General features: G+C 44.2%; 4 protein-coding genes across 6 annotated transcripts in view; 2 read left to right on the top strand and 2 right to left on the bottom strand.

The window, feature by feature from the left end:
- The window catches only part of syde2 (synapse defective 1, Rho GTPase, homolog 2 (C. elegans)), a 136,177-nt gene extending 123,002 nt beyond the window's left edge, over window positions 1-13,175 (bottom strand). Inside the window, 2 exon segments of the mRNA XM_084310992.1 lie at window positions 10,557-12,975; window positions 12,977-13,175. Of these exon segments, the coding sequence (XP_084167118.1) occupies window positions 10,557-12,975; window positions 12,977-13,000 (2,443 nt within the window). The 5' untranslated portion in view covers window positions 13,001-13,175.
- A 64,925-nt stretch (window positions 13,176-78,100) lies between these two features.
- On the top strand, window positions 78,101-85,573 carry cUnh1orf52 (chromosome Un C1orf52 homolog). Its single transcript, XM_084311650.1, has 3 exons — window positions 78,101-78,522; window positions 81,169-81,379; window positions 82,891-85,573. The coding sequence occupies exons 1-3, from the start codon at window positions 78,211-78,213 to the stop codon at window positions 83,040-83,042; spliced, it is 675 nt and encodes a 224-aa protein (XP_084167776.1). The 5' UTR covers window positions 78,101-78,210; the 3' UTR covers window positions 83,043-85,573.
- Window positions 85,574-89,686: 4,113 nt separating this feature from the next.
- Window positions 89,687-123,697, top strand: akr1a1b (aldo-keto reductase family 1, member A1b (aldehyde reductase)). Its single transcript, XM_084309915.1, has 9 exons — window positions 89,687-89,857; window positions 104,547-104,642; window positions 112,237-112,356; window positions 116,701-116,852; window positions 118,606-118,801; window positions 119,653-119,852; window positions 120,592-120,664; window positions 122,484-122,570; window positions 123,383-123,697. The coding sequence occupies exons 2-9, from the start codon at window positions 104,562-104,564 to the stop codon at window positions 123,446-123,448; spliced, it is 975 nt and encodes a 324-aa protein (XP_084166041.1). The 5' UTR covers window positions 89,687-89,857; window positions 104,547-104,561; the 3' UTR covers window positions 123,449-123,697.
- Window positions 123,698-127,084: 3,387 nt separating this feature from the next.
- On the bottom strand, window positions 127,085-143,942 carry cUnh19orf44 (chromosome Un C19orf44 homolog). Of its 3 annotated transcripts, none has more exons than XM_084309558.1 (9): window positions 143,559-143,942; window positions 139,724-139,995; window positions 137,198-137,687; window positions 136,608-136,965; window positions 134,353-134,435; window positions 132,085-132,568; window positions 130,553-130,642; window positions 130,093-130,259; window positions 127,085-127,222 (listed from the first exon to the last, which is right to left on the bottom strand). In XM_084309558.1, exons 1-9 carry the CDS (start codon window positions 143,697-143,699, stop codon window positions 127,127-127,129), a joined length of 2,181 nt encoding a protein of 726 aa, XP_084165684.1. In that variant the 5' UTR covers window positions 143,700-143,942; the 3' UTR covers window positions 127,085-127,126. The 3 variants fall into 3 exon arrangements, with proteins under 3 accessions (XP_084165684.1, XP_084165685.1, XP_084165686.1); XM_084309559.1 differs by having other exon boundaries at window positions 132,085-132,565; XM_084309560.1 differs by having other exon boundaries at window positions 137,198-137,663.
- Between the last annotated feature and the right edge of the window lie 237 nt (window positions 143,943-144,179).

Genomic DNA, 144,179 nt, shown 5'->3' with positions numbered 1-144,179 from the left:
CTAATGGATACACAAACGTCATGTAGAATGTGTACTTTTACTTTAGATACTTAAGTACATTCAATAGCAAATACTTCTCTAATTTTAGAAGAATTTGAATGGAGGGCTTTTACTTTTACCAGAGTACTCGTTTATCTGAGTATTTCTACTTTTACTTAAGTAAAGTAAGGCTTATCAAAATAAATGGTTTGGTTCCGGTTGCCGACCGACCCTGCCGATTTAGGTGCGACCCAATTTATTTTATGAGTTAAATATATATATATATATATATTTTTTTTTTACAATAAAGTTTCATAAAAATCTTAGTCAAACCTTTAGTATTATGGATATTAAACATGCTGGCAGAGTACATGCATCCATGTTGTCGTGAACATTTTTATTAAATAAATAAATTCCCTATCCATAGTCGCTGTGGGAAAAAATAAAATAAAAAATAAAATAAATTCCCTACCTACCCATGGCCTTAACTGACAACCAACAGGAACCAAACAATTTATTTTGTTAGGCCTAAGGAGGCTACAAACCTTTGTACGTAAAGAATGTGACCCCCCAAATACATAAATGTTTGCCTATAACTGTTTACTTTACATTTAGTCATTTAACTGACACTTTTATCCTAAGCGACTTACTGTACAAGCGAAGTTCTGTACAATAAGTCAGCAGGAGGGGTACAACTCTGGCAGCTAAGGGTAAGTGACATTGTTCCTTCCAAAACAGTCACTATACCTGAAGTGTCCCCACTGCCTCAGTGGGCGAAGTACAGTACATCCCATTTGTGATGTCCCTCTCCACCAGATGTTGGTATATTGACTACTAATAGCCTACATATAAATCTTAACAGCCATCTTGGCCAGTACATTTTTCTTTATCACATCGACTGGTGAATTGTCAATGTCAGTGCAGAGACTACTACTGCCCTCCTGCAACACACACTAATGGCGAAACAGATATTCTTTAAAACAAGGAAACTATGAAAGGAAGGGTCATCGCGTCAGAATACCAGCGTTCTATGCTCTGCTTGGCGCCAGACTTTGGTGCCAGTTCTATTGAAGCCTGTATTAAAATTCAAAATATACCACCTATCTGAGGAAATATACATCAACCAATATATCAAACGTTAGCTAGTTAAGAATGTCCAGCAGCTTTTAGAGGTCATCACATCTGAAATGAAGAAATTGAAGGAATGGTTTGATATGAATGAATGAATGAATGAATGAAAACTTTATTTAACAGATTGCAGAATGGGTACAATACAGTACGGCTCAATACATACAATTGTTAAGGGGATGCAGACCTGAGAAAGACGTTTGTCTTGTTTCCATCAGGGTCCCCCCAAATTATCATTGAACTTGAGCAAAACTAAAATTATGTTTAGAAACTGTAGATTGGATACTCAGGTACAAGTTAAAATAAATGATGTGATTATTGAAAGAGTTTATGAAAATAAATTCCTAGGTGTAATAATAGATAATCTGTTGGAAACCTCACATAAAACATGTCAAATCTAAACTCTCACGAAGCATTTCAGTCATGAGTAAAGTAAAGCACATTCTGGATAGAAAATCACTCTACATTCTCTACTGTTCACTAGTTTTACCATATTTAAATTACTGTGCTGAAGTCTGGGGAAACAATTATAAGTCTACACTACAACCACTTTTTATACTCCAAAAAAGGGCCATAAGGATAGTTCACATTGCAGGTTATCGTGATCACACTAACATATTGTTTTTGGAGTCAAAGACATTGAAGTTAAATGATCTTGTGGAATTTAAAACGGCACAATTAATGTATAAAGCAAAAAGTCATGCACTTCCAAGAAACATTCAAGAATTGTTCTTTGATAGGGAGGGGGGTTATAATCTGAGGGGAGAACACAATTTAAAAGTGCTAAACGTACGCACTACCATGAGAAGACACTGCATCTCGATATGTGGAGTGAAACTGTGGAACAGTCTAAATGTGGTGCTAAAGCAATGTCCAAACATGAGACAATTCAAACTGATGTATAAGGAAAGGTTCACAAGGTACAGGGATGAGGAAGGGACTTGATATTCACGGGTGTTTACATTTTTATTTTGTTTTCTATTTTATTTCTTTCATGTTTTACATATATAGTTTTTGTTTTTTGTTTTGTATATATATATATATATATTTATGTTTTAAAATAGTACACTCATTTGAGTAGTGGAAAAGGGGTAGGATTAAATAAGTGTATACTTCTTCCTACTCCTTTTCGAACATGTAGATTGAGTTGTTTTGCTTTTGTTATTGTTTGTTTGTATTCATTGCATGTTCGAAATAAAGATTTCAAATCAAAATCAAATCAAATCAACACATTGCAGATGATTCTGACATCCAAGTAGGGCTGGGCGATATGACGATATTATATAAATATCGGGTACAGTTCATTAACGATACACTTTTTAAACGTATCGTGGATATCGTGATGTTTTGCCCAAGAGGCTTGTGTCGCGTCAATCTGGTCCACACGTTGACACTTTTGAACAGCGCCGCCCCACACACACACTAGTCAAAAGTTACTACTTATGATTAACAAAGGCATTCGTTTTGTGGCATTAACGTTATATAGTTACACTTTCAATAACATCAGCGTATTTACATAGCAACGTCCGAGGTCGACCTAGATATAGCAAGCATTAGTCGTTCATATCTCAGCCCGTGCTGACTCAGTTGTGCCCATTCTGCGGTCTGTTAATAAAGTTTTCAATCAGACAGATGTATGGAAAGGCTTTTATTATAACATCCGTTGCAGTAAAATCATTATGCCTCCAGTCGTTTAGTCATTCTGCGGAGCTAAAAGCTAAACGTCGGCCGCGGCGAGCTACCACTGCCATTGTTGTTGTCATTGAGCTCTCCAATGGCGGAAATAAAAAATTAATACGCGCTTGCCGATTGGTGCTAAGAACAGCAGGGCGGGTGCAAGCGATGTGACGTAATTGGCAGACGCGACTGTCAATCAAAATGATTCTGTTTGCCGTCTGATGAATGAAAACGTTATTAACAGATTGCAGCATGTGTACAATACAGTACAGCTCAATACAACAACAGTCAACAGTGGACTGGAGGATGCAGACCAGAGAAAGACTTTCGTCTTGTTTACATCAGGGTCCCCCATTTTCAATTCATCATATTTCATATCTAAATCATATAATATATCATTGCTAAATATATGCAATATATAATCTAATAATCCAATAATCTAAATCTAATATATAATATAAAAATGCTAAATGCATGGGTATTTTATTTTGTCTTTAATGTTAGCTTGCAAACTCAAATACTGTCTTGGTAAGCCTCATAATGAATTGTTTGGGGAAAAAAAGAAAAACATCGTGATGCGTATCGTGTATCGCCGAAAGGTCAGAAAATATCGTGATATCATATTTAGGCCATATCGCCCAGCCCTACATCCAAGGTAAAGATTACGGGTCAAAAAAAGGAGATGGCTGATCTCATTTAACTCAACGTTGTTTGAGTTTCCACACTTGGCACCAATGTGTGTTCACACGCTACACAGTGACGTGATGACCCTTCCTTCTTTTATAGTTTCATTGCTTTAAAGGAGGAACAAGAGGAACATGCAGAATATGTTGTGGCAGGAAAAAACCGAGAACACACCAATCTCTCAGGCTGGAAATATACACACACACGGCTGAGACACGGCACGGTCTTCAAGAATGTTAACGACAATGTTCATTCACACATTCAAAGCTGTTAAGAGAGCGGTACATTCAGCACATAATTGGCATTCTGAAGGACAGATTCCTTGAAAACAACATGTCCATCTTCAACTGCTTTGACGTTAAATCCTACCAGATACCTGAGAAGCAAGGGTGAGTTTAAGTAGCCTAAAAAACAATCCTGACATTGTTTTTAAAGATGTATTTTTGCACATGCACATATCTGCATTACACACATGAAATTAGAAATTAGAATCTTTCCTGGCCCAAATAATTGCTAGCGGAAACTCTGGCAGTAAGATAATATCACTAGATGGAATAATCACTAGAGGGCAGCAAGGAGCAAGTAAACAACAAAGAAATTTGATGAGAAGATTAATGGTTTTTGTGCATGGTTTACAACACAGGCCTGCCACGATAACACATTTTGCTGGGCGATTAATTGCCCCCGAAAATATCGCGATAAGCGATATTATTGCGACCGGTTAGAGAATTTTTTTTTTTAGAGACATTTATTTCCCAAAAGTTCTCAATTTCCTTTAAAAAATTCACTAATATAATGATAATAGCTAGTGATGCACGATATATCGGCCGCCGATATAATATCGGCCAATATGGCCGTTTTTTTACACATCGGTATCGGTCCGATATCAAGATAGGGCCGATATATATATATATATAAAAAAAAGTTATTATTTTTTTAATCTTTATTTTTTATTTTTACATGTTTTGTTCTTAAATAGTTTAAAAATATCAGTAATTTCTGAAAATAAGTTACAAAAGTTTTTAAAAAAAATGCGTTTTGGAAAATAGCTCTTTATTTGATTATCATAAAAAAGTGTTTTCTATACAGAGATATCGACATCGGTAAATATCGGTATCGGCCAGAACAGCAATATTAATATCGGTTATCGGTATCGGCCACAATTTTCACATCTGTGCATCACTTGATCTGATATTTATTTTGAATAGTTGAATAGTTTCAAAATATCAGTAATTTCTGAAAATAAGTTACAAAAGTAAAAAAAATTAAAATGCGTTTTGGAAAATAGCTTGTTATTTGATTATCATAAAAAAGTGTTTTCTATACAGAGATATCGACATCGGTAAATATCGGTATCGGCCAGAACAGCAATATTAATATCGGTTATCGGTATCGGCCACAATTTTCACATCGGTGCATCACTAATAATAATAGCATAATAATGCAAGGACACCGTTTCAAAGTGCAATAAACTTTTATTTAACATTTTAAATATCCTAAATAAAAAAAATTCACAGTTTGATTGTTTATTATAAAACAAACTGAAACTGGAAACAAGCCCTCTGTCTGGATTTTTGTGTCATCCTTTTAACATGTACATGTATTATTAATGTACCTTGCGCCGCGGTACCATGTACAAAATGTTAATAAAGTGTGAGGAAAAAACTGGAAACGTAATAAATAAAAAGGCAGTGAAACAATAATCAAATAAACACCAAAATATATACTATCTCTATTGGAATGGAGACTTCAGCACAAGATAAACTAGGGATGGGCAAATATAATCCAGATCGATTGATCACATGATGTACTCGACTAACTCGAGTACTCGTGGAGGAAAACTTTGTACAAAATAAACGTATTTTCCGGTGTTTTAGACTTTTATTTTGAAGCCCACTGCTCCGTCTTTTCCGGTGTTTTAGACTTTTATTTTGAAGCCCACCGACCGGAGCGGAAGTATTGTTGTTATTATCCTAGCAGCCAACTTGTCTCGTCCGGTTCTGTGTTTTTGAGCTAATGATAAAACAAATGTTTTGTCAGATTGTTGGTGAACAACTAACTTTAGGTTAGTTTTAACGTTAGCTACTAACGTTAGATGCAGCTACTACAGGCAATCAACGATGAGGAGGAAGCGTCAAAGCCGTATATAATAGAATAGCCGTGGTGCATAGGCACGAGAGCGCAACTCGATTACCTGTTATAATAAATTAATTCATGTTTAACTTGTCCCCTTGTCCAGTCCTTTGACCACCCGTTCATTGTAAACAATGATGCATGTAATTGTATTAACGTTATTCTGTGTTGTAGCTATGCTATACGTTGTATTTCGTTTGTTGGGTATTTAGCTAATGTTGTTAGCATTGAATGAGCATCAACAAACGCTAGATCTTTAATCTTTATTTAGCAGTCCAGTTTCTCCGGGCAGTAGCGAGTAACTACTTGGGTCTAAAAATAGCTAACGTTACACTACAAATAACGCTACTTGGTTAAAAGGAGCAACACTATTGAGAAATGTAGTTAAGCTATGTGGCGTTGCCCTACGGAGCTCCCGTGCTGTGCTCTGTAGTAAGGCCAGCGCCCCCCCACACGGAGAGTGACTGACGAGGGGTACTGGTTCCGCGTCATTAAAACAAACGCGCAAATAGCAATTAATCGCGCCCGTCAAAATCATTGCATTAATTTTAATTATCGTGCCGATTAATCGATTTATTGCTTATCGCGGCAGGCCTTGTACGTTTTCCAATGTTTGGAAACGTATGGGCATACATGCCATACAGTCACAGGCTCTCTCTCCCTTTCTCTCTCTTTCTCCCCCTCTCCTCTCTCTCCAAGACTTCTGATAATGTATAACCTCACTATTCCAGCCTGCATTCCAGACTGTGCTCACAACTCAGGGTCGTTATCGACGCGGCTTTCAACGCGTAATTAAAAACAAGTCAGCGCAGAGTAGACTGAAATAATTGATCTTCGCTCTAATTGAGCCCAAACTCCTGGTGTGAAATATAAACGATATTAGTTACTTCAAAGTTAACTTTTAATTCCCAAGACGGAGCCTGGAGGGGGCGTTCACATTTACTGAGCCAGAAACGTATAAATATCTGCATGAAATTAAGTAAGTAGCCATAAAAGGGTTTTTTTCTTTCTTTCCAGCTGAGTTAGTCATTCGTTTGACCCGCTTTTGAGAGCTTTTTTAAATGACCCTTTGTCCAGTGACCAGGCCTGTGGGCCAAGATAAGCCTGGGTCTGACCTTAATAAATAGTTAAATGCCCTCCATTTTGTTCATTCACAGTGCGGAATTAAGTAACAGGGAGCAAAACATGTTAAACAACAGGAATGGCATTCTAAATATTCACTCCTGGCTCCAAATGCTGGTTACCATGGCGCTAGCCTCAGAGCAAACTACTGGTTAGTAGGAAGGCAAAATGACAACCCAACCCCGCCCCCACCCTCCTAAACATAGAGGGTCTCTCTCTCTCATGTTTGGTTTTAAGCAGACAGGGCCCTCTCTCCCTCTCCGCCTGTCTCACTATCTTCATGTTGGTGCAAAGCAGCACTCCCCTTCTCTCCCTCTCCCCTTCTACCTCTCGGTCTCTTTTTGTCTCCCTGGTGTTGGCACAGAGCAGACAGGCTCTTCTCTCGCGTCCCTCCTCATTCACTCTTTTTAACACTGGCTCAGAGTATACAGCTCTCTCTCTCTCTGTGTAAACAACACCACCTCATTTGATGGGCACCAATACTCTGTATTTCAATCAAATCCCAAGCTTAAAATTGCCAGAGTTTGAGCAAAAAAACTACGCTACTACCCATTGGACGTAACGGTCCCCACAGCATTGCCCGGGACACAAACAAGGAAGGAACATAGATATTTATTAGGGATAAAACCGTGGAGCTATTTGCTGAGGTTATGGCCCTTCTGTAGTTCTGGCAGTACAATACTCGACTGTGCCTAGCAACAATAGCGTTGTACACATAACCGCAGTAAAGAATGCACTCCTGGGTATTAGTGAGATGCACAACATTCTAAAAGTTAGCTGGTAAAATCTGCTAAATGTCTAAGACATCAAATGTCTATAGGAGGCAGGAGGGCAAACCATAGGAGGCTAGTCAGACGGAGCAGACAGCTACCAGACCCTCCAGGATTTCACGAGAATTAACGCAAATTCAACCAAACCCGCCAATATTTGCGACAGCTTGCAGATTTGACGCATCCCTGCAATATTTCTGCATTAAAAAGATTAGGCTGCTCACAATTTCCAGGGTCCTCGCAATGTTTCCACAGAAAATGGTCAAGCTGCTTGCGATTTTCTGGTCCTGGTTCTTATGACCAGTTTGGCCACATGAATGTAATGATGTAGTGGCGTGCCACACTCTTCATTTGACCGTCAGGAGGACTGGGGTCACTAAGCTAGGGTCCAACAGAATAAATCACAGAAAGGAGGGAACTGCTTTGAAGTTGGTGGCAAGAGCTTGACTTAGATTTGTGATGAAATGGTGAATGTGAGAGGGACAGGGGAACGGAGAGACAGAGGGCCAGACGAGTGTGATGTATGAGGGAAGAGATAGATGCAGGGGTGCGAGTATAATGTGTGTCTGTGTCTGTTGTTGGTGATTGAGAGAGGTACTGTAGGTAGAGAGGGGGTTACATGTGTGTGTGTGTGTGTGTGTGTGTGTGTGTGTGTGTGTGTGTGTGTGTGTGTGTGTGTGTGTGTGTGTGTGTGTGTGTGTGTGTGTGTGTGTGTGTGTGTGTAGCCTATATATATATTATGATATATGAAAAATATATAGCCGAAAAATATAAAAAATGTTATGGACTTCCCAATTTCCCACAATAAAAACAAAGAAAGTATTGCTAATTGCATTGCGATTTTTGAGAAAAGCAACGGCAAAATCTAACATTCTGGGTTGTTATAATCACACACAAAAAACTCTGTGACATCCTGGTGGGACTGAGCTAAGGAGGGCAAACATGGAGGCTTTCCGCTGGACTGGGAAATCACACTCTATTTCAGGCAGCACATGACACACAGTCAACAAGGGCATGTTTGCAAGCTAACACACACACACACAAACACACACACATGGGCGCGCAAACACAAGCAAAGTCACACACCCAAGCACAGGGGTGAAATACGCTAACTTGAGGAAATGTCTCTTGAAACTAGCACGTAACCATTCAGCCCCACGCCGGCGCACCTACATAGTACTGTAGCTACATGTATTACATGTTTCATTAGTCAGATCCTGCCGTTAAGGAAATGTTGATATCGTCTCTGAATAGATACACTCGTTGTTAAACAAATGTTACTATCCGATCATGAACGGTTTGCAAACCGCATGCAACGTTTTGGACAGTAATGCTTGGCAGCATGATGTTAATTTGCTGGCTCATAGGCTATAGCTGACCAGACTAGAAACCTCTCCATTTCCAGTAGCCATTTAGTTAATCTGCTGGAGCAGTAAACAAAGAACAAACAAAGAGTTTCCATTGCATCAAAAAGTATGGGAGGGATTGTGTTCCAGGTATTACTCAAATCCTTTCACTATGTGAAACGGAACTACTATGGCTTGTCAAGAACTTATTTTTAAATTGCACCTACATGACCTGTGCCTGCGAACTGAGTAATGGTCAGCTGGTGACCAGTGAACAACTGAATGACCTTAAATTAAAGGGATAGTTGTGATTTAAAGGGATAGCTGTGATTTTCTGAACCTTAGCCCTATTTCTTACATACCAATGCTGATGTTGATCGGCAGAGCCCTTTCTCAGCACAATCCATGCCGTTCCTCATACTAGCTTGAGATATTTAGCCACAAACCAAAGCAAAGTCAATGGGGTCGAGCTCCTGTCCTGTACAAGCCGACTGAAACTCACCGAAAACTACATTGTGTGCACTGGGTGAAATTAATTTCAGTAAGCCTCAGCTGCTCATACCAGACGGGAGCTCGGCTCCATTGACTTTGCGTTGTGGCTAACTATCCGCAGCTAGTATGAGAAACGGCTTGGCTTGTGCTGAGAAAGGACTCTTTAAGAACTATCCCTTTAATTAGCAACTGATAGCCCACAATGGGAGTCTGTAGGACTGTGGAAAGAGAGAAAAGAGAAAGAAAAGAGGAATCCCTCACCACATCCCGTGTAGCCAACGTAGAGCTTGGGATGGTATTATATCATTATTATATTATATTATTAAAGTATTATTTTATTTCCACGCCGAAGGTTTCCTACCCTTCGTATGTTTGAACCGGCCTAACGCCTCAAGCTCCATCCTGTTTGATCCTAAAGCATCTAAGTAAATGGACTGCATTTATCCAATGACTTATGCAAAGCGCTTTACAATTTATGCCTCACATTCACCCATTCACTCACACACCGACGGCAGAGGCAACCATGCAAGGTGCCGACTTGCTCACCGGGAGCAGTTAGGGGGTTAAGTGTCTTGCTCAAGGACACCTCGACATGCTACCGAGGGGAGCGGGAATCGAACTGGGAACCTTCCGATTACCAGATGACCACTAAACCTCCTGAGCCACTGTCGTAAACATGTGCACTGAACGTATGACGGTTGATGACGCAGACAGGAAAGGTTTCATGATACAGATGTTTTCACCTCTTAATTCTTGGAAAAAAATGTATAATAGAAAAGGGGACATCAATGCATGCACACATATTCATTAGGCATTGATATACACACCACCACCACCACCAATTCTAGCGAGTGAGTTAGTTGTTATTGCATCTGCAGTGGTTACTGTAACCTCCTACGACGAGCCACTACAGCAAGGTGCTACTACTCCTAAATTAGTTGTGAAGGAGAGGTTACCCGTCACCATCGGTTAGAAGAATCATATTAAAAAGAAAAGCAAAGAGAGGCGAGCTCAGGCTGTTTTCCATCCTCCCCCTTTTCACTTTGCATCCAGAGGAGGAGGAGAGATGAAGGGGGGTTGGGGGGAGTGAGAGTGGGGTACCGCCACCAGATTGAGTGTACTACGGGTTAAAGGAGGATGAGAGAATAATCAGGTGAAGGGGGTTGGGGGGTAGATTTCACCCAGTTGGAGCAGATCCAGAGGCGGTTCGGGGCTTCCTTCCTACCTGACTGCTGGGGCGACAGAGAGGAACTCCTCTGTGACTTGGCGGCCGCTGTCCCCCCGCGACTCAAACTCGCCGACTTGGACTTGGAGGACTTCCCTCCATGGGCCCGCGAACTCACCCGGGCCCCTTCCGCCTTAGAGGCCCCGGCGTTGGCCCAGTGGTCCGGTTTCTCCAGCCCTCTGCCGGACGGTGACGAGGAGGAGGAGTTAGGGGAGCCCTCGATGCGCTGCTTCATCTCAGACGACAGCAGGCGTCCCTTGTGCATCCACGCCTGCATCTTGTTGACGGTGACGCCGTGGCCTTTGTTGGCGGAAGCAGCGGCCCTCTCCCGGGCCCCGCTCGGCTCCTGGGTTTTATCCCCCTGGTGGCCCCGAGTTGCTACGCTCGTCGCGCCGTCCGCGTTGTCCGAAGAACCGGCGAGGCTGTTGACAGAGCCTCGGTCCTCCTCACCGCCGGCATCCTGGAGCTGCTCGTCACTGCCAGCGGGATCGTGACAGGCCCAGGTGTCCGACAACTCAGAGACTCCGGTGACCTCTGCGGCCGTCTCTTTAACCCCTTCATTCTGACAGGTATCCAGGCTCTGAGCCCCAGGATGCTCGACCTCAACACACACTGAGGGCCCATGAGGGCAGGCGACAGCCCTGTCTTTAGCTACGTCTCCATTCTTTCCACAGATACAAATCTGGGGCCAATCCAGATACCTAATGGCTCCGTCGCTAGCAGAGCGCAGTAAAGTGGGCCTTATCTCTGTAGCAAACAAATTCTGTAGGCTCTTACTATTCAGCCTGCCTTTGAGGTACGCTTCGAGGTTCCCACTGGGACGGAGCAGGAGAGAGTCGGTATCTGACACGTTCTGCGGACTGTGGTCTCCTATAGATGACCAGGAGTCACTGTCTAGGTGTTTGGATGACAGCCTCGAACACAGGCTGTCCCTGGAGTGGCTTGTGCTAGAACTCTCGTGGTCAATGAAGGAGAGTTGCTGGCCATCGAGGCTGATATCATGCATGGCGTTAATAAGGAGGTAATAAGCCTCTTTCAGCTGACTCCTAAGTCTGTCCGTCTCCTTTGCACTACTGTCACTGTTCTGTCCTTTCCTTAAGCTGTCTACCCCGGTATGGACTACCTCTGTCACCTCCACTTTATCGCCTTCACTTTCATTTGTGTTGTTTCCATAAAATGGGAGAATTTCGTTGTCATAGTAGTCGTCGTCTTCACTATCCAGAGAATGGTGTCTGAGCGAAGACCCCTCTCTGGTGCACAGGGATGCCACATTAATTTCGCAAATGTCCAAATCTTTTGGGAAAAATGTCGGACTTTGCAAAGTGGACATCCTGGTGTTCCCCGAACACACGGGTGAGCTGCCGTAGCTCTCAATGTTTCTTATCAACACGTTTTCTTCCGTGCTACTGCCAGCCGCCAGATGATAGCCTGGTAGACTATTGGGATCATGTTGCGTCCCACAAGTTGTGGAACGTGTTCCCTGCAGTGTAGACTGAGAGTTGTCGATGATATGCGCACGGTGGTTTATTACAGCCACCACACTGCTGCTCTCTGCCATGTGCTGGTCTCGAAAGCAACACGGCTCTATCCTTTCACTCTGATCTCTGTCAAAGAGGCACCGTTTTGTCCCATTAGTTTTAGGGACACAAACGTGACCACCTGTTGGTTTAATAACGACCCCGCCAATCGGCGCGGCGGCCCGCTGTGGTGAACGGTATAAAATGTGGTTATTAATATTATGATGATCGCCCCCGAACCCAATCGAATCCCCGGCGCTGCACTGTCGCGAAATACAGTGCAGCGCAAAGTGCACAGAGTGTTTGGTCTGTGCATGCTGCTGCGATCCTCCGATCAATGCCACTACCGGCGTTGTTGCGACTTGGCCCGGCGCGCAGTAGTACACACTGTCGGCCTCCCTCATCACGTCCCCCGCCCCGAGCGGCATGTCTCTCCGAAGCGAGACCCCCGACAGTTCCTCGTCGTCAGACCGACGCCCGCCGCCGGACAGCGGCTCCTCTCCCCCCGCCGGGCCGCCGGTGTTGACGCGGTGCGCAGCAGCAGCACAAGTCACCTCGTAGTCGGGTGGAAGGAGCGCACTTCGCACTAGCACCGCGGCGCAACTCCGAACTAGACGACACCCCTCGATCTCCTCCTCCAACGCACCACCGTTAACATAACAATTCTCATAAGCACTCATTCTGTTTGCCACCAGCGTACAATCCAACCCTGCGAGCAGGACTGCAGCGGGACGCGCCTCCTCGCAGCAGCTCTCTTGCTGCTGCTTCTGCAAAACGTTCTCTTTACCTTCTTCTCGGCCCCCGTCCGCCGCGGTGGCAGCAGCAGCAGCAGAGCCGTATCCTCCACCGGCAGCCGACGGTCCTCCTTTCTTGGATTTCTTCCCCCTAAGTTTCGCCAGTAAAAGTCCTCCGCAGAGGATCAGCCATTCCTTTTCGACCCGGTATTATGTCTCCTCCTCCGGGGGGGTTTCTCTCTCAGCGCACTCTCTTCAAAAGGTAGAAGAGAACGACTGTGTTTTCGCGAGTCGCTGCGGTCAAAACTCGCCGGGCGTGCGAGCGTCTCTCCATTCTCCGCTGTCCTGTCACTCTACTCCAGTCTGTCTGTCCCACTAGCACCACCTCTCCCCCTCTCTCTCTCTCTCTCTCTCTCTCTCTCTCTCTCTCTCTCTCGTCTCTCTCTCTCTCTCTCTCTCTCTCTCTCTCTCTCTCTCTCTCTCTCTCTCTCTCTCTCTCTCTCTCTCTCTCTCTCTCTCTCTCTCTCTCTCTCTCTCTCTCTCTCTCTCTCTCTCTCTCTCTCTCTCTCTCTCTCTCTCTCTCTCTCCCCTCTCTCTCCCCTCTCTCTCTTTCTCTCTCTCCCCCTCGCTCTACTCTCCCTCTAGCGAGCTCTCTCGCCTCCACCTCCCCGTGCTGGCAGTTCAAATATTTGGAATATTTTCTAGAGGTGAGAGAGAGGGGCCTTGTTTTGAGCAAGGGTTCTCCAGAAGGCTTTCCAAGACTGCCCCTACACAGCTGTAAACTACAACAGCCTATAATTTATGATGTCAAGTCAGGATGTTTATAACTTGATCCAACTGTAAAATAACACTGGTAAGCTTGCAGGTCTAATTTGTGACAGCAGAGAAGATTATTCGTTTTTTATGTCGTCTAATACTGCCCATATATTTAATGACAAGTGATCACAAAAAGTTACATCCTGCAATGTAAAGTGGACCTATGTTAAGCTGTATAGTATAGTCTACTTTATGTGGGCATCTACAGCATTGGAGAAGCTGCTCTTTGTATTCATATTCAAACAGATCTTTGTCCCAACATGTGAACAGAAGTCCATGAGCACTGAACGAGAATCCCATCAACACCTTCAATGATGGCTGTTAAGACATTTCAGCAAAACCCCCAGGGTACACACTGTGCCACAGGCTAAACATGCACAACTGTCCAGACAGAGAAAAAAACGATTCTTGTGATTTACCGTTTTCTGCAGTCAAAATTCTACAGGAGTAATCACTAATTGAGTGGTGTTAAAGGAATACGCCAACATTAGGGGAAATGCGCTTACCGTCTTCTCCAGAGTCAGACAATAAGATAGATACCAATTTCCTCTATCTGGCTGCAAACTAGCCTAGGCTTAGCACAAAGGAATGCAAGTGGATACGGACCACTAGCCTAGCTTAAAACTCTGGGAGAGGTGTTTTTGGCCAACAGCCAGGCTAGTCCTTTATCTGCCCCCATTCATTTGTGCTAAGCCAGGCTAGCTTGCAGCTGGATAGCGTTCGGTTCTACTGAACACAACGCACAGAGGAAATTGGTATCTATCTTCTTGTCTGACTTTGGAGAAGATGTTGGCGTGTTCTTTTAAAGGTGGAACTACTACTTGAGTATTTAACGTTTGGTTCTTGATACAAAAGTCCAGGGCCCTCATTCATCAACGTGGCGTAGAATATGTTCTATTTCCACACGTAAGCACAGAATTTAGAATCAGTGCACGCACGAAAAAAACGGGATTCATCACACGTGCGTACACAGGTTCTACGCACACCTGTCTTGATAAATATGACTTTGATCCTACGTTTGAGCTCGTGCACTGTTTTAAGTATTTGCATACCAGAACCCGCCCGATTAACCATATACGGTAATGGAATACCCCCATGAAATGTGGAAAAATGGACTAAGCCGAGGGAAGCGTGTTATGAGAATGGTGATGTCGGATATGATATCTATTAACCATTGCTGCCTGGGCAGCGCAAACACTAATAAAGACCGTGCTGGAATATGACTGCCTTTTCCGTGTTGTTTGATTAATACCCAGGGATTAAAGTTCTCCTCAATTTTATTCCAAATCGCGATGGATTTTCCGTCAATTTTCTACCTGCTGCATATGATTTCTAGAGGCATACTACAATCTATTTTGATGTCAGTATTGGGTAGCCTATATAAACAATAATACGAGAGCATATACAAGAACAATGAATCTCACTGCATGTATGATGTAGCCTGCCTTTCAATACATGAACTTGAATTCCATCATGTTTGTGTGCGGGACTCACAAGGCTGTTGTCACAATGGGTGGTACCGGTACAGTAATAACAGTCCACACAATATCACGATGGACCATGCCATAGCCTATGTTCTATTAGGACATGATCTGTGACGACAAATGTTCTAGAATGTTTGATTAAGATATCATACTCTGAGTCTCTGACAGCATGCCTATGATCAACAAAAACGCGAACTTGAATCCCATCATATACATAGTCTGTCCACTATCTGGTGTCATTGCAATGCATTTTTTATTCTTTCTTATACAGTAAAAAAGGGGAAGAACACTATATCGTGGGTGTTCATATGACTTGTATTCTACTTACAGCTTCGAAATTCCACTTGTTTCGTTTAACGTAAAGCCTTTTAAATATAATCAAAACGTTCCCGTGTTTCTGCGGTCTGTGCGCAAAATAATAACGAGTTGAGCTACGCGGAGCGCAGTCAGTCAGTACACCCCGTATATTCCGATAACGCTATATAAACCATGCTGCATTCATTCTGAGAGAAAGATCTATTATTCCAAATGCTATTTATAGGGTTTTGACCATAATTACACTACTGTTGCTATTTTACAATGAACTATAATGAATTACGGTTCATACAGAACATGCCAGTGTTGAAACTAATGCACAGAAGCTCATTTCCTTGTTGTAATAATATATTCTACCACTGGGCGTCAGCTAAGTGTGCTCCGAGCTGTGCGTACACATAAGCACGAAGTGAAGTTCAAGTTGAAATTGATGAATCCCACTCTTTGCTTAGAAATGGTCGTACGCACAGGTTAAGCACATATCTGTGCGTAAGACACGTTGATGAATGAGGGCCCAGGTGCCCTTACTTTTTCGTAATTTATTTATGGACTACCAAGTACATTTTGGGGGGGATGATTTTAGAGCTGTTTATTTCCTTCAAGACCTAACAGCATTGCCTAGTAGTAACTCAATGGATGCCATACCCGAATAAAGTCGGGTTAACTCGCCGACGCTTGAGCGCCAAACCCGAGAAAAGTCAGGTTTTCATCGTTATTCCTTTTATTCGATATTTCCATTCATTATCCATCCAGGGAGCCTGGTGTTATCATAGGGAATGAGTCTGTGATCGCAAAAGTGCAATACCGGCCACATCCTACCAGGCGGCGTATAGAGCACCCTTTGAAACACTGTGTCTTGGGCTGTGCGTCGATCTAGACTTTAGATTCTAAAGTCTCCGGTCTGATTTTTCCATGTCGGGCAAGGGGAGCGGTTGTATCAATCGGCTTGAGGAGCATCAAATGCTCCAGATGGATGATGTGTGGCGGATTATGTTGGCGACATGATCGACACCAATACTGGGACTCGCGATCAGATAATTGGAATATTCTTTTTGGGGCACATCCTAGTCAACACTATGAATTGAAAATGGGGGACCCTGATGTAAACAAGACAAACGTCTTTCTCTGGTCTGCATCCCCTTAACAATTGTGTGTATTGAGCCGTACTGTATTGTACCCATTCTGCAATCTGTTAAATAAAGTTTTCATTAATTCATTAATTCAAGGTAAGGGCTATATGATATCAATCTTGCGTTGATCAAAGCATGCCTTCATTGCGATCCGAGCGTATATGTGTGTAATGCTAGTCCATAGCGTATTCCGTTGGTGACGATCAAAGCATCAAACCCCCCCCCCCCCCCCCCCATCCTTTCATGCGTTCATGATGGAACATAATACCTATCATATGCATTTGATTTTTTTTATTGTAGCATGTGTAGGGACGGAACACCAATGCATTTAGTATAATACACGTTGCGGGCTATTACCAGCCTCCCATGAATTACCCTAGACCGCTCTAAAACCATACTTATATTCATCACGGTATAAAACGGGAATGTATGTGTCATGATTTTTGCTTTATTTTTCCTTTCTGTGAGGGACAGCTGTCTATTTCGTCTCCTGTGAGGGATAGCTGTCAATCACTGGCCTCTGTGGTTGATTGCCTCATGGGTCGGCAGGTGTGTGGGCTTGATTGCACCTGATTCAGTGCAACTGAGTCTATTTAAGTTTGGAACTTGCAGTGTCAACTGCTTTTTCATTTGCTTGTGTTGGCTATCCTTTTGGTCAGGCTTATTATATTAAAGTGTAGTGCTGCCCTATTTAGCATTTAGCCTTCTTTGTACCCATCGTTGTTTTGGGTTACTGGCTTATTTTACACTTTATTTTATAGAGGCTGAGTCCTTTATGGTAGTATTTTCTTGTGTTATTTTGGAACTGTCCTTTGCACATAAACTCCCTTGGTGGAGGTTTATTGTTTTATGTTTTCAATATAAACTCTGTTTTTAGGAGTTGCCTTTGTGGCGTATTTATTTTTCTACAATACCTCTGTATTGAGTGTCGTCCTGTTTTTTGGACTTTACTTATTTTCTTAAATACTCACTTTGAGGCTTCCACCTGAAAAGGTTGTTTTTTGTTGTTTATTTTCCCCCTTCTCCTTGATGTCTGCATAAGCAGTTTAGTGGTTATTCATACACGGATAACTTAAAGAGTCCCTATTATCTGCTTGTGACCCACACCCCACCCTTATATGGATGACATTTTTTTTTATTTTTCACATATTGAACGATAGGTACTCGATGTCAAATGGGCCATAGTATTGTATAATAATATATATAATATATAATATAGTTATAGCCCTACAAACACCGCCACGTATTCCTATACTTTAGAACGCTGGCCTTTTAACCACACATTACACATATCCCTCTGGCGCTGATTGAGTTAAGCTTGAAACTGTATTTTGATGACAAACAATGCCCAGATTCTGTATAATCCACTTCAACTCATACAAATTTGGGCGGACCGCCTGATCTCCAATCTACCAAAATCAGCCCATGTTACCCCACTTCTTAGAGAGCTGCACTGGCTTCCCATTGCTGCACAAATCCACTTCAAGGTCCTTGACCTGGCATACCATGCAGCGAGGGGAATGGCTCCATCCTACCTCCAGTCAATGGTCTTTAACTACACACCCTCAAGACCCCTTCGCTCTACATCTTCTGGCCGCCTCAGACCCACTCCTATCCTAGCTCCTGAGGGGTCATCAAAATGAAGAAGGCTATTCTCAGTCCTCGCTCCACAATGGAGGAACGAACTCCCAACCAGTCAGGACAGCTGGAAGCCGGCCAATTTCCCACTGCCAACTAGAAACACACCTCTTAAAACAAATAAACAAATAAAATTAAAATAAACCTCTTACTTACTGTATTTTTACTATTATGTACCCTACTACTATGTAAGGGATAATGTATAGCTACGAGGTCATTGACACAGTGAAGGTCAATTATTTTGCGACAATGACCGAGTATAGCTATACATTATCCCGCTTATTACATGGCTAACTTATTAACAATATACGTAATTGATTTTACACCATCGACAAGACGAGATCAAATGCAGACGCAGTTATTCTGTTGCTCCTCTGTCATCGGCAGGTGTGGACGTGATTGCACCTGATGTAGTGCAGCTGTGCGAGATAAAGCTGGGAACGAGGTTATAGCTTTCGTGACTGCGATCAAAATGCTTGATTGTGATTGGTCAATAGCGCTCTGTTGTCCCTAACAGCGGTCATTATTGCGCGTTGCCCATAGCAGCTGTGAATTATCGAGAAATTATTTACCGCTGTTGACCAATCACAATCAAGCATTTTGGCGAATGTTAAAACGCCATGTAATAAGCTTCTATAATTATACTGCTACCTATCATGCTAATAGTCTATACTACAATGCACTCAGAGAGTAACACTCAAGCTCGATACTATTTGACAAACAATGCCACTGACCCTTAGATACCCCTCCTGGTGACTTGTTCCACAATCTATAAATCGCTTTGGATAAAAGTGTCAGCTAAATGACTAAATTGTAAATTGTAATCTCTAATCTTTATAGGCCTCACCATTCTTACCACCTCTCACGTGGCATCGCTTTCCCGCCCAAATAAGGGAGGGCGGTTCCCGCCGTCTCCCACGGAATGGAGAAAATGAATGGGTATAGCTTAGTCTGTGGTTCACACAGGCTCTTTACCTTGAATGAGGTCTTCTGATATCGATGTCTCTCTGAATTTCGAAGCAGCAATTAATACATGAAAGAAGCATTAGCCAAAACTAGCTTAGCGTTGCTGCACAGCTGCCCGAGGTCTCCAGCTTCAGTGCATTCTCCTAGTGGGGGGCGTAACAAAATTGCAACTTCCACTCATTTAGTGTCAGGCAGCAATGTGGCTCTTTAAAAATAGGCTAGTTAGCAAAACATATAATCCTCCAGTAACACTTATCACTTATCAGTATCACTTTACCTCTCACCCAAAATGCAGTATAAAGGACAAAATTACTGGTAAACGGTCAAGAAAAACACTGTTCATTTTTAATATAGGCAGAAAAATAGGCTTTGACAATCACATAGATTATTATTTATTTATTTACTTTATTATTGTGGTATGTATTTAAATGTATAAAGAACAGTTTAATAGTGTACATTTGCAGATATATGTATGTATGTGTATATATCCTGTATGTATTGTGACTTGTGAGAAAGTGATATTCACAATCACTCAGTTGTAGAGAAGGGTATAGGATTAAATACGTTTATACTTCTTCCTACTCCTTTTCGGACATGTTAAGTTAATATTGTTTATTTGTTTGAACTATAAACAATATTTTATATATATTATATACACTACATTTTCTATGTATTTACATTTTTCACATGTTCAAAATAAAGATTGAATTCAATAATGTATAAGAGAAATCAAAGGAACCTGCTGGGCTTCATGTGGATCACATGACAACAACACTTAAGAGGTCTAGACTAAATGATGGATCACCAAAGATTTTCTCCTGACACTTTTATCATGACGTGGATCTTGTGAGGTGATTTCTCCTCTGTGACCTCTGACCTGACTCACATATCTGTGGCTGGGAAGGTCACTTTCCAAATGCAATATGATCCAGATTGCCAATGACCTGCCAGAGGTTGTAGTCACTGACATATCGATTGGACTGGGTGGCGGTTTAGCCTAAAGCGGGGGGGGGGTGGGCAACTATTTTCCCTTGGGGGCCACATGAGAAATCCAGATTGCTGTCAAGAGCCAAATTAATTATGTCATGTCTTAGCCTCTAATTCTATTTTTGGATTATTAGAAAACATACAGTATGTTGCACTTCTATCTGTATGTTGAAAATCACTGCAAACAGCATGTTCTTAAAATGGTTTGATTCATTGCGCCATGGAACAGAGCCACACACTATATTTAAATAAACTGTTAAATAAACCGATTTGCCTCTGTGTATTTATAAGTGTTTACAAATGACTTGAGACAAGACATTTGTCTGCCACCTAGTGATTAGAAATGGAGGGCTTGAGTTGAATGGACTTGGATTCCAATAAAATGTATGTTTATTATTATTATTATTTATCAACAGAAGGAATGAACAATTCCTTGTCGTCATGAAGTGCATTAGTCGTTATGATAAAGTTGTTTAGGTTACAGCAAGATATCTGATACAAACTACAGTACATGGGTAGTTTTGCCAACTTACTCAGTGGAAGGAATTGAGTGTCTGATGGGCTTGAACTAGCACTAAAGACAGGTGTAATTCCTGATGTTGCTATACCAGAAATAGGCTTGCTCTTTTTGGTAATTCTGTGAGCTAATACATAACTGTTTTGTACAGTTCCTTCCTTCATTGTATTGTATTTTAGCTAGAAATCCCTCAGCTGTCCTCACCATCTCCTCTTCTTCTTTCTGTATTTTTCTGTATGTTTTGTCTCAAAGTGACGACTCAAATTGTAGTCTTGACAGCCGTCATGTGTTCCTTACAAAACAGCACACAGCTTTACCGCTAACCTCAGTGAAAAAAATACTTCGAAGTCCATGACTTGTTAAACACTCCTAAAGGTCATGGGTTCTTGAAGAGGAATTCCACAGCCAGCCATGTGCATATAGTCAGGCCAGAGATATTAGCCCTAAACTACAGCGCATGCTCCAATTTCTGGCTTTACAAAAGACTACACTGAGGCAGAAAGGGGCAGGCGTCAGACAACGCAAGTCAAAGGCTGCCACTCCTACCAAACACACACCAAGGAGTGGAGGAGGTAAGCTTTTACTCCTGGTATGTGGCAAGAGAGAGTGGGAAGCTGATCCAGAGTAGGGCTGAGCCCAAACGTTCGAAGGTTCGGACCTTCATTCGTTACGTTGGCACTCAAATCTTAATTACTGGGTTCGAACCGAATGGGTTAGGAAAAAAACAAAAACGTGTTCAGCATGTGATATATATCAGAATATCACAGTACTATGTTGTATTTACAATAATTTGAAAGTCACGCACGAACACAGACACAACACAGTCTAGTCGAGATGAGGATGGGTTACAGTTCGTCATACATTATCAGGAAATTAATCAATCGTGCAAAAAAGAGAGAGAGAGACTCACCTGTCTTATTTCATAATACAATGTTTCCGAATGGATGTTTGGATTAAACCAAGTGTATGTAGTGATGCTGAACTTTCCCAGCGGAACACAAGTTACCGTTACACAGGCATGTTATGCACGTTAAGCTATGCAGCTTGCTAACATTAACTCATTCAGCGCTGGGCCTTAATCCGCGAGATGGCGCTAGTACGCCACCGCTAGTGTAAGTCAATGGGGGCACTGCGAGATTTGCGAGTGCTTAAAATTAGTGATGTTGATAGATTAAAAAATGTATTAACTAATTAATCTCACATTTTTCTGTAATTAATCTAGATGAATCTAGATACAAAATTGCATTTTTCTACTTAAGACCGAACAGATATTTACTTGAGTAAAATCATGGAATTAATGTAAAATCAACACAAAGAAAGTATATTTAGATTCAAAGACTATTTTAATAGCTTTCTTTGAATAGTTTCTCTCCTGTGAAATACAAATGTTCAACAAAACCATCAACATTGACTCAGCTAGACCTCTTTCTTATATCCGCGGAGCTAACAGAAATAAAAACAACCCAGGCCTATGTTAAAGTGCAAATATACTGCTGAAAGTTCAGAATGTTGAAAATTGTTCACTCCATAGATTAATCTAGATTAAAGAAAATTAACGCTTTAAATAATTTTAATTAATCTCCAAAGTTAAAGCATTAACTTTGACAGCCCTACTTAAAATATATCTTAAATTATAGCTATGGCTCTAATACACCCGTCGATTATCAGTGAGTTGCTTCCAGTCAACATGTACAAAACGGATTGTTTTTTCATCAGTACATTTCCGTTTTATAGCCTTTTGAATATGAGTATAACTTTGGGTGCTTCTGAGTAATTCCAGAGAAAAACGCGATAATAGCGTTTTAGTGGAATACACTAAACACGTCCACACACAGCCACACACACACACACACACACAGCCGCGATCGTGGTAGAAAGACATATCAGATCAACGATCAAATTTATATATAGTGTTCTTACCTTGTATCTGATGTAATGCAAAAGAAATAATCCAATTATCTGATCGCCATTTGAAGTACTGGGCGCGGAGGTCCGTGCCACCTTCAACAGCATTGCATATTGAGGGGGGGGGGGGGGGCAGCCTCGCAGATGTATAGTTGAAACAGGTTACCTCGCCTGAGTATTTAAACCACGCCTATCATCGGGTCTGGCGCTGAATGGGTTAAGACTTGATCAATTCGAAAGATTTTGGTCCCTATCATTCGATATAGGTATAACTCCAAATGAGATAAATTTGCATTATATGTTATTATAATTTCATATGACAATGCATATATATATATATATATATATATATATATATATATATATATATATATATATATATATATATATATATGTGCAGTAGTTTGAACTACATGGGGCAACAGTGGCTCAGGAGGTAGAGCAGTCGTCTGGTAATCCAGAGGTTCCCGGTTCAATTCCCGCTCCTCCCGGGCAGGGTGTTGAAGTGTCCCTGAGCAAGACACGACTTAACCCCTAATTGCTCCCGATGTGTAGGTCGGCGGCACCTTGCATGGTTGCCTTTGCCATCGGTGTGTGAATGTGTGAGTGAACGGGTAAAATGTGAGGAACAAATTATAAAGCGATTTGGATAAAAGCGCTATATAAATGCAGCCATTTACCATTTACTTGTTCTAGATATCTTCGGTTAACCAAACTGTGTTTCTCCAGAAGGTAGCCTTATAACTCAACTACTTGTTCAACTCCTTCTGGTGTGAAGAAGGGGGAGTTTGTTAAGTGCAAAAACACAACCCATGCATAACAAGCTGTGTTGTATTATTGCTCTGCACCGTGATTTCAGGCTGCAGTGGAAATGAGGAAGTATTTTCTTTATCTCTCTTTTTTTCCACCAGCCACTCACTTGGCCTCTTTGTGACGACGGGGGCAGAACATCTGCTTGGCTGGCCCCCATTCAGAGCAGCCTGTTGGAAAGAGGGGGGGGGGGGGGGGGGGGGGGGGGGGTTCGTGTGAGTGTGCTTGACTCTGTGTGTGTGAGAGTGAGTGAGTGATTGAGAGAGAGAGACAGAGATAGAGAGAGAGAGAGAGAGAGAGAGAGAGAGAGTGAGAAACTGTGTATGTTTGAGTGTGTAGTTAGAAGGCCTTGCAGCTGTTGGGGTTCCCCACCCGATGGTTAACCATTGTTCTCTCTCTCTCTCTCTGGCTGTTTTTATGGGCCCTCTCTTCTCTCAATGCACGCCGCAAACAAAATGTATGTGAACGTCCGCAGCCTTTTCTCAGGGTATAAATTAGAGGATGATTCCTGTCAGCGCAGCATTGCCAGAGGCTTTAATGCTCCAGAAGGATTCCCGTCAACATTCACTTATCGCGCATGTCGGGCAAAAACTTTACAACACTTGTTTGCTGAGATACAGTATATTGATTCAATAGTGCAAAAGCATGGATCCCCAAGAATAGAAAAACCAAGGTACTGCAGGTACTAAAGTTACAAAATCAGATTTATTGTCATTATACAGCAGAACAAAAAGAAGCATCTAACCAGTGAAAATGTAACAGTAAAGTGCAATTTATATAAAATATATAAACAAGTAGGCCTACTACTGAGTAATGGTGCAAATCAGATGTATGCACAGTGTTAGCCTTTATTTATTAGCCTTTAAAGCCAGCTGGCGGAGTGTGGATTTATATGATTACCTGTGTATCCTGAATCTGATTGGATATTAAACTGTGTTAAACGACAAGCCATTGATCAGGTTTCTCTCCATCAGGTGGAATTGCTCTGTGGAACTGACCAGACTTGGCCGGAACCTGGAGAACCTGGTTTTCTCCAGAGATTTTTTAATTCATGCACCATTGTTGTTTTTGCTTTCTGCCTGGTGTGTATTTACTGGGTCAACTGGTACCATGTGGGCAAAGCTATACACTCCAGGGGAACAGAATAATTTTCATTTATTTCCCCCCGTCCCCATCCTTAGGCAGTCTCCCCATGTTTGTGACTTTCCTACCCCCCAAATGTGTTTTAGAGTAGGTAAGTGGTATGTCAGACTCAGGTAGTATATCCCTGTTGTCTGGTTGCACGGCTCCCACCGTAGGATGGAAGGGCGCCTGCGTGGCCGTAGAAGCACAGTACCCAGTACCCTATTAATATGAGTCACAAGCAGCACTTTGTGCATGCCATTGAGTAACCACAGGCATTTTATTGAGTGCATGTTTAGCCCGTTTGCTAGTGCAAAACCTGTGCGTGACCTGTGTGGCTCAACATACTGAGGGTGTAACGTAAAGTATAATAGCAAAGTAGAATCCACTGTGGGTGGTGCTTTGCACCTACATGTTTATATGTAATTTTTGCCAGTTTGCCGTTTGTAGACTGTGAATACGTTCCGCCATTTCGCTGTGGTAACTGTGTGTAATTGACGCCTTTTTGGCGTGTCTCTTATGTCTCGCTCAGTGCTGGTAGGTCAGCGTACCGCAGGGTATCTCCCATAGGGTAAGGCGTCGTGGCCGCTGTTTTCTGCACTAGCGATTGGTTGCTGGTAGGCGGAAGTGTCAAGTAGAAGATTTCCTAACCCCAAACCGTGAGGGTTCTTTCTGCACCGGTATTTAAATACAATTTTCAAATAAAAATTTACCGCAGATATTTTTTTCAGGTGGGAAACCTAAAAAGTCTCGCCTCTTAACACTTGTCATCCTTGTACTCAATGGGTCACCGCTTTAAGAGATAGGGATGTGTGGCGGTGTTTGCAGGGCTATATCTATATTCTATATTATAGCTATGGAGACAATACTATGGCTCATTTGACATCAACTATCCATCGTTCAACATGTGAAAAAGAATAAATGTTTTCATGTATACGTTTGCGTGTTATACCGTGGTGAATATTGTATAGTTTCAGAGTGATCCTGGCTAATTCCTGAAAATTACGCTATGGAGCCATACGTGAATTCTGCTAAAAGCGTTGGCGTTGCTCGCCTGGACAGGCTATTATTTGATGTCATATAGTCCTTACCTTTACTAGGAGGTATCCCAAAAAGAATATTCCAATTGTCTGATCGCAATTTCCAGTATTGGTGTCCATTGGGTCCCCAACATAATCTGGCACAACACATGCATCGAGGGGCATTGGACGCGTTTCAATGTGATCGGGTGAACCGCTAGACTTGCCTGAACCAAAATGCTGTGCCCGGAGGGGTTTAGATGTAACACACGGTGTGCAATAAGGTTTCAAAGGGTGGGCGATACTGCCACCTAGCAGGATGCGGCCGGTATTGCACTCTAGGGATCTCAGAATGATTTCCTATGGTAACACGAGGTCCGTGAACCTGAAATGAATAAAAAAATTCGAATAAACGAAATAACGATGAAAACCCGACTATACTCAGGTATGACGCTCAACCGCTGGCGAGTTAACCCGACTATCCTCGGGTCTGGCGCTGAAAGTGTTAAGCTACCTTTCTACCATTTCCATCATGGGACTTAACCCTTTCACTACCTGTTACGACCCTGGCTCAGGGGCACGCAACCTATGTGCAAACCAACACCAAAACCCTGTGCTCTAACTCCAAGTGCTACTAACTCAAGGAACTATTAATGTAACTATAAACTAATGTACTAAGGTAACCCAACGGACAAGGACTGGAAGAACCTGACAGCTCTTTTTCTAAGCACAGACACTGCATGTGTGTTACTAGGTCTGCCTTTAAAGCTCCCAGCAGGTAACCAATCAGCACTAATTGGCTAATTGGCAGGCCTCACCTGCATGCCCGGTGACACAGGAGTGATCAGGCCTCTAGTACATAACACCTCCCCCACCAAACTGGTTGCCCAAGAGGCAACCACTACACAACAACCCATAAACAAAACAAAAAACAACTGTGACCCCTTAGTTGTCAGGGCCACTACCACAACAGCGATAACGGGTACCACAAACACCGGTACTATGATCGTGAGAGGGCGTTTGCTAGCACGTTGTCCCTCCCACGATGTGGCGAATATCCAAGTTATACGCCTGGAGGAACAAACTCCATTGCATCAAACGATGGTTCGAGTTCACCATGCTGCGAAGAAAAACCAAAGGGTTATGGTCTGTATACACAACAAGGGGTAAACTGGAGGATCCAACGTAAACATCAAAATGGTTCAAGGCAAGAACCGGGTCGGCCCCTGTCGAACACGACCACCGATACCGATCTGTCAAAATTATACTGCAAACCAAAATCAACCTGAGAACTGCGCTTAACAGAACAGAACACAGCACAACAAAACCATAGATCACTGATACCACCACCGCACCCATATCCATTCCACCTGGCACTGGCAGTTCAGGATACTGCACACCGTGAACATCCAGAGTAGGATGTACCGCCTCAGGTACAGCCCCAGCGTACCGGGAACATGGCAGTACGACAGTCACAATAACGTCTGGAACACCATCTAAAATGGTGTCACCCAAAATAACATTGTCCTGATCAAAATCAAAATGGCTGCCACTCAACAGATCAGGTCGCGAAGGCGGCTCCTGCTCCACAGGACACAGGTAACTAGGTTGACCATCACACCTAGTGCATGGCAGAGAAACAGTGTGGACATGTGGATCAATGTCAGAATCATCAACTGACATACTGGGACCATCCCTGCCCACAAGTAAAACAGTAGGGACAATAGAGCTACTGTGGGAAGGCTGGCAGCCTAAGTCAAGCTTAGTAGCCTCTCCAACTAGAACGGTGTCACATGAAACAACAGCACCTCTCATAGCATCCTTCCCACACTCATCCTCCAATTCGTTCGTGGCCTCAGCCACCGTACAGGCTGGGAAGACCTTGAGACACTGCGCTGCCATATCATCTCCTGTCACATGCTTCTCCGGCACGCATGTCAACTCTGGTTTCACCACCGGGCCTAACACAAAACCACAATCAAGAGAATCATTATGCAGAGGTACATCCACAGTGTGCTTTCCAAAATTCTCAACAGGTACACATTTTAATTCAACAAAGAATGTGTCACTAAGTGTAATGTCCCAAGTCGAAGTATCAACAACATCACTTTTGTCCTTTGACATTTCTCGTGCCACAGCACACACAGGAAACACTCCTGGATGTTTCTGTGCCAGCTCATTAGAGACCTCAGAAACCACAGGAATGGGAGTTACAACCGGAGTAGCCAACACTTTGTCACCAGCCAAATCATTCCCTAGAATGAAGGACACCCCCTTTATGGGAATGTGAGAACATACCCCCACAACAACATTGCCTGATACTAAGGGAGAATTGAGCGTGACCTCATGCAAAGGTGCATCCACAAATCCACCCCCAAAGCCCCGAACAACGACACCGGAATGCAAAGAAGAGTTTTCTGAAAACGGCAAAACCCCCTCCAGAATGAGGGACTGAAAAGCACCGGTATCTCTCCAAATTGTTATAGCCTGTTTGGACTCTAGTGCATTAGTCAGGGAAACAAATCCATTCATCATAAACCTTGAGGAACCCTCGAGCTCTTTGTCCACACGTTTGATACTTCCCCCATCCCCATCTAACGTTGGCATAGGCGTTCTGCATATGGTTTCTACCAGAGCCACGGTTCTGACATTTTTCTGCTCAAGCACCGGGCACCCAGCAACGATATGACCAGGTTCTTTACAGTAGAAACAGATAATCCCTTCTGGGAATGCACCAGCAGAACCACCCCGCCTAGGAGGTGAGGTTAACTAACCAGCAGACACAGGTTTTGGGAAATGGCTCCCCTGAACAGGACGCCTATCCCCGGACTCAACACGGTAGTCCTCCAAAAACACGGACTTGTGTGTCAACACAAACTCATCAGCGAAGACAGCGGCGTCGCCTATCTTCGATACCTTACGCTCATTTAGATGTGTGGAAACGGTATCAGGAACACATCTTTTAAATTCCTCTAGGAGAATCAACTGCCTAAGCTGCTCTCTTGACTCTGCCTTCTGAGAAGTGCACCACCTGTCAAACAGGTTCTCCTTCTCCCTTCCAAATTCAACATAAGACTGCCCCTCCGACCCGCGATAGCCTCTAAAACGCTGACGATAGGCCTCGGGGACCAACTCATAAGCCCTCAATATGGAAGCTTTAACCAGCTCATAATCAGCGCTTTGTTCAAGGGACAGAGCAGTGTAGGCTTCTTGTGCCCTACCAACTAAAACACATTGCAGCAGCAGTGTCCAGGCGGTATCAGGCCACTTCAATGTGGTTGCCACCCGTTCAAAAAGGGGAAAATATCTTTCCACGTCTTTCTCAAAAAATGGTGGCACCATCCTAATATTCCTGCCTACATCAAACCCGGAACGTGACTCTGGATGCAGAGCACCCGCCTGCAAGGCAGCATGCTTATATTCAAGCTCCTTCTGTGCACGCTCGTGCTCCAGCAACATTTGTTTCTCCTTAAACACACGCTCCTCATGCTCACGCTCATGCTCACGCTCCTCTTTCCTCTCTCTCTCCTTAAGCTCACGCTCCTCTTTACTCTCTCTCTCCTTAAGCTCACGCTCCTCTCTCCTCTCCTCACGCTCTCGCTCTAGCTGCCTTTCCTTAAACTCCAACTCCCTAATCCTCCACTCACCCTCTACCCCAGGTAATAGCGGAGACGCGCCAGACGAAGGAGGCTCCTCCACCCTCTCCTCAAGCACCTGCTCTCTAATGAGTAACACACTTAAAGCACTCAAGGCAGACGGCTTCAAACGTTTCTCCCCTGCAGAAAGCTCTACCCTGTAGTGTACAGCAAGTTCTAGCAGTTGTTCTTTGGAAAACTTGTCTAACAAGTCATGAGACGGGCGATCAACAAAGTCCCTGATGGAAGCCATTGTCACTGAACCAGCCACCCCAAGCTACACACCCTACCTCACAGACACGAAGAACCACTAACGAACCACGAAGACCCCCCCAATGAACCACTGAAGAACCACGAAGAACCACTGAAGAACCATGAATAATGCTAAATGCCAATAATACCAACCAGAAGGGAACGCGGTGGAAATGTGAGCTCTACGGAGCGCACCTTTCTAGGTTGCACAAAAACAATAAAAAAAATAAAAAATAAAAAAAAACACACCCACCCTAAATAGACGTGTCATACACGCAGGGTGTTAGGTGCTACCAGGTATGCTCACCAAACACTCAAACAAACAAAATAAATCCAACAAACAATTCCAAACAGGTGCGCCTTCTAACCTGATATGACTACATATGCGTCTACGTCTAAACTGCAGAAAAAACCGGCCCACCACATGTCTACCCTAAGAAACACTAAATCAAGCCCTACCACACTACCTGTGTTTTCTGGCCGCCCTAATCTACCTACCCTTAAACTAATGCCCTGTAGACCTAACTTTCTTCAACCACACCTGCTACCAGTCAAAGATCATATACCAATCATTTCATTGACCGCCCCAGGAGTACGTGGTGCACAGGACGCTAACCAACAACCAGAAAATAATGTCCCTATCTACATGTGGTGCCCACTAAACTATATATTTTAACAGCATAAGTAGTCACATCAAATTACAAACAAATACGGCATACTCACCTGTTTGATGAAATGGCTCAGCCCCCACGTTACACCATATGTAACGAACACCACCCAAACCATAATACCATGACACCCCGTGTAACACAAAAAAAAAAACACCAAACAAAGTTCTAGGGGTAAAAGATCCCGGACGAGCGCCCAACTGTTACGACCCTGGCTCAGGGGCACGCAACCTATGTGCAAACCAACACCAAAACCCCGTGCTCTAACTCCAAGTGCTACTAACTCAAGGAACTATTAATGTAACTATAAACTAATGTACTAAGGTAACCCAACGGACAAGGACTGGAAGAACCTGACAGCTCTTTCTCTAAGCACAGACACTGCATGTGTGTTACTAGGTCTGCCTTTAAAGCTCCCAGCAGGTAACCAATCAGCACTAATTGGCTAATTGGCAGGCCTCACCTGCATGCCCGGTGACACAGGAGTGATCAGGCCTCTAGTACATAACACTACCACACTAGAAATTATTAACCCTTTCACTACCACACTAGAAATTATTAACCTTTTCACCACCACACTAGAAAGGGTTAACCCTTTCACTACCACACTACAGACGGTTAACCCTTTCACTACCACACTAGATGGTTAACCCTTTCACTATTTCACTACCACACTACAGACAGTTAACCCTTTCACTACCAACTAGAAAGGGTTAACCCTTTCACTACCCTTTCACACTAAATGCCAACATTTTGGGAAATTAGCTTACCATCTTCTCCAGAGAGAGACAAGAAGATAGATACCAGTTTCCTCTCTGTGCGTTCAGTAGAAAGCTATCTGGCTGCATGTTAGCCCAGCTTAGCACAATGAATGGAAGTAGACATGACCGGTTAGCCTCCGGGAGAGGTGTTAGTTGGACAATGCTTAGGCTAACCCTTTTTTTTTTTTATCCACTTTTTCTCCTTATTTTTCTATTTTTCTCCCATCCCAATTTCGCCTCGCCAATTCTCCCCTTCAATTCTCCCCTCCCCTGTCTTGAACGTTGCTAGACTATGCCTCCCACTGGTCGGCTGTAGTGAGGATAGAAGCCTTGCATCACGTGTCCCCTCCGGTACACGAGGAGGCAGCCTGTCGCATCTTTTCACCAGACAGCGCGGACTCTCAGTGGCGAGGAGTAACGCGTGGGAGGCTCACGCTGCCCCCGATACTTCCTGACTCTGCTGTACAGGCGTCACCAAACCGACCTGTAGGAGTCGCTGTCCACAACGTTCAATCCCCACCCATCGACTTTCCACCCGCTACCTCTGCCAATTGAGATAGTATGACGACTGGCCCAAGCCGCAGGCAATGCTGACTCCGGGAGTTGAGACCGCAGCCTCTTGCATTGGTGACAAGCGCAATCTCCGCTACGCCACACAGTCGCCCCTCCTAGGCTAACCCTTTAAGGTGATGCTGCTACCCTGACATCACAGAGGCACAGGCAAAGTAGCCTACATGTACGTTGTACCGAATTTAGACTGTGAGAAAGGAGGCAATTCTGGGGGGTGTAATGTAAGTAATATATAACGAGTAGTGTAACGGATTACCACTCCCAGGGAGTACTAAGTAAAGTAAATCAATTATTTTTGAAATGAGTGACAAGGAATATATTACTTTATTTATTTTTTGTAACAAGCCCAACACTGTTTTCATTCATGTCTAAGAATCTCTCTTGATTGACAGGCATGAAATGCCCGTTCCTACTTTGAAACATGTTCTGTGAGCAATGGAGCGAATATAATAGTATTTTTAGCCAGAGAAGAAGAAAAGAGTTAAGTTTCCTCAAGTCTTACTTCGCAATGGTTTTGGGATCAGAGGAATTCCTCCCCTATCTGTCATCACTGGTTGACATGAAATAGTAGTGAATATGCTTCTGATAAGATTCCAGCTTCCACACTGAAAAGAATGACTCGTTTAGGCAAGTGACTTTATCTCACATTCATGCCTGGCAAATGTATTTCAAGATAAACCAAATTGTCTCACTGTAGTACTAGCAGATAACTTTGCTGATTTCAGGACATTTAATTTGTGTTGTGAAAATGTGACTTGTTTCATTAGATAATTATGAAATATCTAAACTTGTTTGAAATTATATTGTAATCATTACATAACAATAACATACATGTTATTATTTTGATTAGATTTTTCCTTTATTTTAACCAGGAAGTCCCATTGAGATAAAACATCAACAACAATGGAGAAGTCTGAATGCAAGATAAAATCACATTACTAAGCGTGCCGTTTATTTTGTAGTGTATATTATGCTTTTGATAAAATTCCAGCTTGCATGTATGTGCCTGGCCTTGTCTGCAGTACATACCTGACCCTGCCGGCAGCAGCAGCCTGATGTTATCAGACATATTTAGGAACAAATAACTCTCCTGACTGAATCATGGCCAGCAGGGACACATCTATCAGCATCCAAACTGCCTCATGTTGTTTGTCAATTTGAGAAAATGTTGAAATCTCCCAGGAAAACGTTCGTTGTGCAATATCCTTTTTCTCAGACGGAGGCCACTCATTTGACGGTTTTTTGTTAGTCTGCATTGTTGTTGTTGTTGTTGTTGTTGTTGTTGTTGTTGTTGTTGTTGTTGTTGTTGTTGTTGTTGTTATTGAGGTTTTTAGAAGATTATTTTATAGTCAACGTACACAAGGACATTGAAATTAGTATTTTCTTCTATCCCCCCTAGCTACACATACACACAGTCCCCCACACATATCCATTTCATCAGAGAGGTCGGAGTGCAAGGTCACCCACAGTGCAGCGCCCCATGGAGCTCAGTGCCTTGCTCAAGGGCACGTAGGCAGGATGGTGGGCACTGTAGATGTAAATCCCTTCAGTCACCAGCTCACAGCTGGAATACACCCTCCTGTTGGAGACGGGGATCAAAACCGGCAACCTTTTGGTTACTGGCCAGCCTCTTTACCCCCAGGCCATCCTGCTAGAGGTTGACATTGTTGTTGAGCGCGACTGCTTTCTCGTGATATGATATCCAAAGTATTTCTGGACGGGAGTGTCTTCTTGTCATGGAGATTGGGTTACCAAAAGGGAAAAGGTGTTATTCCTTCCACGGCATGTCACACATGACTGACCGCCCTCTCAGTGTGTTACACCCCAACCCCTCCTGGGCCGTCTAAACACTTCAAATGGATCTTGTTCTCTGTCTCAAGGGTCCAGTTATTTTACAATTAATTTCCCCCGTAAGGGATAATCAATAACCATAAAGTCCTTTATGGCACCTCAGGTTCTACAGTTTCTGGCCTTTTCGGGAGAGAGTTGGCTGTAGTTGGAATAACTCAATGTCAGTTCTTCAACTAGTTGGTCAAAGAGTTTCTAAGAATGACTGGAATGGAAGGTAAAAACTACAAATCATAACGTAGCTTAAAAGTTGGCTCTATTTGGTTTAGGACATTTACTATTGTTTATTAATATATATCTTTGTTTTCATTGAAAGTGTTTGAAATGTATAATTTATTGGACTGATTTATTGGACAAATTTTGAATACCTTTTATTTAGGCTATTTTATCAAGTTAACAATTTACTGACCACAACAATCTGATACCAGTGTCACAAACTCCAATACGAACTAGTTGGAAGTAAATTATACAGTTAATCATTTGTACTGAATAGAGGGATCTATTAGCCTATTAAAGGAGCTGTAAGTGGTATTTTTTTGTTTGTTAGAATAAGTGGTCTACATATAATAGTTATAAACTCCAACCGTCATCACTGATAGATTGTCTGGTCAGTAACATGGGTCTACCAGTCCCTCCGCTCTGCAGTAAACAGAAAATAAATGTTCTGGTATCCCGTTCCCACTTTATCCGATCAGGAGAGAGAACCCCACACTGCAAAAATGGCCTGACTAGTTTTAATGTGTCCTTGAAACAAATAAAATAGTCAGTACAGAAAGCTAATTTGGCTTGGCAAGATTTCTTGATATAAGTAAAAGTATCTAGGGTTCTCTCTCCTGATTGGATAGAGAAGGGGAAGGGATACCAGAAAATGTATTTTCTGTTTACTGCAGAGCAGAGGGACTGGGACCCATGTTACTGACCAAACACTCTGTATCAGTGATGGCTGTCAGAATGTAGAGCTATTTAACACATAGTTTGACAAACAAATACCACTTACAGCACCTTTAATCTACGTATTAATACTAGTATCTGAGAGGCCTAACATGTAAAGGTATCAGTGGGCGTCACGAGGAAGTAAAGGTGTCAGTGGGCGTCATGAGGAATGCTGTGGTGCTAAGAGAGGCATGCAGCCCTGTGTCGCTCCTATGTAGGGGTGGACTGGAGAGTAACCGAATACATTTACTCAAGTACTGTACCGTACTTTAACCTCTAAGTGCATGACCCGGGCGTGCCCATGGGCGGAACTCACAAAGTCACTGCAATTTGCAAACGTCTAGCGGCTCGGGGCTGCATTTTTCACTGAACATATAACATATATAACAGAATTAAAGATCTATTTGTTGCCGTTCGAACACCACCTCACTCGACCAAATCCGTGCCTCGGTTCTCGAGTTACCTGACGATATGTCAGGCGAGCGTCTTTTTACGTGCACACGTCAGATGACCACCCCAGACTCCCGACGCTCCAGAACTGCCAATCATCCACTGATGTTTTCCAGCTTATACCTATTTCTTTTTATATATATATTTGTTTTGATATTGCAACCACTACAGAAAAATTTGAGTACACAAGTTCAACTTCAACTCAAGTTCAGAACTCTATTTCATTAGCACTAAATGTGATTTACCTTTTTTGCATTAGTAACTTCAGAATGGGGGGGGTTGGCAGAGTGCACCGCTCTGAAGGAAAGGGGGCGTTGCATTTACAACACAAGACAAAATGAGAGCAATACGGCATCGTTTTTATCTCGATTATCTTGTTTTCATAATTGTGAGAAGACAAAGTCGTAATTGAAATTGAAACTTGATTAATTTCCCAGCCCTAACACACACACACACACACTCGCACGCACGCACACACACACACACACACACACACACACACACACACACACACACACACACACACACACACACACACACACACACACACACACACACACACACACACACACACACACACACACACATACACACACACATACAGAGAAGCAAACAATTGCTTTTCACACTTGTTAACAGTGTGAAACAGATGTTTGCCCACCGTGTGGAACAGATGTTGCACAGGAATCCCCGTCTCTGTAGCTGGTGACGGACGTGCACTTTTCAAATCAATCAGTCATCTGGGCTTTTGAAGACGAGCAGCATAGTGGTAGTTACTAAATCTGCCCTACTACTACGACTACAATGTAGTAATCATTACTGTACCTATTTATAGCTCAATTATATTTGGAGGGTCAATGTTGGCGAGTCTCTTTTTCTAAACGCCCCTGTCAACGTTTGAATACAGCGGTAGCAGATGCTTGGCTATATACAGCATTAGACGTATTAAAGGTGCTGTAAGTGGTATTTTCTTTGTTAAAATAAGTGGTCTATATGTTCAAATAATAGCTCTACATTCTGACAGCCATTACTGATATGGAGTCTTTGGTCAGTAACATGCGTCTCCCAGTCCCACTTTATCCAATCAGGAGAGAGAACTCTACACTGCAAAACTGGTCTATAGTATAAGAAGTATAAGAAATACAAACTAGTTGGTAACACTTTATAATAACACTCAGTTATAAGACCTTTATGAGGTATTTGTAGATAATGAACTAATCATCATAAACAAATCATTTATATACATTCGTAAATTATTATTAAATCATTTATAACTATATTTGTATAACATTTACAAATTAGTTCTACATTATTTATAACTCATTATCAACATTGTTTGTAGTTGATTTGTTCATCATTAAATAATGTTGTTTAATGTGTAGTAACACATTTGTAGATGCTTTGAAAAATGGATGTGAAAAAACGACTATACTGTACCTCCATTTATTTGTTCATGTTCAACAAATGATTTGTTAAGACATTCAAGAAACATCTATAAATCATTTGCAGATGCTATTGTGTGCCCTAATCTAAAGTGAAGCCTATTCATCATTATCAAATGTCTAATACAGTTAATTATTTGTTTACTTTTTCATCACCTGTTACAAATGTTGTACAGCTTTTGGATACACCCTTATTTGTGACATCAAACAGTGACAGAATTAGGACTATAGATAAATGCAATTTTATTAACATAATAAAATACATGTGCATAACATTATAGTGTAACGGGGTGGTCAGGTATATTGACAGAGTATGTAGAGGAAGTATCACGTGAGTGAGACTTGACTTCGACGTGAGTTGCCGTCTGTTGGATGGAAGCACGATACATTAGCAGAGACAAGTTATTCGTGCTGCGCCTGCCCCACACTTTTAAGGTATGAGCAGACTAAACACCTTTTTTGTTGGTAAATCTATTCCATCATTTCCGACCTACAACTCTTATATGTTGTGTAGACGTACTTGATGTGGTGGGCGCTAACGTTATTATGTGTTTGTTCCTAATGTGTGCTCAGTATATTGCGGTATGTGATGATGACACGACGGTAATAATTATTTGTATTTTCAGGCTGTAACAGCATTTGTAACAGGTGATGAAAAAGTAAACAAATAATTAACTGTATAGACATTTGTTAACACTATGGGTGCCGGCCAGAAATCCGGAAAATGACTGTGGATTGCCAGCGCTATTTGTCTATGGAGAAATTCCCCTTCTTTGCAGGGCTATAACTTTTTAAATTCTATTGCTACATTGCCATTATTAGGGCCCATTCAAAGTCCTATATGTATTGTTCATTGTGTAGCAACGTTAAACTTTTTCATTCACATATTCATAGTAAAGTATGGTCTAATGTATAAGTATGTTTTCATCTCTTTCTGCAGCTTTCTCCAGAACGTGATATATAGCCCCAAATGCATTATATTGATGATTGTAACTGAGGGGTACAATTCCCTGACTGTATTGTTAGATATGGTATTTAATACCACTACCTCTTGTACTTTAACTTCTGGCCATCCAGTACATGATATAAGTATGATGAACACTTTCCCACCTGATGAAACGAATCCACACAAATGTACAAATCGAAGGTTTAATATAGCAAAAGGTATATACAACGTTCACTTGTTTACACTTATGATTTGAAATATGCACTTGTATGGCAAATGAGTATTCGTAGGTAAATCAACATTGAATGTCCAATCTCTGGTTACGCAGGGAGTAAGTATACAACCTGGATATTTAGGAAACTATAGCGATGGTACTTAAATGATTATAGCTGGATACACTAAGGGGGGGGGGGTCCCGCTGGTTGTAAGACAGTAGGAGGGGGGGGTTAGAGAAGCCGCTGGCGGTATCCCATCTGGCCGACGGTTTCTTGGGAGAATTCAAAGTCTTGAACACGGTGCCCACAGAACCTCGGTCCGCAGACGAATACAGCTGGACCCTCTGTGGACGGTAGCTGCCGGTCCACAACGGAGAGACGTGAGGCGACCTCACTGGTGTAGAGCGCCGTCTCACCTGGAGTCCTCTCCGGGGGGTAGTTCCAACACTCCGCAGTGTTGGCCTTTATCCATGGAATAATCAAAGCACCCAAAGCATAATCCAAGCCGTGGAAGGCTCGCCGTCGTCCGGGTAGAGTAATCCAATATACAGGTCCAGTCGCCCTGGCCCGGAGCTCCTCGGATGCAAGCACCACTAGGGGTCTGCCCAGCCTGGTTAAGCGTCCAGATAACGTCAGGAACGATGGGGGTACTGATAACTTTAGAACTCTAACCAAACGATGCACCATACATAGATAGACTATTATTAGCTTAATAGAATACGTCCAACTCGACGGTATAGTGCCAAACTATGACTATTCAACTATTAATCTACACGATATCTCAATGCCTATTCTGAGGCCAAGTAGGCCTTACTACACCACACGTGCGTCGTGGGGAGGCTTCGCGTCTGTCACTCTGTTGGAGGGTAAAGAACTGGACTAAAAGAAAGTTCTACTTTACTTGCGCCATATATATATGCGCTATGAACAAATAGTACCATTCGTATTTCGCCCGACATATTCCTGCGCGGAACCGGGGCTTGCCACGACATGTTGGGCGGCACGATTGAACTTGGACCTAGGGGTATGGCAACCTGGCGCCAGGTTCTCGTCCAATGGTAGAATGAAACTATTATGGGCTGTTTAGTAGACTAAAGGGATATTCAGTGCATATTGTACAAGGAATATACAGGGGATATCAAACGATATACAAATACAATTAAATATATATATATAAACAAATATATATATTCGGTTTAATCTGATCCTTCACAACAGCCGCCCCCTAATTAGTCCCACCTAATTAGCTAAACAGAGACAGATTAACCGCACTGTCTACCACTCAAGGTCCGCTGTAAGGGTCAGTCAACTCACAAAGTCATGGGGTCATGGTCATCATCGATAGTATCTGGGAGTCGGGGCAGTTCTATGAGCCTCGCCACGGGACGTGTGTAAGTGCGCCCTTGGACGAGTACTTCAGCTGCTCGGACCTTGCCATCGGCACCGGTGATCACTTTGCTTACGCGGCCAGCCGGCCACATAGCTCTGGGTAGTGACTGGTCAATAATCATGACGACTGTTCCTTCTGTCAAATTGTCTCTCTCTTTTACCCACTTCTGGCGGGTCTGTAGAGACGGTAGGTAGTGGAGTAGGAAGCTGCTCCAAAACTTGTCAGCTAGTACTTGACTGTACCTCCACATTCTTCGGCCGTTCGCTTCTTCAGGCCTGTACATTGTCTGGGGTAGCGCGGGGTCCAGCCGCCCCATTAGGAGTGTGTTGGGGGTGACTGGGTCGACATCTGCTACATCACTGGAGACGTAACCGAGGGGCTTTGAGTTCAATACTCCCTCGATCTCCGTGAGGACTCTCTCCGCTCCTGCGTGGTGTACATCCTCGTCGTATTTCTTTATGATCAGCTCTGTGACCTTGTGTCGGCTGTTCAAGACGATCGGGTACTTAATATCATCCGGTAGATCGGGGGCTCTCCGCAGGCGACCACCCACTCTGATGAGATTATGGGCGTCACTCTCTGGTGCCAGGTGGAGCAGTCTGCTGTCTGATGGGACGGGGTTTCCTCCCTGTAGACAGTCTAGCTCATCGGGGAACGAGTCTCTCTGGGCTCGTTGTAGTAGAAGAAGTTCTGCTTCTTCGTAGTCAGCTGCTGACATGTCAGTGGTGGACTGAATCTCTGGGTGGTGCCGCAGGAATGTTCTTTGCTGCGCACTCTCTAGGGTAATGCAGTCATCTATGTTGGGGTCTGTGGAGGCGACTGTGCTCAGTCCACAGAACATAGGTTTCTTGTTCTCAGCCTCCTCGTTACTTGCTTCCCGCGGGGTGGGCGTAGGCCACTCTCCTTCCGGGAGCTTGAGGAATTCTGGTCCGTCACTGTAGATGTTGCGACGGGTTAGGTCATCCAGAGACATTCCCCGGGTGATGACGTCAGCTGGGTTGTGTTTGGTGTCCACATACCGCCAGCTCGCTGCTTCTGTTAACTCTTGAATCTCGGTGACTCTGACTCCCACGAAGACTTTGTATCTGCATGAATCAGACTTGATCCATGTGAGTACTGTCGTGGAATCTGACCACAAGATTGTTCTGTGCACCGGAATGGTGAGTTCACGTTGGATTAACGTGGCTAGATGCGCTCCTGCTAGGGCTGCGCAGAGCTCTAGACGTGGGATAGATTGTTGCTTACGTGGGGCTATTCTTGAGCGGGCCAGGATGAAAGCAGTGTGTATCTTTCCTCCCTTCTCTTGGGCACGCAAGTAGGCCACCGATCCGTAGGCTACTTCGGAGGCGTCGCTGAAGACGTGTAGATCAATCTCGCATGTCTCTGGCCTCACTGTGGATGGGAAGTAGCTGCGGCGTATATTGACGCCTGGGAGTGAGCGGAGTTCCGTCTCCCACTCTCTCCATGTTGAGGCAAGGTGTGCGGGTATTGGGTCGTCCCAGCCCTGGTCCTTGTCCCATAGTGCTCGTACAATCATCTTTGCCCTGGTGGTGTAAGGTAGAATACATCCCAACGGGTCATATTGTCTGGCGAGTGTTCTGTACACACTCCGTCTGGTGGTCGGTATCGCCGTCGACCTTCCCTGCTCTGGAGCCAAGGGTTTGTGTCTATAGTGGAGCGAGTCTGTTTTGAAGCGCCAGACTAGTCCTAGTGTCATTTCTTGGGCTTCTCCTGGGATTGTCGCCATCCAGGTCTCGCTGCTGGCAGCCTTGTCCGCGGGGGAGAGGCTGCGCAATACGTGCGGGTCACTGCTGGCCCACTGCCTGAGATCAAAGCCGCCTTTGATCAGGGAGGCGCGTAACTTGATTAGGAGAGCCTCGGCTTCTTCTTGAGTCGAAACGCTTTGTAAACAGTTGTCCACGTAGAAACTGTTCTTCACACTGTGTTGGACCTCTTCATCTGCTGTTGGGTCCTCTGCGACGTGTTTCTGTAGTGCAAATGTAGCACAGCACGGGCTGCATGTGGTTCCGAAGGGGAGTACTTCCCACTGGTAGATGGCTGGGTTCTCATCTCCGATCCTCTCTCTCCATAGGAACCGCAGCAGAGGCTTGTCCTCCTCTACTAGTCTCACCTGCAAGAACATCCCTTTGATATCCCCGCTGATAGCCACCTTGTCCTGGCGGAAGCGCAGTAGCACGCCTAGTAGGGAGGGGCCGAGTGTGGGGCCGGGCAAGAGCTCTTTATTCAGATTTTGGGATCCGATCTGGTAGCTGCAGTTAAACACAATGCGATCCTTGCCGTTGTGATGGACCTTGTGATGCGGCACGTACCATGATTCGGTCGTCTGATCGGCCTCTTTAATGTCAATCTTTGTTACGTGTCCCGCTGTGATTAGCTTCTCAATCTCAGCGCGGTACACACTCTCTTGAGCGGGGTCTTTGGCTAGGCGCCGCTCCGTGTTCAATAGATAGCGCTCCGTGGCGTCTTTCTTTGCGTGAAAGGTGGGCATTCCCTCTCGCCTCAGGAGTGGAGTTGCGTATCTCATCACTCCGCCGACTGTGACTCTCTTTGTCCCCTGCTCGAGTAGGTTGATGGCGTAAATGTCTTCTTTAGAACGAATGTCTTTCTTTTCGTTCTTAAAGGGCATTGTCTCTAGTGTCCATAGCCTCTCGACATGCTGCAGGAGAGTGGTGTCTTCTTCTGTCGTTCTGGAGTGGAGGCAGCTAGTGGCTGCTGTTCGGTTGAGAGATTTAGCGAGGGGGCCTTGTAGGGTCCACCCTAGGCGGGTCTCGACTGCTGCAGGACAGCCTCGGGGTCCTGTATGGACCCGGTCAATCGGGACTATGAGTTCTGCATGGTCGGAGCCTATCAGCAGGGTCGGGGTAGCGCCGTCTATGAGCGGGATAGGTAATTGGCGCAGGTGCACATATTTATCCATCAACTTGGTGACAGGGTAGGTGTACTGCGATAGTCCTATTTCTTGGCTGGTGAAAGCATTTGTAATCTTGTACCGTCGCTCTGGCTGCCCGTTTGCTGCGATAGTGAAGGAGACATTCTCGCCCTTTATCGTCTTTAAATCTCTTCTTATTGTCCGAATCGTCATTTCGTTCTTGCTCCCCCGCAGTCCCAGCTGGGCCGCAGCGGACGCGAGCAGAAGGGTCTTCTCTGACCCGTCGTCAAGGACGGCGTAAGTGTCCATGACTTTATCTTGGTAGCTCAATGTCACACGGACTACCTTTAAGAGCACTTGGGCGCCGCTGCTGCTGGCGGGGTCAATGTACATGACACTTGCCTTGGTGCCGCTCCGTGGTGCAGGTGGAGGCCGTCTTCCGTTACTTTCGTGTAGTATATCTAGATGGGCTCCATCGCACCGGCTGCACCTTTTCTTTAGGCGGCATTCGGCTGCCATGTGGGGCCGCGCACATCGATAACAGCGCCTGTTGGACTTTATCCATTGACTCACTTCTTCTGCATTCATCTTTGTGAATAGGTCACATTGTGACAGCCAGTGTTCTTTCTCACAGTAGGGACACGCTATCTTCCACTTCTCTTTTCTCGAGGGGGTGCTGTGACTCTTACTGCTCGGTACTGACTCTGATTGGTGCATGACAGTCACCGATCTTCTTCCATCATTTATTCTCCTGGGTCCCTCTCTGGAGCTTGGCATGCTCCGCCCGAATGTATCTAGTCGTAAGCTGCTGACTTCTCTCGCCAGGAAGTCGGCTAGATCAAGGAGGGATGGCTCGGGGCCGTTGGGATCCCGGTAGTCTCTCTGCCGCCTAAAGCGCTCCTGTCTTGCGGGTGGCAGCTTCTCCAAAATCCTCTCGACGTTAGAGTTGGCGTATAGCTCATGCATGCCCTTTTCCCGTTGCGCTCCCAGCATCCCTACCAGGGACTGCACTTTGATTGACAGGTCGTCTAATGAGCGATTGTCCGTGGCTGGGGGTAGGCGATCAATATGCCTTATCTCTTGGATTACGTAATCCCATATACGTCCATATCTCTGGTCCAGCGCCGCTAGGGCCGCTGTGTATGGTGTCGAAGAGGTGGCATAGGCTAGCGATATATTGTGCGCTCGCGGTACTTTCAGGTGCTTCAGTAATATTGCATACTTGTGGCGTTCATCAGCGACATCCACCATCATTGTCTCTAAGCACATCCGGAGCTCCGTGTACTGTGCTCGACTCTCATAGGCGAAGTCTGGAAATGACGGCGTGGCAATGTATGACGCCGTGGATGGCTGATACATCGGCGAGCGTTGGGGGAGAGACCTCCTGGGCGAGTCCCCTCTTGCGCCTCGCTGTGGGCTGGTACTGACAGGGTACCATGGCCCGCTGGTCCAGGTGCTATTCCTCGGGGCTGGTCGTGCGTCGTGCTCACCCGTGAATAGAGTCGGGGGTCTGTAGCGCAGCGCCGCGGGGGTATAGCCTGGACTGTATGGGACCTCCTGGTCCGGTGGAGTACTGTGCTGTCGTCGGGCTTGGTTCTCCTCCTCTCCCTCTTCTTCCTCTATCAGATCTTCCAGATCCTGTAATCGTTTATTTAGCTTCTCCGCAGTGTATGCCGCTCCTTCCTTGTAGCTGGGTCTCGCTTGGACCGGTCTGGGAAAGGGGTCTGCGGGGGGTCTAGACTCGGTCTGTTGGTCAAGTTCAGGGTCGCTTGCTCGTTGAGGGGACGCTGCCCTTGACTGTTGTCTCGACGAGTTCCTTGAACCCCTGGCGGAGGGGGAGGGTGTTGCCTTGCGGATCAGCTGCTCCATTAGCTGCGCTTGTAACTTGTCGCGCTCGACTTCGCGCTTGGTGAGATCTGCTTCTCTTTGGGCACCGGCAGCGGCACGCTGGGCGTCGGCCCGGTCTCTTGCCATATTCTCTTCTGTCTGAAGGCGTCTCATCTCCAGGCGTGTGCGCTCTTCTTCGCTCCGTTGTTGCGCTTGGAGTTGTTCGCGCTCGCTAAGCGCCTGTGCTTGGAGACGGTCTCTTTCAATGGTAAAATGTTCGCGCTCGCTAAGCGTCTGCGCTTGGAGTCGATCGCGTTCGGTAGAGGCTGTCAGGCTGACGAGGAACGCCTGTTGTAGCATCCTCTCCGCTTCGCTGGGGGAAGGCGGTTGTGGAGGTGAGCCGCTCCTGCGTGAGCCGCTCCTGGGGGTACTCGTTGGGGAGTCCTGGAGCTCTATTTCCTCGGCGCTCTCCTCCTCTTCTTCCGTGCAGAGTTCTCTCTCTGTAGGGTTGTCTTCCTCCCGGGGGTGGTCGGGGACTACTTCTTGGGTAGTGGCGGGGGGTAAAGGCATGTCCGCTCCCTCCTGGTCCCCACCGTGAGCTTGGTCAGTTACATTAGGACCTACTAGGGCCTCTGTGGTCGGGGAAACCTGGTCGTTAAGGTCAGACATAATTTTACTTTCTACTTTTACCGCGTTTACCGTTTGTCGAAGGCTAGGTAGTTGACTGACAGTGTAAGCCTCTAAGTACTGAGGTGTCTGTCGTCTGCGCCGCGGGCGTTCTAGGTTAGGAGGATCGTTTCGTGGAGTGTTCATCATAGGCCATTTCAATATTAATAACACTATATTAATATTACACTAGTTACCCTCCGGCTCGAAGGACCAATTGTAACTGAGGGGTACAATTCCCTGACTGTATTGTTAGATATGGTATTTAATACCACTACCTCTTGTACTTTAACTTCTGGCCATCCAGTACATGATATAAGTATGATGAACACTTTCCCACCTGATGAAACGAATCCACACAAATGTACAAATCGAAGGTTTAATATAGCAAAAGGTATATACAACGTTCACTTGTTTACACTTATGATTTGAAATATGCACTTGTATGGCAAATGAGTATTCGTAGGTAAATCAACATTGAATGTCCAATCTCTGGTTACGCAGGGAGTAAGTATACAACCTGGATATTTAGGAAACTATAGCGATGGTACTTAAATGATTATAGCTGGATACACTAAGGGGGGGGGGGGGTCCCTCTGGTTGTAAGACAGTAGGAGGGGGGGGTTAGAGAAGCCGCTGGCGGTATCCCATCTGGCCGACGGTTTCTTGGGAGAATTCAAAGTCTTGAACACGGTGCCCACAGAACCTCGGTCCGCAGACGAATACAGCTGGACCCTCTGTGGACGGTAGCTGCCGGTCCACAACGGAGAGACGTGAGGCGACCTCACTGGTGTAGAGCGCCGTCTCACCTGGAGTCCTCTCCGGGGGGTAGTTCCAACACTCCGCAGTGTTGGCCTTTATCCATGGAATAATCAAAGCACCCAAAGCATAATCCAAGCCGTGGAAGGCTCGCCGTCGTCCGGGTAGAGTAATCCAATATACAGGTCCAGTCGCCCTGGCCCGGAGCTCCTCGGATGCAAGCACCACTAGGGGTCTGCCCAGCCTGGTTAAGCGTCCAGATAACGTCAGGAACGATGGGGGTACTGATAACTTTAGAACTCTAACCGAACGATGCACCATACATAGATAGACTATTATTAGCTTAATAGAATACGTCCAACTCGACGGTATAGTGCCAAACTATGACTATTCAACTATTAATCTACACGATATCTCAATGCCTATTCTGAGGCCAAGTAGGCCTTACTACACCACACGTGCGTCGTGGGGAGGCTTCGCGTCTGTCACTCTGTTGGAGGGTAAAGAACTGGACTAAAAGAAAGTTCTACTTTACTTGCGCCATATATATATGCGCTATGAACAAATAGTACCATTCATATTTCGCCCAACATATTCCTGCGCGGAACCGGGGCTTGCCACGACATGTTGGGCGGCACGATTGAACTTGGACCTAGGGGTATGGCAACCTGGCGCCAGGTTCTCGTCCAATGGTAGAATGAAACTATTATGGGCTGTTTAGTAGACTAAAGGGATATTCAGTGCATATTGTACAAGGAATATACAGGGGATATCAAACGATATACAAATACAATTAAATATATATATATAAACAAATATATATATTCGGTTTAATCTGATCCTTCACAACAATGATGAAATACAGTTTGATGGCAATCGGGGCGATATAATTGGACGTACTTCTAGAATGATCTACGTATGATCTGATGATGACCGGATGGGCGGGGGATCGTTTATAATTCCGTGGGCAGCGTTATATCATTCATCTAGTGTGGGTGATATGTTCATCATAACAGTTTATATGGAATACGATCAAAAATAACGCTGAATCTTACCGTATCCTCCTCGCGCCGTTGGGCGATGAGCGTGGAACAGTCATTTACCTATTATGGTATGTAGAAATATCGGGTCCATTTCCAGCTTGTATAATAGTATATATGTCCAAATCATGTTGTTTATCGAGTTATTGGCAATCGATCGCTATGTATTGTGTCGAGATCGAGTCCCGGTAGCCAAACAGAGTGCCCGGAAGTAATACAGCCGACCAGCACAACCTCCATAGCACTTCCTGTTTGGCGATTGTGCCGATCGGCCACCAGATGGCGCTCCTGAACTGCCAGAGAGCTCAGTGGGTCCTCCTGGTGGATCTCAGGCCAGCGGAGGGGAAATATGAATCCGATCGCAGATTTTTGAAATATTGATATAAGGACGCTGTAAAGCGTCCTCCGGCAACTTGAGCATGGCCGGGAATGACGCTTTTAAGCGTTTTCCGGCAGTCAAAGTGTTAATGATGAATAGGCTTCACTTCAGATTAGGGCACACAATATCATCTGCAAATGATTTATAGATGTTTTATGAATGTCTTAACAAATCATTTGTTGAACATGAACAAATAAATGGAGGTACAGTATAGTAGTTTTTTCATATCCATTTTTCAAAGCATCTACAAATGTGTTACTACACATTAAACAACATTATTTAATGATGAACAAATAGTAGTAAACATTGTTGATAATGAGTTATAAATAATGTAGAACTAATTTGTAAATGTTATACAAATATAGTTATAAATGATTTAATAATAATTTACGAATGTATATAAATGATTTGTTCATGATTAGTTCATTATCTACAAATACCTTATAAAGGTTTTATAACTGAGTGTTATTATAAAGTGTTACCAACTAGTTTTAAGCAAATATATGCTTGGAACAAGTACAAATAATCTGCCAGCAAATTTGGCTCTGCAAGATTTCTTGAAATAAAGAAATATCTAGGGTTCTCTCTCCTGATTGGATAAAGTGGGAAGGGGTATTTCCCCAGAAAATGTATTTCCTCTTTACTGCGGAGGGACTGGGAGACCCACATTACTGACCAGACACTCTATATCAGTGATGGCTGTCGGAATGTAGAGCTATTTAACACATATTTTGACAAACAAATACCACTTACACTTTAATCTATGTATTAATACTAGTATCTGAGAGGCCTAACATGTAAAGGTGTCAGTGGGCGTCATGCGGAATGCTGTGGTGCTGAGAGAGGCATGCAGCCCTGTGTCGCTCCTATGTATGGGGTGGAGAGTAACCGAGTACATTTACTCAAGTACTGTACCGTATTTTAAAGGGTACTGCTCTAAAAACACAATTTGATTGGCCTATTTCCTCCACTCCTGCCTTTCTGTACCCCCACACACACACTAGAGCTCCTTGATTATGGCAAAAATCATAAACATGATTATTTTGATTGATATTGTGTTAAAAAAATAAGAAATGGGGGCGGTTAGGTGGCATAGCGGAGATTGCGTTCGTCACCAACCCCGAATCCAGCTCACAGCTCCGGGGTTGTCACCAGCTTGGCTGGCCGTTCACACTAATACAATTGGCAGTATTAGAGGGTGGGAGAAGCTGGCGGGGTGGGTCCGGGTCGTTGTACACAGCGACTCCTACAGTTCGGTCGGGGCGCCTGCTAAGCGCGGATGGGACCTGAGTGGGATAGTGTGATCCTTCCACACGCTACGCCCTCTCGGAGAATATCCGCGCTGCCAGGTGAAAAGAAGCGGTTGATTGGCTGGACGTGTGTCGGAGGAAGCACGTGATAGAGCTCCACTCTCCCAGATGATCTGACTGTGGGGGGTAAGTGCGCAGCGACCAGGAAGGGGATTGGGAATTGGCATAACGACTAACATTGGGATGGGAGAAAATCGGAGGAAAATGGAGGACAAAAAAAAAAAAAAAAAAAAGTAAGAAATGTACTTGAGAGAGAGAAAGGGGGAGGGAGGGACATACAGTATATGCAGTGGTGGAAAGTAACTAAGTATTTTTACTCAAGTACTGTACTTAAGTACAATTTCGAGCTACTTGTACTTTATGTGAGTATTTTCATTTTAGGGAACTTTATACTTTTACTCCACTACATTTCAAAGGAAATATTGTACTTTTTACTCCATTTACACTCCATTTATCTGAACCCATCAGTTACTAGTTACTTTGAAGAAAAAGATTTTGCATAGAAAACATGGTAAAAATGTATGAAGATGATATACCTTCACAGCGGACATGATCAGAGCAGCATAATTGGACGACATACCTTTAACATAACCTATAGAGGTCAATGGATTGAGGTTTGAATGCTCCCAAGCACTGGAATACACAAACGTCATGCAGAATGCATACTTTTACTTTAGATACTTAAGTACATTCAATATAGAATATGTCTCTACTTTTACTTAAGTAGAATTTGAATGGAGGACTTTTACTTTTACCAGATTACTCATTTATCTAGGTATTTCTACTTTTACTTAAGTAAAGGAACTGTGTACTTCTTCCACCACTGAGTATCTGATAGCAGGACACATGCCTTATTTCCTATAGACAGTCTCAAAGTGACAATAACGGACCCAATGGAGGCCTTGCACAGAATGTTTGTGTAGTTCTCTTTCTTCCAGCATGGCTGCCTGTAACATAGCAACCATTGTTTTGTACATAGCTATGTTTGCTATGTGCAAAACAACAGCTGTGTCAATGAGTTGATGTGAGAAATACATCAACATAAAAAAACATCATAATCTGGTGTCTTATTACTGGATCTTGTAAACAAGTTGTTGCCTGGGGGCTTAAGGGGAAGAGGTCCTCCTCCTCACCCATGGGACCAAGACATGTCACACTGGAACATGAGCAGAATCAGTGAAACCAACTCCTGACTCTTGAACTTGTGAACTTGTCTTGTTGTGAACTGTGAACTGTGATTGTCACAGGTCGAGGAAATCGACCTGGACTCGGTTCTTAGATTCCCAACACAGCAGATGAAGGTGTAACAGAGCAGGTAAATCTTTATTTGAAAAGTTTTATTACTTTATTACACAATGGGAATAGGGACGGAAAACTCCTAATTTCGGGCTGCTTGCTGGTGGCCTGAACGCAGCACAGCCTGGTGACAGGGAACCCCCATGTGGTCGCAGCAGCCGTTAAGATGGTCTGGGTGGGACCCTGGCCTACCGCCGCTGAGCAGGGGGGAACTGGTATGCCAAAATGGCGTCACACTAAATAATACAAAATTGTTGCCACAAAACCAACAAAACAATATGAGAAGAATTGCCACAACTTAAATAAATCGGCCGCACACACCGACACCCAATGGCCACACAAGATAGATTTATGAGCCACTCAAGCGGACACGCTGTTTACAAGTAGTCACAGGGCATAACATGCACTCAATCAAATGGCAGTGATTACACAACGGCATGCAACCAGTGGCTGGTATTAAGAGGGGGTGCACAGTACTGCTGCTGCAACCATGAAAGGTCCCCCCCCCCATAGTGGACCACTGTGTGTCGAGCAAGTAGGGGAAAACAAGGGAAAACACTAGGAGTTAAAATAATCTACCTGTGCCAAACGTACCTAACTTAAAACACAATATGTGGGAAACAGGGCAAGGAAGGTGAGGAATGTGGGGAGACGAGTGGGAAGGGCCGGGGTAAAAAAACGTTAGCCTCATACGATAATTGCCTAAGTAATTTTTCAAGATTTTGGGAAAAGAAGAAAAAACTAATTTTCCAGCAAATGTGTACAAGTTTTTAATTTATATTTTGAAAATAAGTTCCACAAGGTGTATCAATAAGTTGGCAAAATACAAAAACACAACAACCATTGCGTAACAAAATAAGATGACTTTTAAACTAAATATGTTGTGACTTAGGCATTTTTTCCTCGTACATACATGCATGTCATACACTAAGGCAGTTGTTATACTTGCCTAAGTCATGCGATCGGCATCTGTGTATGTAACGTTAAAATGCACAAGTCACACGAGTGAGTTAGGCAGATGGGGATTTTTTATTTTATTATTATTATTTTATTTATAGCATTTTCAACTTTTTCTGACCACGCAGGACCGATAGAGGGAGAGAGGGAGAACGGGAGGCGAGGTAGGGAAGACATGCGGCGAATGGTCGCCGGGACTGGGAAAACGAACCCGGGACGACCGCTTCGCGACTCAGCGCCCTATGTGGTGTGCTACTGGAGCGCCCCAGGCAGATGGGGATTTTTGAACATAACAAGCGTTCTGATTGGCTGAGGACATATAGGCACTAAGCCAGGGCGATGCAGCAGTGTGAGGAGATTACAGTTAGGCAGAAATCTCAATTTGGCCCAAAAATTACTTAGGCAATTATCGTATGAGGCTAACGAAAAAGTATAAATAAAGCAAAAGTGTCTGCATGGATAGAAAGCCAACATGGGAACATTGGTCTGATGAAAGATATCCCAGCAGAGGGAAAAGTTGTGGTGCGTTCATGAAAATCTGTGTAGAAAAGGTGACGTTATCCATCTGTGCCGTCTACGTGTGACTGGTTCTGTCGGGTCCAACACCAATGGAGAGGAAACTTCTATCAGTGGCTTCCAGCCACACACACACAGCCAGGTGACAAAAGGGCACTCGCCTGGGGGGAGACGGTGTGTCGAGGAGCCCCCAGAGGAGTAGACCTCTGCGTCCGCAGTGGAGGAGGAGATGGATGGGTGGAGGATGAAGATGGAGGATGAATATCACAATGTACTATAGAGCTAAACTGCTATTGTGTTAGGCTACCTACCAATTTCATTTCAGCACAAACTGGCCTCCTCAAACTACACAACGTTCACCGGACTTCATTGGAACACCAAATTCAACAATGTCAGCTACCTGCTAACCACGTTTCACTTCATGATTTGCTCTGCAAAACACAATGTAAATAATGCACAGTCAAGGCATCGACACCCTAGAAACTTTCCTCCATAGCTTTATTGTTTCAGACAGGCTTCTCAGACCAACAGCCCTGAATTTTCTCTCACAAATCAAACATGCACATTTTCCTTGACCTCTTAACTTCTCTTGTCTTCCCGACACAGCACAGCCAGAGCATTGGCTACTCATGCCTCCTTGGTACCTCCTCACTCATTTCTGGTGGCCATGCCTCCTCAGCACCTCCTTCTAGTTTGGGCTCTGTCTGCTCACACCTCCTTCACGCTCCTCAACTCTGCTCACACCTCCTTCACGCTCCTCAGCTCTGCTCACACCTCCTTCATGCTCCTCAGCTCTGCTCACACCTCCTTCATGCTCCTCAGCTCACCTCACACCTCCTTCATGCTCCTCAGCTCACCTCACACCTCCTTCACGCTCCTCAGCTCACCTCACACCTCCTTCACGCTCCTCAGCTCAGCTCACACCTCCTTCATGCTCCTCAGCTCAGCTCACACCTCCTTCATGCTCCTCAGCTCAGCTCACACCTCCTTCATGCTCCTCAGCTCTGCTCACACCTCCTTCACGCTCCTCAGCTCTGCTCACACCTCCTTCATGCTCCTCAGCTCACCTCACACCTCCTTCACGCTCCTCAGCTCTGCTCACACCTCCTTCACGCTCCTCAGCTCTGCTCACACCTCCTTCACGCTCCTCAGCTCTGCTCACACCTCCTTCATGCTCCTCAGCTCAGCTCACACCTCCTTCATGCTCCTCAGCTCAGCTCACACCTCCTTCACGCTCCTCAGCTCTGCTCACACCTCCTTCACGCTCCTCAGCTCAGCTCACACCTCCTTCACGCTCCTCAGCTCAGCTCACACCTCCTTCATGCTCCTCAGCTCACCTCACACCTTCATGCTCCTCAGCTCAGCTCACACCTCCTTCACGCTCCTCAGCTCACACCTCCTTCACGCTCCTCAGCTCACCTCACACCTTCACGCTCCTCAGCTCAGCTCACACCTCCTTCATGCTCCTCAGCTCACCTCACACCTCCTTCATGCTCCTCAGCTCACCTCACACCTCCTTCACGCTCCTCAGCTCTGCTCACACCTCCTTCACGCTCCTCAGCTCTGCTCACACCTCCTTCACGCTCCTCAGCTCAGCTCACACCTCCTTCATGCTCCTCAGCTCAGCTCACACCTCCTTCACGCTCCTCAGCTCAGCTCACACCTCCTTCACGCTCCTCAGCTCTGGCTGCTCATTTGTCCTTTAAGTGTCGTCTCCTGATCACTGCTGCACAAGCTATTTCCTCAACTGTTTTCAACTGTAGTGGTGGAAGCACAGAGGAAGGTTGAAGGAGAAATAGTTGAGATAATAGTGTCTACAGTTCACTAGAGCTGTAAGATCAACTTTATTGTACTTTATTGTACATTTTCAATTTGTACAAGACATACAGAAAGTTGAAATCACGTTCCACCATTCCCACGGTGTATATAAAAAGATATAGACGATATAAACAACAAAAGTAAAAATATAAGATACAATATACAACACACAATATACAGGACTGCAAGATATGTACAATATAAACAGGGCTTGACATTAACACCCGCCACCTGTTACAGGATCTCACTGCCACCTAGTGGTAGCCTATGTAAATGTATGTGTTACGTGAATGTTATGTGGAGGTTGACCAGTGTACAATGGCGCTGCTTGATGACAACAACGAATAGTCAATTACACCAGACCATCGTCTCATCTCGTTATTGAAACATGGTGTCAGAAGTGGTTTAGCTGTGAATAAAAGCTGCAAGATTGACAGCTAATGGACAGAATCCCAACACAGATGTGACTGTGAGTGCAGAGGCGCTTTAGTTAGTTAGTAGCTCTCGGCTAGCTAGCTTTTAGCATTTAGCTTCGGTGGCTAACTGACGCTACGGAGGATTGGTAGCCATGGCTTTTTACAACACCATTCCCGCTCCCACTCCAATGAAGCTCAGCGGAGACTGGAGCACAAACTGGGACATCTTCAGGGCTGAATTTGAAGATTACAGTTTAGCAGTGGAACTGGGAGATGCATCGGAGGCTGTCCAAGCAGCTACTCTGAGGGGGACAGAATGCCGACATGTATACAAGCACAACCTGGAATTGACGAATGAGCAGCGGACCAATGTGAAAAACATTCTGGATGCGTTAGAGGGCTATTTCAAACCGGCAAAAAACGTAATATATGAGCGATACGTTTTTGGCTCTTGCAAACAAGAGGAGGGTGAGTACATGGACACTTTTATTACCCGTTTGAGGGAAAAGGCTGCAACATGTGACTATGGGGCTCTCAGGGATGAGCTGATAAGGGACAAAATAGTACTTGGCATCGCCAATGAGGGCACGCGTAGACGCCTGTTGAGAGAGAGGGGTCTGACGCTAGCTACAGCCATAGAAACATGCCGTGCTGCAGAGCTGACGGACATGACACTGAGGTCCATGGAACAACAAGAGAGGCCACATACGGACAGCGTTAATGCAACTTTCAGACCGACATCAAAAAAATCCCCTCAGGTCACAGGAAAGTATCAGAAAAGATACACCCCAGCCACAGACAGTGCATCCGCTTGTAAATACTGTGGTATATCACATGGGAGGGGAAGAGAGCAATGCCCTGCTTATGGCAAAGTGTGCAAGGCATGTGGTACAACTAACCATTTTGCACGGGTGTGCATCAAAACCAGGGGAACAGAGGCACATGTTCACGCCATGGAAAATCCAATGCTAGTCCAAGAGATGGATGGTACTGAAGATGATCTTTTCTCAACCGAATGCATCGGGGCCGTAGGAGCAAAAGGAAAAAAGTTGCGAATCGCACCCAGAGTCAAACTCACACCAAGCAGCACCAAGCTCAAGCTCTACTCGGGTCAGTTGATGACCTCGATGGGACTGTTCGTGACAGAGTGTGTTGTGAGTGACCGCAGGCACACTTTAGACTTCGAAATAGTCGAAACCGGTCAGCAGCCTTTGCTTTCGGGATCCACATGTGAGCGCCTCGGACTTATGCAGTTCACCGTCCCGGCAGACCTGAATGCTGTGGACGCTCTCATTCAAAAATACCAGGATGTCTTCACTGCGCCAGTAGAATCCATTCCAGGGGTGGTGCACTTTCAGCTAGATGCAGCAGTTCAGCCAGTCCAGTGTGCTCCCCGCAACGTCCCGGTCGCCATGAGGGCGGCAGTGAAGGCTCAGCTCGATAAATACGAGGCGGAGGGCCACCTCATCCCAGTCACAGAGCCAACTGACTGGATCAGCAACATGGTTATCATCAAAAAACCAGACAAGCTGCGAATATGCATAGATCCAAAGCATCTCAACCAGGCTCTGCGGCGGTCACACTATATCATGCCCACTCTGGAAGACATACTCTACAAGCTCCCCAAGGCTAGGGTCTTCACCCTGGTGGACGCGAGGGACGCTTTCCTCCAGTGCAGGCTGGACGAGCCCAGCAGCTACATGACCACGTTTTGGACACCCTGGGGTCGCAAGCGGTGGTTGAAACTCCCCTTAGGCGTCTCGGTGGCACCGGAGGTGTACCAACGGAAACAACACGAGCTCCTGCTGGGACTCGGCGGGGTGGAGCCCATAGCAGACGACATCCTAATCGTGGGTTGTGGAGAGACAGACGAAGAGGCAGGACGAAACCATGACACCAAGCTGCTGGCTCTCATGGACAGATGCAGACAGGTCAAGCTGCGGCTTGGCATGAAAAAGCTCCAGTTCAAAGTGGCAGAGGTTCATTTTCACGGGCACATCCTGTCATCAAAAGGATTGAAAGCTGATCCGGAGAAAGTGAAGGCAGTCAGAGACATGCCCCCCCCAACCGACATGAAGGCCGTGCAGCGGTTCGTTGGCTTCGTCACGTACCTGGCCAAGTTTCTGCCACGCCTTTCAGAGGTCTGCGAGCCACTGAGGAGGCTCCTGGATAAGGACGCAGTGTGGCACTGGCTCCCAAAACATGACACGGCAGTGCAGGAAGTGAAACAGCTGGTGACTACAGCACCTGTGCTGCGTTACTACGACGTGACGAAGGCGGTGACAATCCAGAGTGACTCGAGTCAGCATGGCCTGTGGGCTGTGTCCTGCTGCAGGAGGGCCAGCCTGTTGCATTCGCCTCAAGAGCGCTCACACCGACGGAGCAGAATTATGCCCAAGGAATGTCCCAATCAGACCAATTATGCCCAAGGAATGTCTCAGCATTGTGTTCGCGTGCCAACGCTTTCATCAGTACCTGTATGGGCGCAACAACATCACAGCAGAGACTGACCACAAGCCCCTCGTCGCCATATTCAGCAAGCCCCTACTGAATGCCCCGAAGCGCCTGCAGAGCATGCTGCTGGCACTACAGAGCTACACTCTCACGGTTGTGTACAAGCTCGGGCCGGAGATGTATGTGAGTGACACGCTTAGCAGAGCCACAGTGTCAGACACACCCACAAGCTCCAGGCACGGTGTGCACACAGTCTGCAGTCTGGGAGCAGATGGATGTAGAGCACATCAACCAGGCCGACTATCTCAATGTCACAGACAAGAGACTCATACAAATCCGACAGCACACAGAGAAAGATGAACATCTCCGGGCAGTGAAATCAGTGACATTGAGGGGCTGGCCTGACTTCAAAGAAGAGGCTGCACTAGAGGTGAGAGAATATTGGGCTTACAAGGAGGAGCTTAGTGTTCAAAATGGAGTGCTGTTCAAAGGCGACAGGGTTGTTATCCCCAAAGTGCTGCATCCCGAGATGTTGGCACGGGTTCACTCAAGCCACATAGGGGGCGAGGCCTGCTACAGGCAAGCACGCGACACGCTGTACTGGCCAGGGATGCGAGCTGACATCATAGACTTTGTGGGAAAGTGCACAGTCTGTAACGAGTATGCCATTGAGCAGCAGAAAAAGTCAATGATGTCCCACGAGCTGCCAACACGCCCCTGGCAGATTGTAAGCACGGACCTCTTCCAACATAATGGCAAAGACTTTCTCCTGATAGTCGATCATCACTCGGACTTCTGGGAAATTGATCTACTCCCTGATCTTTCGGCCGAGACCACAATCAAACGCTTCAAAGCCCAGTTCGCTCTTCACGGTCAGCCTGATCGGGTCATCTCTGACAACGGCCCTTAGTTTTCTTGTCACCAGTTCAAGCGGTTTGCAGCAGAGTGGGAGTTTGAACACATCACCTCATCTCCACGTCATCCCAAGGCCAATGGGAAAGCTGAAGCCGCAGTAAAGATAGCAAAGAACTTATGCAGAAAAGCGCACAGAGAAGGTGGCGACGCCTGGAAAGCGATCCTGCAGTGGCGCAACACGCCAACGGAAGGCATGGACAGCAGTCCAGCACAGCGCCTGATGTCGAGGCGTCTGAAGACGGCGCTACCGGTGGCCAACAGGCTGTTGGAACCATGTGTGGTGACGGGGGTGTTGGACAAGCTGCGTCACAGGAGGCAGGTCTCCAAAGCAAGCTATGACAGCTCAGCAAAGGATTTACCAGAGCTCATGGTAGGTCAAGCAGTGCGGATGAAGCCGTTGCCTGGTGACCGAACAGGCATCTGGAGATGGGGATCCTGCGTGCAGAAGGTTGCCCCACGGTCTTACCTGGTCGAGGTGCAGGGATCACTATACCGCCGAAACAGAGTTGATCTTCGTGTGGCAGAGCCAACCACACCACAGAAGACGGAATACCGTGTGGAGAGCAGCTTGCTGAGGAATGGGCCCCCCTTGAGCCAGGCGGGACCAGAGATACTGGTCGAACAGCTGGGTGGTAACGAGGCATGCGCTACCCCACCCAGGCAGGCAGACAGCCCACCTGTTCATCCGATAACCACCCCAGCAAAGCCCCCAGAGATGTAACGCTATGGACGGCAGATCCGGGCTCCTAACAGACTTGATCTGTAGTCTTTATTGTTTGCTAAATGATTGTTGTATAAGAAAAAAAGAAAAAAAAGAGGATCATATACAACAACTTATAATGTTGCAGGATGTTTATTGTTTGTTATTAATTAAGGTGGAACATGTTATGTTGTTTCTTGTAGTGGAGCCTAGTCAGTAGGTCTCTGTCTCTGTTTAACTGTTATTATCACTGCCACCTAGTGGTAGCCTATGTAAATGTATGTGTTAAGTGAATGTTATGTGGAGGTTGACCAGTGTACAATGGCGCTGCTTGATGACAACAACGAATAGTCAATTACACCAGGGCCCTATTCCCCGTACCTGGTTCAACTAAGTCGATCAAAAGTCCCATTATCCAGATTCAATTAACCCGATGTTTGAATCCAGGGAAAGTCTCGAAGGTGGATTCAGTCTCGTTAATTCGAACCAGACTTGATACTCAGGATAATTGCACGCGACCGCCTCACCTGAAAAGACAGCAGGTGTAGATCGCAGAAATCCTGATTTTCCAACGGCATTGATTGATTAATTGATTTAAAACTTTATTAACAAGATTGCAGAATGGGTACAATACAGTACGGCTCAATAGCCTCGCCGAGAAGTTAAATGCATAATCTATAGGCTAATTTTAAGTCCCTCATTACCCCAATCAATCAGATCATATTTCTTTAAATGTGCCTGCTGGCAGTAGGCTTAATGGAATGAATAATCAAATGAGATCTTGCTAGCTAAAATAATTAGTTCAACTCTTTCAGAATAAGGATAAAAACAAGCCCAAATAGTATATCTAATTGATACGAATTATATTATGAGGATATCTGTACTGTATGTGCTTAGGTATTATGTACTATATAAATACATGGTTCCCAAAGAGAGGCTTGGAGGGAGGCTTGCAGTTACACTATTAATCAGGTTTTAATCTGTTTTGGACATCATCCATACATGCATTGAATTGATTAACCTTTGGTTTATACCAGTGACACCTCATGTTCATCATCAGATAACAGTGCTTGAAAAGATAAATGCATTTTCTCAAATTCATTCATCAAAAACGTCAAAGGCTCATTCAATTTATCAAGTCACGTCACGTCATCAAATCCATCAAACAGCGCATCTCCTCATATATTTTAAACCCAGTTACAATATCACAATAACGCGTGACTGTCACAGTGACAGTGATACAATTAAACAATCCACAGATTCAGATTCCTCATAATTCATATCCACAATCCACGCATAGACGCTTCAATGTATGCTTGAAATACACAGCGAAGAATATTAAACTAATCAGAGCCAAACGCCCGGTTTAATTCATTAAAAATATCCCCGCGGGATTCACATTTGCAATGCGCCGTAAAATAACCACATGCAGTGTATCGCGACTCCGAGCGCCGTATCCGTATAAATATGATGTGCATTATTTAGGACAAAGTAAATCTATAGGCTGAATGTGATTTATTATCAGCATCTTAGGTATATTATTTTACATTTCAAAAGCTCCCTCTAGAAGAACGAAGCACAAAAACATAATTCAGAATGGTATAATGGGATCTAGACTGTGAGAATTATTTCAGGAAGCGAGCTGCATTTCTTTGCAAGGGTGTGGCCATGCAGGTTATCCAGCTAACTGAACTAAACTCTGCCCTCGACCAGGTTCAAACTTTCTGATCTGTTGCCATAGCGACTTAGACAATCCGACGTCGGGGAACGGAAATGTCTGGCTTAAGTCAAGCTATGCTGAAAATTATCCGGCTAACTCAGTTAGCCAGGTACGAGGAACAGGGCCCAGACCACCGTCTCATCTCTTTATTGAAACACCACCCGCCAAATGCGGGTGGAATTCGGCAGTGGCGGGTAACTCCGTAATTCTACCCGCCAAGGTGGAGGGTCGCTTTTTTTCTATGAAAAAAAAAACATTGTAGTCTACAAAAGGCATCTGCAATAATTAAGTCAATCCAGGTGGTACTACATAATACTACAACTCCCACGAGGACTGGGTGGGCACGGTGTGCTCATTCCATAGACCACCGCAACACTTCCGGGATTCTGAAATCGGGGAGGAGATTGCGGGGGGGCAAATTAATGAATGTGGATGAGAGCCTTGACATTAAAGGGGAACTATTTTACTATTTCTTTCACTATTTGGACACTTTTACACAATTCCTGTGAGTTTATGGAACACCTCTGTAATTATATATTTTTTTTAATTCATTGTTTTGTATTTCTAATCAAGTCCTCAAAAACAGCATTTTTCTACCTGAAGATCTTAAGCTGTTTTGAGGCTGGGCTCCTAAACCACTGTGTGTGGCCGTCGCGCGTCGCGGCATCTGGGACATTAACATGCAGCGGTGTCTTTCTGACATCACAAATCATCACATTTTCAGATGACTCAGTTCAGTGAGGGTGAATATTGTGAGAGGAGAATTGGAAGAATGCGCCAATATGAGAAATAGAGACATAGATCATATTAATATAAGTCCACATAGCTAGGAAACAATGCTAAACACTGAAAAAGGCCATTTATAAGATAGTTCCCCTTTAAGTGATTGCAGATACGGCTGTGGGGGTGCTAGAGACATGATCGAATAGACTTGTATGCGCCTGAATCTCCTGAACACGGCGCAAGACATTCCTAATCATTCCCGATCAGAACTAAATTGGCAGCGAAAAATACCGTTTTTAAGCATCGATTCCCCATGCACATGCGCAGATTGGCCACGGAGTGTGACGCAACGCACATCCACCCTGGAATGTTCCATTAGAGGGGGTGTTGTGTTGTGAGAATGTGAGCGGCAATCGGAGCATCAACTACTAACAACAGAACAACAATGAATGAATGTTGGCCGAACAATTAACAACACAGCAACTTTTAGGCATGGCTGCTTGTTGTTCTGTTGTTAGTAGTTGATGCTCCGATTGCCGCTCACATTCTCACAACACAACACCCCCTCTAATGGAACATTCCAGGGTGGATGTGCGTTGCGTCACACTCCGTGGCCAATCTGCGCATGTGCATGGGGAATCGATGCTTAAAAACTGTCTTTTTCGCTGCCAATTTAGTTCTGATCGATTAGGAATGTCTCGCGCCGTGTTCAGGAGATTCAGGCGCATACAAGTCTATTCTATCATGTCTCTAGCACCCCCACAGCCGTATCTGCTGAGTGGCTAGTGTCGTGGGAAATATTATCATGTCATTATAGATCTGTGTTGAGATATCATTTTATCTTTGTACAGCTTGACTAGTTCAATATGGCCAGCTAGTATAATGAGCTCAGACACTACTGTCCCTTTAATGTTGGGAGAGGATGTAATCTTTTCCCCTCCTAGCAAGGTTGTTTAACATTCCAGTTAGGAACATCATGAACATCACCGCCTAGCCAAGGTTGATTCTCCTAACTGGGCCATTTTATACTTCAGTCATATCTGTTCTAATGTTACGTCTATTTATGTGTATTAATGTACGTCTGACTAGACCTCTTGGTCACTTTGCTGGTCAGATTCAGTGTGTGAACACATGTTGTCTCTGACTGTAAACTGAACTTTCATTTTGTGGCCACAGATGAAATAAACTATGTTTCTATTTTTAATAACGACTCATCGTTTTGTCCTTTAACATTTCCCATAACACTAGTGACTTTGGAAAACCACTAGCCACAGTGGCTAGTGAGCCGAAAAGTTAATGTCAAGCCCTGAATATAAACAATATAAACAATAATTAAAAGATAACTTAAATCAGTAGTGTGGGACTATTCTGGATATGACCAGAACGCTGGTGAAGAAAGACAGACATCCAATGCCAACGGGTCCAACACGTCTAACATGCTGCCAACGGGTCCAACACGTCTAACATGCTGCCAACGGGTCCAACACGTCTAACATGCTGCCAACGGGTCCAACACGTCTAACGTGCTGCCAACGGGTCCAACACGTCTAACGTGCTGCCAACGGGTCCAACACGTCTAACATGCTGCCAACGGGTCCAACACGTCTAACATGCTGCCAACGGGTCCAACACGTCTAACATGCTGCCAACGGGTCCAACACATCTAACACGCTGCCAACGGGTCCAACACATCTAACGGGTTCCCCGTTAAACTAATTATTTGCTATATGTTTACTAGATACTAAACTAAATGTTCTGTCTGTTTACATTCCATTAGCCCATAATGCCATAGCAACAGTAAACATTCACATATTGGCTAATGGAATGTAAACAGACAGAACATAGTATTTAGTATCTAGTAAAACGTATAGAAAATAATTTGTTTAATTTATGATACTTACCATTGCATTGCATGTATTTGATTGATTGATTGATTGATTGAAAAGTTTATTAACAGATTGCAGAATGGGTACAGTACAGTACAGCTCAATACATACAATTGTTAAGGGGATGCAGACCAGAGAAAGACTTTCGTCTTGTTTACATCAGGGTCCCCCATTTTCAATTCATCATAACATATATGACATACATGACATACAGATAGACAGTACTGCTACATCTATACATTTATGACATATCAGATTTGCAAATACAGTACTGTTTGTGATACAAAAAGTGTCCAGAAAAAGAGTGTATATACATTTGACGTAGAAACTACATTGGAGGAGGTTGGGTGGAGGTAGGGGTATGGTGGAAATCTATTTTTATTTTACATTTAATTAATTAGAGAATGTATTATTATTTTGGGATACTGTGATTGTTGCCATGTATATATTGTACATTGTACTAAGCAAGAGGAGTGTTTTCCAATGGCCACGTGGGAGAACACTGAGGCTGAGGTTACACCTTTCGTATCATCTTCGTATTGTTTTCTTATACGTATCGCCGCGTATCGCCGCGATGTCATGCGCCTTGAGTCACACTTTCGTTTTTTTTTCGTTTTTGTCAGCCAAGCACACTGATGTAGTACACTGCCAAAGCAGTAGGTGGCAGTAGGTGGCAAACATGAAGGCAATTTCAACATACAACATCATCAGAACGAATGTGCCAATACACTTCCTGGTGGAAGCTCCAGCAAAAGAAAATGTCAATAAGGCAGGCGCCTATGCCGCGCCACCATCTTGCTTTACTCAATGCAGCAATAATTTTTCAGCAAAGCCTAATAAAAGTGCAATAAACAAAACGGATACATTCACTGTGTGTTCTGCCTGTCATTTGTTGATGAAACAAAACTAACATCAACACGGCACGTAAGAACTTACCCCCGAATGGCAGATTGGACCGTAGGACCATGATCATCCTGGTTCTACTACTTTCGGGAGACATTCATTTAAACCCAGGCCCGGTCTTGACCAGAACTCAGGCGAGAAGACTTGGTCTGGCAGCGCAAGAAGCGAAGGTGGTTTCCATCGCGACCAACAACAACATCAACAACTCGACCCGTGGCAACATCCACTGCGCGGACGGCAACTGTTCCCCAATGACGCCGCAGCAGACGAGCACACGTGAGGCAGAGACGAGAGGAGGTGAACCGAGGGTCGAAACCATGACGACCAACTCGACGCGGGATTTAAACATCTCGACGCCCGATAGCCGGCTAGCTAGCAGAGCTAACAACGGAAACATCCAGGAACGAGTCCTTTGTTGTTCCAACACGGCGCGGGACCCGACACCCCCCTCCCCCCTTCTTTGTTGTTCCAGCACGGAGCGGGACCCGACCACCCCCTCCCCCCTTCCCACCCTCAACAACAAAGCCCCCCAGCCCCACACAGAGGAACAGATCACAAACGAACAATACTTCGAACCTGCCAACATCAATGAAATAACCAACGCCAATGGACTGAACATTTTTCACATTAACATTAACAGCTTAAAAAACAAATTGGATGAAATCAAACAATTATTCATAAATGGTAAGGCAAACATACTGTGCTTCTCAGAAACTAAGCTTGACGATTCTGTAAAAGATCCAGAGATAGAGATTGAGAACTACTCAATAATTAGGAATGATAGGAACAAACATGGAGGTGGTGTCTGTATGTACATACACAAGGACACCAAATTCATCAACAGAAATGACCTGAATCATAAATCAATTGAAACTGTATGGGTGGAAATCCTATTCGAAAGGGCGAAATCCCTACTGGTTGGCACAGTCTACAGGCCGCCAGATCATAGTGACTTTTATGATACACTGGATGGGTGTTTAGCTGGAGTTGAGGATGTAGACAAAATTCTTATTGGAGACTGGAACACGGATATGCAACGAAAAGATGCACCCGTCTTCAGGTCATTCAGTAGGTTTTGTGATCTGCACGGCCTCAGCCAGCTAATCACCCAACCCACACGTGTATGTGAATCAACTCAGACTACCATTGACCTCATTCTGACCTCCGACAAGTCCAAGATCTCCAAGAAAGGGGTTATAGCATGCGGGTTAAGTGATCATTATATGATATTCTGTACCCGCAAAAAACTAAAACAAAAGGCTGGCTGCCACAAAACAGTCACATCTAGAGACCTCAAAACCTACTCTAGCGAGGCCTTTAACCTTGAACTGGAGAGCCTGGACTGGTCAGATGAACTCAATGGTACACTGGTTGAAGAAACATGGCTTGGTTTCAAAACCAAATTCTCAACAATACTAAACGACATGGCCCCCCTAAGAACCACCAGGGTAAAAAATCGCGCTGAGCCGTGGATGCACTCCGAAATACTGGCCGCTATGAAAACCAGAGACAAAAAATGCTCTGAGTTTCGTAAAAGTCAGTCAAAGCTTACTAAAAGCACGAGCAGTGAACTCCAAGCCCACGTGACTGAACTCAAACTAGAAAGAAACAGACTAAGAAACGACGTAAACTCCATGATCAAAACTGCAAAAAAGAATTTCATCAATGACAAAACTGAGGAAAACAAAAACAAACCACGTGAACTTTGGAAATTACTCAATAATCAACTAGGATGCAGTAAAAAACTTAAAACCAGATTCTCAAACATAAACATAAAAACGGACAACACGCTCATCACAGACAAGCTGGATGTAGCCAATTACTTAAACATTTTCTTCACAAACATAGCCACAACACTGGTAAACAAACTACCCTCCCACTCAGGGCTTTATGGGGTAGAACACATAGTAGCTTACTACAAAAACCTAGGGGTCCGCAAGGACGACTTCAAACTGGAAATGGTAACAACAGATGAGGTACTCAATAAACTGAGCGCCCTCCAACCTAACAAGGCCACTGGCCATGACAACATCCCCTCCAAATTCCTCAGAGACTCAGCAGCCGCCATCACCCCAATCATCACACACATAATAAACCTCTCCATAAAACAGGGACACGTCCCCAAGGACTTCAAAATTGCGAGGGTGACCCCTCTGCACAAAAAGGGCAGCAAATTAGACCCAGGCAACTACCGCCCTGTTTCTATTCTCACCTCCATCTCGAAAGTCATGGAAAAAATAATCTACGAACAGGTCGAAAAGTACCTAGCGGAAAAAAATCTAATCTACGAATTCCAATCTGGCTTCAGAACATCCCACTCCACTGACACATGCCTTCTCTATTTGAATGACCACATCAAACAAGAGGTGGACGCAGGAAAATACTGCGGCATGGTCATGCTGGACCTACAAAAGGCCTTTGACACGGTCAATCACTCCATTCTGATTGACAAGCTAAAAGCAATTGGTTTTGATAGTCTATCAGTGAGCTGGATGCAATCCTACCTTGAGGGGAGGGAACAGATGGTGGAGGTAAACGGTACCCTATCCCCCCCCCTCACAGTGAGCTGTGGTGTTCCACAAGGAAGCATACTAGGACCGCTACTGTTCCTAATTTATGCAAATGACATGTCGTCAGCTTGTGACTGCAACTTGTTCCTGTTTGCGGACGACTCAGCCCTGCTGGTCTCTGACAAGAACAAGTTACAGGTTGAAAAAACCCTCAGCTCGGAACTAGGCAGAATCTGCATATGGCTCGCTGATAACAAACTATCATTACACATGGGCAAAACAGAGTCCATTCTCTTCGGTTCAAATAACAAACTCAGCAAGACCGACGGCTTCTCAGTTACAGTGGGTGACAATATTGTCACAAGGAAAGATGAAATTACCTACCTGGGTTCCATCCTAGAGGCTAATCTCTCCTGTGACAAAATGGCATCCAATGTAATAAAAAAAGTCAACCAACGAACTCGATTCTTGTACCGGATCTCCTCTCTGGTAAACAAGAATACCCTGAAGACTCTGGCAGGAGCACTCATTCAGGGGTACTACGACTATGCTTGCACCTCATGGTACCAAAGCACCTCAAAGGCGCTAAAAACAAAATTACAAACATCTCAAAACAAACTGGTCAGACTACTGCTTGACCTTACTCCTAGAACCCACCTCACCCCTGCCCACTTTGACAACCTAGGATGGCTTAGAGTAGATGACAGAGTACAGCAACTTGCAATGGGCCTGGTCTACAAGATACACTACACGACCAAGGTACCCATGTACATGGCAAAATACTTCCCAAAGGTCAGTGAATACCACGATCACAACACCAGAGGGAGCTCCACAAATCATGTTAAACCCAGATTCGGCTCAAATAAGGGACTAAACACGTTTCGCAATTATGCCACATCAATGTGGAACGCCCTACCCAAAGCTGTAAAGGAATGTGGATCACTACCCACTTTCAAAACCTCTCTCAAGAGACACCTACGGGAGACTGCAATTCAACACTGGCCCCTGTAAATATCCTAACCCAACCCCCCCCCAATGTACAGTCATTTACCTAGTATGGTTTTGTCAATAGTCCAATGTACAATTTTGTTTGTTTGTACAGAGTCTCCCCCCCCTCAATGTACAGTTTTGCCTGCTTATACAGTGTGCCCCCCCCCCCCCCCCAACCACCTCCAATGTAAATTACCCAGTATGGTTGTCAATATCCCAGTGTACCCAACCCCCCCCACCCAACCTCCTCCAATGTACAGTTTCTACGTCAAATGTATATACTCCCTTTTCTTGACTCCTTCTGTATCACAAACAGTACTGTATTTGCAAATCTGGTATGTCATAAATGTATAGATGTAGCAGTACTGACTATCTGTATGTCATGTATGTCATATATGTCCTGATGAATTGAAAATGGGGGACCCTGGTGGAAACAAGACGAAAGTCTTTCTCTGGTCTGCATCCCCTTAACAATTGTGTGTATTGAGCTGTACTGTATTGTACCCATTCTGCAATCTGTTAATAAAGTTTTCAATCAATTCAATCAATCAAACAAGTGACCACCAAGAGCGGATAGTTTAGGCTAAAAAACGATCGGTAGCATTGTAGCATTGTTAGCTGCATGCTAACGTCAATGGAGTATGCCATTATAACAATATAGCATTGTGGCTAGAAGCTAACGTTAGCTCACGCTACTTAGCCAGCATCAAAACTGATGATATCGCGAGCTATCAGTAGTTAGATAACATTAGAGACAACGCTGTGTGTATTAAACAAAGGTGAATAGATGACTGGGCCATTTTGTTTAATGCTTCTTAAGTTGAAAGAGGAACTCTGAGCTAACAGGGTCTGAATCCTGATAGCTCACGTTAGCCAGCTGCTCATGCAATCGGTAATGCTAGCAGAATGAATGGATGTAAACTTTATTTAACATATTGCATATGGGTACAATACAATACGGCTCAATACAAACAATTGTTAAGGGAATGCAGACTGTTGTAGCTTGGACTGGGGTCCTTATAACAATAACTTGACAACACATGGTAGCTGAAGCTATATGGGACACGGAGCTCTGTCCCAAACACACACACTGTACACAGGAAGGGCACGCAGATGGTATCTACTGCGCATGGGCGTTTTCGCAACAACTGCTCCGTGCTGACTACACGCTGTTGTCGAAGCGTTTTTTTTGCGTATCTCCAAACGCAAACACAATTTTGCGTTTCAGCCGTATCCACAAAAAAACGCCAAAAAACGCATTTCTGTGTAGATAGGACATGAAACGTCGTCAAAAACGTATAAAAAAACGCCAGGAATACACTAGTCTAACCATAGCCTGAGGGAGACAAGGGGACAATGAGCTAGAGTAGAGGGGTGGGGGCCGTAGCCCCTTGGCTCTCACCTAGGTGTGATATTTTACCCTTTCACTACCACACTACAAAGGGTTAACACTTTCACTACCACACTACAGAAGGTTAACCTTTCACTACCACAACACAGAAGGTTAACCCTTTCACTACCACATTACAGAAGGTTAACCTTTCATTATTACCACACTACAGAAGGTTAACCTTTCACTACCACATTACAGAAGGTTAACCCTTTCAGTACCACACTACAGAAGGTTAACCCTTTCATTACCACACTACAGAAGGTTCTATTTCATTACGGCTTCCGCTCAGCATCATTCTGCACGCACTTCACTTCGTGCACGAGCACTGAATAAAAAATTCCACAATGTACCTTTACATCCCAACATTCGTCTGGCCACACCCCTATCCGCTTACCTTCATAAGCAGGTGTGTGGTCACCTACTCGCCTCCTTCTTCACTTTCACCACAAGGAAGTGCCTTCGGTAGATCCCACACTTGACGAGGTTGTTAGTAGAAGAAAGTTGGAAAACAAAAGAACGGGAAGATACGTTGACATTATATCTTTATTTTCTCTCTCACTATTTTCGAGAAAATACGGCGATATTGTCTTCGTCACTGGAGTGTCTGGAAGATGATGATCATTCTAAACCTCCACCAGCTTTTTCGTATTAGGGGCTCACGTCGCTGATATACTCCCCACCGGCAGTCCTCCTTGCTGCGGCTGGATAGGTAATTATACAGCTGGACTGTGGAAGACACCGTCTGTTGTGAGGGACTGGTTGTTTTCGAGCCTGGGTGAGTAATGTTTTGCTTGCGAGCGCCAGTTGTCTGTTAGTGCTATGGGGGCTGGCTGACAATTTTTACGAAAGCCGGCCCCAGATTGGGGTCCTCTGTTCGGCCTCTTAGGCGACGGCGGAGGATCTTGGTCTGAAGCCCATGATGGTCAACTAGTGGGCCGCGACAGAGACCTGGTTAGAACCCGGGATTCTCTGGACAAGCGGATGCTTCTCTTCTCCGTGCAGGCCCCATCTTTCACTTGAGTGGAAGTACACCCTAAACAAGGAAATGTGGGCATGGATGTTCGTTATCGGAAGATCCATGTTCAAGTCGGCTGCAGCCCAGATGGGAATTGTGCTGGCTCCGCCGTATGTCTGGTAAAATCACTGTTGAAAACTGTGTTTGACATTTCTTTTTCTCTTCTGTCTTAAGGATGAGGAGGGTTTCAGACGGCGGCCTGTCTGAAGTGTGGCTTGTTATGTCGTTGTGTACAGTTAAGGTGATAGCTGCTTAGCTTGCGTGCTAGTTGTGGCCTACCTGTTAGCCAGTCAGCTGTTAGCTGCGGCGCTAGCCCGTTGTGTCACTAGGCTAGGAAACGTTAGCTTGTTGCTATCAGTCGAGAGCGGCTGTTAGCTTAATGCTACACTGTTGAACGTTGCTATGACTATAACATGCCTTAAACACTCTGACTACGACGTCATCTTTGACAGAGGATGTTAGTCGAACCTACACCGGGAGCCCTGCCAGCGAGGACTGCGTCAACATAGAGGAACGTAGCGGCTGGGTGGCGCAGCGACGTTACCCTCGTCGCCAACGCAGGAGATGCCGTGTTCGACTTCGGTGTCCCGTTAACCAGATTGCAGTCCTCTCGGCCTGCGCTCAGGGTAGGAGTCCCGACCGGACTTTAAACACTTCTTCTTTCCTTCCCTTCTAAATGTTTTGTAATAACGATGTTTTCCAAAACGTGTGTTGCTGCAATACATTGAGGATACGACGCGTGTTGTGTGTGGATTGTCTTGTCACTGGTATAGCTTATCTCTCCATAGAAATCGGCGTTGTTGTTTACATGTGTAAAAATGATCTGGTTAGTTGTGATGAAAACATGTGTGTTCATGTAACGTTTGTAACGTGGGTGAACTCACAACTAAGGGGGTTAATTAACCTGTGAAGCTATGCTTAGTGACATGTGATTGAGGAATGAATTCTTTTCTCAGCCTGTGATGACAATGAACAGTGTGTTCACATATTAACAGGGTTACCTGTTCAACTTGGTCGTATCAAGGGTAAGGTAGGAGGGGTGATCCCCCCGGTTCCCTGGGGCTTCCCCCCCCTCCTCTCAGACATGTTGTTACAATATATTGTGTCACTGTGTTTGTGGGGATACGATGTAACCCTCAGCTTAATTGCTGGGGTTGTGCTTTCCGCTTGAGAAACAATTTTTTCCTAAAGAAAAGATTGTTTGGTCACTTATCATGTGTGCTTAGCAAGGCCTGTGGCCAATACATAATCGAGGACTTCTGTCTTCTCTCGTTATGAAAAACGGCGTTCCTCTGTAGTAGGAGTGTACTGTGCCATTTTTTGTTGTGATGAAGGGTTGTGTGTGTCTTTGTGATCAACAACTGGGTTAGGTTTGGCCCACAGAAGCACATGTGTAAGTCTGGACCGGGGCTCTTAAAGGGGCCCTCTCTGTTCTGTGTTTTTCCTTGGTAAAACTCAGGTAGCAGGTTATCACATGGGCTATTTGAGGCTGTTCGATGCTTCATGTAGCAGGCTATGACTGTGTCATGCTCTACATGTCATTACATCGTATCGTGGGTGAGGGGTCCTAAAGGGGTGAACTGGTAATTCTTTCCTCCCCTTTTCTGATTGGTCAGGGGTTAAAACCTCCTGTCCTTCAAGGTTCCTGTCACGTTGCTGTTCGGCACGTTACAGGGTAAGAGGGGGGGGGGGGGGGGCGGGGGAGTTTCCTGGTCCCACGCCCTGGAAGATTGGGCGTGTGCACCACGGAAATTCCCCCGCCATAGAGTACGTCACTGAGCGTGTCTCTAGTGGTAAGACTTCCGTGAGTTGTTCAGGTCCATGTTATGGATCTGTTTCAGGGAGTTGTCAGAGCTCCTCCTCACGAAGCTCCTCCTCAGAGAGAAGTGCCTTCTGTGAGTTCGGACTCTCCTTCCCAGTGAGGGAGCCTCCTCAGAGTTCAGAGCTTCCTCCTCAGATTGTCAAGGTGAGAAGAACTTCAAAAAGGAGTTCTGCTCTATTGTGTGTGTATTCGATTCAATTCGATTATTGAGTGTGTATTGGTTCAGTGCCTCCTCCTCGGAGAGCCCTAACCCAAGTGTTACATAGCTCAATGTTGCAATATTTCTTTTCAATCTATACAGCTCGCGTGGGAAGTCTCTCTGGGGATTCCCGTCTCCTCCCTGTGGAGAGGGTGGTGGGATGTAAAAATGAAAATAATTTTTACCCTCAGCCGCGTCACATGGGATTCATGTCAGTCTGTGTTTCTTTCTTTTTTAAATAAAAAGAGGAAAGAACATGAAGCACGACGGCTCCTTGTCGTTCTCCCAGGCGACTTGGAGGAACAATGTCTGGTGTCTTGTTAGACTATCCATTGATGTGTTTGGGTCTCGACGCGTACATAAGTGCTGGCTCTGGGTGTTTCTGATGGGAATCACGCATGAGGCTGGTGCGCCTTGGTTGCTCGTTATTAAAACAGCGTTTTTATAGGGCAACTGGGATGGAGTTTTGTCTCTTCAGAGCGCCAGTTTACTAGGTTTGTCTCGATGAATTCTTGTTCATATCTGGGGGATGTTAACGGAATAGATCAGAACATAGGTAGAGGGGTCTCACGCCCTTGGGGTGGGCCACTGACCGCGGTACAAATGGGACCGTCTGGGTGGCGCCCTCTTTTCATGTTTTAGATCGACACGCATACCTACCCCCTCTCCTGGAGTGGGCATGTCGGCGTGGTTAGGGCACGGGACTGGTTCTGGTCGCGCTGGTCCAGGTCAGTTAACCCGTTGTCCGCCGGGGACGCAGATCTGCTGTTCTGGTACCCTGAGGGACTTGTGCTTTTTTCGGGGGGGGAAATGCCGGGTCGGCCCAAGTGTCACAGGGTTAGGCGTTATGGAGACCCTTTGTTGGGTACATGTTGTACTCTGCACTATTGTAATGGCTTACGGCCATACCAACCTGAACACGCCCGATCTCGTCCAATCTCGGAAGCTAAGCAGGTTCGGTCCTGGTTAGTACTTGGTTGGGAGACCGCCTGGGAATACCAAGTGCAGTAAGCTTAGGGCTGGTTCTCCATTATTTTCGCTCCTCTCTCACGCGTGGCGAAGAGGGGGCTGTTGGGGTGGTCTTTTGGACCTCCTCTGGTAACCCTGTGTGCTTCCCGAGCCGCCGGGCCTGGTCCGAAGTAATGTTTCGTCGACCCGTAGGCCTGGAATAACCCTTTTTTGAAAACTGAAACACTTGTACTGCGGTATAGCCAATGTATACCCGCAGGTGTGTTTTGGAGTTTTTTCTTGAGGGGTTATAGGAACAACCACCGCATGTGGTACCAAGAGGGTGGTTGATTCCCTGGTGTGTTGGAGCAGAGTCAACTCCCGGGTTACCCGGTTGAGTGTGCCCCTGCACGTTCATGACGTCTGCCAATCGTGTCAGCCTTCTCTGCCTCGACCCCTCTGGGTCGGGGTTTTTTGGTGGAGGCTTTGTCATGGTGTGCAACAATGCCAGCATACGCCCCTTCCGCCGGGGGGCTGTTTTCAGTTGACCCCTTTGGCGCCTGTCTTGTCCGCAGTGCTCCAGGCTCAGGTCTACAGCCTGCTGCCTGGTTTCCCCGGTGCGCTGCCTGCTTCCGTTGGTTAACCATTTTGAGTGCTTTACGGCCATGCTGACTGCCTGTTTTGCAGGGTCAGTATGCCAGGCGGTGTACTATTGGGGGGAAGGGCCCGCTCTTGGAGGGGCTCTATCCAAATACGCTGGCGATGTGGGGGGCGGTGTCACTAAGTGACCGCCTGGTGGGGTCTTGATGCCTGGCGTCATTGACCTCTCTGGGCCCCCTTTTTCCAGGGGATCCAGTCCCTTCAGTGGGTCTGGGTCTTCCTTCGCGCTCCGCTGCTACGGCCTTGCCACGGGGTTGAGTTTGCTCTTGACCCTGTGATTCTGGGGGCAGTAACGAGGGTTGTTCCTTCCGTTCGTTCCGTGGTGGCATGCGGGTTGTGCGTGTGCGTAGTCGTGGGGTCAAGCCACGGTCTGCTCACCCTGTGCGTTGAGTTGCTTGAGTTCCTCTTCGCACGGTCGGATCCGTCTCCCTCCCGTCCTCCAATAGGGAGGGTATCCTCCATTAGGGAGGGTCGGGGGGCTCGGTCCTCCCCGGTCTGATGGTTGTGGGGGGCCTCAGCGGGGTACATTTGTCTAGCTTTGGCTCCCGCTCAGCTCCTCTTGTGCAGAATGATGCTGAGCGGAAGCCATAATGAAATAGAACGTAAGATTATGTATATAACCAAGTTCTATGAATTATGGTGACGCTCAGCATCAGGACGCCGCTGCGGCCCTTGATCTCGCCTTGTGGTGAAAGTTTGGGAAGGAGGCGAGTAGGTGACCACACACCTGCTTATGAAGGTAAGCGGATAGGGGTGTGGCCAGACGAATGTTGGGATGTAAAGGTACATTGTGGAATTTTTTATTCAGTGCTCGTGCAAGAAGTGAAGTGCGTGCAGAATGATGCTGAGCGTCACCATAATTCATAGAACTTGGTTATATACATAACCTTACGTTAACCTTTCACTACCACACTACAGAAGGTTAACCCTTTCACTACACAAAAAACTTGTGAATGAAATGTGTTACATTCCATTCCTAGAGGCAATTAGGCTGGTCTTTATTCTGTGCGCACGCGAGGGAACATTTATGCACATGCGCGGGAGCGCACGTACATGTGGCGTCATTAGCAGGTATGAAATCACCAACGCATCACTGCTACAGAAGGTTAACCTTCACTACCACACTACAGAAGGTTAACCCTTTCACTACCACACTACAGACGGTTAACCCTTTCACTACCACAATACAGAATTGATTGAAAACTTTAATTAACAGATTGCAGAATGGGTACAGTACAGTACAGCTCAATACACACAATTATTAAGGGGATGCAGACGAGAGAAAGACTTTCGTCTTGTTTACATCAGGGTCCCCCATTTTCAATTCATAATGACATTTATGACATACACAACATACATACTGTGTAAGAAAAAGAGATCATAAAAAAATATATACATCTGAAGGGGAAGAAACTGTACATTGGAGGGGGTTGTGTGGATGGGGGGCTGGGGGGATTTTGACATTTACGGGGGCCAGTTTCTAATTGCAGCCATCCGTAGGTGCTCTTTGAGAGCGTTTTGAAGGAGGGTAGGGATTCACATTCCTTTACGGCTGTGGGTAGGGCATTCCACATTATTGTGGCATAATTGCGAAACGTGTTTATTCCCTTGTTTGAGCCGAATCTGTGTTGAACGTGATTTGTGGAACTCCCTCTGGTGTCTTAGGTACATGGGTATCTTAGTGGTGTAGTGTATCACTATCTTGTAGACCAGGCCCATTGCAAGTTGCTGTACTGTCGTTATACTGACCCTGGAGCAGCTCACAGCAGAGCAGTCCTCAGGACCAGTTAAAACAGTTAAACTGACTCTGGACTGGAGCAGCTCACAACAGAGAAGTCCTCAGGACCAGTTAAAACAGTTAAACTGACCCTGGAGCAGCTCACAGCAGAGCAGTCAGAGTCAGAGAGAGAATAGTCAGGCTTCTTTGGAATAGTTTGCTCTCCAGCTCAAACAGTGAGGAACGAGAGGGCCTTTGCCTGAGACACTCTCCCTCTCTCTCCACTACAATGTTCAGTGATTTTAAGTAGCCAAACATTACACTATAAAAACAAACTGGATTGTTGATGATAATAAATATTTAACTTCATATTTTTATTCTATTTTGATTTGTACTTCTCCACTGTACTATAATTCTGTGACCTGTATGTCTTCTACTACCTGTGCCTCCCCTCCCCCCTCCCCCATGCTGCTATGATGCCTGAAATTCCCCAAGGGGATCGATAAAGGAATCTCTTATCTTATCTTATTAGCTGAAATATTCTAAAATCATTAAGTCTGCTATAAGCCATTCTCCCTCTAACTCCCTCCCTCCCTCCCTCCCTCCCTCCCTCCCTCCCTCCCTCCCTCCCTCCGTGTGTGTGTGTAGATTTGTTATAGGCTACTCTTTTTGACATGTATATATATATATACGGTAAGAATAAATATATGTATACTGTACAGCATTATTGTACATGCTATCATATACAGAGTTATAAGAATTATATGCAGGTATATAGATGAGTTGGACTAAACTTGCTAAAAAAGAAAAAAAGAGGAAAAGTACTTTCTGGGACTTTTTTCAACATAGACAGGAATGATGCCCAGAACCTTCAGTCTAAACCTGGGCAAGAAAGCAAAATAAAGGCAAGTCCGCCATCTGCTGGTGACCAGCAGTTACATCATACAATCAGTATTGACAGTTATTATACCACTCAAAATTAAGTAGGAGCCATGGTAACTGAAATGACCCTGCCGAAAATATATAGACATAGTATTAGTTCATAATCAGAGATTATTATTATAAATTTTTTTGTATTATTATTATTATTATTTTTTTTTACTGTGGACCAAATCAAATGTATTATCTACCTACATAACTAAAATACTACACAAAATGTAATCTTTGCAAACAAACAGGTAATCAATACCTTTCCTTTACATAAATAAAGACATTTCCACCATAAATTAATGCAGAAAAGTACACCAGAATCCAGGAAATGAAGTGCTTGACTCTCAAAATTCCCTGGGAAACTGGACTGTAACGAATCTCCGGGAGAAGAGACGTTTTTCTGGTTGTGTCATTTAGGATCGATAATAGTTGTAGTCATTGTAGTGGAAACAAGACAGAATGTTGACTTGCTATAATTTCCAGAACTGTCCTGTGTAATGTATCTGTTGTGTCCTACTGTTATACAGTGTTTAAAGAATGCAGTTACTTATTTGCACCACTTGGAGGTGACCTGCCTAGACAGGTATGTAGAAGAGGCATGAATACAGGAAGTGAGGCTTGCATGCCATGATGTGTGATGCTATGCAGGAACTAAACAAAGAATAGTCCATTGAAATGGATCCACTCTCTCCAGTGTCTTATTCATTGCCATCCACCTCTACAGTATCTTTGTATGGAAACCAGACATATAAATTAAATGTGATTGAAATTATATCAAAATGACAAGTATAAATTTGTATGTGTTGCCGTTTGTCATGCTCCTCCATGCCTCCAGGCTTCCCACCCTCTATAACCCTTGGTTCTCCCACTATATCCCGACCTAGGTTCTCTCTGAGTACCCGTCTCCTGGCGCTGACCAAGGTGATGGATGCCTCGGGGTCCTGGCCAAGCTTGTAGTGACTGCTCTACATGCACCTCCGAGGCATTGGATCAGTTATTCACCGCCGTCTGTCCGTGGTCCTGTCAACTGATTAACAGACTGTTAACAGATTAACAGTCAACGCGGTTTCATTGCTGGGTTAAGTACTTCTATTCTATTCACATAATACGCTTACTTCATATATCTACTCCATTCACATATATGCCTACCACTTGTATCTATTGCTATGTCCGCCTACTACAATCTCATGAGCTGTCTAACGCCTGTCCCGTCTCCCTGTCTTCCTATGACTTGCTGTCCTGGAGTGTTGACCGGAGTGTTGGACGTCCCGTGACGAAGGCCGGGAGATTGCGACCCCCTCTGCGTGCCCCCCTGTCTTCGGAGGTCTCGTAGTGGTGACCGGAGTGCCGGATGTCCCGCGATGATGTCGGGAGTTCGCGACCCTCTCTGCGCCACCCCCCTTCCCCCTGTCTCCGGCTGTCCCTGAGCAACGACCGGAGTGTTGAATGTCCCGTGACTAAGACGGGGAGGACGTGACCCTCTTGCGCCGCCCCTGTGCCTCAAATAGATCCGCTATCAACTCTATCTTTAATCTTTCAAAATGTTCAGTTGCTATCGCTATTAGCTCTATCTTTAATTTTTCAAAATGTACAGTTGCTATTGCATGCACTCATCTGTGTCTCACCACACACATGAGTGCATGCTTACCAACTGTCCGTCTGCAACACTACTATCACCGACATCTAAGAAGGGAGATCCCCCCTTGAACGGCCCTTCTAAGGTTTCTCTCCTCCACATTGCCTGTGGAGCTTTTTTTCCCTATTGTTAGGTTTTAGTGAGTTTTTCCTTACCTTCGCGTGGGGTATGTCTGGGAGTGCTTGCATTCTTTCATTTATTTGCATTCATCTAAAAAATGTTTGGACCCTATGGTGTTCTTGTTCTGTTCTTGACTTATTGTTATGTTGTCTTCTTGACTTGTTTAAAGAAGACCTGTACGGCCCATGGGGACATTAACGTGTGTTGTCGGGCCCTATAAATAAATTTGATTTGATTTGATTTTAGCTACTCTCCCTCTCTCTCTCTCTAAATACACGATGGGGTGCAGATGTGTGAGGACCAGAGGAGCAGCTGATTGGCATCTACAGGCTGATTACCTGTCCTATTTAGACCTGGCCCAGATGTCATATAGTTCCTTATTTCCATTCCTTCCTGGCTCCACTCCCTGTTCCCCCATCTTGGATTCCTGTTGCATGACCTCCGCCTGCCTGACCATTCTCTCTGCGAACTCCCTGGCCTGGACAGTCTGAGTACCCGCTCCTGGCTACGCCCCCTACGCTCGTCTGACTACCCTGGGCCCTACCTGCTCACTCCCTGGACATTCTGAGTACCCGCTCCTGGCTACGACCTCCCCGCTCGTCTGACTACCCTGTACACAGTACACTCACTCCCTGGACTGCCTAGCAACCTGGATTCTATTACTCTTCTTTACTTATTAAATACACCCAACATTTGTTATACTCTGATTCCACATAGTCTCTGCTTGTTTGTGTCTGCATCTGTGTTCTGGCTTAGTGAAACCGTTACACCGTTTGTGTTTAAAATTTATTCAATAGCTTACAAATACTGCCGCTAGCTCTGTTATGCTTTCTGCACTGATAAACCATGTAACAAAACAAATTATAAGCCAAATAAGATAAGACATTGCTAAATATCTTCAAAAGACAGCTTAAAACCTATCACCATTTAAATGAGATATTAGGGAGGCTTGATACAAATTCATGTGTCAGTTCTATACTAATTATCTTACTACTATATATGTAACGTTGAGTGCAACAGCACAGACCACTATACCAAGAAGTGAACTCACTGCTTTGTAACGTGTCTGTGTCTTTTGAGGATGAGAGTGAGTTTAACCCATAGCACCGCTACTCACCCCAGCCCTTCATGATACCATCCGTTACACTCACCCTCCGCCCAAGGCATCCGGGTCAGTCGGCACCATTGTAACGGTTGTGACGTCACCTCAAACTTCGATGCCCCGAGGGAGTTTCGAACACGGGGTCTCCCACGCCGCATGCAACAGCACAGACCACTATACCAAGAAGTGAACTCACTGCTTTGTAACGTGTCTATGTGTCTTTTGAGGATGAGAGTGAGTTTAACCCATAGCATTGATTGATTGAAAACTTTAATTAACAGATTGCAGAATGGGTAGAGTACAATACAGTACGGCTCAATACACACAATTGTTAAGGGGATGCAGACCAGAGAAGAACTTTTGTCTTGTTTACATCAGGGTCCCCAATTTTCAATTCATAATGACATTTATGACATATCCAATATACAGATATAAAAATCTAATCTAATCATTCTAATCTAAACTAATCATGAAATGTATGACATACAGATATGCAGTACTCTTACATTTGTGGCATACAAGATATGCAAATATACAGTACTGTTAAACAGAGATCCTAACAGTAAATATATACATACGAGGGGGAGGGAACTGTACATAAGGAGGGGGTGGGTGGGAGGGTGGTTCAGACATTTACGGGGGCCAGTTTCGAATTGCAGCCTCCCGTAGGTGCTCTTTGAGAGCGGTTTTGAAAGTGGGTAGGGATTCAAATTTTTTACGGCTGTGGGTAGGGCATTCCACATTGATGTGGCATTATTGCGAAACGTGTTTAGACCCTTGTTTTTGCCGAATCTGGGTTGAACATGATTTGTGGAGCTCCCTCTGGTGTTGTGGTCGTGGTATTCACTGACCTTTGGGAAGTATTTCGACATGTATGGATACCTTCGTGGTGTAGTGTATCTTGTAGACCAGGCCCATTGCAAGTTGCTGTACTCTGGGCTAGATCCACAAAGAATGGATTGCACAGAGCAAGTTGCACACTTACTTACAATTCATTATGAATTGAAAATGGGGGACCCTGATGTAAACAAGACGAAAGTCTTTCTCTGATCTGCATCCCCTTAACAATTGTGTGTATTGAGCCGTACTGTATTGTACCCATTCTGCAATATGTTAATAAAATGTTCATTCAATCAATCACCGTGCAGATATCTATGTGCGGTATGGCTTTGCGACGGTCGTCGTTGCGACGTTTCCTCTACACACTTTACGAACGCGACCCGATTGGATTGGAGCCTCATTCAAAATGGAGTAACAGAGAGAGGTAAACGAAGTGACGCATAATCCCACGTATGTTTATTGTTTGTTGTCCTTATTTTTGATCGTATAACGCAGGTTAAATAAGTAATATCGGTGAGCCAATCGTCATGGCCGACGAAGAAAAGAAGTCCGACTCGTTCCGTTTCTTCTCGAGTTACGACAACTTGAGTGACAGCAGCGACGAGAACAGCAGCGACTCCGATGAGCAGGAGAAGAGAGAGACTGAGAAGAAGAAGAAGAAGTCGGGGACAGGTGGGGGCAAATCTCCTCAACATGGGACCAAGCGGACAGCAGATGGAGGAGCTCCCTTGCCCAAGCCCGACGACCTCTTCAGATCCGTGTCCAAGCCAGCGTTCCTCTACAACCCCCTCAATAAACAAATAGATTGGGAGAGTCGCACAGTCAAAGCTCCCGACGAGGTAAACAGTGGCGGCGCAGAGGCTTAAAGGTGGAGTGGGCAAGTTGAGATAAATGAGCCAGAGTGAGAGTTTACGAGTCTGGCTTAAACTAGACTCGAGTAAGCTCTGCAATACTTTTCAAGCACAGTGTTGTACACGGTGTGATCAGTGGCAACAACAATGCAAGCTGATGGTCTCCGCCAGTGCTTCTTATTTTCTCTCCGCCTCTCATAATCTACTGTTTTGATTGATTGATTGATTGAAAACTTTATTAACAGATTGCAGAATGGGTACAATACAGTATGGCTCAATACAATTGTTAAGGGGATGCAGACCAGAGAAAGGCTTTCGTCTTGTTTACATGGGAGCATGTCTATGTTCCCCGGGTCCTATGTTCCCCGGGTTCTATGTTCCCCGCTTTGCTTGATTGATTGATTGAACATTTTAGACCACCAGCCCTGATTCCAAACTCTAACCTTAACCAGTTCGAAAGAGGGCCTAAGCTTAACCGTTCGAAACAAGGCGCACATTAATAATTAATAAAATAATAAAAATTTATAAAATTTTCAATCTATTAATCAATCAAAGCGGGGAACATAGGACCCGGGGAACATAGGGATGATCCCGTTTACATCAGGGTCCCCCATTTTCAATTCATCATAAATAAATTGCCTAATGAAGCAAGCACAGGAGACAGATGGCCCATCGTAGGGCTGGCCGATATGGCAAAAAATCATATCACGATAATGATATGATAATGTTATCATATCATTCGATATCGATAATTATCGAAATTGTTATAAGTAAAAAAGAAAAAAAAATTATGTTGTATGTTTATTTTGCAGCAATTCTTTGTCGTTGCCGCCATCTTTAGTGTTACATCCCCTCACACTCCAGTTCTCAGGCTGCAGCTGGTTTAAAAGTGAAAGTAAACCGGCTTCTCTGCTGGCTGTGGCTCCAGGGGAGTTGAACAGTTCTGGCTCTGCTAGTTTCTTTTCTATCTTTTGGCGCTTTTTTGGTGGACAAACCACCGCACATTTGCACCGTGACTCGTGACTGGTGTCTAGCTCTGCTAGCACACATAGCCTACTGTGTACAGACTGTTTCAAACTGTATTTTAAATTTAAGCAAACAAAATAAATGGACAAGAGAAAAATAAATCTCAATTTGGTCAGTATTGTCATTTGGACAAGCAAAGCCATTACTTTAAGTTGCAGGCAAGAAAGTCTGTCCACTGTCTCTGGTTTTAAAACTGCCCTGTAAATAATAGATATTTTCTTTTTTCGATATCGATTATTAAAATATATCGCGATATTTATCGTTATATCGCCCAGCCCTAGCCCCATCGATCATTCTTTTCGTTGGAGTGTTGTTAATTTAGTGAAATAAAAGTTTTAAGTCAATGAATCATCATGATTAAAATAAATTGTATAGTTTAATTTAATTGATGTGGTCCCATCACCATTAGACCATGTTGTACTGTACCATGTTAGGTCACTAGCCTATAACTCAACTAATTTTTTTATGTTCAATCTTTAATATTCTCAGGGCATTGCTGAACATCGCTGGTTAGGTTATAGGTAATATCTTATTTAGAATCCAAAATCAGAAAACCAATAATGACCTGTTATTTCATTTGTTTGTTTACAAATAAAAAATCTGAAAACCAGGCTGTTTTTCATTGTTTAGATATTTTCTCGTCTTCAATTTTGTCATTTAACATTTCTGATTTGTTGTGGTCATGAAGTTAGTTAGACTTTTCTCCTTCTTTTCTTTCTTAGTTAGACTTGCACCTGTGAGAAGGTCACTTTTTCCAAGTGGATCTTGGTCCTGCTATGCGTTCGCCCCGTTACGGACTCGGTTGTAAACAGGGCACCATGGCTGCACTAGAACAAGATGCTAATTTTATTGAAGAATTGTTTGAAACTGGTAAGACTCACAAGCATTACACACGTGAAGACAACAGATACGAGTTGCTTAAAGCACCAATAACTCAACACTAACACTGGTCTCATGTATCAATAACAACAACACCAACACTTCACAAACACTGGTCTTATCGTGTATCAATCAATATGTATAAAGAGTCATGTTCCTCTCCTTCTCTCTCCCAATCACTCGCAAATCAGAAATGTTAAATGACAAAATCGAAAACAACAAAATATCCAATTTTCTCATTTTCTATTTTATTTATTTATTATTTATTTTAATTTTAATTTGACTTCAGAACAAAATCAAAACAACAAAAAACAGCCTGTTATTGGTTTTCAGATTTTTTTTTTTATTATTTGTAAACGAACAATGAAATGATCGAATGATACACATAGGTATTTAATCTATTCCAGTCTTCTCCGAAAACACAGTCCAAAGCCTCCTTTTCCCAAAAATAGTCCATCTCCATTTTTAGTCTGTAATGAATTGTTTGTTCACCAGCTCTGGATTTTCGTGAGCATGTGCTTCTAATTGTAAAATAACTCAACATGGCGGCACACACGCACTATGTTGTTTCCCTGGTTTGGCCAGGTGTAGGGCATTATTTCATCGTAGTGCGCATGCTCCAAGTTGATCAGAAGCTGGTGAACAATCAATCATTGGATCATTCAATGCATTGTCGAGACAGGCTTCATGGACATGATGTTTTCATGATGTTTTCCTCTTCTGCACCAGCCTGCCAGGGAGTTCAAGCCGTGGAAGACCAACGCTGTGCCGCCCCCCCAGAGCTACGCCACAGAGGCCCCCCCGAAGAAGGGAGCCCCCCCCGGGATGGACATGGCCATCAAGTGGTCCAACGTCTACGAGGACAACGGGGAGGATGCGCCACAGCCTCACGCCGGCAACGCCCAGTTCCTCCCCAACGAGGAGCAGCCCTCCTCCTCAGGTTAGCTCTAGATGTCCCTCCACCACGAGGAGCAGCCCTCCTCCTCAGGTTAGCTCTAGATGTCCCTCCCCAACGAGGAGCAGCCCTCTGACTCAGGATGACTCTAGATGTCCCTCCCCAACGAGGAGCAGCCCTCCTCCTCAGGTTAGCTCTAGATGTCCCTCCCCAACGAGGAGCAGCCCTCTGACTCAGGATGACTCTAGATGTCCCTCCCCAACGAGGAGCAGCCCTCTGACTCAGGTTAGCTCTAGATGTCCCTCCCCAACGAGGAGCAGCCCTCTGACTCAGGTTAGCTCTAGATGTCCCTCCCCAACGAGGAGCAGCCCTTTGACTCAGGTTAGCTCTAGATGTCCCTCCCCAACGAGGAGCAGCCCTCTGACTCAGGTTAGCTCTAGATGTCCCTCCCCAACGAGGAGCAGCCCTTTGACTCAGGTTAGCTCTAGATGTCCCTCCCCAACGAGGAGCAGCCCTCTGACTCAGGTTAGCTCTAGATGTCCCTCCCCAACGAGGAGCAGCCCTCTGACTCAGGTTAGCTCTAGATGTCCCTCCCTAACGAGGAGCAGCCCTCTGACTCAGGTTAGCTCTAGATGTCCCTCCCCAACGAGGAGCAGCCCTCTGACTCAGGTTAGCTCTAGATGTCCCTCCCCAACGAGGAGCAGCCCTTTGACTCAGGTTAGCTCTAGATGTCCCTCCCCAACGAGGAGCAGCCCTCTGACTCAGGTTAGCTCTAGATGTCCCTCCCCAACGAGGAGCAGCCCTTTGACTCAGGTTAGCTCTAGATGTCCCTCCCCAACGAGGAGCAGCCCTCTGACTCAGGTTAGCTCTAGATGTCCCTCCCCAACGAGGAGCAGCCCTCTGACTCAGGTTAGCTCTAGATGTCCCTCCCTAACGAGGAGCAGCCCTCTGACTCAGGTTAGCTCTAGATGTCCCTCCCCAACGAGGAGCAGCCCTCTGACTCAGGTTAGCTCTAGATGTCCCTCCCTAACGAGGAGCAGCCCTCTGACTCAGGTTAGCTCTAGATGTCCCTCCCTAACGAGGAGCAGCCCTCTGACTCAGGTTAGCTCTAGATGTCCCTCCCCAACGAGGAGCAGCCCTCTGACTCAGGTTAGCTCTAGATGTCCCTCCCTAACGAGGAGCAGCCCTCTGACTCAGGTTAGCTCTAGATGTCCCTCCCCAACGAGGAGCAGCCCTCTGACTCAGGTTAGCTCTAGATGTCCCTCCCCAACGAGGAGCAGCCCTCTGACTCAGGTTAGCTCTAGATAATAAAATTAATGAATCAATATTTTTTGGGGGGAAAAGCAATACTTTTATTCTGCACCTTTCTAACAGCTCTGTGGATGTATTATTAATTATTATATTTATTTATTTAAAAGGATTACTCTACATACAAATGTTATCTATAGCACCTTTAACTATACATGTTAGTGGAAAGGTTAGTGAATCAAATTAGCCAGCGTGTGTAATAATCACATACTTGTGCCTTGCTTTGTCTCGTCCCTCTCGACGTGTAGATGATGAAGACGACAAGGGGCTTTCTGCGAAGAAGCGCAGGGTGGAGACCTTCCAGCAGAAGGAGAAGAGGAAGCGGGACCTGGGACAAGCCACCTCCGACAAGAGCTTCGTGGAGGAGGAGAAGAGGATCCTCCGGCAGAAGCTGGAGTGAGGCCTGCCGGCGGGCAGGGACGGGGACGGACCAGGGGTCCATTGGGAAGCCTGGGACTCAGTTAGTGACCGTCAGTCTGGGAGGCAGCCACCGCTCTCTGAAGGAGTAAGGGGGCCATCATAGGAACTTTCAAATCTCTGATCTCCACTTCAGGAGCCCGTTTTAGGATGTGTTTCGTTCCTGAATGCTGTCGGGAATACGGCGAGGTGCTTTTGGATATTATTATTGTTGTGAGATTTTTTTTTAAATGAAGTTCTTCGATTCAACAGCCCAACTTAAAGACCCCACCACTAAAACTTAAAAAACAGCTAAATGTAAACATATATATTCTCCAGTTGCTTGACTCGTTGATTGACAACGTTGCGCTTGAATAGCAGAGTTGTGTTCATTGGAACGGTTTCTGTCCCATCATTTATTTTCAAAACTGAATTTGATTTGTAAATATGCAACAAAAAACAAGAAATTGTGGCTGTTTTGATCAGACGGGTATGTTATGCCTACAGTGTGGAATGCCATAATAGAGTGGATTTACACCCCAAGAGAGCATGCAGCCTGTGGTCAAGAGATTGATTTTATTCTCTGTATGACAACACATACACAGGACCACAGGAAGAAAATGCCAACTTGGGTTTTGTCAAAACAAATCACACTTGGGCACGATATCATGTATGAGAGATGCGTGGTGCATTATGACATCACTGTGATAGCATTACATTTTGCTTTAATCTTTACCAATAGGGCATTAGGTGGAATCTCAATAGTGACAATGGATTAAGCTACAGATGGTTTGTTTATCTCTCACACAGTGAGAAGGGAACATCTTTAGGCAGGAATACAGGAAAGTAACTATTAAAACCAGCAGACCTCGTACACTTCTTAAGTCTTCTCTGATGATCTTCCTTCCCCGCACCTGTTGTTACTGCCTTTAGCAATTGTTTTGAAACGGAGCTGAACAACGGTTTTGTGTCCTAATTTCCCTTTTTGGGGGGGAAGCTGTTTATCCCGCGATCAATTCGGTGTCATCACTGTCCCTGCCACCCTGGGGTATGAAAGTGGAGCAGTCGGTTGAGAAGTTTGGTTGTAAATTCAGTCAAATCATGCGGGCGACCCGGCTTTGACTTCCAAGTAGTACACGTTTTTATTACACACATTTTTGCATGGCATGGCCAGATGTGTTGTGTTCAACAGGTCAAATCTAGTAATTGGATAAACGAAGGTCGACTGTCTAGAATTGACTACTATTGGGCAGGTTCTCCCACTAAACGCTAGAAAACAGCATGATGTAGTCGCTGAGCTCGGAGACGGAACCATGATGTGCTGTTCTGGACATGTAGTACAAAGTGTAGGCTACATAAATGATTTTTAGCTGCAACCAAGTAGCCAGTATAAGTCTGGGACCATTCGTCCCAAAATAAATGTATGCCTCCCAGAGTCTGCAAACTGAAGTAGAAATCATATCTGGTATACTTGGTTACGAAATTGGCAGTTTCTTTCATTGCAATTTTCAGTGCGGGGGGCGCTGTCCACATTCCATCACAGGGTACCTCTCTCCCGGTGTCCTTGTATAAGCAACCCCTATAAGATAAGACAAGATATTCCTTTTCGCCATCAGCGGATGATTGGCAGTTCCGGAGCGTCGGGAGTCCGGGGTGGTCATCTGACACGCGCCGCGTAAAAAGACGCTCGCCTGACATATCGTCATGTAACTCCAGAACCGAGGCACGGATTTGGTCGAGTGAGGGGGCGTTCGAACGGCAACAAATAGATCTTTCGAACTGTAATTTATATGTTCTGTGAAAAATGCAGCCCGAGCCGCTAGACGCTTGCAAAGTGCCGTGACTTTCGTGTGTTCTGCGCACAGGCACGTTGGGATGTATAATGTCCCGGTGCACATTATTTAACATCAAAACATTCACCTGTCCGTCTTCTCATTCACAAGAAATCTTGTTAATTATTGTAACATCCGTACAATGAATAGTTTTTGGGAACTTTACACTTTTACTTGCAAATTACATTTCAGAGGAAATATACTATATTTCACTTGTTAAGGAAACGTTTTGTTAAGTAAAGACGTGATAAGTCGTGAAAATGATGTACTTTAAAAGTTGTCATTCGTGTTTGTTTGACGTGTGATTTTGACATGTTTCTGTCAATTCTAGGCTCATTAACAGGTTCAGCGCCAGAGGTCGCTGTGGGTGTATGACCATGTGTGCCAGCGCTTTGTTCAATGGGGATAAATGCCGGTGTTTGCAGTGCTAAAACTATATTAAATATTATAGCTATGGATCTAATAACATAGTCGATTGTCATTGAGTTTCTTCCGGTGCAAAAAACTGAAAAAAATTTCATCCATACATTTCCGTTTTATACCATGGTGAATATGAGTATAGTTTTAGAGTAATTCTGTGTAATCCCAGGAAACGCCGGCAAACAGCGTTTTACTGCATTTCATTATAAATAGTGCCATTCCTCGCCTGGATCAATAATCAATCTGAAATCAACGCTAGATTATTGATATTATGTTTCATCATGCATGCATGAAAGGGTGGGGGGGCGGGGGGTTCTATGCTTTGATCGCCACCAACGGAATACGTTACACAGTACATTACAGACACGCGCTCCGATCGCAGGGAAAGAATTATCGGATCAACGCAAGATTGACAACATATAGCTAGGGATGTCCCGATCCGATCATGTGATTTTCCGAAGATTTTTTTTTATTCAACAAACATAACCATGTTCACGTCTTAAACTCATACTGAGACCTTAGTTTTGGTTTTAAATCGTTTCAAATGGAGTGCAATAGCGGCCGCAAGGCGTTAGGCAGCGGTATTGGACGTTTGCGATCTCAGACCCATTCCCAATGATCACATCAGGCTGGATGGATGAATTATGAAGGGAAATATCGAATAAAAGAAATAACGACGAAAACCCGACTTATGTCGGGTCTGATGTGTTAAGCTACAGATGGTTCGTTTATTTATCTCTCACACAGTGAGAAGGGAACATCTTTAGGCAGGAATACAGGAAAGTAACTATTAAAACCAGCGGACCTCGTACACTTCTTAAGTCTTCTCTGATCTTCCTTCCCCGTACCTGTTGTTACTGCCTTTAGCAATTGTTTTTAAACGGTGCTGAACAGCGGTTTTGTGTCCTAATTTCCCTTTTTGGGGGGGAAGCTGTTTATCCCTTGACCGCGATCAATTCGGTGTCATCGCTGTCCCTGCCACCCTGGGGTATGAAAGTGGAGCAGTCGGCTGAGAAGTTTGGTTGTGAATTCTCACGCGGGCGACCCGGCTTCGACTTCCAAGTAGTACACGTTTTTATTACACACATTTCTGCATGGCATGGCCAGATGTGTTGTGTTCAACAGGTCAAATCTAGTCATTGGATAAACGAACGTTGACTGTCTAGAACAGAATTCACGTGTTTCTGTTAATTCTAGACTCATTCCACCCTCACCCCTCCGCCTCAGTTTGCCCATCCCAGTGAAGCGCTCTCCATACTGAAGGAAGTCCCAAACCGATGAGCAGGGAGGGGGAGTGGATGATAGACGCCTCAGTCAGCAAGCGACACATCAATGCCAACTCCTGAAGAGGCTGGACATAGAGTAGGAAGACGGGCATGAAAATTAATACAAGGCGATGTCCTCACTGAAAACTCAACGTACAATGTCATTCACGTCATGAGTGAAACTGACTTGTGCAATAGCAATTAACTGCTTAAATATCAGGAATTTCAATATTGTAAATAAAATATTTTCTCAATTTGATTTGTCAAAGCTAGCAAAATCGTTAGCCTGGTTTACCCTCGTCGTTTGTACGTCGTCATAAAATGTCATCAGTATGCACCCAAAATATAACATCCCTTTTAAAATAAGATCCGCTGAATGACATTCGAGTTTAAAATGTCAATATGTTTCTAAGACACTAAACATGACAAATCTGTTGCTCAATCAAATAAGCCTCCTCTAGTTGTACTGGTATCAGCAATGTTATGTCTCACTCCACTTATGTCGTAGAGTCTGCAGATCTGCTTATTTTCTCAGAGCTGGTGATGGAAGTAGCTAGAGAGTTCCATGTCTCGGTTCCTCTCCGTCTCCACCACTGTCCCTCATACAGGTAGCGAACGGAAACGCAGAAGGACGGGACACAAATCCTACAGATGTTAGTTCCCTGTTGACTGTAACTTAATAGTCACATTATGTTTGTCATGACGTGTATATAAGTAACTTGACAATTGGTGTTAATTTTTCTTTTGTTTGAATTTTTTCTGTAAAGTGTTTTTGTTTCTTGAAATATGCCCTTTTAAATAAAATATATTATTAAAATCACAGAATGTGTGGTTGGCGCTCATCGTGAGCGCCGAGCGCATTTTTTAATCGCATAACGTTCTGCTCTGAGTGCTGAGCGACTGCCATCTTGCACTGAAAATGGCGACAGATGTAAGAGCATCCATTTCTTTCATACTGAGTCTAGTGAGAAAGTGCTCAGCAACGCTCTGAGTGAGCGGAACGGAGCAACCCGTTAAGTGCGTTTTTAGCTCTGAGCGAAGATGAGCCGCTCAGTTACTTAACGCACCCAATAACTGTCCATATAAGTATAACATAACATATATTAAAATAATGCACAACTTTTAGATGGCGTTTGTTCATAAACTACAACTTTATAAACTACAACTTTTGGGATATAAATCAGGCCAAAGACTATCAAAGCCCATAAATAGTAATTTCCTCTTAGTTTTAAGTAACTTGGAGATTCACAAGTGTAATATTAAATGTCCAGGTAGGGAAATTAGGAAACATCCTGCAGCTGAAGGGGCTGAACATTTATCAAATGTAACTTTTCACATTGATTGATTGATTGAAAACTTTGTTAACAGATTGCAGAATGGGTACAGTACAGCTCAATACATAAGGGGATGCAGACCAGAGAAAGACTTTCGTCTTGTTTACATCAGGGTCTCCCATTTTCAATTCATCATAACATATATGACATACACGACATACATTTATAGACAGTACTGCTACATCTATACATTTATGACATACCAGATTTGCAAATACAGTACTGTTTGTGATACAAAAAGAGTCCAGAAAAGAGAATTATACATTTGACGTAGAAACTACATTGGAGGAGGTTGGGTAGGTGGGGGGGCCTGTACATTGGAGGGGGGGGGGGGGGGGCACTGTACAACTGTACAAGCAAAACTGTACATTGGAATATTGACAACCATACTTCGTCATTTACTGTACATTGGGGGGGGGGGGGTTGTGTTACGACATTTACAGGGGCCAGTTTCGAATTGCAGTCTCCCGTAGGTGTTCTTTGAGAGGGGTTTTGAAAGTGGGTAGTGATTCACATTCCTTTACAGCTTTGGGTAGGGTGTTCCACATTGATGTGGCATAATTGCGAAACGTGTTTAGTCCCTTGTTTGAGCCGAATCTGGGTTTAACATGATTTGTGGAGCTCCCTCTGGTGTTGTGATCGTGGTATTCACTGACCTTTGGGAAGTGTTTTGACATGTACATGGGTACCTTGGTCGTGTAGTGTATCTTGTAGACCAGGCCCATTGCAAGTTGCTGTACTCTGTCGTCTACTCTAAGCCATCCTAGGTCGTCAAAGTGGGCAGGGGTGAGGTGGGTTCTAGGAGTCAGGTCATGGCGCGAACGCTGGATGACAGCCAGTGTTGGAAAGTAATTGCTTGACTTAACATGATGCACTAACTAAACAAACCTTTCAAACAATGTATGCATTCTGCCGAATGTTTTTATGCAGGCCAAATACAATGGCAGTCAATAGGAAAGGTGTGTGTTTCCCCAAAAAGTAGGCTGTGACGACTGTGGAAAAAGCCGAAGTACCCGGATGTGCCAGTCTGATGTATGATGGTGGCGAGGGATAAGGAGTGTGTGGCATCATGCCCGGTAGTGAAGTGCTACTGGGGAGGGATCGGTGTGAGAAAGGCAAACCGGTCTGTGATGTCATCAGAGGACACTTGAGCCCCACTTAATTAGATGTTGTCTCAGCGACTCCCACCTGAGTAGATGTATGTTGTTAGATATGACTTAGTTTTCAACCTTGTTTGAACCCTTATCTGATATCTGTGTACAATAACGTCCATCTCAAGCCCCTACAGTACACCCAATGGGAATTACATGTTCGGCTCACAATTACAATTATTTTCTGTTTATCGTGGGTATCTATGAAATTCTCAGCCGTTAATGTTTCTATTTGGCTCAGTCTGTTGGGTCAATTAAGGCTTGCCAGTGTTGTGTGAGTGTCACACAAAGGCTTCTAACAATATAATAATAATATTCATTATTATATTTCTTTCCACTGAATTCAGATTTTTACTCATTTTACGTTTTACACCAAGTGTGTATACATTTTAAATGACAAAAATGAAACTTTTTCTCTGCAAAAAAAGTTACACATGGATTTTGATTGTACAATAATGATTGTGATTGACTGTACAATAATTAACCGTTTATTTGGCGGGCGGGAGGGCATATGTAGGCCCGCTGAGTAGAGTTTTGCGGTATTTATTACATTATATATTTATATTTTACTTCAGTATTTCCATTTATTGTTGTTATTATTAACATGCATCACGTGCTTCAAACCGGAAGTGGAGGAACGGTCTCCACATCCCCGGAAAGGAAATGTCAGCAAAATGAAGTGGTGTTTTTTGAACATCTGGCTGGAAAATAAGTCTTCGTTCGCCTAGGAGGAGAGGAGAGGAGTGTTTGCTGTGCGTCGCAGGAGGAGGACGGAGAGAAGTCGGCCTTTGCTTTCACAGATCCATAAACCTACATAGTAAGTAGATAACGCCGCCGGTTGTGCACTGTTGCTTTCATTTGACAGCTGAATGACCACGCGATGCTTTACATTTCGGACCATAATATAATTCAGACGATTACGTTTTGACAACGTAATCAGACGGGTGAATGAATCGGTTGTTAATGGTTTTTGGAGCTGATTTGTTTTAATGTGTTAAAACAAAAGTGATTCCTGCTGCAGGTTTGCATAATTTGTCTGCAGAATCGAAAGCACCACTTGCTTTCTGTATTCAGATGTGTGTGTGGCATCGATCTCTGCATAACGTTAGATATATAAATAAGGATTATTTTGTTATTTGTGTCATTTGTTATTTTAAAAGATTCGGTCGTTTTTGTCTGGTCTCGTCTGGACTTTTCAGTCGGGCGGATGTAGACTGTTTGATTTTTCTTTTCTTTTTTTCTTATTATAAAACGAGATCCATAATAAGAATCCCTCCTGATCGGGACGCCACGGGTTGTGGAGTGAGCGGCTCACCCGCAGGTGTGGCCAGCAGCCACATGATCTCTCAGGAAACCAAGTGACACGCAGGTCACTGGACAAGAACAGCAGCACAGCCCCGTGCTCATTACGGACAAAACAATAGGTGAAAGGGCCGTGCTCAACTTGGGTAGGTAGGTGGGGGGGCGGGAATTGTACATTAGAGGTGGTTGGGTAGGTGGGGGGGTTGGGTTAGGCGGGGTGGGGTGGGGGAAACTACATTGGAATATCGACTAAACCTTACTTGGTCCCAAGAAGAGGGTCTCGTGTATTATTGGGTTAGGACATTTACTGTACATTGGAGGGGGTTGGGTTAGGACATTTACAGGGTCCAGTTTCTAATTGCAGTCTCCCGTAGGTGCTCTTTGAGAGTAGTTTTGAAAGTGGGTAGTGATTCACATTCCTTTACAGCTTTGGGTAGGGCGTTCCACATTGATGTGGCATAATTGCGAAACGTGTTTAGTCCCTTGTTTGAGCCGAATCTGGGTTTAACATGATTTGTGGAGCTCCCTCTGGGCCCGTTCCCCGTACCTGGCTAACTGAGTTAGCCGGATAATTTCCAGCATAGCCTGACTTAAGCCGGACCTTTCTGTTCCCCGACGCTCGATTGTCTAAATCACCATGACAACAGATCAAAAAGTTTGAGCCTGGTCGAGAGCAGGGTTAAGTTCAGTTAGCCGGATGAACCATGGCCACGCCCCCGCAAAGAAATGCCAGCTCGCTTCCTGAAATGATTCTCACAGTCTAGATCTGCATTATACCATTCTGAATTATGTTTCTGTGCTTCGTTTTCCTAGAGGGGGCTTTTGAAATGTATAATAATAGAACTAAATGCTGATAATAAATCATATTCAGCCTATAGATTTACTTTGTCCTAAATAAAAGAATGCACGTCATATACGGCGCTTGGAGTGCGATACACGCTGCATGTGGTTATTTTAATAACGGCGCATTGCAAATGTGAATCCCGCGTGGATATTTTTAATGAATGAAACCTATCGGCCGTTTGGCTCTGATTAGTTTCATATATTCTCCGCTGTAGATTTGCTTAACGGAGCGCCCGGATTGTGTTTCATTCAAGCATAAAATTGAAGTGTCTATGCGTGGATTGTGGTTTTTGTGGATTATGAATTACGAGGACTCTGAGGATTGTTGAATTGTATCATCACTCACACGTTATTGTGATATTGTAACTGGGATTAAAATGTCTGATGAGATGCGCTGTTTGACGGATTTGAGAAATTGAATGAGCCGTTGACGTCACATTAATGCATTTGAGAATAAAGAGATAAAACTTCATTCAAAAGAAAAATATTCGAAACACGGGTCTCTTGTGCATTGATGGATACACAATGGATATATCCCGTCTGGCACAGTGGTGCAACGGCCAGTGTTCGCTCCTGGCAAGCGGGCGACCCGAGTTCGAGACCCCGTGTTTCCAATATAATTGTTTTGGAATATAATATTAATGATTATATGCAAAAGTAGCCTAGTTTTAAGTTAAAATATTATAAATCTACATGCATTGAGGATGTCATTCTTTATATAGCTCTCAACGTGCACCAAATTGAATTATTCCTACATTGCAAAAAGAAGAAAAAGACTAGAAGAAGTGGGATTCGAACGCGGGTCGTCTGCGTGAAAGTCAAAACAACCAACCGTCACACCACAGTGCAGATAAGTAAAACATCCACCATACATCAATCAATGGGTAAGAGAGCCGTATCCTTATTCTGTATAACAGTTGAACTAATTATTTTCACTAGCAAGATCTCATTTGATTATCCATTCCATAAACCTACTGCCAGCAGGCAAGTTTAAAGAAATATAATCTGATTGATTGGGGTAATGAGGGACTTAAAATTAGCCTATAGATTATGCATTTAACTTGTCGGCGAGGCTATTGAGCCGTACTGCAATCTGTTAATAAAGTTTTAAATCAATTAATCAATCAATGCCGTTAGAAAATCAGGATTTCTGCTATCGATACTTGCTGGCTTTTCAACTGAAGCGGCCGCGCGCACTTATCCTGGGTCTCAAGTCTGGTTCGAGTTAACGAGACTGAATCCACCTTCGAGGAACAGGAAAATCCCGGCTTCAAACATCGGGTTAATTGAATCTGGATAATGGGACTCTTGATCGACTTAATTGAACCAGGTACGGGGAATAGGGCCCTGGTGTCATGGTATTCACTGACCTTTGGGAAGTATTTTGACATGTACATGGGTACCTTAGTCGTGTAGTGTATCTTGTAGACCAGGCCCATTACAAGTTGCTGTACTCTGTCGTCTACTCTAAGCCATCCTAGGTAGTCAAAGTGGTCAGGGGTGAGGTGGGTTCTAGGAGTAAGGTCAAGTAGTAGTCTGACCAGTTTGTTTTGTGATGTTTGTAATCTTGTTTTTAGCGCCTTTGAGGTGCTTTGGTACCATGAGGTGCAAGCATAGTCGTAGTACCCTTGAATGAGTGCTCCTGCCAGAGTCTTCAGGGTATTCTTGTTTACCAGAGAGGAGATCCGGTACAAGAATCTACTGCTTATTCAATTAGTACTTGAATAATTGAGTTAAGAGTATAGCTGAGGACTGTTTTTCTTATACTATTTCTAGTCAGACAAAAGGCCATGTTGGGCAGATCTGAGACCACTGACCAGATTGGCTCATAAGTCATAATGAGCTGTATCTCATTATGATGAGCTGGTTGTGTTGCCTGAGCACTGATCCTAGATCAGTACGCCTACTCTAAAGTACAATAAATATGATGTTAAGGTTGGTCATCATTGCCACTCTAATAGAACCATGTCCATGTCAAGTGTGCCAGTACATCTTAATGCAGAAAATGTACTTCACACAGCAAGAATTGTCTGACATACCAGTTACATACAGTGCAAGTGACTTTTTCCTGTCCGATTTCTCCATTGACTTCCATAGTAAAATGAATCATCTGGGCCAGAAAAAAACTCAGAACTACATATAGGCCTACAGTGTGTTTAGTATTCTGATGTAGAGTCCACTGTACATCTGAAATCACATTTAAGTCACATTCAAATGTATTTAGGGACACTGGTCTCAACATAATTTCACGCATGAGTGACCACTTCAGGGTTGGAGATACATGTTTTGGCTGGGATTGGTTCGTGTGTCTGCTTACACACAGGGCATATTTGATACAGTATGCAAATCATTCTAATACCTTGGCCGTGATTGGTCCGTGTGTCCAGTATGCAAATCATTCTAATTGGGGATGCCCCGATCACGTTTTTTGCCACCGATACCGATCACCGATCGTCTTGAGCCATATCGGCCGATACCGATCCGATATCGATAATTTTTTATTTAAAAACAAATTTTTTTATTTTATATAATTTTTTTTAAATAAAATATATATATTATATAATTATACTTGTAGTTGTATTATCTGCGAGACATCGCCACCACGCAACAAGTCAAAATGCTCGCTATCTCCACTGTCTGTGTGCAGGGCACGAAATTAGAGCCCGCCAAGCGCCATTGGCGGTCAGATTTTACGTTTGGCGAGTGAGACTGAGAGGTCTGTCCGCCATGTGGCGGGCTATCAAATAGTCATGTGAAAACCGATCGAAAATCATGATCCAATTCTTAGCGGAGTTCTCACTCGCTGTCTCAGCACAGACATGCAGCGCACTATTGCTCCTCCTACTACTCCTGCCCCTCCCTCAGCCATGTAAACAGAGGCTATTGCCTCGGACAGTCACCGTGACGTTAGTCTAGTCAGTGGGACCTCCGTGAGCTAACGTTAGCTACCGTTACAAAATGACCCAGTCAACTATTCACTTTTAGTTTAATACATGAGGCATTGTGTAACGTTATCCAGCCGGCTAGCTACTGATAGCTCCTGATATCAACAAATGCTCCAGCAATAGTCTAGTGCAGTGCTTCTCAAACTTTTTCTGTCAGGCCCCCCTTTGGCGGACCAAAATATTTTGGCCCCCCCCCTCGCCCCAACAAAATAGTCATGAAATGGGCCATGTTTAAATTTATGAAATAACACCAATATCGTGACCTTTCAAATTGGCCCTATATTTTGTTTTCAGAGCTGTCATGGATGAAAAGCCAGCTTCACACAGATACTGTATGTGGTGCTGAATGGTATCAACACCTTAACTGCTGCATCATGAGATACTTGGTGGGCCATGAGATGAGATACTTGGTACTCAGCACCACACTCTGAAACTAGCTCTAGCTTGGTATCAGATGAGATTTCAAAGAGTTCTTCCAAGAGTTTGGATGGAGATGTGTCAGGAAGCTTTGTCTCAATGTTGTCTGTAAAGGTTTTTTAGTAACTTGGTGATCCTTTTCTGTGTTTTATTAAATAATGATTTTCAGATTTTGAGAAATGGTATTTTCATGGAGAACAGTGCAGCTGCAACAGATAGCACTTTAGTGATAATTTTCTGGAATAAAAAAAATAAAAGTTTTTTTTTTCTTTTTTTTTTATAAATCTCAAGGCCCCCCCTGTCATGCCTCTGCGCCCCCCACTTTGAGAAACACTGGTCTAGTGCATAATACCTCCGTTGGCTAGGTAGCTCACGTTAGCTCACTAGTCACTACGAAATGTCCCAGTAAACTAAATAGTTCACTGAGGCGTTGTCTTTAACGTTATCTAGCAGTAGCTACAGATAGCTCCTGATATCAATGTCTTATAACATGCGTATTCGAGCCCCTGGCTTCCATCTAGGGCTGGGCGATATGACGATATTATATAAATATCGGGTACAGTTCATTAACGATACACTTTTTAAACGTATCGTGGATATCGTGATGTTTTGCCCAAGAGGCTTGTGTCGCGTCAATCTGGTCCACACGTTGACACTTTTGAACAGCGCCGCCCCACACACACACTACTGCATCAAAAGTGACTACTTATGATAACAAAGGCATTCGTTGTGGCATTAACGTTATAATAATAATAATGCAGGACCTGTTCAGAGGTCTCTATATAGTTACACTTTCAATAACATCAGCGTATTTACATAGTGCCGACCGAGGTCGACCTAGATATAGCAAGCTCGTTCATATCTCAGCCCGTGCTGACTCAGTTGTGCCCATTCTGCGGTCTGTTAATAAAGTTTTCAATCAGACAGATGTATGGAAAGGCTTTTATTATAACATCCATTGCAGTAAAATCATTATGCCTCCAGTCGTTTAGTCCTTCTGCGGAGCTAAAAGCTAAACGTCGGACGCGGCGAGCTGCCATTGTTATTGTCATTGAGCTCTCCATGGCGGAAGTAAAAAATAAATACGCGCTTTCCGATTGGTGCTAAGAACAGCAGGGCGGGTGCAAGCGATGTGACGTAATTGGCAGACGCGACTGTCAATCAAAATGATTCTGTTTGCCGACTGAATGAATGAGAACGTTATTAAAAGATTGCAGCATGGGTACAATACAGTACAGCTCAATACAACAACAGTCAACAGCAGACTGGAGGATGCAGACCAGAGAAAGACTTTCGTCTTGTTTACATCAGGGTCCCCCATTTTCAATTCATCATATTTCATGTCTAAATCATATAATATCTCATTGCTAAATATATGCAATATATAATCTAATAATCCAATAATCTAAATCTAATATATAATATAAAAATGCTAAATGCATGGGTATTTTATTTTGTCTTTAATGTTAGCTTGCAAACTCAAATACTGTCTTGGTAAGCCTCATAATGAATTTTGGGGAAAAAAAGAAAAACATTGTGATGCGTATCGTGTATCGCCGAAAGGTCAGAAAATATCGTGATATCATATTTAGGCCATATCGCCCAGCCCTACTTCCATCGCATGAGGGCATGCTGAATAGGGTCCAGCTGCAGCACCGGAGAATCCTTGCATGCTGAATGTAGAGTATAGGGCCCAGCTGCAGCGCCGGAGAATCCTTGCTGGAGCTAGAGGCTACTCGAGTATACACACAGACAGTGGAGCTGTTTGCAGATAGCAAGCATTTTGACTTGTTGCGTGGTGGCAATGTCTCGCAGATAATACAACTACAAGTATGATTATATAATATATATATTTTATAAAAAAAATTAAATAAAAAAAAAATTTGGCTGGTAAGAAATATGCTTGGCGGGTAGATTTTTCTCATCTACCCGCCACTGGCCGGTGAGTCAAAAAGTTAATTTCGTGCCCTGTCTGTGTGTATACTCTGCTTTGATCAAATCACATTCAGCATGCCCTCAGCAGGGTATATCTGCAGCTCTGCAGATATACCCTACTCCCTCAGCTAGCCCCATTTGTGACTGCGATGCAAGCCGGGGCTCGAATATGCATCGAATCAATGTTATAAGACATTGATATCAGGAGCTATCTAGCTACTGCTAGCCAGCTAGATAACGTTAAGACAACGCCTCAGTGAACTATTTAGTTTACTGGACATTCCATATAGAGCTAACGTGAGCTAACGTTGGCTAACGAGTCAACGGAGGTAACTTATCATGCACTCGACTATTGCTGGAGCATTTGTTGATATCAGCAGCTATCAGTAGCTAGCCAGCTAGATAACGTTAGACAATGCCTCATATTAAAACTAAATTAAACTAAAAGGTATTAGCCATCAGACTTCAAAAGCATATGACGTCTTTAGTTCATCCGGATCAAACTGGCTTCATAAGAGGCCGCTTGATCACTGATAACATAAGACGATTACTACACGTACTAGATGCCAGCAAGGACGACACCACACCTAAGGCGATGCTGTCCCTGGATGCAATGAAAGCTTTTGATAGGTTGGAATGGTCGTATCTATGGGCAGTATTAGAAAGGATGGGGTTAGGAAAAGGATTCATTGATATGATTAAAGTATTATACAAAGACCCATCGGCCATGATTACAACAGTATAATCACCTCCGAAATCTTTCCGGTATCACGCTCTTTATCTTTATCTTTATTACGGATCCCCATTAGTCATCACCGCAGCAACAACTAGTCTTCCTGGGGTCCACACACAACAAAAACAGTACATACATACATAACATTATAGTAGCATACATTTAAAAATATATTCCAATATTCCTACATATAAAAATATTAAAATATTTCCAAATAGCATTACAGTACACAAACAGAGTATCAGATCACAGAAAATACAATAAAAGGGATTAAACTCTCAGACAGTCATATCTTTACAGTGTAAACTACAGTATCTGTGTTTTTCTTTAATGTAAACTAATTTCTTTTTCTCTCAATGCTCTTTTCAAATTATTTTTAAAACTTATCTTACTGGTTATCTGAGTAAGATGTACTGGCAGTTTATTCCAATATGACATGGCTCTATATAACACAGTTTTCTTTGCTGCATTGGTTTTTGGTAGTAGCAGTGTGAACGTTTCCCTACAGGCATGCCTAGTATTATACTTATGTCGATCATGTGTACATGTTAGCTGTGAATACAAACAGATAGGTTCTCTTGAGATATATATATTCCTCATGAACAAGATCAGGCTGCAATCCAGTCTGTCTTCCACCTTCAACCACAACAGCTTGGTATGCATCCCCTCCACACTGTTTCTCATTGAGCAGTTCAGGGCCAGACAGGCCGCTCTGTTCTGAGTGAGCTGGATCTTATTGAGCTCTTGTCTTGAGGCATTAGACCAGACAGCTGGACAGTAGTCAAGGTGAGAAAGAACTAATGACTATCACTTGCTTCAATATCAGATCGGCTAGAAAATACCTACACCTTCTGATAATTGAAATACCTCTGCTCATTTTGGCAACCACATTGTTGGTGTGAGTTGACCATGAGTGTTCCATCAAGTGTGACACCCAACAGCTTTGCCTCTCTAACTTGCTCAATAGCTGTTCCGTCTAAAGATATACTTAGCTTCACGTCTTTTCTTATAGTATGCTTGGATCCCAATATTAGGCTCTTGGTTTTTGAGATGTTTAACTTCAGCCTGTTTTCAGACACCCAAGTGGACACTAAGTTCAAATCTCTCTGAAGGACTTCATTAAGCTCTTCTGTCTTGTCTGATGATGCATACATTGTAGTATCATCGGCGTACATAACCATACATGTATTTTCTAATACCCATGGCAAATCATTTGTAAAAATGGCGTAGAAGAGGGGCCCCAGGCAGCTTCCCTGTGGAATTCCACACTGTAGGGATTTAAAGTTGGACACGGTACCATTAAACACAACACATTGATGTCTGTTACATAGATAGCTTTTTATCCAGTTAACAGCTGCAGTTCTGAATCCATATGCAGTTAGTTTTATGAGCAGCAACTCGTGATCTATGAGGTCAAAAGCTGCACTGAAATCCAGTAGTACAGTACCCACCATTTGCTTCCTGTCAATTTGTTGTAGCCAGTCATCTGTTAATTGTGTTAAAGCTGTACATGTAGAATAACCCTCCTTATATGCATGTTGGAATTGAGAATGTATACTGTTTTCTGAGAGGTAATGCTGAATCTGTTTAAAAACAACACCTTCCATGATTTTGCTTAAAACTGGCAAGATACTAATAGGTCGACTATTTGCTCCATTAAAAGGCTGTTTAGCATTTTTTGGAAGTGGAGTGACCTTAGCTATCTTCCACATTTGAGGAAAAACACCCTCACTTAGGCCCCGTTTAGACGGAAACGCTAGCAGGTGAATCCGCAAAAATATTTTTGCTGATGTGCCTTTCGTTTATACGGAAACAGCGTTTTTACGGGGTGAAACCGCAAAAAAGTGAGACTACCTTCCAGGGTGGAATTCCTAGAAACGCAAAAGCTTTGCGATCTCGTCTAAACTATCAAAACGTATAAATCTGTTAAAACGATGACGAAAGCGTTGTCACGGCTCTGGTCGCGCGTACTGCTTACGTCACAGGTAGCATGTATGCGCCAGTAGCCGAGACGTAAACAAAGCAAGTATGTCTGACTTATATCAACGGAGATCACCTGAAGGCTACATTGGCAGTACTTTTAAATACACAAGAATCTGTCCCGCGGCGTGACTGGACCCTCTGTCTGTGAGTGACTCTGCTTTGGTGCAATCACATTCCCCATCCACAGTCTGCGAATCAGAGGCAGAGTAGGGCGGGTCTTCACAGCACGTCATGTGACATATGCGCCAATCGTGTGACAGCGGGTCTCCGTCGTTACAGCGTCGTCTGCACGGAGAATTCCACTCCAAAACGCTCGTCTAAACGTAAAATTAAAAGTGAAACCGCAAGATGACTTTTGCGGTTTCTGTTCACAAAACGCTCGTCTAAACGGGGCCTTAGACATAGATAAAAAATATGACACAGTGGCTTTGCTACAATTCTGGCTGCCAGCTGGAGCAGTTTACCATCTAAGTTATCATGACCACAAGGTTTGTCACACTGTATGGACAAGAGAAGCTTTTCCATTTGCTCTAGATTTATATCCATAAAATCAAATTCACATTTTTTTGTATGCATAATATGCTGTTTAATTATTGATTCAGACAGCTTACCATCCACTGGCAGCATTTGATTCCTTATCATCTCCACCTTATCAATAAAATAATCATTAAAATGATTGGCTATATCTCGAGGTTTGGTAATAAATCCACCAGCTGCTTCTATAAACGAGGGCATCGTATTTGTTTTATTATTTCCCATGACCTCATTTAAAGTTCTCCATAACTTTTTACTGTCACCTTTTAATTTCTTCAAACTTGGATTTATAGTATTGTTTTTTCTTCTGTGTATTCATTTTCGTGACTTTGTTTCTCAGAAAACGGTAGGCCTGCCAATCATCCGAGCCACCGGATGCAATAGCATCCTTTTTCAATTGATCCCTCTCTTTCATACAGCTTCTCAACTCCAAATCAAGCCAAGAGGATTGAGTTGTTTTGACTGTTAATTTCCTCATAGGGGCGTGTTTGTCACAGATGGATGAGAACAGTTTCATAAATAATTGTAAGGCATTCTCTGTACTCGTTAGTTCAGTCACATTATCCCATTGTATCTCGTTCAAGTCTTCAACAAACACATTTTCATTGAAATTATTGTACATTCTCTTGTATATAACTTTAGGCCCAGCTTTTGGCACCTTAGTTTTCCTTGCTACTGCAATGATGTTATGATCACTAAAGCCTACGTACTGGCACAGATACTACTTTTGAACACATCTCCACAGAGTTTGTGAAAATGTGATCAATGCAAGTTGAAGATCTTCCTGTGCACCTGATGTTAACTCTGGTTGGTGCATTCACAATCTGTGATAGATTGCACACATTGGCCACATCACTTAATTTCTTTTTTAATGTACATGTTTTGGAGAACCAGTCAATATTAAGGTCTCCAACAAAATATATTTCTCTGTCAATATCAGTGACTATTTGTAGCATCTTGCATAATCTTCAAGGTACTGTATGTTTGAGCCCGGTGGTCTATAGCAGCAGCCTATTAGAACTGGTTTAAGGTGAGGTAGATGAACCTGTAGCCATAGCATTTCCACACCAGGTGCACTTAGATCTATTCGTACTTTGACAGGTATAATGTTCTTGAATATAAAAAGCAACACCTCCTCCATGCTTATTTCTATCAAGCCTGTATAAATTATACCCCTGTATTGCAACCTGATTGTCATCTATTGATGTGTCTAGATGTGTCTCAGATAGGGCTGTAATATGTAAAGCATTTTCAAATAGGACAGAACTCAGTTCTTGTACCTTGTTTTTTAGACTACAAATATTTAGATGGTCAATTCTTAGTCCCTTCTTCGGTAGTTGTAAAGTCATTATGACATTATGATGGATGATCACTCTTCGGTCTTGAACCCTGTGGAAGGCCCACTTGATCAGGAGCAGGGACCCCCAGAGTTGACTGGGTGGGCACTCTGTTCCTCTGATGTCGCCTGGGGCTTACTGAGCGCCCCTCCTGTCACACCATGTTCACCTGCTGGTGGCCTGCTGGCCATCTCTGGCATGGCACCTGCTTTGGTTGAGACTTGGAGGCTTTGTTGTTGGCCAGGTGGCTGTTGAATATCTTCCTGGGCATCAGCCCGCTTCTTTACTGGTGGGCTGGTCCCAGATTCTGAGCTTAGTGATCCAATTTCCCTCTGTCGCTTCGCGCTTATGGCCTTTGCAGGTTGGAAATAAGATCGAATTGATGATGGGTCAACTTCTGTCTTACTTCCAGAAGAGTTGGGTCTTTGACTGGTTGTCCTGGTGTTCTCTTTGACAGGTTTCTCCTGACTCTCTTCATGTCCTTTCATTGCTCTCTTGGTCTCCTTCTTTTTCTTAGTCTTCTGTTTGTTTTTCTTTTTCTTCTAGACAGGGTTGCCCCTCTTAGTCCCGGACTATTCGATTTATCATTAGAACCTTTAGCACAATATATAAGACAATCCCAATTCATAGAACCAATCGTAATCAAGGGCACACAACACAAAATGAGTTTATATGCGGACGACGTAATACTGTTCATGCAAAACCCTAACACCGCAATGCCTCATCTTATCAAGTTGATTGATGACTTTGGCGACCTATCGGGATTTAAGATAAATTGGCCAAAGTCGGCTTTCCTTCCACTCAACGCCCCTGCAAAAAATATACTCCTTCCAGAAGAAATACCAATGGTTAAACACTTTAGATGTTTGGGAGTTGAAGTATTCCCTACCATAAGCCAAACGGTGAAGCACAATTACATAGAAATCCAAAATAAAATTAAATACGACTTTGACAGGTGGTCAACTTAAAAACTCAGTACAGGCACGGGTTTCAATAGTTAAGATGGATGTCTTACCTAGAATCAACTTCATCAGCTCAATGCTACCGTTACCCCCTCCAGATGGTTACTGGAAAAAATGACACTCTTCCGCATACAAATTTATTTGGAATAACAAACCACCACGTATAAAAAGATCCACCGCACAGAGAAACAAAGCCGACGGAGGTATGGCATTTCCAGATTTTTTCCACTATTTTAAGGCGTACACTTTAAGACCACTGACAACCTGGTTTGATCCCCAAGCATCAGTATCCTGGAGGAATTTAGAAGTAAATATAGTAGCACCACATAGACTGCAGGACATAGTATACACCAAATTATCAATTAAGCAATGCGAACTGAAATGTGGCTCCATTATTACTCATGCGATCCGGATATGGCGTGAAACACAAAAAAAAAATATTCTAACCCACATAAATGGCATAATCATACTCCCTTATTCAATAACAATGCACTCCTGATTGGAAAACGACCTATAAGATTCCCTAGATGGGAAAAGCCGGGCATACACACATTAGGAGATGTTTTCAACAAACAGGGTTTTTGTAGTTATGAGGAAATACACAAAAAATGTAATCTCACCGGTTCCACATATTATTTTTACGCACAGTTATTGTTATGTTTGAAGGCTCACAGTGTTCCATTAAGGATACCAATTGTACACCACAGATACCACAAATTCTTCTATGAAAGAGAGACATTGAGAGGTTTTGTATCAGATTTTTATCATCAATTACTAACGTCCTCGTATGAAATCCTCCACCTAGAATCAGTCTGGAGGAGGGATATACCAGACCTGGAAATAGAGTTTGATTGGCAAGAAGCCTGGGCAAATGTTCGACTTGCATCAAGGAACCCGGACCATCAACAAATCAATCTGAACTATATTCATAGGACATACTTGACTCCTATAAGACTGAACAGAATGGGTCTTAAACAAGACTCCAAATGCTCCTTATGTACAAATGGGGACGAGGGGACATTTATGCACATGTACTGGACTGCCCACCAGTTAAGATATTCTGGAAAGAAGTGACCCAGCAATTATCAAATCTCTTAACTCTGAATATACCTGTACACCCCTCTGTATTACTGCTGAATGATGTTTTTGAGTGTGCAGTTATACAGCTAAAGAGATTGGTTTTATCTGTTATCACGGTGGCTAAAAAGCTGATAGCATCACGATGGTTTCAACCGGAAAAAATGTGCCGGAAGGTCTGGATTCTTACATATCTCGATGTGATTTATCTAGAAATATCTACAGCAAGAATTTTGGGTCTCAATGAATCCAAAATGACAATGTGGTTAGAAGTGGTGGAGAGAATAAAAGCTAGCATATAATGGTAATGCCTGGTTAGGAGCGAATGATAATGGATGGATTATCCAATGGGGGGTCCGGGGGGGGGGGGGGTAGCGAGCAGGAGCATATGTATGTAGGGTATTAGATGGCAGGTATTAGGTGTATATCTTGTATAAGACATTTATCTAAATGGTGATTTCATTGGATGTGCACTGTTAATTAATGCTTATATCTAATTTTATGTTGTCATGTTTGTTTAAAAAATAATAATAATAAAAAAAAAGTGAATAGTTGACTGGGTCATTTTGTAACGGTAGCTAACGTTAGCTCACAGAGGTCCCACTAGACTAGACTAGACTAGACCCGTGTTTACACGGGTGCGGGAGGGGCAGGAGGAGGAGGAGGGGCCTGCAGGCAGCTCTGTGTGTCTGAGAGAGGGAGCGAGTGAGATCTCCGCTAAGAATTGGATCATGTTTTTCGATCGGTTTTAACGATCGGCGAAAATAAAGCATTATCACCGATCACCGATCTCATATTTATACTGAATATCGGCTGATACCGATCGCTGGCCGATCGATCGGGGCATCCCTAATTCTAATACCTTTGTTTGTGATTGGTCAGTGTGTGCTTACACTGTACATGGCAGTTCTGGATGTAGGCTATATATGTTTAATTTGCATCTGTGCAAGGCCGTTCTTACCATTTATTTAAGTAAATTGTCCGTTGGGCTGGGAGGAATACTAAATATGCAGGTATACCGTCATGGAGCCATGCCAAGGTATGGATTTTTACAATACCCTCATGATCCTCATCCACAAAATCTATGAATTGTAAAAAAGAAAATATAAAAATATATACATACTTTGTGTATATTTTTTAAGTTAATCAAAAGGTCCTTGAAATAGTATTAAAATAGTAACAGAAAATATACCATTTGAATGAATAAGCACCACAACTGTATTACGAAAAATAAAGACATAAAAAAGATGTCCTAATATCATAATTATTAGTGGAAAACTGAATACTGCCAAATGCGAATATAACTAAGAGAAATATTGTGATAGTTTGGCCATATCGCCCAGCCCTAACTGTCCGCCTAACAATTGAGATGGTGTTCCATACAACCACACCTCTTTTGGACTGTGACTGATGTCTCTTGATCTGCCTTGTTTTTAAGGTGGTTCCGAGAGCCATGAATGACTTTGCAGTTCTCAACACGGGGCGGAAGATGCCCCTGATCGGACTGGGAACGTGGAAGAGTGAGACAGGAAAGGTACACGCTTCCTCCTTTACAGTCATTCAAATAGCACAACCCAACATATAGATAGACAGGCGAGTGAGAGCCAGCATATAGTATCACCAGGGTTATCAAGTGGGTACCTCCCTTCACAGTGTTTTGTCAAGTTAGGCCCACGACACCTCAGGAAGGCTCAACAGATCTGGCGTCCTAGAACCACCTCCATACCAGCTCTCACTGCCCATGTTAGCCACATGCAGAACTTCCTTGTGTTAATGAATCCTCATGTCGAATAACAATATCACACATGAAACACAAACAACAGAGAATACTCTTACCCATTGTTTACTTTGGCCCCAAACTGACATTATTTCTCCTCAACCAAATCCATGCTTCTTCCAACATCTCCTTTACAGCCTTTGCAAACTCCGCTCGCAAATCCCCAACTCTCCCAATAGTGATATAGTCGATCCTACTACACCCCACGTCTGTCAAACATAGCTTTCCATCCTAGCTGCTCAGAACCGCTGCTAATTCTGCATATCTAAGCTCTTTCCTTTCATAAGCCTCCTCCACTGACTCCTCTCAGGGCACCTGGGAAATAAACTAGCCACTGACTAGCAGACCATAAGACTAGGTCTGGCCTCAAGTTAGTGCTAACTAACACATTTCTTGCGGAATGAGTTTTCCCTCCAAAATCTACCTGCATCTCCCAATCGCGTCTATGCCTTCTACAACGCTGTTCGGTTTCCGGGTTCCTCTGATTGGCCGCTGAGTGACGCGCGAACAGCCAGCCAGCCAGCCAGCCAGCCAGCCAGCCAGCCAGCCAGCCAGCCAGCCAGCCAGCCAGCCAGCCAGCCAGCCAGCCAGCCAGCCAGCCAGCCAGCCAGCCAGCCAGCCAGCCAGCCAGCCAGCCAGCCAGCCAGCCAGCCAGCCAGCCAGCCAGCCAGCCAGCCAGCCAGCCAGCCAGCCAGCCAGCCATCACCGAGCTCCACCGAGCTCTAGTTCTAACCAACTCGATGGAGATCAACCCCGAGGTTGGAAAATCACTTAGATTTCGTAAATATTTACCCGTTTCTCATACGGTTAACGATTCAGAAACAATCATTGCTCATCTCTGTGTGTTTATGTCATTGCAGATGACACTATTTCAATAATGGATGACGGTGAAAGCATACACGCCACCGAGAACAGTTAGTACTCTGTAGATATAACGTCAGCTAGCGAGGTTGCACACCTATATCTTCTACTTTCATGAATTGTTTTCTACTCCTACTCTGCTTTAAAAAGATAATTCCGCACCGTCATCCATTATTGAAATAGTGTCTTGATCTAGCACAGAATAGACGAGCCAGTCATGCTGTTGGTTTTATGATAAACAATGACTTCATAACTTACCTGCTAATGATAACGTTAACTAATCAAAATGATAAAGACACTTTTGCCGCCATGACTGCGTATCAAACCCACCTTGTTGAGCATCTGCAACGACATAAACACACGGAGATGAGCAATGATTGTTTCTGAATCGTTAACCGTATGAGAAACGGTGATGTTGATGATGATGAACTAGAGCTCGGTGAAGGCTGGCTGTTTGCGCGTCACTCAGAGGAACCCGGAAACCAAACGGCGTTGTAGAAGGCATAGACGCCTCCCAATCATTAGCTCCCTTTAGCTGGCCTGACCCATGCCTGCCTAAAAACCTACCACCTCTATATTTCTCTCCCTCGCAGACTAATTGAATGACTGCACTTTCCACTCTTCTTACATCCTGAATTCACCTGTACTCAAAACCTGGTTATCGCCATGTATACCGACCTTGAGAAAGACTAGTCTCACAGTCTGACAGAATATGCCTCAACATTGCCGTCTCTGAACACAATGGACATGACGGTCCCCATCTACCCACATGTTCTGTGGTGATGGCAGCGCATCATACTGTATGTAGCCCCTATAATCAAGACTCGCACTTTCCCATTTCATCCACTGTCCCTGCTTAATCTGAGCCACAGGCTTTGTACACCTCACTACTTCCTCCTGTCAACGTACCTGCTCCATCCCTTTCTGTGGGACCTGTTTTGCTCCATACTGCCCTAAGCCCCCCTGGCCTTGTTGCACCTTACCTACAATGGACCTCATGCTCCAACGGACTAGAGAACACGAGAGAACAAGAACCGACTGGTGGGCGCCCGGGTTCTTAACCTCTTCCACCAGTGCGGTCCATCGGCGGACTGCAAATGACATCACGTCATAAATCAATCTGTCTTGACTGTCTGACAAAAGTATCGTTTTATTTTTCAAACGTATAAACATTAAACATCATAACCATGTCACAACAGCACTTATAATGTAGATTATCATCAATACGTTAGTTTACCAATAGGTTAAAGTGTTATTAGATAGATCTTCGTTTTCGTTTTTCTATTGTTTTGGTCGCGAAAGTCGACCATTTTGGAAAGATTGAATGTCGGGAATTGTAGTTTTTTTAAGAGGACACCGAGAGCTTTCGATGAGCATTGGAATTTTTCCGAACGACACTTCCCAAAGGCCTCTATGGGGCTTCAAGCAAATTACTTCTGTATGAATTTTTAATATCTCTTATTACTCGGGATAATAAACCACAACACTTAACGTTATTGGCATATGTGGGAGCGCAGTTAGTTTGTCTCCCCTATTTCTAGCATGTAGCAACAATCAGATTTGAAATTAGTTTCAAAATGGTGGCACCCTGGCAAAAATAAAAAAGCTACTGTACATACAGTAGATTTCATTATCTGTTCTTATTAGGGATGTCCGATATTATCGGCCGATATCGGCAGTAAAATGTGATATCGGAAAATATCGGTATCGGTTTAAAAAAAAAAAAAAAACAATAACAATATTTGTTATATATATATCCAGTGAAATTATTAGTTACCTGAAATTATTCAGTTTTTTGGACGGGGAAACCCTGCATATATCGGTATCGGTTGATATCGGTTGATATCGGTAGATATCGGTATCAGAAATTAAGAGTTGGACAATATCGGAATATCGGTATCGGTAAAAAAGCCAATATCGAGCATCCCTAGTTCTTATGCATGCCTGGTGATACTAAATCCAAATTGAACATGGGCATTTGAAATATAAGATTTGGCACAATCCATAAATGTGCGAATTGGCTATAATAAGGTAATCTATAAGCCTGCTATTCTATATTCTATAATAATATTTCAAATTGCATTGGTCCGGATGGGAGAATTCAGAACTGTATCTACAAAACCTTCTGTTTAATCATCTTCCCTTTATTCATTTCCTTAGATTTTTTTGTACACATGATCTCAAGAAGGTACTGAACGAGATCAGTGGCAGTCTCCCATGTCTGGTCATTTTTAGCATGGTGTTATTCACTGTCAAAGATGCAAAGAAATTATTCATAGTCTCCTTTGTTTCATCACAATTTAAGCTAGCCTAGTAATAGACACAATATTTCTGACACTGGGAATACATTCACTGAGGTCCATAGATGTCCCTAGATACCAAGAATATGCAAATAGCTTGTAGAAGTGGAGCAATATTCCATTTACTTTCAGAAAATAGGGCTCCGGGCTTAACACATTGGTTGCCAGCCGGATATGACTATTCATCGCTTGGATGCCAGCACGTTAATCAATGGGAGGACGAGCACATTTGCGAGCGATTAAACTATATCTTAAATTATGGCTATGTGTCTAATACACCCGTCGCTTATCAATGACTTGCTTGCAGTCAACATGTACGAAACGGATTGTTTTTTCATCAGTACATTTCTGTTTTATACCGTTTTGAATAAGAGTATAGTTTTGGAGATTTCTAGAAAGAAAAAAAGATTCTGCGAAAATAGCCATTTACTGGAATACACAAAACACGTTGTCATTTTCCGGCTGATTTATGAATAGTTTTCAAATAAATGCTAGATTATCGAGAGTATTTGTGTTCTTATGCACGATACAAAAGCGGGCTGAAAAATCATTTATTCGTGCCACGCTCGGCGCCTAACGCCACACACACACACGTTGTGAACGCTGTGAAAAACAACTCTGATTAACCCAAAACTGGTAACATAGATTCCTTACCTCAGATCAGATGTTCTGCAAAAAGATGAATCCAATTCCTGATCGGCATTCCAAATATTGATCGCGTTTATTGATCCAACGTTATAGTCCGAAACGCATTATCGAAAGCTGCTCCGAGCCTCGCCAGTGAATCTGGTAACAGACACTGCTTGCCAGAGATGGGGAAACCCTGGACCGGAGTTTTTCTCTGATGCACTTTTTCACTCAATCCAATCCAATGATGTGCATTACCATCCGGGAGACGATAGGGGGCGGTATTTGCCCTTTTCGAGCTCAGAGCCATTACCAATGATAACGTCAGGCTGGACGGATGAAAAATTGCTAATAAAAGAAATAACGATTAAATAACGAGAAATCTCGTTATTGGCAACCTACGCATGGCGGCCAATAACGAGAAATCTCGTTGTTGGCAACCAATGTGTTAAGAGGTTAAGGGCTTAATTTGGGAGAAATCTTTGGTGATTGCGTTCACGTCGATTCTATAGACATCCTCGGAATTAAATAATTATAATAATAAGATAAGATAAGATATTCCTTTATTGATCCCCCTTGGGGAAATTCAGGCATCATAGCAGCATGGGGGATGGGGGGGGGGGGGGGTACAGGTAGTAAAAACAACACAAGCAGTGTAAACAAATTCTTGCCCCTCCGGAAGTCCACCACCAGCTCCTTGGTCTTACTGGTGTTGAGTTGGAGGTGGTTGCTGTCACTCCACCCCACAAAGCTCTCCACCAGGGCTCTATACTCCTCCTCATCATCGTCAGTGATGTAGCTTACGATGGAGGAGTCGTCGGAGAACTTCTGCAGGTGGCACCCGCTTGAGTTGCGGTGAAGAGGAAGGGTGACAACACAGTTCCTTGGGGGGCGCCGGTGTTGCTCACCAGTACGTCAGACTGACTGTCCTTTAGTCTAACGTACTGCGGTCTCAGTGAGGTAGTCCTTGATCCAGGCCACCAAGCCGTGCTCCAGCTGCATCACAGGGAGCTTCTCCGCTAGCAGTGACGGCTGGATGGTGTTGAAGGCACTGGAGAAGTCGAAGAACATAATCCTCACTGAGCTGCGCGGCTTCTCCAGGTGCGTGTACGCTCTGTGGAGCATATAGATGATGGCGTCCTCCACCCCGATGTTTGCCTGGTATGCAAACTGCAGGGGGTCGAGGGAGTCACACACCAGGGGCTTGAGATGTTGCAGGACCAGTCTCTCAAACGTCTTCATTACGTGTGACGTCAGAGCAACTGGCCTGTAGTCGTTGAGGGTGCTGGGTCGTCCCTTCTTGGGCACCGGGACAATGCAGGAGGTCTTCCAGAGCTGGGGCACCCTCTCCAGCCTCAGGGAGAGGTTGAAGAGATGTTGGAGCGGTGCTGCCAGCTGCTCCGCACATGCTTTGAGCACCCTGGGATTGGTGTTGTCCTCTGGCCTTATTCACACTAATCTTGGAGAGCTGCCTCCTGACCTGGCTGTTAGTGATGGTCAGGGTTGGGGCTGATGTCTCCATAGGTAGTGTGCATGCTGTTGGCTGGGGTGGTGGGGTTCCACTGCTCATCTTACTGTTGAACGCAGTTGAACCCACACAAATGACAACCGACACGAAGGATAAGTTTTAACGATTTCCATATAAATCTATAGCTTATTAGCAACGATGCAGCAGCCTGATGCAGGAGGCTTGGTGAGGGTGCATACGGAGCTGCGCGCTCCTGGGCAGCTGCGCTCAGCGCACACACACACACACACACAATATGGCATATCTACTGCTGCTGGAAGATATAGCTGATCGTGCACTGAGGAGTGAGTACTGGTACCGCGACCAATGCCATGCGGACCTATTCGCAGAGAGCGATGAGTACCAAGACCTGTGCAATACCCTGGAGCCCGCACTGAGAAGCCGGACCTCTGATGTCACATGTCCCCATTTCTTTTTCACTTCAGCCGCTCTGCACTCCTCTCCTGACACCTGTTAACTCGTCCCATGCCGCTTCTTTTGGGTGGCCTTGTACCCATAGTGACACTACTAAATAAAATGTCACGCTAAGATGTCATGTTCTACAGTATGACTCACTAGTCTACTATAGGGTCTTTATACTATCACTGTACATAAATTAATACTACAACTATGTACAGTACATGCATCTGATGAGCACTATTACTCAGTAGTATTTATATATTTTAAAGCCAGTTTAAACACCTGTGCATTGTATGTTACTATTGCACTTTACTATTACATTTGTACTCTGGTTTGATGCCAAACTTATTTTCGTTGTAATGTACTTATAATGACAATACATTTGAATCTAATCACAAATTGCTTTCGCGCTTTTACACACGGTCCTGTGCATAACCCTATAAGGAGCTGGCGGGGTGTTTCTGTATGCAAATTCAGGTGTACGAGAATGCGCTTTCAGTTTAAGAATGAGTGACGTTCTTCATTCAGGGGAGCGCAGCTGAGCACACTTTAGCCATTTACGAACACCTTTTCACGCATTCAGGCATCCGGAGAAGATCTTTCGTAAATTTGTTCTTACAAACTACTTACGATGATAGTTGATGTACACTTTCAATCATGAGGTCCAATGTCTGTATGCCTAAGAGCTGCCTCTGTTTCCTGTACTGCCTGTCTTTGTTTCCATTTCCTCCCTATAGTTGTTGGATTTAGAAAAGAATAAAATGATCAAGTAGATCTGGACCAGAATTTTTACCTCATTTGGGTGAAAGAGCTCACACAAACATTTTATGAACCCACAAAGTCGGAAAAGTTTTGGCATTTTAAAAGCAGAAACATTGTGGTTATGGAAAATTATAAATGTCAGTTTTGGCCATTTTTCTTTTGTTTCAACGTCAACATGTTCAGCGTCAAGTTTGGCTGTTGGTAGATCTAGATACCTTTTTTATTAACGGAATAATAACCCAAGCAATTCTGTCCAAGTGCCCCTGAGCAAGGGTATTGTACATGTGTACCAACCTTCTCCAAGGACGGGTATTGAAAAGTAGCTAAGATTAGCTCAAATACTGTGCTAGAACACAGCGGACAGTTGCTTGCAATATGTCATTGTGGCTGCATTTGTCCTTGTAAAAATAAAAGCATACACATATAATTTCCTGAGAAGTTCAGATGATAGACAATAGTTAGTCAAATCAAGTCCAGCGTCGGGGAAATTTAAATCTATTCAATAACAACAACAAAATGTAGGCCTCCAGTTAAACATAGACACTGACAATTGATCATGGATTGCACTACATGTCTTGCATAAGTCATAGAAATTGTTGCAGAAATATGTACTAGAAAGTAGCAACCCTGTATCCAGTGCAACTGTAGAATATGTTTATTTATCAACTGTCAAATATGTTTATATTTATCAACTGTAGAATATGTTTATATTTATAAACTGTAAAATATGTGTTTATATTTATTAACTGTAGAAGGTGGGAATATTATTACATGCCAGGTCTCAAGACAAAAAGACATTTAGCAGTCCCTGAGAGCACAACGTTTGATTTTCTCGTGAATGGTTATCTCTTTCTTTCCCTCTCCAACATCTCAGGTGAAGCAGGCGGTCATTTGGGCTTTGCAGAACGGGTATCGCCACATCGACTGTGCTTCCATTTACGGCAACGAGGTTGAGATCGGAGAGGCTCTAGAGGAGACGCTCGGGCCTGGCAAGGTAAGCCAACCAGCTAAGGTCACAGGTTCCCCACACCCTCCATCTGTACCTGTGTCTGTCCATCCAAAATGCATTGTGGTGTTTGTCACCAGGGTTCCTGTGGGGTCTTAAAAAGTCTTACATTTAATAATCAGAATTCTAGGCATTTAAAGGTTTTAAATATGATTTTGATAGGTCTTAAACATTTATTGGATTAGGAAGTTGCGCTGTATCGTGTTTAAATGTTTGTGTTCGTGTTTGGGAGAAAATGAAATCAGTATGGCCAAAATATGTTTAGCAGCCAATCAGAATAGAGCTATGAAACGGAGGGCGCTGCTGCTGGGCAGGGAAGGAAGGACATTAACCTTTTGCCTACAGGCCTCAAAACTCAAATGTATCAAGACACTTTCGCTATTTTACCAGCAAAACTATTCTTTTGAACAGAAAAGGAACTCTCAAAATGATGGTTACCTGAAAATAACCGTTACAGTTTTTCACAATTGCTAAAACACAAAACCCAATACCCTAAACCAAATGACCAGTTCCCTAAGCACATTCAATAAAACGAGCCCCCATTTGCCAAAACCATAAACACATTTCACCTGTAGACACAATTCACAAAACTCATCCCCCTTTCTCACAACTCTAAACACATTTTGTCCTACTAAAACACATGTTGCAAACATCTCTGATCATTGATTGATTGATTGAAAACGTTATTAACCGATTGCAGAATGGGTACAGTACAGTTCAATACATACAATTGTTAAGGGGATGCAGACCAGAGAAAGACTTTCGTCTTGTTTACATCAGGGTCCCCCATTTTCAATTCATCGTAACATATATGACATACAGATAGACAGTACTGCTACATCTATACATTTATGACGTACCAGATTTGCAAATACAGTACTGTTTGTGATACGAAAAGAGTCCAGAAAAGAAGTATATACATTTGACGTAGAAACTGTACATTGGAGGAGGTTGGGTAGGTGGGGGGGGGGGGGGGGTACTGTACATTGGAGGAGGTTGGGTTGGGTGGGGGGGGAGGTTGGGTAGGAGGGGTGGGTGGGGGACACTGTACAACTGTACAAGCAAAACTGGGGGGGGGGTTGTGTTAGGACATTTACAGGGGCCAGTTTCGAATTGCAGTCTCCCGTAGGTGTTTTTTGAGTGTTTTTGAAAGTGGGTAGTGATTCACATTCCTTTACAGCTTTGGGTAGGGCGTTCCACATTGATGTGGCATAATTGCGAAACTTGTTTAGTCCCTTGTTTGAGCCGAATCTGGGTTTAACATGATTTGTGGAGCTCCCTCTGGTGTTGTGATCGTGGTATTTACTGACCTTTGGGAAGTATTTTGACATGTACATGGGTACCTTGGTCGTGTAGTGTATCTTGTAGACCAGGCCCATTGCAAGTTGCTGTACTCTGTCGTCTACTCTAAGCCATCCTAGGTTGTCAAAGTGGGCAGGGGTGAGGTGGGTTCTAGGAGTAAGGTCAAGCAGTAGTCTGACCAGTTTGTTTTGAGATGTTTGTAATTTTGTTTTTAGCGCCTTTGAGGTGCTTTGGTACCATGAGGTGCAAGCATAGTCGTAGTACCCTTGAATGAGTGCTCCTGCCAGAGTCTTCAGGGTATTCTTGTTTACCAGTGAGGAGATCCGGTACAAGAATCGAGTTCGTTGGTTGACTTTTTTTATTACATTGGATGCCATTTTGTCACAGGAAAGATTTGCCTCTAGGATTGAACCCAGGTAGGTAATATCTTCTTTCCTTGTGACAATATTGTCACCCACTGTAACTGAGAAGCCGTCGGTCTTGCTGAGTTTGTTATTTGAACCAAAGAGAATGGACTCTGTTTTGCCCATGTGTAATGATAGTTTGTTATCAGCGAGCCATATGCAGATTTTGCTTAGTTCCGAGCTGAGGGTTTTTTCAACCTGTAACTTGTTCTTGTCAGAGACCAGCAGGGCTGAGTCGTCCGCAAACAAGAACAAGTTGCAGTCACAAGCTGACGACATGTCATTTGCATAAATTAGGAACAGTAGCGGACCTAGTATGCTTCCTTGTGGAACACCACAGCTTACTGTGAGGGGGGGGGGGATAGGGTACCGTTTACCTCCACCATCTGCTCTCTCCCCTCCAGGTAGGATTGCATCCAGCTCACTGATAGACTATCAAAACCAATTGCTTTTAGCTTGTCAATCAGAATGGTGTGATTGACAGTGTCGAAGGCCTTTTGTAGGTCTAGCATGACCATGCCGCAGTATTTGCCCGCGTCCACCTCTTGTTTGATGTGGTCGTTTAAATAGAGAAGGCATGTGTCAGTGGAGTGGGATGTTCTGAAGCCAGATTGGAATTTGTAGATTAGATTTTTTTTCCGCAAGATATTTTTCGACCTGTTCGTATACAATTTTTTCCATGACTTTCGAGATGGAGGTAAGGATAGAAACAGGGCGGTAGTTGCCTGGGTCTAATTTACTGCCTTTTTTGTGCAGGGGTGTTACTCTTGTAATTTTGAAGTCCTTGGGGACGTGTCCCTGTTTTATGGAGAGGTTTATTATGTGTGTGATGACTGGGGTGATGGCGGCTGCTGAGTCTCTGAGGAATTTGGAGGGGATGTTGTCATGGCCAGTGGCCTTGTTAGGTCAAATGTGCACATTGAAGCTCATGTGATGCAAAATGATAGCCACAATCAGCAAAAGTGTTGTTGTGTGTAATGGATTCTCCGTAGTGTTTAAACATGTTTGCATTGAGTTGTGATAACTGTATTTTCTTAGTAATTTCTTTTGTATTTGAAAATGCACCAATAATTACAGTAAACTTCAACAATGAACATATCCACTGTTCTGACACTGATAAACTTTAGCATGACATATAATCTAATTTGGTTAAGTTGTTTAACTTTTGCATGCTATATATTACATATTTTGAGCCCAAGATTAGGAGTATAGCATTTTGCATTATGACCAAAGAACACTTTCAATCTCTTTTTTGATCAGAAGGTTTTAGTTTGGCAGCATTATTTAATGATGACTGTTGTATATTGAAAATGCAGCAATGACTTACGTAAGCAATTGTGAAAAACTGTAACATACTGTAATTGTTTGAAATATCTAATGTTCTTGTACTGTGATAAACTTTTGCATTTTACTATTATCTGATTTGACACTAGTATTTTTATTTTGCATGCTATATTACATGTTTAACCCAAAGTTAACAGTATAGTCACTTTAAACAAACAACTCACTGCAGCACCCACTTTAGAACACCTAAACACACTTTATATTTATTGGTAAACAATTTGCACTACAACCCATACCTCATTACACCTTACTGTAAATTTTACCTAAATTGTACCTCATCCCATTTCTGCTTTGTACTGTATAGTATATTGTATTGTAACTCAGTTACTTCTACTCTGCATTGTACATTGTATATATACTGAACACTTTTGTCTACGTACTTGACTTCTATTTTATACTTACTATACTTATTTTATACTTATCTATTTGTATCTAGCACAATCTCTGGAGCAAAACAGAAAGCATTTTATATAAAAGTATTCTGTACTTCTGTATGACAACTAATAAAGAAACTTGAAAACTTGAGAAACTTGTATAGCGTTCTGTGCAGTAAGAGTTTTGCACATTGAAACTCTGATGTGCAAAATGAGTCGAATCAATCATAAAAATTCTTTACATACTATTCCTATGAACCACACAAATCTATAAATGCCCAATACATATATTTTAAGAACAGTAAACTGTAAAAAGAACATTCTCACACTCTGAACATTGTGTTTTAAATTATTTGTTGTTTTGTGTAATGATGTTAATACTGTTTACATTTTTGAAGGCCTTGAGAGGGATATTGGTGTCAAAGTTAGCTTTTGAGCATATGGGCAACTGTTTTGGTGTGATCGTTTGGTTTTGAAAAGAGACTGAGGTTTTGTGTATGTAGCTTGAGAAGTGTTTTGTGTTTAGAGTTTTGGGAAAGGGGAAGGCAGTTTCATGAAATGTGTTATTAGTTAGTGAAAGAGTATACGAAATTCGTAGAAAACTGGAACCTCAGTATTGTGCTGGTTTTTGATTTCCCACCCTGGGTTTAGATACTGCAAGGTTCTCAGGAGAGGCTACTTAGAATTATTATTATCATTTTCTTTTTTTTAAACATCATGATGCATTGATATGGAAATGTGAAATCAAACGGCATCAATCTGTGAAATTACTGCGTGATATTATTCAAAAGGTTTATCAAAATAAAATAAAAATGACTGACATATAAACATAGTTCTGTTGATTAAATCAAACCGTGGTCAAAATGTCAGAATTTATGACGCATCCTGTGTGTTTGTGGCGCTACCAGGCTCTGAGGCGAGAGGACGTGTTTGTGACGTCTAAGCTGTGGAACAGCCGGCACCATCCAGACGACGTGGAGCCTTCCCTCCTGAAGACCCTGAAGGACCTGAAACTGGAGTACCTGGACCTGTACCTCATCCACTGGCCCTATGCCTTCCAGTGAGCAGACCCACTCGTCCTCTCCCAGCTCAGACCCTGCTTTCCTAATAGACCCACGATTACAAAATAAAGTTCACTTTTATGAAAATGAAAATGAAAAAAAAAACATTTATTCAAAATATACAATAAAGATTTACATAAGTAGAGAAAGAAAAGAAAACTAGGGATGGGTACCTTTCACATTTGAACCGATACCGGTACCGGTACCTGTGAATCGATACCGGTACCCAACGGTACCTTTTTTCCGGTACTTTAGTCTCAAGAAATTTAATTACCTACCTCAGTCGTAAAAAAAAGAAATCCAAACTTCAAATAACTACAATATTGTGCGTGTGAACGTTGACATGAAGAAAAAAAATTAAAAAAAAAAAATTATAATTTCTTTTTTTTTTCGGTTTCTCACTTGATTCGATACTCGGTAGTACCGACGTGTTTCGGTTCGGTGCCTCAAAAGTACCGAATTCGGTACCCATCCCTACTAAAAACCCACCCTATACTGTTGTGGAATATTTTCCCCCAACAGTCACGAAATACACTCTAAATACAACTCCAAAACTTTCCTGTAAACATGTTGTGACCTGTGTATTTACCACGTGGAGAAAAACATTTATTATAATTAGACATTTTTGTTTCCTAAGCAGTAATATACTCTGAACAATTTTTTGCCGAACCACTGCTGCCTGGGTGCAGTGATTTCATCACCTCAAAAGCCCTGTTGTTTTTTGAAAAACGGGAGTTGTATTTGGAGTGTATTTCGTGACTGTTGGAAACTAGGCTACACTGGCACACCTACTTCTAGTGAATGACGCTAAGCTAGGCTAACGGCGCATCTGTTCCCTAAGCCTAATGCATGCACAGAGAAGAAAAGGGTATGCATCTGCTTATCTAACTCCAGGGTAGATGGCAAATAAGCAAATTTCCCCAAAAGTTGGCGTGTTCTTTTAAGACTGTCGCCTAGTGTCTTGACTAGTTAAAGCTTTGTACAGAGAAATATGTATTTAGAACAGAGAAACATGCCTTTTTTCTATAACACTACCCACCCCCCTGAGTTACCACCACTATTTTACCTCAATTTACAGTGGATTTCAACTGTACCGTCAGATTATTCCATATTGTAATTGTTGCCTCGTTTGCTCCATGTATGCGAGCTGTCGAAAGCTCCAAATACACAATGTCCAAATACATCAATTCCCTAATAGACCCATAGACCAGGGGTTCCCAAACCTTTGCGTCATGGGACCCAAAAGATACATTTGGTATCTCCCTGGGACCCTAACGTACAATAATACATAATGCCATCTAAATTAGTAAACCTTTTATAAAGACAAATCACTCAAAGAACAATTAATTTAAATACATGACAATATATTTAAATCAAATTTGTTTGTTTGAAAATTCACAGAAACATAAAAATGTTCACATCACTCTTCATCATATTTATTCGTACATGGAATTGTTAGTCCAACAGTACATATATTTATCTTAATATGATCCACTAAATTCCATGTCCGAAAGGAACGGGAAGAAGAAGATTCTTACTGTACCTGCCCCTACACACATACAGTACACTGATATACTGTACATAGTGCAATGTCTACCAAACCAAACAAAATGTACATACCCTACTTATTTAGCAGAAATGGAAACATCAACACTTCACTCTTCTTTTGTATCACTAGCCCATCCCTCAGCCATCCTCCCTCAGCCTTAGTCCTGCTCAACCATGTTCCCCTCTCTCCTCTGATCCCACCAGACGAGGTGATGTTCCTTTCCCCAAAAAAGAGGACGGCAGCATGCTGTACGACGACACGGACTACAAGCTGACCTGGGCCGCCATGGAGAAGCTGGTGGGCAAGGGGCTCGTCAGAGCCATCGGCCTGTCAAACTTCAACAGCCGGCAGATCGATGACGTCCTGTCCGTAGCCAGCATCAAGCCCACCGTTCTTCAGGTAGGGGAGCAGCAGGGCATAGGCCACTCACAGGTGACTTCAGTTTTTCCTGCAGCTCTAGGAAAATGAATGGACTATTAATAGATCGCTCCTAGCTTCGTCTGTGGTCCCGTGAACAAAGTCTTCTAATATACATTTCTCTCTCTGATAAGGCAGTGGATTTAGAATTTTAAGCAGTTTTAAAAAAAAAAACGCCAAAACTAGCTTAGCATTGTAGATCAGGTCACCCAACATCAGCAGCTTCCGGTCATTTAGGGTCAAAATTGGAACATTAAAGGTGCTCTAAGTAGTATTTATTTGTTCAAATAAGTGGTCGACATGTTAAAATAATAGCTCTACATTCTGACAGCCATCACTGATATAGAGGGTCTGGTCAGTAACGTGGGTCTCCCAGTCCCTCCGCTCTGTAGTAAATAGAAAATCTGCTGGTATCATGTTCCCAGTTGATCCAATCAGGAGAGAGAACCCTAGATATTTGTACTTATTTCAAGAAATCTTGCCAAGCCAGATTTGCTTACTGCACTGGCAGATCATTTGACTTGTTTCAAGCACATATTTGCTTAAAACTAGTTTTTATTTCTTATTTTTGTCAGACCATTTTTACAGTGTGGAGTTCTCTCTCCTGATTGGATAAAGTAGGAACAGGATACTAGGAAATGTATTTTCAGTTTATTGCGGAGTGGAGGGACTGGGAGACCTGTGTTACTGACCAAACACTCTATATATAATATCAGTGATGACCGATGAATGGAGAACTACTATTTTAACACGTAGAACACTTTATTTTAATAAGAAAATACCACTTACAGCTCCTTTTAACATGCGACGTGTGTCTCTCCCCGGTTCTGCAGGTGGAGGGCCATCCGTACTTGGCCCAGGTAGAGCTGCTGGCCCACTGTCGGGACAGGGGCCTGGTGATGACGTCCTACAGCCCGCTGGGCTCCCCGGACCGAGCCTGGAAACAGCCCAACGAGCCGGTTCTGCTGGACGAGGCGGTCATTGCCACCATGGCTACCAAATACAGCAAGTCCCCGGCTCAAATCATCCTGAGGTGAGTGACTGTACCACCTGTACCTAGTCATCAGCATCTGTGAGTCATTCACAGTTTTACAGTCTTTTTCTCAACACTGCATTGTAGTTCAATTACTATTTTATACCTACACTTCTTGGCCAGAAATAGTTAGAGGAACACGCCAGCATTATGGGAAATGCGCTTACGGTCTTCTCCAGAGTCAGACAATAAGATGGATACCAATTTCCTCTCTGTGCATTCGGTAGAAAGCTATCAGTTTTTTAGCACAAATGAATGGGAGGGATACGGATCAGCTAGCCTAGCTGTTGGCCAAAAACACCTCTCCCGGAGTTTTAAGCTAGGCTGGTGCTTATATATACACACTGTATATACTATTTGATTGTATATTATTGTACATAATACTGTGCATACATCAGAATAGCACATTACTCAGTAGCTTCTGTTTTGTTCGGTGGTTCAATGATGAGTCCTTGATCATGAACACTAGCACCTTTATTTACTCCAGGTTACATGTTAGTCATGCAGGTAATCCAAGATGGTCGTTCTTACTTGTTCTTGCTAGTTCCTAGTGGCGCAAAGGAATAATAACATCCCTAATCATCACAGTTTCATTATATATTCGATTTAATCACTTGTCTACATTTAATCACACTGTATATTGTTATGCACTTTACTGTTACCTCAAACTCTGTTTAGATGTCAACTTATTTTCGCTGTACGACGACCTTTGAACCTAATCTAATGTTATCCCTGGCAGGTGGCAGACACAGCGAGGAGTGGTCACGATCCCTAAGAGTGTCACGGAGTCCAGAATCAAAGAGAATCTGCAGGTTGGTTTTCTGGTGTTCATATGAGACGTTGGCAGGAAATTGTGGCAGAAAACTTTTTCATGGTTTCTGCGGGGTCTTAAAAAGTATTAAATTCATGATTCTCAATTTAAGGCCTTAAACGGTATTAAAAAGTCTTAAATTTCATTTGCACTGCATTTTTTGGGCAGCCTGGCTGTTGAGAGATTAAATAATAATAAATATATGAAATGTTTTTGTATTCAAGTCTTTTGCAGAGCTTTTATTGAATGCGCAAGAATAAAAATTTGCTGAAAAAGAAAAAGATTATTATTAAAAGAATTATTTTAGTAAGTACGGTAATAGGGCTGTACCAAATATAATCTTCTTGGTTTCTCACATTTTAATGTTCTGTTGAGGTTTTCGAATGCAGGTGTTCCAGTGTTCGCTGTGACAGCATCATTAGGGAGTAAGGTTACATGGGATATCTATGTTAAATTATTTTTATCTATTTAATTAGATCATGATTAGATCTAATTGCTTTTTTAATGTGTTTTGTCAATAGCTGCTGCTATGCAAAAGCTAATGAGGATCTAAATAAAACAGACAAAACAAACTAACCAGATACTTGACTTTATCCCTGCCAAACATAATTTTAGAATAGAGTGCAAAGAAACTATAAAAGAAGGAAGGGTCATCACATCAGAAAACCAGTGTTCTATGCTCTGCTTGATGCCAGACTTTGGTGCCAGTTCTATAGACCTGTTCGCTGTATATGTCAGACTCCGTGTGCGCACGCATCACCGGAGCAGAAAGGAACGTAATCCTGGTCAGAACAACGGGGCAGACTACAATATATTTGCATTTGTTAGCCATGCTAGCGATCTAAACAATCAATCCATGCCAAAGCTAGATATGTAAAAGGTGAAAGACACTCACAGCCATGCTGATTTGGCAAAATTACATCCAGCCATTTTTGTTTGAAACAACTTTTGGTCAAGGGAGTGCCATGGTTTCTCCATAGAGCCCCTTCATATTATTTTAGCGCAGCAGCTCGCGCAGGTAGAGGGCAACTTAGTCATGTGACTCGGTTGATATTGCTGATTGGCTCGAACACGGTTTGTATACAGCAAACAGGTCTATTGAAGCCTATATTAAAATGTATATATAACTATCTGAGGAAATATACATCAACCAATATATCAAACATTAGTTTGTTAACAATTAGGGATGTCCGATATTATAGGCCGACCGATATTATCGGCCGATATCGGCAGTAAAATGTGATATCAGAAAATATCGGTATCGGTTTAAAAAAAAAAAAAACAATAACAATATTTGTTATATATATATCCAGTGAAATTATTAGTTACCTGAAATTATTCAGTTTTTTGGACTGGGAAACCCTGCATATATCGGTATCGGTTGATATCGGTATCGGAAATTAAGAGTTTGACAATATCGGAATATCGGTATCGGTAAAAAAAGCCAATATCGAGCATCCCTATTAACAATGCAACACATTGCCTATGATTCTGACATCCGAGGTAACAACCTGTTTAAATGACGGGTCATAAAGAGGAGACTGCTGATTCCATTCAACTCGCCGTCGGCCGAACTGGACATTTTCACACTTGGCACTAATGTGCGTGCTACACAGTGACCTGATGACCCTTCCTTCTTTTATAGTTTCCTTGGAACAGTGTGGTTGTTTTAACCGCCAAAGTGTCTAGTGGAGTAGATGGAACAAAACGTACCAGCCACAGGCGACAGTGACTGGCATGTGGCTTGTAGTCATCTCCTAACCCTGAAGAACGAGGCTCGTTTACAGGCGCCAGTTGACGTTGCATTTGTTTGTCATCAGGTGTTCGACTTTACCCTTGAAGCGGAGGAGATGAAGAGCATAATGGAATTGAACAAAGGCTGGCGCTACATAGTACCAATGATCCAAGTGAGTAGCCTCAGAGCGCCCCCCAGTGGTTAATGTTGGGAGGTAGTCTATACTGTGTGAAGTAAACTTGATGAACTCATGTCTCTGCAGCAGTATGTAGTCAGTTGCTCAGTTTTAGAATGAAGGTTATTCTAGAACCCTAGTTTATGATTACTGGCAAAGCATCTTACTTCGCCTATTAGACTATGCGCACGCCTATTGCGCACGTTGAAATAACTTTTCATGCACCTTACATCTAACTAGCCACGCCCACTGCCAGGTGTAGTGGCCATGCTCACCCTTCCAAGCCCAAATTTCACACCGAAAAAGCAAGACGCTTTGTCAGTAATCATATAACTAGGGTTATAGAATAACCGCTATATTTCATACTGGCTTCGTGTCTCGCTTCGCCTATTGGACTAATGGACGAAAAGCAAACACGTAGCCCCGATAAATGTACCCCCTGAGGTCCCTTCAAGACCATCGAAAGCGTGGATGGTCCTAGCCCCACACTCATCCTAACGAGGAGCATAAGATAGAACACCGACACTGCGTAACACCAGGGCGCAGCTCCCTAAAACGCACGAGATGTGATACAAATATATAGTAGGCACATTTGTGACTGTTACACCCCGGACGAGTAGCACTGCAATGCACAGAGCACTCGCAATTAACTCTTATATCCCGCTAAATTGCAGACTAATATTCCGCCTCCGTGAATAATATGGTCCAAAACAAATTATTCCCCATCCCTCAACCGCTGTGGTGACGGTGAGGAACAGGACACGTCACAAGCGCTCACCCTTAGCCTACTGTCTCTCTGGTTCTTGCAGGTTGATGGAGAGAGTGTCCCCAGGGATGCAGGACATCCACACTACCCTTTCAATGACCCCTACTGACGACTCTACACTGCTGCCTGCTTTTGTGCCTTGGGAACCCCCCTCCCCTCCTACACACCTTCACGCACCCCCCTTCATCCCTTTTCCAGCTCCTCTCAACTGAACTAGTTTCATTTGGATATGGTAAAAAAGAAAACCCTGCACTTAATCATATGACATTTGAGATTATAGGTCATGATTTGAATCATTGAAAATAGGGTATGACTGAATGCATACATGTTATTTTTAATAAAGTTTTTTGTTACTTCCCTTGTTCAGTGCTTTCTTGCTTGGCCTACATGGTATTGTGTATTCCCTCTATTTACCACGAAGTAGGACCGGCTGTCCTTGACTAATGGAGCTTTGGCGTTAGTTCATGCAGGACATGGAACTCCTACTGATCAGATAATCATGCTCAACAGAGGGGTCCATGAAGCTGCTCATGCTGCCTCTTGATGCACAACGGCGTTCATTAAGACACCCTCCAGCACCCCAGCCTCCAGCTGCAGCAATCTATTTATCATCTACATGTCATGCTGGCTTCATGTCTCAATATCACATCATCTATTTTATCATCTAGATATGATCTGTACATTCATGTCATGCTGGCTTCATGTCTCAACATCATATATTTTATCATCTAGATATGATCTGTACATGTCATGCTGGCTTCATGTCTCATTATCACATCTATTTTATCATCTAGATATGATCTGTACATGTCCTGCTGGCTTCATGTCTAAATATCACATATATTTCATCATCTAGATATGATCTCTACATGTCATGCTGGCTTCACATCTCATTATCACATCTATTTTATCATCTAGATATGATCTGTACATGTCATGCTGGCTTCATGTCTAAATATCACATATTAAATCATCTAGATATGATCTCTACATGTCATGCTGGCTTCACATCTCATTATCACATCTATTTTATCATCTAGATATGATCTGTACATGTCATGCTGGCTTCATGTCTAAATATCACATATATTTCATCATCTAGATATGATCTCTACATGTCATGCTGGCTTCACATCTCATTATCACATCTATTTTATCATCTAGATATGATCTCTACATGTCATGCTGGCTTCACATCTCATTATCACATCTATTTTATCATCTAGATATGATCTCTACATGTCATGCTGGCTTCACATCTCATTATCACATCTATTTTATCATCTAGATATGATCTGTACATGTCATGCTGGCTTCACGTCTCATTATCACATCATCTATTTTATCTAGATATGATCTCTACATGTCATGTCTCAAGTGTCGGTATCGTCTGAGGATGTAGTTGCTAAGGTTCTGCTCTGGATGGTCCCATGGACTTTTATTTGCACTCTCAGCCAAAAATGTTGCAGGCTTGCATTGGATTTGCACTGAAAGCATCTTGATAACAGCCTGTATAACATTCAGGCTTTCAATGACCATTTGTTCCATTTTCATAACATCATTTGATAGAATTATGAAAGAATTTGATCGTTCTTTCATGGAAAAACCTTGAAAGATATGAACATACCAGTATATCTATCAATATTGTACTCTAGCCATAGTGGACAGCTTTACAGTATATCATTTAAGAAAGGAATTGGTTTTTGGCTCATTGAAGCTACAACTTTTAAGATTTTCTGATCACTGATTTTTCTTTAATTTGCCTCAAACACACACTTAAAGGTAGAATCTGTAATGTCGTCAAACGGTAACCTCTCGGGCAGGCAAAAGAGCCCTGCTTGGTATTGCACTTTGTTTATTTTGTTTTGTTTTAGTATGATGTTTGTGTTGGAGTTTAGTAACTTATTTTACTGTGCATTTCTCCAGACCGCTTGGAAGAGCCTGAGGTGTGGCCAGCAATAGCAACCCATCCCCACTCAAATCCAACTCACACATCATACCAAAACACAAGTGCAATACCAAACAGGGCTCTTTTGCCTAGAGTTTACAGAGTCTACTGTGATTGAGTTTCATTGACCAGCATGGCAGCAGAGCAGAGATGTTTCATTCTAATGTCTCACAGAGAGGCTCCCCCTTCTAACCATTTCAATGCAGTCCGGCAATGAGGACCGTGTTGACGAACCATTAATAAATAATAACTAGAATGTTGCTTATACCAACAAAATTCCATTTGAGCTTATCTGACTAGTTGGAAGGCTGAGCCTCTGAAGTTTTAGAATGGGTCATTTCTGCTACTACACTAGTCATCCACAGTAGACTGTGAGTCAGTGTGTCCATGTTAAGATAATGTTTTGGAGCCAGACTAAAACAAAGATATCTTACACATTGTAGCTTTACATACCCAAGAACGAGTGCACGAATTGTTCATGTTTGATAAAAGGATGATAGCCAACAGATGCTGTTTATCATTTGTCTCTAAATATAATATATATACCGTAGGTTTCCATGGGGATACACCACCTTATCTTTAAATGTGTTTATATGAACACTGGCATGGCAATGTTCACAATGCAGCCAAAAGTGGCCCAAATCTGATTATTTCTGCTCATGTGACTCATGTGTTTTTTCATGACAGTGTGAACAGCACAAATCACATCAAATCTGATCTTTTCAATTCTGATTTGGGCCACTTTCATATGTGGTCCTAAATCAGATACAGGTCTGATCTTTTGCAATGTGACCTTAGTCTGAACAGTCATGCGACTTTTGACTCTGGATGAAGTTCGTCTTTATTCAAGTTCAAGTTTCTTTATTAGTTGTCATACAAAAATACAGAATACTTTTATATGAAATAATTTTTCCTGTTCATTATTGTTTGCGCATTCTGGTCAGTTCAGGAGCGTGACCAGTTCACACTGGAATCTGATATTGGCCAGATAATAATGTGAACAGCCAAATGAAAATAAATTGATCAGAGCAATAAATCAGAAATGAGTACCAAGGTGAACATAGCCTAACTCACTCATCCAGTAACTCGCTCACTCAAGGTTAGCCGCTCTGCCCCTTGTGGCAACTCACAGGCAATGCGCTTCACATCTATGACTGTCCTTTTTGAGAAAGAGGAGACGACGCCTCATCCCGTTTGACTCAGCCTTGGCATCACCAGTATACTGCATTATAGAGTATGAGCATGGTGTGTGGGAGTTCAATTACATTCATTTGAAATTCATCCATTTATAAAATAAAATAAAAAACAGACAAACGTGTTTACACCACAGGAATAAATGTGTGTAAAAGTGATCCTGAAAGGTGAAATCACTGATTGCACTCATGATTGCAGTATTTTGAGGTACATGATAGGGGTATTTGATTGCAGGTTTTTTTGGGTACATGATAGGGGTATTTAATTGCAGTATTTTGAGGTACACGATAGGGGTATTTGATTGCAGTATTTTGAGGTACACGATAGGGGTATTTGATTGCAGTATTTTGAGGTACACGATAGGGGTATTTGATTCCACAAACTGACATGAGCACAACTTGGCACACGTGCAACACATTCTCACACAAATCCGTTTTTCAGGCGAGCAATGTTTTCAAACGTACCCATGTATGATGTCTGATGAAGTGGGCTATAAAAACTTTTTTTAAGGAATGAAAATGTGTCTTCCTTTGGACTTCCTAGGCTCCCGTGTGGTCAGAACAGTGGCGTTTGACTTCTGGGTCACTGGTGTGTTCAGAGAGCGATTGTGGGGTCACTGGTGTGGTCAGAGAAGCGGCTGTGGGGTCACTGGTCAAAGAAGTGGTAGTCCCTCATCTCCTGCAGCACCTGTTCCAAGGCTTCCTCCACTGTCAGCGTAGGAGGCTTATGCTTGCGGATGAACTGTGATGGGAGGACAAAGATAACAGTTAAAAGGACACTGACTTTGACTTTCTATTTTATACTTTTTATCTATTTTTTTTATCTAGCACACTCCCAGGAGCTCATACAGAAAAAAGTATTCTGTATTTTACTATGACAACTAATAAAGAAACTTGAACACCTGGACTGTCTCTCAACAGGCGCATAGGAAATCAAAAACAAAACAAACAAGAAAAACATTTCCCGCAAACTATATTCACTTGTATAACTTTAAAAAAGGTGAACACCACACAATTTCAGAATTAATTAATTAAATCATTCATTCAATCTGGAAAGATCATGTTATTCCTATGGTCTAAGACAGTCCAAGACTCAAACTTGGTGATGTCATTATGTACAAGATCTGAAGCTGCCCCATAGACCACTACACTTCCGCGTTACATTGAAATCGGGGAGGAGATTGCGGGGGGAGCAAATTAATGAATGTGGATGAGAGCCGTGATGTAAGTGGTTGCAGATACGGCTGACGGCTGTGGGGGTGCTAGAGACATGATCGAATAGACGTTTATGCGCCTCAATCTCCTGAACACGGCGCGACCCATTCCTAATCGATCAGAACTAAATCGACAGAGAAAAAGCCCATTTTAAAGCACCTATTTCCCATGCACATGTGCAGATTGCCCATGGAGTCTGGACGACGCGAGATGACGCATGAATTAATGTGGACTGTTCCATCAGAGGGGGGAGCTTCGGTGGTAATGTGAGTGGCTACAGACCGCTGCACTTAAATATAAACATTAGTCTACCTGGAGACTCAATGAGGTAATTGTAGATGTCGCCATAAGACGCGTCTGGCCATTTAGTGGGATCATTTTTTCATTATCCTGTTCGGCTGAAAAGACACTGGCCACTGAAGCTCCCCCCTCTGATGGAACAGTCCACATTCATTTTGTGCGTCATCTCGCCTCGTCCAGACTCCATGGGCAATCTGCGCATGTACATGGGGAATAGGTGCTTTAAAATGGGCTTTTTCTCTGCCGATTTAGTTATGATCGATTAGGAATGGGTCGTGCCGTGTTCAGGAGATTGAGGCGCATAAACGTCTATTCGATCATGTCTCTAGCGCCTCCCACAGCCGTATCTGCAACCACTTACATCACGGCTCTCATCCACATTCATTCATATGCTCCCCCCGCAATCTCCTCCCCGATTTCAGAATCCCGGAAGTGTTGCGGTGGTCTATAGACAATGCATTGGGAATGGTGTTTTAGATGACACTGTGAGCACCCAGGGGAATGTTAGTATGATGTTATAGATGACACAGAGCACCCAGGGGAATGTTCTGAGTATGATGTTATAGATGACACAGAGCACCCAGGGGAATGTTCTGAGTATATCAAGTCAAGTCAAGAGTTTTATTTGTCACGGCATACAAGCATACAGTGAAATGCGGGGGGTCTTGCCCGCAACGATAGTGTAATAGTTAGGGATGGGTACCGAATTCAGTACTTATGAGGTACCGAACCGAAACACGTCGCTACTACCGAGTATCGAATCAAGTGAGAAACCGAAAAAAAATTAAAAAAAGTTTATTAATTACTTTTTTTTATTTATTATTATTTTTTTTTTTTACTTTTTTCTTTTCATGTCAACGTTCACACGCACAATATATGCTTACCTAGGATTTGACTCGATTCAACAACAAAGCAGTCGGAGCAATGACAAGCCGAAAACTGTCGAAATTGTAGTTATTTGAAGTTTGGATTTTTTTTTTACGACTGAGGTAGGTAAATTAAATTTCTTGAGACTAAAGTACCGGAAAAAACGGTATCGGTTCAAAAGTGAAAGGTACCCATCCCTAGCAATAGTACAATAATGCAGTAATACAATAATAAGAATCCAATAGGATGAGAATAGACATTTGTGCATTAATACAAGTAGTAAGAATAAGACATACCAGGTATATGTACATGAAGTTCACAAAAAGCATGGTAAGACATGCTAAGGTCCTGCGATAGTGCAATACACTATTGTATATGATGTTATAGATGACACTGAGAGCACCCAGGGGAATGCTCTGAGTATATGATGTTATAGATGACACTGAGAGCACCCAGGAGAATGTTCTGAGTATATGATGTTATAGATGACACAGAGCACCCAGGAGAATGTTCTGAGTATATGACGTTATAGATGACACAGAGCACCCAGGGGAATGCTCTGAGTATATGATGTTATAGATGACACTGAGAGACACCCAGGGGAATGCTCTGAGTATATGATGTTATAGATGACACTGAGAGACACCCAGGGGAATGCTGAGTATATGATGTTATAGATGACACTGAGAGACACCCAGGAGAATGTTCTGAGTATATGATGTTATAGATGACACTGAGAGACACCCAGGAGAATGTTCTGAGTATATGATGTTATAGATGACACTGAGAGACACCCAGGAGAATGTTCTGAGTATATGATGTTATAGATGACACTGAGAGACACCCAGGAGAATGTTCTGAGTATATGATGTTATAGATGACACTGAGAGACACCCAGGAGAACGTTCGGAGTATATGGATACATGTTCTGTTCCAGAACTGAGAACACTAGAATAGAATAAAACTTGTTTGGATATACAAACTCAAACATACGTTCTGTGGGTCCACAAAATCAGTCTCCCATTCATTGTCTATGGAGCAGCTTCAGACTTTATACTTGATGACATCACATCATGAGTTTTACTTCTCTGGTTTCTGGCTTTAGAAGAGAGACACGAATGAGAGTCATGTTCACTTAATGTTTGATGAAACTTTCCTCTGCGGTGGAAATAACATGTTGGAATTCTTAACTTGGCTGGAGGCGGTGGGAACGGCCCAGAGTCACCCTACCTGCTGGGTGTCCTCCAGGGTGGTGTAGGTGTAGTCTGCTGGTCCCAGGTTGTGTAGCAGGGATGAGTGCATGTGTCTGTTAGTGTAGATGAAGTGTCTGGTCAGGGTCAGCTGCTGTCTCAGCATGTCGTTCAGGGCAAACACAGCCGGACTATAGTTGCTGAGGGCTGACACACACACACACACACTTAAAAGGTGCACTATGCAGTTTTGGGATTTTTGAATCTCTGCAAAGTCAAAATAGTGTATGATACATCTTTAGTTCTGAATAAAATGTGTAGAAATATTCTATCTTATATCATCATGAATCAAAACAAAATAATTTTGAGGCGCTGTGAACCAAACATAAGCCTAGGAGATACTACTTGCAACATAGCCAGCTGCCTGTATTGTATTGTAACATGTATTGAACTTGGAACAGACAGGGAATTGCCATCTATGGGGGCGGAGCTCGTCTCACCCTCCACAGCTTCTGCGCTGACAGTGTGACTGGCTATAGGGGTTGGGTCCACGTAGGTCATTCCCACTGCAGGGCCCAGAGTAGCCATACCTGGACGGACGGACGGACGGACGGACGGACGGACGGACGGACAGACAGACAGACAGACAGACAGACAGACAGACAGACAGACAGACAGACAGACAGACAGACAGACAGACAGACAGACAGACAGACAGACAGACAGACAGACAGACAGACAGACAGACAGACAGACAGACAGACAGACAGACAGACAGACAGACAGACAGACAGACAGACAGACAGACAGACAGACAGACAGACAGAACAAGGTCAACAGTAGAATGAGCTCAAATTATTGTACCACCAACACGACAAATTAAAGTGAGGAGTCTGAGAACAACAATGAAATCCAAGGTATCATGTTAGGCAGCAGCTAGCAGAAGGGCTAACGATGCAGGAGGGCTAACGATGCAGGAGGGCTAACGATGCAGAAGGGCTAACGATGCGGGAGGGCTAACGATGCAGGAGAGCTAACGATGCGGGAGGGCTAACGATGCAGGAGGGCTAACGATGCGGGAGGGCTAACGATGCGGGAGGGCTAACGATGCGGGAGGGCTAACGATGCGGGAGGGCTAACGATGCAGGAGGGCTAACGATGCAGAAGGGCTAACGATGCGGGAGGGCTAACGATGCGGGAGAGCTAATGCTGCGGGAGAGCTAACGATGCGGGAGGGCTAACGATGCAGAAGAGCTAACGATGCGGGAGGGCTAACGATGCAGGAGGGCTAACGATGCGGGAGGGCTAACGATGCAGGAGGGCTAACGATGCGGGAGGGCTAACGATGCAGGAGGGCTAACGATGCGGGAGGGCTAACGATGCAGAAGGGCTAACGATGTGGGAGGGCTAACGATGCAGGAGGGCTAACGATGCCACAATGTTTTCCTGTTCATTTTTCTAAACCTTTCCCCCCACATTGTCATGCTCCTGCTTAGAGAAATAAACAGTTGAGACTATTATTCTACATGTATGGGAAATATTGTATATTGGTATGTGCCGAGAGAAAAGGAAACATACGGGCGCATCTCTAGTTTTTAAAGGGATAGTTCTGTTTTTTTGGATGCCTAGCCTTATTACTATTATTCTTTTACTTGCCAATGATGTTGATCGGTAGAGTCCTTTCTCAGCACAATCCATGCTGTTCCTCATACTAGCTCTGGCTAGTTAGCCACAAACCGATGCAAAGTCAATGGGGTCAAGTTCCTGTCTGTACAAGCTGACCGAAGCAAACTCAAATCTACTTTGTGTGCACTGTGGAGTAAGTTTCAGTAAGCCTCAGTTAGCTTATACAGATAGAAGCTTGACCCCATTGACTTTGCATTGGTTTATGGCCAACTATCCGAAGCTAGTAATGAGGAACAGTGTGGACTGTGCCAATCAACATCATCATTAGTAAGTGAGAAATAGGGCTAGGGTTTCAGAAAACACAACTATGGCTTTAATAAGGAAGTCCCCTGCAGGGCAGACTGACCAGCAGACCAGGTGTAGCTCAGAGCATCAGGGTGGGTCTGGACCGCGGCCTCTCTCACTGCCCTCCTCGGGGAAGAGCGCCTTGACAGGTGCGACGGCATCACAGTGTCCGACGAGGACCAATCAGGATCCCGGTCCGAGTAGGATGATCCTCGGCTTTGCGCGGCGTAGGACCGTCTTCCGTCTTCCGAGAAACTGCCGGAAGAGTACTCGTCCACTCCCGTCCGCCCGCGGGATCTGTCCGAGTCCGTGACCCTGCTGGCCTCCGAGACGCCCTCCCCGTCTCCTCCGAGACGCTCGGAGATCTTGCTGGCGGAACCGGGCTCCGCTTCTGAGCGGCTCTCGCTCTCAAAGTCGCTCTCGTAGTTTGGCGCCTCCTCTTCCCTTATCTCCTCCTCCTCCTGCTGTCCTGGGAGCTGCTGGTCTGAGATCAGTGTCCTGAGAGGAGGGGTCTTGCTCTTGTGCTTGGATGGTTTGGTTTTCTTCTGGTTAGGAGACAGGAGGATTCCGTAGGTACGGTAAATATAAACATCGAACAACAAATTCAGAAATCTGTGTTTGGTAGATTGTTTCTCTGTTGTAACAATGCTTCTTGGCAACACATTTTATACCGTTGGAAAGCCTGTTTATTTCCCTTTTTAAAATGGTGCCCCATTTGTAATCATGCATTTGTGAGATGAGCAGCACAGCTGAGTGTGTGGGTTGTGTTCATGTATGCGAATGGTGCTATTGACCCGGGCACCCAGGTACTGCCAATCGGGTGGCATTTAAAAAGGGAAATAAACAGTCTTTCCAACAGTATAAAATCTATTGCCAAGGAGCATTGTTAATAATCTACCAAACACAAATGTCCAAACTTTTTGTTTGATGTTTATATATCAATGTGATGTCAAACTTTGTTATTCAAGTGAGGTCAAGGTAATGTTTAGGTTCATAAAGAAACGTTTACTGAATCAGAGATAGGATATATAAACCATCAAGTGTTCACTATATTAGACAGGTGATTTTGTAGTTATTGTTAAACAATGGTATAGGTGTTTTCGTGTTCAATGTTAAACTATTGTGCTACCTTATACACTGTATTTAAATAAATAACGTACCCTTGTGTTTTCTATTTTATTTTAATTATGTTTTTAAGTTGCTAAAAATTATAGCAAATGGCTTTCTTTATTGCAAATCTTTTTGCCTCCCCAACGGAGGGCACAGCCCGCTTCCGGACCACCCCCTAGTTGCGACTCAGCACCATCTTGTTTGAAAATCCTGGGGAAAGCCCTGATTAGAGCCTTACTAACGGATTATTGGCCTCAAATTCTCACATTTACCGACCTGACGGGGAATGTGCATACTGTATACAGTATCCAAAGAAATGTGCAAAATCACTTCACCATTGCCGAAGCTAGCCATTGTAATCCAGGGTATCTGCCGGTTTCAACAAGTTAGATTTAATACCACTTAGAGCAAAATCTTATACCAATTTCACGACCATACTAGCAAAAGAAAACACACATAGCGACACTGAACTAACTGGCAGCTACACTTGCGCACCAATTTAAATTCTCGCCAGATGCACCAAGCTCCCGATAGCCCCACAAAAAAACAACGACTTGAATAGAAAAACATTTAATATAATTTCAAATAATTGTATACCTGTGCAAATTAAATGTAAGACTTTCTAATACCTTTTAAGGCCTTAAATTGAGAATTATGAATTTAATACTTTTTTTTTTTTTTCGATCCACTTTTTCTCCTCCTGTTTATTTCTGTGTTTTTCTCCCATCCCAATTTTGTCGTTATGCCAATTCCCCCCTCCCCTTCCTGGCTGTTGCTCGCATGTGCCCCCCACTGGTCGGTCTAGGGAGGGTTGATAGATACTATCACATGTCCCCTCCGATACATGCAGAGTCAGCCAGCCACTTCTTTTCACCTGCCAGTGCGGACTCTCATTGGTGAGGTGTAACGTGTGGGAGGCTCACACTAACCTCACCATCTCCCTTCCTCGCTGTGCAGGCGCCCTGACCGACCTGTAGGAGTCGCTATTTACGACCAGAATACCACCCAACCGGCTTCCCTCCTGCTGACTCTGCCAATTGAGCCAGTATGACGGCCGGCCAAGCCGGAGGCAACGCCGACAGCCGGATTCGATAGCAGTGTCTCTCGCGTTGGTGACGAGTGCTTAGTCCGCTGCGCCACCCAGACGCCCGAATTTAATACTTTTTAATACCCTGCAGATACCCTGTAAACATCATTATGTTTTCGTGTCACTGCCCACCTGCTGTTTTCCTAGCGGCGCTTCAGCAAGCCTCAGGGAGAGGGGTGCCAGGTCGTCCAACGTCATGACATTAATCTTGAAGTCTGCGATGACAAAAATAGCATGTGTCATAAACACTTAGTTTATTCATGACGTATAGTCACAGCAAAATGTTCTATCCAACACACAGGGTGTCTCCTTTGACCACAGCGGTGCTGCACGACATGGGGGGCAAAACAGAACATTATCGATAGAACAAGAACACAAGGTTGAAAAGGGGCTCTGTGTAATATTCCATCATTTCGAATGAATGTGGAATAAGCAACAAGAACAACGGGGTGGCAGTACAGGGTTCATGGCTACGGTAAAGGATATTATACAATTATATAACAACAACACCATTGTTCATTCTTATCAGGTTTTATTCCTGGGGGGGGTATCTAATGTAGCACTGAACAACGGCACAGGAAGTCCTTCATTCCGACAGCCATCAGACTTTATAATGCACCACTGTGCCTCACTGAGCACAGGGTGACAGTACCATCTTCCTGGACTTTTACTTTTAAACCAACATTGTACAATATTACACTTTACTGTACACTTACTGTATATTTCTGTATATTTTTACTGTATATTTTATATTAGAATGTATATACATAACATAGGAAATGTATATCCCGGACCGTCGTTTATTCTTAGGCTTATTTTTATTCTTTTTCTGGCTTTGTTTTTGTCTACCTAAATGTTTACTGTGAGCGATTTGTAGTGCCAAATTTCCCTCGGGATGAATAAAGTATTTATATTCTATTCTATGTGATTATCTGAATATTCGAAAATCTATGCCCATCCCTAGTGAGAAGCTTCTCTTTTAAGTGCTGTCTCTTCCAACAGTGCCGTCTCTTCTAACAGTGCTGTCTCTTCTAGTCTCTTTTAACAGTGCTGTCTCTTCTAACAGTGCTGTCTCTTCCAACAGTGCTGTCTCTTCTAACAGTGCTGCCTCTTCTAACAGTGCTGTCTCTTCTAGTCTCTTCTAACAGTGCTGTCTCTTCTAACAGTGCTGCCTCTTCTAACAGTGCTGTCTCTTCTAACAGTGCTGTCTCTTCCAACAGTGCTGTCTCTTCCAACAGTGCTGTCTCTTCTAACAGTGCTGTCTCTTCTAACAGTGCTGTCTCTTCTAGTCTCTTCTAACAGTGCTGTCTCTTCTAACAGTGCTGTCTCTTCTAACAGTGCTGTCTCTTCCAACAGTGCTGGCTCTTCTAACAGTGCTGTCTCTTCTAACAGTGCAGTCTCTTCTAACAGTGCTGTCTCTTCTAACAGTGCTGTCTCTTCTAACAGTGCTGTCTCTTCTAGTCTCTTCTAACAGTGCTGTCTCTTCTAACAGTGCTGTCTCTTCTAACAGTGCTGTCTCTTCTAACAGTGCTGTCTCTTCTAGTCTCTTCTAACAGTGCAGTCTCTTCTAACAGTGCTGTCTCTTCTAACAGTGCTGTCTCTTCTAGTCTCTTCTAACAGTGCTGTCTCTTCTAACAGTGCTGTCTCTTCTAACAGTGCTGTCTCTTCTAACAGTGCTGTCTCTTCCAACAGTGCTGTCTCTTCTAACAGTGCTGTCTCTTCTTCTAACAGTGCTGTCTCTTCTAGTCTCTTCTAACAGTGCTGTCTCTTCTAACAGTGCTGTCTCTTCTAACAGTGCTGTCTCTTCTAACAGTGCTGTCTCTTCTAACAGTGCTGTCTCTTCTAGTCTCTTCTAACAGTGCTGTCTCTTCTAACAGTGCTGTCTCTTCTAACAGTGCTGTCTCTTCTAACAGTGCTGTCTCTTCTAACAGTGCTGCCTCTTCTAACAGTGCTGTCTCTTCTTCTAACAGTGCTGTCTCTTCTTCTAACAGTGCTGCCTCTTCTAACAGTGCTGTCTCTTCTTCCAACAGTGCTGTCTCTTCTAACAGTGCTGTCTCTTCTTCTAACAGTGCTGTCTCTTCTAACAGTGCTGCCTCTTCTAACAGTGCTGTCTCTTCTTCTAACAGTGCTGTCTCTTCTTCTAACAGTGCTGTCTCTTCTAACAGTGCTGTCTCTTCTAACAGTGCTGCCTCTTCTAACAGTGCTGTCTCTTCTTCTAACAGTGCTGTCTCTTCTTCTAACAGTGCTGTCTCTTCTAACAGTGCTGTCTCTTCTAGTCTCTTCTAACAGTGCTGTCTCTTCTAGTCTCTTCTAACAGTGCCGTCTCTTCTAACACACAGTATGAGTGTCAGTTCATCCCTGATTGTTGCTCCAACACATTCTCTCACCATCGGATGACGCATCACTGGCCTCGCTGGGTGCCTCCTCCTCTGGGCCCACGGAGAAGAGCTCCTCCAGGGAGCGCACCGCCTCATTGTAGTCTGAGAGGGAGGAGGAGGAGAGGGAGCGTGGAAGTACCCCGGCGGGGGAGGAGGGGGAGGCGTAAGGAGGAGAAGGGGACAGGGAGAGTGCGGCCGAGGCACTACGGATTAATGGAGGAGGGCTCCGATGGGCCCCGACGCAGGTGGAGCTGTTGGAGAAATGGAGAGGAGAGCCTTGCAGAGGAGGAGAGGAGCGAGGCAGGCGTCTGATGGAGGAGGAACCGACAGGGGTGGGAGAGATCTTTTGGCTACTTCTACCGAGGGGCTGTGTGTGAGAGAGAGAGAGAGAGAGAGAGAGAGGGGGGGGGGGGGGGGGTATTATGTGAATTGTCATTATACAATATTATCACGATAGTAGAGTCACAATACGATATTATCACAATACTAGAGTGAGTTGTGTTAATTACAGTACCATCAAATGACGTGAGAGTATGTGCAAAATAAATCAAATCGCTTTTTGGTGAAGTGCCCCTTTAACAGAAAGTAAATCCATCCACCTTCACAGCTGTTTTCTTCGAGGAGGTCCCGCTCACTCCGCTGGTCTCCATCCAATCCGGTGAGTCTCCAAGCAGTCTCCTCATGTCCTCCTCGTCGCTGTCCAGACTCGCCCCGCGGCCCGCCGCTCCGATTGGCTCAGCAGCCCCCGAACGTGCAGAAGACATCGGAGCGGCGGCGCGTCCTGTACCACCTGGCGGCGGGGCGGTATCTGTGGGCGTTTGGAAACCGACGCGAGGGTCAGTGTTGGCAGCCGCGGAGCCGGTCGTCTTCTTCAGGAAGCGTTTCCCCTTCAGGCCGAGGTCATCGTCGGCGCTGGACAGGAGCGCAGAGGCATCGTGCCGTGGAGGTGGAGGCGAGACGCCCGGGTCGGAGGTGGACGCGTCACTGGTCTGGCTGCGGGCCGGGGTCTGGACGCGACTAGGGTCCTCGATGGAGGCCAGCCTGCTCAGGGCCGCTCTCTGGGAGCTACGTTGGGCGGACGACACATGACTGAACAGAGAGTAGGAGGGGTGGAGAGAGATAGATGAGATAGTCCTTTATCAGACCTCAGATCCTTTTTAAGACCTTTTTAATACCACTTAGAGCTACGGTAAATGTAATACCAATTTCACGACCATACTAGCAAAAAAACAACACAGAGCAATACTGAACTGGTGGCTGTACTTGCTCGCCAATTTAAATTCTCACACGTTCCATACAAGCTCACGCCAGACACACTAAAATTCTAAGCCCTTATACACGACGACACAAACCTTCACCTATAACCAAAACACAATGTTTATTACGGATTTATGACTAGAAATCTATCTGGCATCTACTGTTGACCTGCTATCTCCCTCTAAAGATTATTAATGGTTATTATCACTGTCTACTACACACTGTTCCAGGTTGTACCTGGGCTGGGGGGGCTGTTCCAGGTTGTACCTGGGCTGGGGGGGCTGTTCCAGGTTGTACCTGGGCTGGGGGGGCTGTTCCAGGTTGTACCTGGGCTGGGGGGGCTGTTCCAGGTTGTACCTGGGCTGGGGGGGCTGTTCTAGGTTGTACCTGGGCTGGGGGGGCTGTTCTAGGTTGTACCTGGGCTGGGGGGCTGTTCCAGGTTGTACCTGGGCTGGGGGGGGCTGTTCCAGGTTGTACCTGGGCTGGGGGGGCTGTTCCTGGGCTGGGGGGGCTGTTCTAGGTTGTGTACCTGGGCTGGGGGGGCTGTTCTAGGTTGTTCCTGGGCTGGGGGGGCTGTTCTAGGTTGTTCCTGGGCTGGGGGGGCTGTTCTAGGTTGTGTACCTGGGCTGGGGGGGCTGTTCTAGGTTGTACCTGGGCTGGGGGGGCTGTTCTAGGTTGTTCCTGGGCTGGGGGGGCTGTTCTAGGTTGTACCTGGGCTGGGGGGGCTGTTCCAGGTTGTACCTGGGCTGGGGGGGCTGTTCCAGGTTGTACCTGGGCTGGGGGGGGCTGTTCTAGGTTGTACCTGGGCTGGGGGGCTGTTCCTGGGCTGGGGGGGGCTGTTCTAGGTTGTGTACCTGGGCTGGGGGGGCTGTTCTAGGTTGTACCTGGGCTGGGGGGGCTGTTCTAGGTTGTACCTGGGCTGGGGGGGCTGTTCCTGGGCTGGGGGGGGCTGTTCTAGGTTGTTCCTGGGCTGGGGGGGCTGTTCTAGGTTGTACCTGGGCTGGGGGGGCTGTTCTAGGTTGTACCTGGGCTGGGGGGGCTGTTCTAGGTTGTACCTGGGCTGGGGGGGCTGTTCTAGGTTGTACCTGGGCTGGGGGGGCTGTTCTAGGTTGTACCTGGGCTGGGGGGGCTGTTCCTGGGCTGGGGGGGCTGTTCTAGGTTGTACCTGGGCTGGGGGGCTGTTCTAGGTTGTGTACCTGGGCTGGGGGGGCTGTTCTAGGTTGTACCTGGGCTGGGGGGGCTGTTCTAGGTTGTACCTGGGCTGGGGGGGCTGTTCTAGGTTGTGTACCTGGGCTGGGGGGGCTGTTCCAGGTTGTACCTGGGCTGGGGGGGCTGTTCCAGGTTGTACCTGGGCTGGGGGTTCCTGGGCTGGGGGGGCTGTTCTAGGTTGTACCTGGGCTGGGGGGGCTGTTCTAGGTTGTGTACCTGGGCTGGGGGGGCTGTTCTAGGTTGTACCTGGGCTGGGGGGGCTGTTCTAGGTTGTACCTGGGCTGGGGGGGCTGTTCTAGGTTGTACCTGGGCTGGGGGGGCTGTTCTAGGTTGTACCTGGGCTGGGGAGGCTGTTCTAGGTTGTACCTGGGCTGGGGGGGCTGTTCTAGGTTGTGTACCTGGGCTGGGGGGGCTGTTCTAGGTTGTACCTGGGCTGGGGGGCTGTTCTAGGTTGTACCTGGGTTGGGGGGGCTGTTCCTGGGCTGGGGGGGCTGTTCTAGGTTGTTCCTGGGCTGGGGGGGCTGTTCTAGGTTGTGTACCTGGGCTGGGGGGGCTGTTCTAGGTTGTACCTGGGCTGGGGGGGCTGTTCCAGGTTGTACCTGGGCTGGGGGGGCTGTTCTAGGTTGTACCTGGGCTGGGGGGGCTGTTCTAGGTTGTACCTGGGCTGGGGGGGCTGCTGGCTCTTGCTGAAAGCTGGATACTTGCTGCTGGCTGCAGGTGGCGCTGCCTTCTTCAGAAACCTGCTTCGTCCTCCTCCGGAGCTCGGAGGTGCCAGGTCCCCCTCTCCCCCTGTCCTCTCCCCAGCCGCAGCAGCAGAGCCTGGGGTGCTGTCTCCATGTTGGGTGCCTGAACTGGCTGAAGAAGACAGGTCACTCAGGCCCAGGAATGGGCTCTTTCTGGTTGGCAGAGCAGCAGACCCGTCCCCCGAAACCTAAAGGAGAGAAGAGTGAAGACAATACAACGTTCTGTGATCCAATGGTTGGGATCTTAAAGGGGCACTTCACCAAAAAAAAACAATGCAGATTTATCTTCTCTAATCTCACATACATCCAAATACTCTAAGCAGTTTTGCACACATTAATTTCGTTGGGACAGTTATTGAGAGTAAATGAGTTTAAATATGGCCACCGGTGATGTCGACTGGGACATTGAAGTTCAAGTTCAAGTTCTTTAATAGTTGTCATACAGAAGTACAGAATACTTTCATACAAAATGCTTCTTACTGTTACGCTCCAGAGACTGTGCTAGACAAGATAGTATCAAATAACATAATAACATAATATAGCATGAATTTAGAAGAAGAAAAATGAGGTCACAGTGTTCGGTATAGACATATGTACAATGTTCTGAGTTACCATATAATATACAATACACAATACTATGCAGTGTACTAATGTACAGTACTATCTAGTGCAAAGCAGAAATGGGATGAGGTACAATTTTAGGTACAATTTACAGTAAGGTGTACGAGTTGTAGTGCAATCCTTCATCCATAAATATAAAGTGTGGGGAGTGGGTGCTACAGTGTGTTTGTTTAAAGTGGGTGTGTGCTATAAAGTGTGTGGAGTGGGTGCTACAGTGTGTTTGTTTAAAGTGAGTGTGTGCGTGTGGATGTGTGTGCTATGTGCGTTTGGTGGTTGTTGTTGTGTAGTGTTCATTCATTGTTCGTTTAGCAGCCTGATGGCCTGGGGATAGAAGCTTCTTCTGAGTCTTTCTGTGCTCGCCTTGAGACTCCGGTATCGCTTGCCTGACCGCAGCAGTTCAAAGAGGCAGTTGTTCGGGTGACTGGAGTCTTTAATGATTCTCTTAGCCTTGCCCTTGCAACGCTTGTTGTAAATGTTCTGGAGGGTGGGGAGCCCCCCTCCAATTGTGCGTTCGGCTGAACGTGTCACTCTTTGTAGTCTGCTTCGGTCTTGTGCAGTGCTATTCCCAAACCAGGAGGTGATGTTGCCGGTCAAGATGCTCTCTATTGTACATGAGTAGAAGTTCTTAAGGATCTTCTGGCTGACTTGGAACTTCCTTAGGCGCCTGAGGAAGTAGAGGCGTTGTCGTGCCTTCTTCACAACACTGTCAATGTGTGTGGTCCATGTCAAGTCCTCGGATATGTAGGCTCCGAGGTACTTAAAGCTGTTGACTCTCTCAACCGGTGCCCCGTCGATGCTGAGGGGGCTGTAGTCCTTGACCCCCGACCTCCTGAAGTCCACAATCATCTCCTTTGTTTTGCTGACGTTCAGGGAGAGGCTGTTTTCCTGGCACCATCCCGCCAGGACCTTGACCTCTTCCAGGTAGGCCCTCTCGTCGTTGGCAGAGATCAGGCCCACCACCACTGTGTCGTCAGCAAATTTGATGATTGTATTGCTACTCCGCTGAGCCACACAGTCGTGTGTGTACAGGGAGTAGAGGAGGGGACTCAGAACACAGCCCTGGGGGGCCCCTATGTTGAGGGTGATGGATGAGGAGGTGCAGTTCCCTGCTCTCACCACCTGGGGTCTGCCAGTCAGGAAGTCCAAGACCCACTGGCAGAGGTCATAGCCCAAGCCCAGGTCCCTGAGCTTGGCTATGAGTATGGAGGGGACTATGGTATTGAATGCCGAGCTGTAGTCGATGAATAGCATTCTCACATAGTTCCCCTGCCTCTTGTCCAGGTGTGATGCTGCTGTGTGCAGCACATGGGCTATGGCGTCCTCCGTGGACCTGTTGGGGCGGTATGCAAATTGCAGGGGGTCCATGTTGATGGGGAGGGAGGAGCAGATGTAGCCCTTTACTAGCTTCTCAAAGCACTTCATGGCTATGGAGGTGAGAGCTACAGGGCGGTAGTCGTTGAGGCAAGCAGGCTTGGATTTTTTGGGTACAGGGATAATAGTGGACTTCTTCAGGCAGGTGGGGATGACAGCCTGTTCTAAGGACAGGTTAAATATGTCAGTGAATACTGGGGCCAGTTGGTCGGCACAGACTTTTAGGACGCGGCCGGGGATGCCGTCCGGACCTGCTGCCTTCCTGATATTCACTTTTTTAAAGGTCCGCCTCACCTCATGCTCTGTTACCCTGAACACTGCGCCTCCATCAGCAGCCGACCCCCCCCCCCCCCATTGCCGTGGCTTGTGAGCTGGTGTTGTTATTACCAGCATCAAACCTCGCATAGAAGGTATTGAGGTCATTTGCTAAGGAGATGTCACTGTTCAGTTTGAGGGAGGCGCCTTTGTAGTCTGTCATCGTTTTGAGCCCCTGCCACATAGCTCTAGAGTCAGCTTGTTCAAACTGGAGTTCAATTTTATCCCTGTAGCGCCGTTTGGCCTCTGACACTGTCCTCCTTACGTTGTATCGCGCCACCTTGTGGTCATTCATGTTGCCTGCCACTAGGCCGTCGTTGTATGCTTTGGTGCGCTCTCTCAGAGCTTCACGGACGGATTTGTCTACCCAGGGTTTTTGATTTGGGTAAACTTTCATTTTGGTAGTGGGGATTGTTTCTTTCACCCTAGTACAAACATAGTCCAGCACTGTTTCCGTGTAGACATTAATGTTATCTGTGTCGCGGAACACATTCCAGTCTGTGTAGTGAAACACTGACCGGAGCGTCTCCTCTGACGTCAAATCCCATTTCTGCACCTCTCGCGAGACTACAGGAGTACTTTTAATTCTCTGTTTGTACTTTGGTGAAAGAAAGATGGACGCGTGATCTGATTTACCAAAGCCACTATCAGAATGAGCCTTGTAGCCACCTTTAAATTGCGTGTAACAGTGATCTAGGATGTTACCGCCTCTGGTGTTGCAAGTCACATGCTGATAGAAGTCAGGCAATACCTTTCTCAGATTGGCGCTATTGAAATCTCCCAGCACTAAAATGGCGGCGTTAACATTCGCCACTTGTATTCTATTTACCTCGTCGTGGAGTCTGGAGAGCGCAACCTTGTTGCTGGCTTGCGGTGGAATATACACTCCGATCAGCCCTATGAATCCTTGTGTTGTGTTAATTACAGCTCAATGAATGATATAAATGATAAGGTAACAGTACAAACAAGGTATTACTCTTTTTTCATCAACATCATTTCATTGAGCTCTAACACAACACAAGGATTCAATAAGATAAGATAAGATATTCCTTTATTAATCCCCTTGACATAACCGGTAGCCATATTCAAACTCATTTACTCTCAATTACTGTCAGACTAATGAATGTGTGCAAAACAGTAGTAGTTTCAGAGACGACAACAGTTTAGTGTTTGTGTGTGTGAGATTGTATGCTAAATACATCAGCATTGTTGTGCTGTGTGTGTGTGTGTGTGTGTGTGTTAGTTACAATCACAGCAAGGTCAGAATGGGCCTGGAGGAGCCTCTCTTTCTGCCCCCAGCCCTATGCGTCGTTGATGCCATCATTACATCACAACATGACTTATATAATCACCCCTCCCTAGTCCCCCGTCTGCCATCATGGCAGTGCCATGGCGGGTACAACAATTCCAGGTAACATTGGGAGAGTTGTGAGCCTGAACTTGCCGTCGTCCTTGGTGTTTTGGCTGCAGAGTTTCTGTCCTCGTCGTAAGTCTCCACCAGAGCCCTGGTTTTAGCGGGTCTTCTCCCCGAGAGTAACGCCTGGGCTCTCTCCAGCGCCGTGCTGTGACCACCGCGGCTCCACATCGCACCGGTTCACTTAACGTTAACTGTGGCTTGGCATGTTTACGCTTTCTTTCTTTCTTTCTTTCTACAAACGCTTGAAATACTAGCGGGTTTCATTTAAATTGTCTATATGCATCACTGTGAAAGGAGCACTATCCGTTGCGTTACATTGGAGATGCTAGTTATAAAATAAAATAAATTCGTCTTGCACAATCACCCAATTATAACTCTAAATGTGTTACATTGTAACTGTTCTACTGTGTGATCGGCGTCCTTCGTATCCAAGTGAAGAAGGGCTGTTGTTTACACCGCTACGGAAAGCTAGAAGGGGATAAATGGAGTCGGTGAACGCGCGATTCCTCCAATAGCATTTGCAATTGCATAAAGGAACATTGTAACAACAAATGTGCTTTGTTTGTACTAATTTAGGGTTGTGCCATTATTATTATGCAAAGATAATAATTGTGATTAATTCTGTAATGAGTTGTATGTGTGTTTCTA

Source organism: Notolepis coatsorum, assembly GCF_963971535.1.
Source record: "Notolepis coatsorum genome assembly, chromosome: 3".
Classification (NCBI taxonomy): Eukaryota; Metazoa; Chordata; class Actinopteri; order Aulopiformes; family Paralepididae; genus Notolepis; species Notolepis coatsorum.
This window is presented reverse-complemented; position numbering and strand designations above follow the sequence as displayed.

Coding starts and splice junctions, on each gene's coding strand:
- cUnh19orf44 (XM_084309558.1), bottom strand. CDS start 143,699: ATGTGGAGCCGCGGTGGTCACAGCACGGCGCTGGAGAGAGCCCAGGCG. Junction 139,996..143,558: donor CCAAAACACCAAGGACGACG/GCAAGTTCAGGC, acceptor TCTCTCCTTTAG/GTTTCGGGGGACGGGTCTGC. Junction 127,223..130,092: donor CCCTGGAGGACACCCAGCAG/GTAGGGTGACTC, acceptor CTCCCATCACAG/TTCATCCGCAAGCATAAGCC.
- cUnh1orf52 (XM_084311650.1), top strand. CDS start 78,211: ATGGCCGACGAAGAAAAGAAGTCCGACTCGTTCCGTTTCTTCTCGAGT. Junction 78,523..81,168: donor CAGTCAAAGCTCCCGACGAG/GTAAACAGTGGC, acceptor CTTCTGCACCAG/CCTGCCAGGGAGTTCAAGCC. Junction 81,380..82,890: donor GGAGCAGCCCTCCTCCTCAG/GTTAGCTCTAGA, acceptor CTCGACGTGTAG/ATGATGAAGACGACAAGGGG.
- akr1a1b (XM_084309915.1), top strand. CDS start 104,562: ATGAATGACTTTGCAGTTCTCAACACGGGGCGGAAGATGCCCCTGATC. Junction 118,802..119,652: donor TCAAGCCCACCGTTCTTCAG/GTAGGGGAGCAG, acceptor CCGGTTCTGCAG/GTGGAGGGCCATCCGTACTT. Junction 122,571..123,382: donor ACATAGTACCAATGATCCAA/GTGAGTAGCCTC, acceptor TGGTTCTTGCAG/GTTGATGGAGAGAGTGTCCC.